General features: G+C 45.6%; 2 protein-coding genes across 16 annotated transcripts; both read left to right on the top strand.

Moving 5' to 3' along the window:
• The first annotated feature begins 32,599 nt into the window (after window positions 1-32,599).
• On the top strand, window positions 32,600-58,520 carry AMMECR1L (AMMECR1 like). 15 transcript variants are annotated; one of them, XR_009453871.1, is made up of 10 exons: window positions 32,604-33,076; window positions 34,089-34,197; window positions 47,779-48,222; window positions 50,557-50,667; window positions 50,948-51,107; window positions 51,756-51,846; window positions 53,345-53,441; window positions 54,425-54,557; window positions 55,032-56,264; window positions 56,930-58,520. XR_009453871.1 is itself a non-coding variant. In XM_059704808.1 (9 exons), exons 3-8 carry the CDS (start codon window positions 47,816-47,818, stop codon window positions 54,555-54,557), a joined length of 999 nt encoding a protein of 332 aa, XP_059560791.1. In that variant the 5' UTR covers window positions 32,604-33,076; window positions 34,089-34,197; window positions 47,779-47,815; the 3' UTR covers window positions 55,032-58,520. The 15 variants fall into 15 exon arrangements, 13 of the variants coding, with proteins under 13 accessions (XP_059560798.1, XP_059560792.1, XP_059560799.1 ...); XM_059704808.1 differs by having other exon boundaries at window positions 55,032-58,520; XR_009453872.1 differs by lacking the exon at window positions 54,425-54,557 and adding an exon at window positions 53,552-53,745 and having other exon boundaries at window positions 32,605-33,076; window positions 55,032-58,520.
• Window positions 58,521-72,747: 14,227 nt separating this feature from the next.
• Window positions 72,748-104,204, top strand: POLR2D (RNA polymerase II subunit D). Its single transcript, XM_059704806.1, has 4 exons — window positions 72,748-72,882; window positions 82,662-82,842; window positions 89,195-89,290; window positions 96,686-104,204. The coding sequence occupies exons 1-4, from the start codon at window positions 72,810-72,812 to the stop codon at window positions 96,762-96,764; spliced, it is 429 nt and encodes a 142-aa protein (XP_059560789.1). The 5' UTR covers window positions 72,748-72,809; the 3' UTR covers window positions 96,765-104,204.
• Window positions 104,205-104,501: the final 297 nt, after the last annotated feature.

Raw genomic sequence — 104,501 nt, 5'->3', positions numbered from 1 at the left:
GCACAGCTTCCCAGGCTCTTGTTTTTACACTTCCTCTTAAATCTGTGCGTTTGATTGTTGAACCCAGTGCATGGGATTACCCAGTTGGGGTTACTCACAGAGCCTGTAAGGGAAGGTTGTTTTTGGGGAGCCTGGGAAACAGAGCGGGCAGTGACAACTGGGGAACCAGCTCTGGGCGAAGGACTTTCCCAAGCCAGTTTCAGGTACAAAAGAGAACTCCTGGTCAGAGAGGACTTATAGCCTCAGAGGTCAATCCTGACACACTGCCACCCAGAGGCAGAGCCACGAACTGACTCTTCTGTAAACACAGATAAAGGCTGTCTGGGAAACCAATACAGCCTGCCTAAAAATCAGGACTGTGGCTTACAACACAAAGGAACAGTGTATCAGAGGGAAATTCAACATTCTCCTGAATACTTGGCATGCCAAAAAAAAGAGTAGAAGATCTGAAGCACCTTCATTACTGCACATTTTTAATTATTATTTTTTATTATTTTTTCACCTTTTAACTAAGAAACCATTTTTTTTTCTTTTTTCATTACCTGATTTTACCCTTTTAATTACTACATTTTTATTTTTTTTAAATATATTTTATTGATTTTTTACAGAGAGGAAGGGAGAGAGATAGAGAGTTAGAAACATCAATGAGAGAGAAACATCGATCAGCTGCTTCCCACACATCTCCTACTGGGGATGTGCCCGCAACCCAGGTACATGCCCCCTTCACCTGAATCGAACCTGAGACCTTTCAGTCTGCAGGTCGACGCTCTATCCACTGAGCCAAACCGGTTTCGGCCATTTTTATTTTTAACCAGTATTATTACTGCTACCATTTTACCATTTTTTTTAATATATTTTATTGATTTTTTACAGAGAGGAAGGGAGAGAGATAGAGAGTTAGAAACATCGATGAGAGAGGAACATCGATCAGCTGCCTCCTGCACATCTCCCACTGGGGATATGCCCGCAACCCAGGCACATGCCCTTGACCGGAATCGAACCTGGGACCCTTCAGTCCGCAGGCTGATGCTCTATCCACTGAGCCAAACCGGTTTCGGCATTTTTTACCATTTTTTAAAGTGTCATTTTATTTTCTCTTTATTTAATTTTGGGACTAGTGTTCTCCATTCTATTTTCATCGTTCCTTTAGCATCATTTTTCTCTACCTCAATTTGCCTCTGTGCTAAAACCCTCTCCCCCTCTTTTCCCCTTTTGCTGTCCTGTTTCTCTTACCCTATTCCTGCTTTATATTGTCCCTATTCTTTTTACCCCCTGTCTAAATTTCACCCTACTTATATATCCTATTTCCAGTCACCTGCTCTAAATCCTTATACACCTCTCCCTTATCTTTCTTCACTATCCAAATTTTTTGTCTTCTTTTCTCTATTGTTTTGTTGTTGTTTGCTTGATTGTTGAGTATATTGGGGGTTTTTTAAAGGATTGTTTGTGAGGTTCTGCTTTTTTCTTTTTCTGTTTCCCACCCCCAACCCCACCCCACCCCCCGGTTTTTTTTGTGCTTCTGTTTTCCCTTGCCTCACTTGATATTATTGGTTGTTTGTAGTTTGTATTCATCTCCAGGGATACGTTGCTGGAATTTGTTGGGATTAGTGGAGGTTCTATCGGAGTTTTTGCCTCATATGAATGGTCTCCTCCCCTTTTCTACTTCATTCTCTTTTCTCTCTTACTTTTTTTTTTCTGTTTTCTTTTTCTCTTCTTTCTTCCTTATCCCCCAACTCTCTTAGCTTGGGTGGCCACCTTTATCTGGGGTTATTAATACCGTAAATACATTTGTGTTCAGTGCCTAGTACGTTGTGCCTTGTTGTGTTGTATTTTGTGCCTTTAAATCAACACAGCAGATCCAAGCAACAGCGGCCTCCTGATCGCCACACGCTCTGTCTGAAGAACAGTTGCTGTGTGTGAAGCCTCCCCCCACTAGCCAGAAGAGCCACCACAGCTGTGAACAGCACCCATCAGAGGACCTCCTACCAACGGAGGAGCTGCTACCACAACCGCCCAAGGAGCAACCACAGCCCGAGGAGCCACTGCCACCCAGGGAGCAGCCACTGAACGACTCAATATCTATATATGTCGATGAGATCAAACATGGGTAGACAGAGAAACCCCCAAAGGAAAGAATAGGAGGACTCACCAGAAAAGCAGCTAAGTGATACAGAGGCATGCAACATGACAGAAAAAGAATTCAGAATAAGGGTTCTAGAGTGCATAAACCAGATGGAGGAAAAAATCAACAACATATACAAGAAGCAAGAAGAAACAGATGAAAAAATCAACAACTTAAGTAAGACCCAAAAAGAAATAAAGAGTGATATAGCTGCAATAAAAAAACACCATTGAAAGTATCAACAGTAGACTAGGAGAAGCAGAGGACCGAATTAGTGAATTAGAAGACAAGGAAGCAAAACGCACCCAAACTGTACTGCAATTGAAGAAAAAAATTAAAAGACAGGAGGAGAGCCTAAGGGAGCTTTGGGACAACATGAAACGAAACAACATATGAATAATAGGGGTGCCAGAACAACAGAAAGAGGAACAAGGATTAGAAAACCTATTCAAAGAAATAATATCAGAAAACTTCCCTGAGGTGGGGAAGAAAAAAGTCACACAGGCCCAGAGAGTCCCAAACAAGGTGAACCCGAAAAGACCCACACCAAGACACATCATAATTACCATGGCAAATGTACAAGACAAAGACAGAATCTTAAAGGCTGCAAAAGAGAAACAGAGAGTTACCTACAAAGGATCCCCCATCAGATTATCAAATGATTTCTCAACAGAAACACATCAGGCCAGAAAAGAATGGACGGAAATTTACAAAGTGATGCAAAGCAAAGGACTGAATCCAAGAATACTCTATCCAGCCAGGCTAGCATTCAAAATTGAAGGGGAAATAAGAAGCTTCACAGACAAAAAAAGGCTAAGGGAGTTTATCACCACCAAGCCAGCAATGCAAGAAATGCTAAAGGGACTGGTGTAAAAAGAAGAAATAAAAAGCTCAGAAAGAAAAGAGCCACACAAAAAAAGAAATGGCTACAAACAAGTACCTTTCAATAATAACTTTAAATGTAAACGGACTAAAGGCTCCAACCAAAAGACATCGAGTGGCTGAAGGGATAAAAAATCATGACCCATACATTTGCTGTCTACAAGAGACCCACCTCATTAGAAGGGACTCACACAGACTGAAAGTGAAGGGATGGAAAAATATCTTTCAGGCAAATGGAAATGAAAAGAAGGCTGGGGTAGCAATACTTATATCGGACAAAATAGACCTCAAAGTGAAGGCCATAACAAGAGATAAGGAAGGCCACTTCCTAATATTAAAGGGATCAATACAACAAGAAGATATAACCATGGCAAACATATATGCACCCAATGCAGGGGCACCCAAATACATACAAAAACTCCTGGAAGATATCAAAGGAGAGATCGACAACAATGCACTCATAGTAGGGGACTTTAATACACCATTGACATCACTGGATAAATCCTCTAGACAAACAATCAGCAAAGAAACAGCAATCCTAAATGACTCACTAGATCAGATGGACTTAATTGACATCTTCAAAACACATCACCCCAAAGCCACGGAATATACATTCCACTCAGATGCTCATGGGACATATTCAAAAATAGACCACATATTGGGCCACAAGCAAAGTCTCTCCAAATTCAAGAAGATTGAAATCATACCAAGCATCTTCTCAGACCACGAATGCATAATATTAGAAATAAACTACAATAAAAACAACCCAAAATACTCAAACACTTGGAAGCTGAATAGCATGTTATTAAATATTGATTGGGTTAACAATGAGATCAAAGAAGAAATTAAAAACATCCTGGAAACTAATGACAAAGAAAACACAACAATCCAAAACTTATGGGACACAGTGAAAGCAGTCCTGAGAGGGAAGTTTATAGCTCTACAGGCCTATCACAAAAAAAAACAAGAAAAAATGGTAGTAAATCATCTAACTCTACAACTCAGAGAATTAGAAAGAGAGCAACAAGAAAACCCCAGAGTGAGCAGAAGGAAGGAGATAATAAAGACTAGAGTAGAAACAAATGACATAGAGACCAAAAAAACAATACAGAAAATCAATGAAACCAAGAGCTGGTTCTTTGAAAGGATAAACAAGATTGACAAACCTCTAGCCAGGCTCACCAAGAAGCAAAGAGAGAGGACCCAAATAAACAAAATCAGAAATGATAGAGGCAAAATAACAACAGACCCCACGGAAATACAAATGATTGTTAAAAAATACTATGAACACCTCTACTCCAACAAACTAGACAACTTGGAGGAAATGGACAAAGCCCTAGAAAAATACAACATTCCAAAACTCAATCAGGAAGAATCTAAAAATCTCAATAGGCCAATAACTATGGAAGAAATTGAAGCAGTCATCAAAAACCGTCCAGCAAACCAAAGCCCAGGACCAGACGGCTTCACAGGGGAGTTTTACCAAACATTCAAGGAAGAACTAAAACCTATCCTCCTCAGACTACTACAAAAAATTCCAGAGGAAGGAACACTTCCAAGCTCATTCTATGAAGCCAGCATCACCCTAATACCAAAACCAGGTAAAGACAACACAATGAAAGAGAATTACAGGCCAATATCCCTCATGAACATAGATGCCAAAATCCTCAACAAGATCTTAGCAAATCGGATCCAGCAGTACATCAGAAAGATCATACACCACGACCAAGTAGAATTTATCCCAGGGATGCAAGGATGGTACAATATCCACAAATCAATAAACGTGATACATCACATAAACAAATTGAAAGAAAAAAACAAATGGTTATATCAATTGATGCAGAAAAAGCATTTGACAAAATCCAACACCCACTTTTGATAAAAACTCTCAGCAAGGTGGGAATAGAAGGATCATACCTCAACATAATAAAAGCCATATATGACAGGCCCACAGCCAACATCATACTCAATGGACAAAAACTAAAACCATTTCCCCTAAGAACAGGAACAAGGATGCCCACTCTCACCACTCCTGTTCAACATAGTACTGGAAGTGTTAGCCATTGCAATTAGGCAAGAAGAAGAAATAAAAGGCATCCAAATTGGAAAAGAGGAAGTAAAACTGTCCTTATTGCAGACGACATGATATTATACATACAAAACCTTAGAGACTCCATCAAAAAGCTACTAGACTTAATACATGAATTTGGCAATGTAGCAGGATACAAAATTAACCCCAAGAAATCTATGGCATTTCTATACACCAATAGTGAACTTTCAGGAAGAGAGATTATAAAAACAATCCCATTTACCATTGCACCAAAAAAATTAAGCTACCTAGGAATAAACTTTAGAACTAAAGAGGTAAAAGACCTCTACTCAGAAAACTACAGGATGTTGAAAAAAGAGATAGAGGAAGACATAAACAGATGGAAGAACATAACCGCGTTCATGGATTGGTAGAATCAACATCATTAAAATGTCCATACTACCCAAAGCAATCTATAAATTCAACACACTTACCATTAAAATACCACCAGCATACTTCACAGATCTAGAACGAACTCTCCAAAAATTCATCTGGAATAAAAAAAGACCCCGAATAGCTGCAGTGATCCTGAGAAAGAACAAAGTAGGTGGGATCTTGATACCAGATATCAAGCTGTATTACAAAGCCACTGTTCTCAAAACTGCCTGGTACTGGCAGAGGAACAGACATATAGATCAATGGAATAGAATAGAGAGCCCAGGAATCAGCCCGAACCAATATGCTCAATTAATATTTGACAAAGGATGCAAGAACATACAATGGAGCCAAGATAGTCTCTTCAATAAATGGTGTTGGGAAAATTGGACAGATACATGCAAGAAAATGAAACTAGACCACCAACTTACACCATACACAAGAATAAACTCAAAATGGATAAAGGACTTAAATGTACGAACGGAAACCATAAAAATTCTAGAAGAATCCAAAGGCAACAAAATCTCAGACATATGCCGAAGCAATTTCTTCACTGATACAGCTCCTAGGGCACTTGAAACTAAAGAGAAAATGAACAAATGGGACTACATCAAAATAAAAAGCTTCCGCACAGCAAAAGAAACCATCAACAAAACAACAAGAAAACCCTACTGCGTGGGAAAACATATTTGCCAACGTCATATCTGATAAGGGCCTAATCTCCAAAATTTATAGGGAACTCATACAACTTAACAAAAAGAAGATAAACAATCCAGTCAAAAGATGGGCAAAGGATCTAAATAGACACCTCTCAAAAGAGGACATTCAGAAAGCCAAGAGATATGAAAACATTCTCAAAGTCACTAATCATCCAAGAGATGCAAATCAAAACAACAATGAGGTACCATCTCACACCTGTCAGACTGGCTATCATCAACAAATCAACAAACGACAAGTGCTGGAGAGGATGTGGAGAAAAAGGAACACTCGTGCACTGCTGGTGGGAATGCAGACTGGTGCAGCCACTATGGAAGACAGTATGGAGTTTCCTCAAAACACTAAAAATGGAATTCCCATTTGACCCTGTGATCCCACTTCTAGGAATATATCCCAAGAAACCAGAAACACCAATCGAACGGATATATGCACCCCTATGTTCACAGCAGCACAATTCACCATAGCTAAGATCTGGAAACAGCCTAAGTGCCCATCTGTAGATGAATGGATTAGAAAACTGTGGTACATCTACATGATGGAATACTATGCTGCTGTAAAAAAAAAAAAAGAGGGAACTCTTACCATTTGCAACGGCATGGATGGAACTGGAGGGCATTATGCTAAGTGAAATAAGCCAGTCAATGAAGGAAAAATACCACATGATCTCACTCATTCATGGATAATAAAGACCATTATAACCTTATGAACAATAATAGATACAGAGGCAGAGCTGCCTCAAACTGATTGTCAAACTGCAGCAGGAAGGCCAGGGAGGGTTGGGGTGCAGGAGGGAGGGGGGTAAGAGATCAACCGAAGGACTTGTATGCATGCATATAAGCATAACATAAGACACGGGGGGGTACGGGAGGCCAGGGGATTGTCAAGGGCAGGGGGAAAAAGGACACATATGTAATACCCTTTGTAATACTTTAAGCAATAAAACAATAAAAAAAAAAAAGAAAGAAAAAACTTCCTGGAAACAAAGGAACATGTACAGAAACAAAAACAAAGAAAAACACCACGGAAATCTATGGGATACAGTGAAAGCAGTCCTGAGAGGGAAGTCCATAGCACTACAGGCCTACCTCAAAAAACAAGAAAATTTTGTAATAAGTTATTTAACCCTACAATTTAAAAATTAGAAAGAAAAGCCCAGAGTAAGTAGAAGGAAGGATATAATAAAGATCAGAGTGGAAATAAATGACAGACTAACAATATATACATACAAAAGATCAATTAAACCAAGAGCTGGTTTTTTAAAAAAATAAACAAGATTAATGAATTTTTTAATATATTTTATTGATTTTTTTACAGAGAGGAAGGGAGAGGGATAGAGAGTTAGAAACATCGACGAGAGAGAAACATTGATCAGCTGCCCTCTGTACACCCCCTACTGGGCATGTGCCCACAACCAAGGTACATGCCCCCGACTGGAATTGAACCCAGGACCCTTCAGTCCGCAGGCCAACGCTCTATCCACTGAGCCAAACCAGTTAGGGCAAGACTAATGAATCTTTATCCAGACTCAGCAAGGAACAAAGAAAGAGGACCCAAACAAAATCAGACATGAAAGGTAAAGTAACAACTGACACCGCAGAAATTAAAAGGATTGTAAGAAAGTACTATTAACAACTATATGCCAACAAGCTGGACAACCTAGATAAAGTGGACAAATCCCTAGAAAAATACAATCTCCCAAAACGGAATCAGGAAGAAACAGAAAACCTGAATAGGCCGATAACAACTGATGAAATAGAAGCAGTAATGAAAAACCTCCCAGCAAACAAAAGCTTGGGTCTGGACAGCTTCACAGGGGAATTTTATCAAACATTCAAAGAAGAACTAGCACCTATCCTCCTCAAACTATTCCAAAAAATACAAGAGGAACACTTCCAAGCTCTTTTTACAAGGCCAGCATTACCTAATTCTAAAAACAGATAAAGGTGCTACAAAGAAAATTCAGGCCAATATCCCTGATGCTGAAATCCTCAATAAAATATTAGCAAATTGGATCCAGCAATATATTAAAAAGATCATACACCATGCTTAAGTGGGATTTATTCCAGGGATGCAAGGCTGGTATAATATCTGAAAATCAACAAATGTGCTACATCACATAGACTTAAAGAAAAATCACAGGACTATATTAATAGACACAGAAAAAGCGCTCAACAAAATCCAGCACTGACATTTTATAAAAACTCTCAGCAAAGTGGGAATAGAGCAGCGGTTCTCAACCTGTGGGTCGCGACTCCTTTGGGGGTTGAAGGACCCTTTCACAGGGGTCGCCTAAGACCATCGGAAAACACATATATAATTACATATTGTTTTTTTGATTAATCACTATGCTTTAATTATGTTCAATTTGTAACAATGAAAATACATCCTGCATATCAGATATTTACATTATGATTCATAAGAGTAGCAACGTTACAGTTATGAACTAGCAACGAAAATAATTTTATGGTTGGGGATCACCACAACATGAGGAACTGTATTGAAGGGTCGCGGCATGAGGACGGTTGAGAGCCACTGGAATAGAGGGATCATACCTCAACACAATGAAAGCATATGTGACAAAGCCACAGCCAAGATCAGACTCAATGGGCAAAAACTAACACCACTTCCCCTAAGAACAGGAACAAGACAGGGATGCCCACTCTCACCACTCCTGTTCTATATAGTACTGGAAGTCCTAGCAACAGTGATCAGACAAGAAAAAAAAATAAAAGGCATCTAAATTGGCAAGTAGAAAGTAAAACTCTTATTATTTGCAAATGATATAATATTATACATAGAAAATGCTAAAGACCACCAAAAAAATACTGGATTTAATAAATTAATTCAGCATTCTAGTAGGATACAAAATTATCACCCAGAAATTGATGGCATTTTTATACACCAATAATGAACTCTCAGAAAGAGAAACTTTTTCAAAAATCTCATTTACCATTGCACCAAAAAAATAAAATACTTAGGAATAAACTTAACCAAGTGTGGGAGGCTGTTTCTCTCTTTTCCATGTCCCGCATGGAAAAGGAAACAGTCCATTTGCTGAGTGGAGGAGCTGGGGATTAAGAAATTAAAGAAAGACCAAGATGCAGAAATAGAGTTTAAGCTGGGGCCAGGTGGGCGCCATCTTCTCTGATGGAGAGGCGGCAAAAAGCGGCATGAGCCACACAGCAGGTTTATTTTAAAGGCCTAGATTTACATATCTAGTTCCGCCCCTGCCTGTTTAACATGTCCAGCCTTATTGGGGAAGCATGTTCCCAGGGTGTGGCTCTGCCTATGCTCTGAGTTCAGCTGACAATAATTATTAGAAAACTAGAGGCCCGGTGCACAAAAATTTGTGCACTCGGGTGAGAGGGGGGTCCCTCAGCTCGGCCTGTGCCCTCTCGCAGTCTGGGACCCCTCGGGAGATAATGACCTGCTGGCTTAGGCCTGCTCCCGGGTGGCAGAGGGCAGGCCCAATCCCTAGGTCCAGCCCCTGGTCGGGCTCAGAGCAGGGCCGATTGGGGAGTTGGGACGCTGCCCCCTGTCATGCACAGAGCAGGGCGGATTGGGAGGTTGCGATGCCACCCTCAGTCACGCTCAGGGTAGGGCCGATTGGGGGGTTGGGGCACCGGCCCCTGTCACACTCAAAGCAGAGTCGATGGAGAGGTTGTGGTGCCACCCGCTGTCACGCTCAGAGCAGGGCCCATCAGGGGGATGGGGAGCTCCCCCCTGTCACTCACAGAGTAGGGCTGATAGGGGAGTTGGCGCACCGCCCCCTGTCACACACAGAGCAGGGCGGATCAGGGGGTTGGGACACCGCCCTCTATCACCCACAGAGCAGGGCCGATCAGGGGGTTGGGGTGCCGCCACTGTCACACTCAGGGCAGGGCCAATGGGGAGGTTATGGCTCTACCCCGTCACACACAGAGCAGGGCCCGTGGGGTGAGGGGGTTGGGGTGCCGCACCTTGTCACACAGAGAGCTACAGGGTGATCAGGGGGTTGGGGAGCTCCCCCCTATCAGGCACAGAGCAGGGCCGATCAGTGGGTTGGGTTGCCTTTACCTGTCACGAATAGAGCAGGGCCGATAGGGAGGTTGTGGCCCCGCCCCCTGTCACACACAGAGCCGCAGAGTGATCAGGGGGTTTGGGCACTGCCCCCTGTCACGTTGATCCTGGTGCCGGGAGGCCTCTCAGCTCCGCTGATCCCAGTGCTGGGAGGCATATTACCCTTTTACTATATAGGGCAGAGGCCTGGTGCATGGGTGGGGCTGGCTGGTTTTCCCTGAAGGGTGTCCTGGATCAGGGTGGGGGTCCCCACTGGGGGGCCTGGCCAGCCTGGGTGAGGGGATGATGACTGTTTTCAGCTGGTCACACACCGTTCAGGGTGGGGGTCCCCACTGGGTTGCCTGGCCAGTCTGGGTGAGGGGCTGAGGGCTGTTTTCAGGCTGGGACTGAAGCTCCCAACTGCTCCTTTTTTTCTTTTTTATTCTGGGCCAGCTGTAGCTCTGAGGCTCCAGCTCTTAGGCCTCCGCTCCTGAAAGCAGGTATCTGGTTTGTTTAGGTTCTACAATCGAAACTCTGTATCAACTCCAGCTCTGAGATCCCGGCTAGCTGAAAGCTGGTTTCTGGGGTTTTGTTTAGCTTCTATTTTTGTAACTATGTTTCAAACTGCCAGCTCAGAGGCCTGCAGCGGCAGGCGGGGAATGTTGGAGTCCTCCGTCACTGAAGCAAGCAAGCCTCATGTTCGCTTCAAGCTGCCTGGCTGCCGGCCGCCATCTTGGCTGGCAGTTAATTTGCATATCTCCCTGATTAGCCAATGGGAAAGGTAGCGGTCGTACGCCAATTACCATGTTTCTCTTTTATTAGATAAGATGCTTAGGTGCCTCCTAGGCGGCCCTCTACAACCAAGTAGGAAAAAGACCTGTACTTGGAAAACTATGGGACACTGAAAGAAGAGATAGAGGAAGATATAAACAAGTGGAAGAATATACTAGTATTGTGTTCATGGATTGGTAGAATTAATATCATTAAAATGTCCATACTACACAAAGAGATCTACGGATTCAATGCAATCCATATCAAAATACCAATGGCATTAAAAAAATACCAATGGTTGCCCTAACCGGTTTGGCTCAGTGGATAGAGCGTTGGCCTGCGGACTCAAGGGTCCCAGGTTCGATTCCAGTCAAGGGCATGTACCTTCTTTGCGGGCACATCCCCAGTAGGGGGTGTGCAGGAGGCAGTTGATCAATGTTTCTCTCTCATCGATGTTTCTAACTCTCTTTCCCTCTCCCTTCCTCTCTGTAAAAAAATCAATAAAATATATTTTTAAAAAAATACCAATAGCATATTTCACAGATCTAGAACAAATACTCCCCAAATTCTCTTTCAGGGAAGCAAAAGAGACCCCGAATGCCTGAAGAAATCTTAAGAAAGAAGAACAACGTTGGAGGGATCACAATACTGGATATCATACTACACTACAAAGTCATTATAATCAAAACAGCCTGGTACTAGCACAAGAACAGGCATATAGATCAATGGAACAGAACAGAGACCCCAGAAATTGACCCAAACCATTACACTCAAATAATATTTGACAAAGGAGGCAAGAGCATACGATGAAGTCAAGAGAGTCTCTTCACCCTAACCGTTTTTGCTCAGTGGATAGAGCCTCAGCCTGCGGACCAAAGGGTCCCAGGTTCGATTCCGGTCAAGGGTATGTACCTTGGTTGTGGGCACATCCCCAGTAGGGAGTGTGCAGGAGGCAGCTGATCGATGTTTCTCTCTCATCAATGTTTCTAACTCTCTATTCCTCTCCCTTCCTCTCTGTAAAAAAATCAATAAAATATGTTTTTTAAAAAAAGACTAAAAAAAAATCCCATTTACCATCGCACCAAAAAAATTAAGCTACCTAGGAATAAACTTAACTAAAGAGGTAAAAGACCTCTACTCAGAAAACTGTCACTGGGGGCTGGAGCCTTCCTGGCTCAGCCACCTGGTGTGCAGATGACCGAATAAAATTGTAATCCCTCCCCATTCTGGCCTCGTGAGTTCCTCCTTCAGCGACCTAACAGGGCGTTTCCAGTTGAAGTTGCTTTAGGAGGTAAAAGTGCAGGAGCTCAGCAAATTCTAGGGTGTAGACAGTTCAGGGGTGCTGGCCACTTGCAGCGTCATTGGGCGAAGGCACAAACCTTTTAAGGTTTCAACCAAGACCCTAAAAAGCTGCTAGGGGCATGGTCCCAGTGAAACCGGAGGGCGATTTCTTTCTTTGGTAAAACTTCGAAGTGATGGCCGTGCCATTATTTACCTATCCTTGCCAGGGCCAGCCTACCCTCCTCCAGTCTGCTTTGTGGTTTCTGGTCTGGGAGTCTGCAAGCTACTTTCCCAAACGCCTTTGCCACCTGATTCCCTTTCACGTTCTACCAATGGGAGGTTCTGATGAAAGACTGGAAGGTGGAAAGAGATAAGAAGAACATCTCTTCCCATTTCAGGCGCTGCAGGAAGCCCCTCCCCACTGCTCCGGCTCTCTGAGCGCCAGCCCAGGGCTCCCCTCAAAGCACCCAGCACCAGCGGCACAGCAGCCTCTTCGACATCCCAGCACAAGATGTACCAGTCACTCCATCCAGCACCAGCAAGGCCCATCCTTCCAGTTCCTGGATTCTGGTAACATTGTCTTCTCTTTTGTTTTTGAAACCTATCGGTGAGAGCTGCGAGCTAGATGTCAGAGCGGCCAGCGCAAAGCTGCTGAGTCCGTATCTTCCGGATTCTGCTCACTACACTAACCGTCAGGCCAGGTTCCTTCTCGAACCCTGCCCATGGCACCAACTGTCAGGGCAGAGCCCCTCTGCCAGGGCTGGGCCTCCTTGGACGCTGGGTCTTAGAGAAGCCATGAGAAGTTGTGGGTGTATAAGAATGAGTCTTTAGTGCAGAAGCCAGTGGCCATTGAGCCATGGGATGAAATGGTTTTTCAAGCAGTCCATAAAACAGGCCACCGCACCTGCCCCAGACCCACTCTCACGTGGCAGCAGCCCCTTGAGCTCTGCTCTGGCCTCTGGCCTCACCCCTCTCCAGCCTTGCCTGCAGTCCTCACAGCAGCAGCACCAGCACACTGGCTGGTCAGTAACATGTTATATTGCATAGACTGCAGAGGCTGGTTGCCAACAGTGACACAATCATTTGGGCTACAGAAGGGTACGGTGTACCGTGTGATCACTTTGGCCTTGCAGGTGTGTAGTCCTTGGACACCCTGATTAAGAGTCCCATGTTCAGAACGACCTTGGCCGTCCGCCATACTACCAACAAGGCCTCCCACTCTAGTTGGCCTTGGCTGTCTGGCGACTCTGGCATGGTTCCCACACTGGAGTTGCTAATTTGGGGGCCATCTGCTTCATTCCTTTAGACTTACAACATCTGTGTAATCAGTTCCTCATATTAAAGCCCTTCGGTTTGAAGTGACCCGTGTGGTTTCTATTTCCTAGACCCTAATTGATAGAGTGCATGGTACCAGGATTAAGGGTTTTTTCCCACCTTTTGGAACATGTAAACCAAAATTATTTTAGATAGTAATAAAAAACAAAAATCATTTAAGTAAAAAGTAGCTGTAGCCAGGAGAAAAAGCATCAGACACTGAGACCAAGGGGAAGACCACCTTTTATAATGAAAGTTCGGCCCCGCCAACGTGTCTTAGTGGTTGAGCATCGACCTAAGAGCCAGGAGGTCACAGTTCACATTCCCTGGGTTTCGGGCTCAATCCCCAGTGTGCAGCTTTCAGGAGGCAGCTGATCAATGATTCTCTCTCATCATTGATGTTTCTATCTCTCTCTCCCTCTCCCTTCCTCTCTAAAATCAATAAAAATAGATAGATAGATAAATAAATAAATAAATAAATAAATAAATAAATAAATAAACAAACAAACAAATAAATAAGTAAGTCAGGTTTCATTCTTTCCTGTATCCTCTGTACACCTTCTAAGAGTTGTGGACATGAGTACCATGTTGTGGATAATGTCTAAAAAAGGATTTTTTTCCTTTCTGCATCAAAGATAACACTGATCTATCACATGGCACACTTTACACAAATTACAATAACACAAATTACAGAATCAATAACTTTTAAAATTATGTTCAATGTTATCCATTCTAAAAAAATTTTTAAATGTTAGGCTTATTCTACCTGACATCATTTAAAATGAATTTCAATTTCCTACATTGGCATGAGGTAGAAGACATGAAACTCACAAGGGAAGTAATCTTCAAAATACTGAGCTCTATTCCATACAATTAGCCCTGAGAGTGAAATAAGAAAAGTTGCATCCTTAAGCTGGCAGACTACTGATGAACTATTACTCTTTCCTGAAAAAAAATTTCTTATATTTGAAATTACCCTTTTCAGTTTAAGGTATTGAGAAACTACAATATACATTCTAAAATTTTCATGAAGATTGTATACAACAGTTATTCTTAGCCATCAATTTTATCTTACCATGTTGTTCTAAATCACATCATTTGAAATACAGGTTCCTTTCACTTGAATAATTGATGAAATATCTATATTGGGATTAAAAATCCTTATAGCAACATAAAAGGAATGATTCACATAAAAAATGATGTACCAAGGTACATGCCCTTGACCGGAACCGAACCTGGGACCTTTCAGTCCACAGGCCGACGCTCTAGCCACTGAGCCAAACTGGTCAGGGCAATGACGTACCTTTCATAAACTAGCAGCACTTCATTCCACAAGGACAAACAAATTTGGTTTCATTGACTCATCAGAAACAAAGAAAAATTCACAGGGGTCCCAAATAGATCCTTCTACAAGGAAAATGCAAGGATAAGTTCTTTTTATTTTTTAAGTTTTTATGGGTTGCAGAGAGGAAGGGAGAGGGAGAAGGAGATAGACATCAATGATGAGAAACAATCATTGATCAGCTGCCTCCTGCACGCCCCCTACTGGGGATCAAGCCCACAACTGGGGCATGTGCCCCAACCAGGAATTGAACCGTGACCTCCTGGTTCATGCGTCAATGCTCAACCACTGAGCAACATCGGCCAGCCAAGGATAATTTCTTTAAAATAAGTTACAGGGTCTCTTACTAAAGCAGGTTTGTACATTCTCCAGTCTAGTCTTATAGGTTTTCTGGTAATGACTTCCAAAGAATGCAGTTGAGAGGGAGGTCTCAGGTTAAGCAATATCAGGGGAAGGGCTTTTGGTCAAGGCAGGTTAAAGGCTTCAACAAGTTGAGTTTTGACTATCTCATTGGTTTGTTCTACAAAGCCACAGGACTGGGGATGATCAGCCAATGGACATGCTGCAATATCGACCAACATTTGCATACCCAGTGTAGAATTTTTCTTGTAAAGTGGGCTCCCCAATTGCTGTGAGGCTCTGGAGGGATTTTTCAAGCAGGAAAACGCTTTCTTGAGGTATTATAGTAACTGCTGCAGCTGTGGCCCTTCAATAGGGGGGTGCTCTACCCAGTGAGAATACATGCAAACCATCACCAGTCCATTGTTCTCCTTGAAAAGGGGGCAATTGGATTAAAACCCACTTTCCAAATCACAAATAAGCCATTAGTGTCATCTTCCCCTTTTGTAAAGAGATTCCCTTACTTTACTTATCTATCTAATCATGGTAAGAATGAAAAAAAGCAATTACAGATATTTAAATGATTAGAAGCAAAACTTAGCTATTATAAAATTGAGAAAATTTGATTTACCTGAGCAATTAAAAACTGAATGATGCAGAGCACAGTAAATAATTTCAATGAAATCTTTACCTTTCCTTTATGGTTTATTATATTACAGTTTATATTCAATAATATTTTGTATTAATTTCAGGTGTACAACATAGTGGTTAGACAATATGATACTTTAGAAAGTGTTCCCCTTGATATTTGCAGTAGGCATCTGACACCATACATAGTTATTACAATACTAGAGGCCCACTGCACAAAATCTATGCACAGGTAGGGTCCCTAGCGGCTGCTGGCTGCCAGCTGAGGCCTTCCTTCTGGGGCCTTCCCCCTGGTGGTCAACACAAGTCATCACGAGCAATTGAAATCCTGGTCTGTCGAAGTCCTGAGGGGACACTTTGCATAGTATGCTTTTATGTCTATACTAGAGGCCTGGTGCATGAAATTCATGCATGAAGGGGTGAGGGTTCCCTCTGCCCAGCCTGCACCCTCTCCAGCAGTCGGACATCCCTCTTGCAATCTAGGACTGCTGGCTCCTAACTGCTCACCTGCCTGCCTGCCTGATTACCCCTGCCCTCCCCTGAAAGACTGATCTCCCCCCCAACTGCCCTCCTCTGCTGGCCAATTTGGTTCTGATTGGTCGGTTTCTATGCCAGTCAGCGTCAAAAGCTCCACCTCCTAGGCAGCCATTGGCTCCCCATAGCACCCACATTTTGTTCTGATTGGTCAGTGCCTATGCTAGTCAGCGTCAGAAACTTTGCCTCCTAGGCAGCCATTGGTTCTTCACAGCACCCACATTTGATTCTGATTGGTCGGTTCCTATGCCAGTCACCATCTCGGGCCTATCTCCGGGCCTCATCAGAGAGGCAGGGCTGAACAGCAGCCCCCACAGAGGCTGGGAGAGAAAAAAAAAAAAGCCCGGCTGCTGGCGAAGCTCCATAAGAAAGAGGGAGAGAAAGAGAGAAGCAGGTACTGATCAACAGCTGCCACTGAGGCTGTGGATCAGACCCTGCCTCTCTCTCTGGGTCTCAGCCCCCTGGGCAGTCAGTGCTGGGTCGCCAGGCTGCAGCGGGGCAGTCAGTGCTGGACTTTCGTGTTGGTCAGCCTTCGGTCATGATTGGTCACTACAACCCTGGGCATTTATATATTAGGATAGATTATTGGCCATATTCCCTATGCTGTACTTTCTGTAACTATTTTCTAACTACTGATTTTACTTTTTTAAAAAATCCTTTCCCTGAGGCTGTTTTTAGATGTGAATGTCCCCCCACGTCCCGCGTGGTTCAGGGTTCGGGCTCTGGAAGAGGTGCCACACGCAAGTGAAAGAGATGAGACAAGAAATAATAATTTGGAAATTGGGGGGCCAGGCAAGAGCACAACGCAAGAAGATGGACTCTGCTTGGGTTCAGGCCTTGCCATCCTTTTATTCATTTTTGGATACACCTATAGCCCTTAGGCAGGCAATTTCAGTAACAGACAGACTATCTTATCAATAAGGAATTACATGACTATCCGGTGGGGAAGGTGCTTCAGCTACCATTGTCTTGACTAAACAGTGGGTGCATAGCCCTGACCTTTGCCAGGGCTCAAGGGTCACCAGCATTCCGGGCTTCTTGTCCACACTTCTCTGCTAGTAAAGACAATAGGTGGTTTCCCACATCTCCCCCTTTTCTTTCCCTTAAAAAATCTTGAAAGGTGAATGCTGCCTGAAGGGCTTGAGTCCTTTTAAGATTCCTCATTCACGTCCTGACCGGTTTGGTACCTTGGTTGTGGGCATATCCCTGGTCTGGGGTGTGCAGAAGGCAGCTGATGGATGTTTCTCTCTCATCGATGTTTCTAACTCTCTATCCCTCTCCCTTCCTCTCTGTAAAAAATCAATAAAATATATTAAAAAAGAAAAAAGATTCTTCATTCGCATCTGCAGACTAGAAATAAACATGAGAACAAAAATGAGAGAAGCAATAGTGGTTATGCTGAGAGGCAAATGTCATGTCCTTTTTAAATTGCTGCCAGGTGTCCAAGGAATCAGTCTGCTGTAAGTTTCTTTCTGGGCCAACAGTTCTTTGAGTCCTCTTTCCAATGTCCAACAGTTTTTTGTGTACATGCCAGCAATGATATTCTAGTTTTGGATGGTGGACAATCGGTGGCAATGCAGGTCCGACTTTCTCTGGCTGGGTCCTGGGCAACCTGCAGCGATGTACAGCTGCTGACTGCTAGCATGGCAAGGCGTCTTCACCATCTCCATTTCTGGACTGTTTCTCCTCTTGTCTTCAGCGTGTTGTTTGGGGGCCACTGCTGTTCTGTGGCTGGAGCAAAGTGGAGGGTGCAAGGAGAGATTTATTCTCCTTAGCCTCTCTAAAAGGCTCTAGCAAATGAAATACTGTGTTCCACAAGGGGGAACAGTTTGGAGGCAAGTATTTTCCCTGTTGCTAAGCTTTTTTCAAATTTTGACCCACTCTTTGCCAACATTCAAGATGAAACCAAGGGTTATGTTCTATAACGTCAGGCAAAAACTGTAAGAGACTATCTTCTGAAACTTTAATTCCTTAAGCATGCAAACCAAAAGTCTACAATAAAGTTTCTTACTTTTTAACCAAATTCTGCCCCATTAGCCTGCCTAAAATAGACACTTTCTCACCCTACTTACAGATTGCAATTTCTGCAGCTCACTGTGGGCTTTGCCTGTGGTGAATATACCGCAGCTAGCCGCTGTCCCCACCTATCCGGTGAAATCTTCTTTGTTTTTTTTGCTCTAGGTAATAGCTTCTCCTCCAGAGGTCCCTGCGTGGTTGCCAGATGTGAATGTCCCCCCACAGCCTGCGTGGTTCAGGGTTCAGGCTCCAAAAGAGGGGGCGCATGGAAATGAAAGAGATGAGACAAGAAATAATAATTTGGAAATTGGGGGGCCAGGCGAGAGCCCAACCCAAGAGGACGGCAAGAGGGCACAGGCCAGGCTGAGGGATCCCCCAAGTGCACGACTTCCCTCATAGGTTGAACAGTCTGTTCCATGTTTCTATGACTCTGGCTCTATTTTTGCTCATCAGTTTATGTTGTTCATTATATTCCACAAATGAGTGAGATCATGTGGTATTTTTCTTTCATTGACTGGCTTATTTCACTTAGCATAATGCTCTCTCCAGTTCCATCCATGCTGTTGCAAATGGTAAGAGTTCCTTCTCTTTTACAGCAGCATAGTATTCCATCATGTAGATTTACCACAGTTTTCTAATCCATTCGCCTACTGATGGGCACTTAGGCTGTTTCCAGATCTTAGCTATGGTGAATTGTGCTGCTATGAACATAGGGGTGCATATATCCTTTCTGATTGGTGTTTCTGGTTTCTTGGGATATATTCCTAGAAGTGGGATCACAGGGTCAAATGGGAGTTCCATTTTTAGTTTTTTGAGGAAACTCCATACTGTCTTCCATAGTGGCTGCACCAGTCTGCATTCCCACCAGCAGTGCACAAGTGTTCCTTTTTCTCCACATCCTCACCAACACTTGTCTTTGTTGATTTGTTGATGATAGCCATTCTGACAGGTGTGAGATGGTACCTCATTGTTGTTTTGATTTGCATCTCTTGGATGATTAGTGACTTTGAGCATGTTTTCATATGTCTCTTTGCCTTCTGTATGTCTGCTTTCGAAAAAGTGTCTATTTAGGTCCTTTGCCAATTTTTTTATTGGATTGTTTATCTTCCTTTTATTAAGTTGCTTGAGTTCCCTGTAAATTTTGGAGATTAAACCCTTATCTGAAATAGCATTGGCAAATATGTTCTCCCGTACAATGGGCTTTCTTGTTTTATTGATGGGTTCTTTTGCTGTGCAAAAGCTTTTTATTTTGATGTAGTCCCATTTGTTTATTTTCTCCTTAGTTTCAATTGCCGTAGGAGCTTTATCAGTAAAGGTACTGCTACGAAATATGTCTGATATTTTGCTGCCAATGGATTCTTCTAAGATTTTTATGGTTTCCTGTCTTACATTGAAGTCTTTTATCCATTGTTTTGTTTTGTTTTTTGGTGTGGGTTTAGTTTCTTTCTTTTCTTTCTTTCTTTCTTTTTTTTTTTTTGCATGTATCTTTCCAATTTTCCCAACTCCATTTATTTGTATAGCTATTGAGCATTTTTGACATGCTAATCCTATAATAGCTTTATATATATAAACTTATTTCAATCTCATAACAACCCTGAGTTAGATACTGCTACTATCCCCATTTTACAGATGATAAACAAAGTCAATGACATATTAACATGCCTTAGGTTCACAAGTATTCAGTGTTGGGACTGTAATCCGAACCCCTGTAGTCTGATTCCAGAGTGCACTTCCTTAATAATTACCATATATTGTTTTTAAATTGAGTTATGATTGACATAATATTGTGTAAGTTTAAAATATAGTATGTGGATTTCATACATTTATATGTTACAATATTATTATTTACTATAGTTAGCTAACGCCTCTGTCTGTCCCACCATTGCCGTTTCTTTTTGTGGCAGGGAGGAACAATAAAGGCTAGTCTTTTACCACATGTTTTTAACCATTCAAGGGAAGAGCTGATAGAGCTGTGCCTTGGGAGGCAGCGGATTTGTTTTGAGTTATGTTTTGTAAACAGTGGTACAGCTTCATCCTAGCAAGTTGGAATGACATTTCGGACCATGCTTTTCTGCAGCTCACCTTTCCCACCCATGTTACTTTCCCACTGTTTGCTGGCTGTCTTCTTCACTTACCCATTCGGGCTACAAATAATTATTATATGCCTACTATGAACCAAATTTCTGTATTATCTGTAGGAGATGAGAACAATAATAAGACACAGCCTCTTCCATATTTATGGCATATATTGCCTTTACTTATCTGTGAAGCTCTTTCTCTGACCTTCTTCACAGTGTTTTCCTCCAGTTCATAATTTCATTCTGTTTACCTTTACATCAGTTGCTTGCTGATGTTAGGTTACCCCAAAATGATGTTTTAAAAATTCTAAACTTTTGCCTAGCCAGCCTGGATCAGTGATTGAGTGTTGACCTATGAACCAGGAGGTCACGGTTCGATAACTGGTCATGGCATATGCCCAGGTTACGGGCTCAACCCCCAGTGTGGGATGTGTGGGAGGCAGCCAATCAATGATTCTCTGTCATCTATGATGTTTCTATCTCTCTCTCCATCTCCCTTCCTCTCTGAAATCAATAAAAGTATATTTTTAAAAAATTCTCTTTGAATAGTAGTGTAGGCAAATGCTGGTATTCGCTCGCTGCCTCTCACAATCACATCTAATTTACAACTAGCCCTGACAGGTTTTGCTCAGTGGATAGAGCGTCGGCCTGTGGACTGAGGGGTCCTCGGTTCGATTCCGGTCATGGGCATGTACCTTGGTTGTGGGCACATCCCCAGTAGGGGGTGTGCAGGAGGCAGCTGATCGCTCTGTAGGTCGTGATGGGTGGCTCCAAGCAAGGTACAGGCAGTGGCTGACTTTGCCCCTCCAGGGGAGACCCAGAGCCAGTGCACCTGAAGGAAAGCTTCAGACCACACCGGATTACAGCTCTACACATCCACGGTGACACACTCAAGGGGCAGCCTCAGTGAGCACCAAAGCCCCACTGAAGCAAGTCCTGCTCCATAGGGTGTCGCCTGAACAGCGGCTCTCCTTCTGTAGTCGCAGCTGGTCCTCACAGCCAGCTTGCCTGGAGGTCAATTCCTCCCAGGGATGCCAACAGCAACCAAGGCTCAATTACAAGACTGTGCACACAGCCCACACAGGGGCGCACCTAGAGTCCCAGCTCCAGTGACTGGGGAGGCTGAGCCACTGGGCCCTACAGGACACCTCCTACACAAGGCCACTCTCCCAATTCCAGGAGACGCAGCAGCTCTACCTAACACATAGAAACAAACACCGGGAAGCAGCCAAAATGTGGAGACAAGAAACATGTCACAAATGAAAGAACAGAAGAAATCTTCAGTAAAATAACTAAGTGAAATGGAAGCAAGCAAACTATAGATACAGAGTTCAAAACAATGTTTATAAGGTTGCTCAAGAATCTTAATGAGAGCTTTAAGGGACTTAGTGAGAATTTCAAGAACCTTAGTGAGAACATCAAACACATAAAAAAATAGTCAGAAATTAAGAATAATTTGCAGGGAATCAACAGTAGAGTAGAGGATGCTGAGAATCAAATCAGTGATTTGGAATATGAGGAAGCAAAAAACACCCAATCAGAAGAGCAGAAAGAAAAAAGAATCCAAAAATATGAAGATTGTGTAAGAAGCCTCTGGGGCAACCTCAAGCGTACCAACATTCACATCATGGCAGTGCCAGAAGAAGAGAGAGAGCAAGATATTGAAAACCTGCCCTAGCCAGTCTGGCTCAGTGGATAGAGCCTGTGGACCAAAGGGTCCCAGGTTCAATTCCAGTCAAGGGCACATACCTTGGTTGCAGGCTCCTCCCCAGCCTGGACCCAGGTTGGGGTTTGTGCAGGAGGCAACCAATTGATGTGTTTCTCTCACATTAATGTTTCGCTCTGTCTTTCTCTCTGTGTTCCACTCTCCCTAAAAATCAATGGAAAAATATCCTCAGGTGAGGATTAAAAACAACAACAAAAAAAGATATTGAAAACCTATTTGAAGAAATAATAACAGAAAACTTCCCCTATCTGGTGAAAGAAATGGACTTCCAAATCCAGGAAGTGAAGAGAGCCCCAAATAAGAGGAATCCAAAGAGGCCCACACCAAAACACATCATAATTAAAGTGCCAAGGGCTAAAGACAAAGAAAGAATCTTAAAAGCAGCAAGAGAAAAACAATTAGTTACCTACAAGGGAGCACCTATAGGGCTGTCAGCTGATTTCTTTTTTTATATATATAAATTTTTTCTTTATTTTTTTAAATTTTATTTTATTGTTTAAAGTATTACAAATAGTAGTACACATGTCTCCTTCCCCCCCCCCAACTGACCTCTCCCCTGCCACCCCATCCCCCAAGCCCAATCCCTCACACCCGCCCCCTGCCCCTCTACTGTCTGTGTCCACTGGTTTTGCTCATATGCATGCATACAAATCCTTTGGTTGATCTCTTACCCCCTCAACTGCCTCCCCGCACGCCCCGCCTCTCTTCATAGGTTGTACAGTTTGTACGATGCTTCCCTGTCTCTGGTTCTATTTTTTTTATTAATTAAATCTTTATTGTTCAGATTATTACATTTGTTCCTTTTTTTCCCCCCCCATAACTCCCCTCCACCCAGCTCCCACCCCACCCTCCTCCTTCACTCCCCACCCACTGTCCTCATCCATAGGTGCACGATTTTTTTCCAGTCTCTTCCCGCATCCCCTTCACCCCTTTCCCCCGCAAGAATAGTCAGTCCACTCCCTTTCTATGCCCCTGATTCTATTATGATCACCAGTTCATTCTGTTCATCAGATTATTCACTTGATTTTCAGATTCACTTGTTGATAGGTGTGTATTTGTTGTTCATAATTTGTATCTTGACCTTTTTCTTCTTCTTCCTCTTCTTAAAGGATACCTTTCAGCATTTCATATAATACTGGTTTGGCGGTGATGAACTCCTTTAGCTTTTTCTTATCTGTGAAGCTCTTTATGTGACCTTCAATTCTGAATGATAGCTTTGCTGGATAAAGTAATCTTGGTTGTAGGTTCTTGGCATTCATCACTTTGAATGAGGGTGATCTGGCTGCGACATCTGTCACCCCATTGATCGCCAGGATTGATTTGGCTGATCTGGCTGGCTAAGCGGGTGTCCCCCTCCTCCCTCATCGATCCATGTGCGTCCCTCCTGAAGCTGCACACTCGGTCAAAGAGGACGACCTTCCCCCCTAAGGAGAGGACCGTCTTCGGTCAAGGGTATACGAGTAGCTGCGCTCCCCTGCTAGAACCTCCAAACAAGCTCTCAAGGCAGCTGATTTCTGAACAGAATTTTGCAGAGTGATAGAAAAGGAGGAAGGGGAGGAGAAGGGGAAGTGGGGGGGAGGGAGAAGAAAAGGGGAAGTGGCCAGGGCCAGGGAGTGGGAGAAGAAGAAAAAAATATTAAAAAATATGAACAATAGCCGAAACCGGTTTGGCTCAGTGGATAGAGCGTCGGCCTGCGACTGAAGGGTCCCAGGTTCGATTCCGGTCAAGGGCATGTACCTGGGTTGCGGGCACATCCCCAGTAGGAGATGTGCAGGAGGCAGCTGATCGATGTTTCTCTCTCATCGATGTTTCTGACTCTCTATCTCCCTTCTTCTCTGTAAAAAATCAATAAAATATGAAAAAAAATATGAACAATAAAATGATATCAAACAATACATAGGTATCAACAATTGAATCTAAAAATCAAAATAAATTATAAGGAATCTAATGAGCAAAATAAACTGATGAATAAATAGAACCAGAAACATGGAACAGATTGATGAATCTCGGTGGAGAAGGTTCGCACACAGGAAGAGATTAACTAAAGAACTTACATGCATACTAGGGGCCCAGTACACATATTTGTGCACATTGAAAGGAAATTAATTAGAAGGTGGCTGGCAGGGCGGGACTGGGAGAGATGGGCTGGACACACCCTGGAGGCAACCTCCTGCGATCCTTCCCCAGCCAGCTGCACCTGGGGTGGCGCTGGGGCTCGAAGGACATCTGCAGAGTGAGTGGGATGTCTCAGGCAGGTGGGGTCCCTCGGCCTGGTCTGCAGGGATTGGGCCAAAACCAGCACTTCCAAATTCCCCCAGAGGTCCTGGAGTGCGTGAGGGCACTCTTCACAGTTTCTGTCACTTGGCAGCTCCTGCGTTTAGCATCTGTCCCCTGGTGGTCAGTGTGCATTATACAGTTCAGCTGGTTGGCCAGTCAGCTGGTCCTTTGCCTTTTATATATATATACTAGAGGCCCAGTGCACAAAAATTTGTGCACTCAGGAGGTCCCTCAGCCCGGCCTGTGCCCTCTCGCAGTCTGCGACCTCTCAGGGGATGTCCACCTGATGGCTTAGGCCAGCTCCCTGGGGGATCAGGCCTAAGCTGCAGTCGGACATCCTTAGCACTGCTGAGGAGGTGGGAGAGGCTCACGCCACCACCACTGTGCTGGCAGCTGGCAGCCTGGTTTGTGACTGAGCAGAGCTCCCCCTGTGGGAGCACACAGACCACCAGTGGGCAGCTCCTGCATTGAGCGTCTGGCCCCTGGTGGTCAGTGTTTGTCATAATGACCAGTCATTCCCACTCTTTCTGCTGTTAGGATCAATTTGCATATTACCCTTTTGTTATATAGGATAGAGGCCTGGTGCACGGGTGGGGGCCGGCTGGTTTGCCCTGAAGGGTGTCCCGGATCAGGGTGGGGGTTCGACTAGGGTGCCTGGCCAGCCTGGGTGAGGAACTGAGGGCTGTTTTCAGGCTGGCCACACCCCCTTCAGGGTGGGGGACACCACTGGGGTGCCTGGCCAGCCTGGGTGAGGGGCTGATGACTGTTTTCAGGCTGGTCAAGCCCTCCAGTGGGGACACCCTCACCCCATGGGGCTGTGGCCAGCCTGGGTGAGGGGCTGATGGCTGTTTTCAGGCTGGCCACACCCCCTTCAGGGTGGGGGTCCCTATTGGGTTGCCTGACCAGCATGAGTGAGGGGCTGATGGCCATTTTCAGGCTGGCCACATCCCCTTCAGGGTGGGGGGCCCTACTGGGGTGCCTGGCCAGCCTGGGTGAGGGGCTGATGGCTGTTTTCAGGCTGGTCACGGCCACAGGCTGGAAGCAGGTATCTGAGATTTATTTATTTTCTATAATTGAAACTTTGTAGCTTTGAGTGGAGCTCAGGGCCGGCCAGGGCAGGTGGGAAGCTTGGCTTCCTCCATCACCAGGGGCAACCTAAGCCTCCTATTCACTCCAGCTCTGTGGCCACTGCCATCTTTGTGACGGACTGACGGAGTGAAGGAGTAATGGTTAATTTGCATATTACTCTTTTATTAGATAGGATATATATACTTGAGGCCCACTGCATGAAATTCATGCACAGGATGATCCCCTCAGCCTGCCTGCAACCTCTCCAATCCAGGAGCCCTCGGGGGATGCCCGTCTGCTGGTTTAGGCCCAATCCCAGCGATCAGGCCTAAACCAGCAGTCGGACATCCCTCTTACAATCCTGGACCTCTGGCTCCTAATTGCTCACCTGCCTGCCTGCCTGTTCGCCCTTGACAGCGCCCCCCCCTGACAGCCTGATCGCCCGTCACTGCCTTTGCGTGCCGGCCTGATCCCCCCTAACTGCCCCCCACTGCTGGCCAGGTCACCCCTAATTGCCCCCTCCCTGCCGGTGTGGTCACTCCTAACTGCCCCCCCACTGGCCTGGTCACCCCTTACTGCTCCCCCCCGCTGACCCAGTCACCCCTCACTGCCACCCCTGCTGGTCTTATCACTTGCAACTGCCCCCCCCGCCAGCCTGGTCACCTCCAACTGCCTCCCCAGCCAGCCTAGTTGCCCCTCACTGCCCTCCCTGCTGGCCTAATCACTCCTAACTGCCCCCCTACCAGCCTGGTCGCTGCCAACTACACCCCCCACCAGCCTGGTCACCCACAACTGCCCCCCTCTGCCATTCTGGTCACCCTTAACTGCCCCTTCTGCCGGCCTGGTCACCCCCAACTGCCCTCCCATTGGCCTGGTCACCCTTCACGGCTCCCCCACGGGCCTGGTTGCCCCACAAAGCCTGCCATTCAGTCATTCGGTCGTCCCTCACTAACCCCCCTGCTGGCCTAGTCGTAGGCAGCCATCTTGAGAGGGTGTGATGGTTAATTTGCATATTACAGCTTTATTATATAGGAGAATAGACTAGAGGCCCAATGCATGGATTCGTGCACCGGTGGGGTCCCTCGGCATGACCTGCAGGGATCGGGCTGAAACCGACTGCCCAATGCTGTCTGCCACTCCTGCTTGCCACTGCTGCTCATCCTGGCCCTATTGCGCTTACTGCTACTGCTCAGTAGGCTCACTGCCACACTGCTGTGGTCTCCGGGCTGTGGCGGCCAGCCGTGAGCCTTGCATCTGGCACCCATCGGTCAGCTGTGTGGCGCTCCTGCTGTGGGAGCACACTGGCCATCAGGGGCCAGCTCCTGTATTGAGTGTCTGCCCCCTGATGGTTGGTGTTCGTCATATGACCAGTCAACTGGTCAAGCCGTTCCCTGGTCGATCAGTCGCTTAGGCTTTTATATATATACTAGAGGCCCGGTGCATGAAAATTCATGCACTGGAGGGGGGTCCCTCAGCCCAGCCTCTCCCCCCTCACAGTCCAGGAGCCCTCAGGGGTGGGAGGCGACCCGGTGATCAGGGGAAGGTGACTCCCCCATCACACCTCTGCTGGCAGCACAAGCCTCGGCCGGCCCTGGTTACCTGCGCCTTGGGCCAGCCCTGGGTGGCTGGGCAGTCACCATCTGAGACTTGCCTGTGCCTTGGGCTGGCCCTGGGCGGCTGAGGGGCTGAGGGAGCTGGGGGACTCCAGAGGCAGGCCCGCGGAGCCTGCAGCCCCGGTGGAACTGAGGGGACTGGGCACCACCATCTTGTGGCTGTGGGGCCACCATCTTTGAGGGCATGGCAGTCAATTAGCATATTCCCTCCTTATTGGCTGTGGGCACTGCTATCTTTATGACAGCATGAGGGTTAATTAGCATATTCCCCTTTTATTAGGATAGACAAGAGGTCTGGTGCACAAAATTTGTGCATGGGTGGGGTCCTTAGGCCTGGCCAGTGATCAGGGCCTATAAGGGCCATCTCGCTCAGTCCCAATTGGAGCTGCCAGCTGCCAGATGGGGCCGGAGGGAAGTTTGCCGGCCAGGGGTAGGGACTGGGGGAGGTTGGCTGGCCATGGGACGTTGGCTGTGAGAGCAAACTGACCACCAGGGGGCAGCTCCTGCATTGAGCATCTGCCCCGATGGTCAGTGCACACCATAACGACCAGTTGTACCGGTTGCTTAGGCTTTTATATATATAGACTAGAGGCCTGATGCACAAAATCCATGCAAGAGTAGGCCTTCCTTCCCCCAGCTGCTGTCACCGGCTTCCCTCTGGCATCCGGGACCTAGGCTTGCTTCCCTCCCGCTGCTGGCAGGCACCCAGGACCCGGGCTGGCTTCCCTACAGCCCCAGCTTCGTCCAAAAGGACATCCTTAGCATATTACCCTTTTATTATTATAGACTAGAGGCCCGGTGCACAAAAATTTGTGCACTCGGGGGGGGGGGGGCGGTCCCTCAGCCCAGCCTGTGCCCTCTCTCAGTCTGGGACCCCTCAGGGGATGACCACCTGCTGGCTGAGGCCTGCTTCCCGGGGGATTGGGCCTAAGATGGCAATCAGAGATCCCTCTGGCAGCCCGGCAGCCCTCAGGGGATGTCCACTTGCCAGCGGGGAGCAAACCTATGCTGCAGTCAGACATCCTTAGTGCTGCTGAGGAGGCAGGAGAGGCTCCCACCACCACCGCTTTATTGGCAGCCATCAGCCTGGCTTGTGGCTGAGCAGAGCTCCCCCATGTGGGAGCACATGGACCACCAGAGGGCAGCTCCTGCATTGAGCGTCCGGCCCCTGGTGGTCAGTGTGTGTCATAATGACCAGTCATTCCCAGTCTTTCTGCTGTTAGGGTCAGTTTGCATATTATCCTTTCACTATATAGGATAGAGGCCTGGTACATGGGTGGGGGCTGGCTGGTTTGACAAGAATGGTGTCCCGGATTAGGGTGGGGGTCCCCACTAGGGTGCCTGGCCAGCCTGGATGAGGGGCTGATGGCTGTTTTCCAGCTTCCGGCACCCCCTTCAGGGTAGGGGTCCCCACTGGAGTGCCTGGACAGCCTGGATGAGGGGCTGATGGCTGTTTTCTGGCTGCCCGCACCCCTTCAGGGTGGGGGTCCCCACTGGGGTGTCTGGCCAGTCTGGATGAGGGAATGATGGCTGTTTTCTGGCTGCTGGCACCCCCTTCAGGGTGGGGGTCCCCACTGGGGTGCCTGGCCAGCCTGGATGAGGGGCTGATGGCTGTTTTCAGGCTGCCCTCACTCCCTTCAGGGTGGGGGTCCCCACTGGGGTGCCTGGCCAGTCTGGATGAGGGGCTGAGGGCTTTTTTTCAGGCTGGCCACACCCCCTTTAGGGTGGGCATCCCCACTGGGGTGCCTGGCCAGTCTGGATGAGGGGTTGATGGCTGTTTTCAGGCTGCCCACACTCCCTTCAGGGTGGGGGTCCCCACTGGGGTGCCTGGCCAGCCTGGATGAGAGGCTGAGGGCTGTTTTCAGGGGGGCCAAGCCTGCAACTGAAGCTCCCAGTCTTTCCTTTTTTTCTTTTTCTTTTTTTTCTTTAGATATATTTTATTGACTTTTTACAGAGAGGAAGGGAGAGAGATAGAGAGTTAGAAACATCAATGAGAGAGAAACATCGATCAGCTGCCTCCTGCACATCTCCCACTGGGGATGTGCCCACAACCCAAGTACATGCCCTTGACCGGAATCGAACCTGGGACCTTTCAGTCCACAGACCGATGCTCTATCCACTGAGCCAAACCGGTTTCGGCTTTTCTTTTTTTTATTCTGGGATTCATTTACCTTCTGTAATTGAAACTTTGTTGTGGCTCCAGCTCCGAGGCTGGCTGGCTGAAAGCAGGTATCTGGGGTTTGTTTAGCTTCTATAATTGCAGCATTGTTGCTTAGACTGGAGCTCAGAGCCCGGCTGCGGCAGAAGGGGAACCTTGGTTTCCTCCATCACTGGAGCAAGCAAGCCTCATGTTCGCTTCAGCTGCCTGGCTGCTGGCTGCCATCTTTGTTGGCAATTAATATGCATATCGCCCTGATATGGGAAGCATAGCAGAGGTATGGTTAATTACCATGTTTGTCTATTATTAGATAGGATAGGCATTACCTATGGACACAATAGGGTGGTGAAGGCTTAGGGCGGGCAGGAACCAGGTTGAGAGTGATGCTAGGGGTCGGGGGGGGGGGACATCTGTAAGGTATATCAACAATAAAGATTAAAATAAACGAACAAATGACTAAATGTTCTATAAAAAAATTTAAAATCTCACCTTTGCTTTTTGGTATTAAACAATAGTAGCAGCATCTAAGTCCTACTTCTCAGTGGAATGCCTTTTTGATAGCACAAAGCAAGGTTTCTTTTTGTTTTAATTTGGTAATGTTTCAAGTCCAACTTAGTTCCATCACTTACCTCCCCGCAGCTTGATAGTCAGGGAGCAATCATTCCCTTATCTGTGGGCTGTTTAAGGGTGATATAGTACTGCCCTGGGAGCAAAACAGACTAAGGCCATTTTCCAGATGCATGTTTTAAAACTTTCAGCTGGAAAGACCTTCATTATGTGAAATTTATTCTGATTATTGTAAGTCAAGATTTGATCTTATTCAGTAACAAACCCATAAGTTGCCCTCTGGCTATTGCCTCCTAAATTTCTGGCTCTAGGCCAGGGGTGGGGAACCTTTTTCCTGCCAATGGCCATTTGGATTTTTATAACATCATTCTCAGGCCATACAAAATTATCAACTTAAAAATAAGCCTGCTCTATTTGGTCAAACATTTAAGTAACTTATCCCTAATGCCTGCCAGGGCCAGACCAAATGATTTCTTGGGTCTTATACAGCCGGTGGACCTGCCATTCCACACCCGTTCCAAGACATATGAACTTCTCATTTGTAGATTTCAGGCAGACAGGGGTTAGAATCTGGCAAATGTGACCTCAACAGCAGATAAAGTGTGTCAAGACTGAGAGGAATTATGAACACTGTTATAGAAATCACCATTTTAAAAGTCACCTGTTGTACAAAGCACTGCAGTCTCTTCCCTTCTTTCTTGTCCTTTGCCAGGTTGTGTTTGAGGGTCCCCCGTCCATGAGGCACCCCAAACATTCCATTTCCTGTTTTTGTTGCCTACATGCAATAATGCTGAAAGTCTGTAGTAGTAGATCTTATCCTACCTGAGTACACTTTGTTTTTTATTTTTTAATCCTCACCTGACAACATTGATTCTAGAGGGGAAGAGAAACACGGATGTGAGAAACATTGATAGGTGGCCTCATGTGCACCCCCTGCTTTGGATCAATCCTGCAACCCAGGCATATGGCCTGATGAGAAATTGAACTGGAGACCTTCCCCATGCACAGGAGTATGCTCTAACCACTGAGCACACCACCCAGGGCCATTTTGCATTTTTTCTTTGCATTTTCTACTAGAGGCCAGGTGCACGAAATTCGTACACTCGAAGGGGTGGTCCCTCAGCCCGGATTGTGAGAGGGCACAGGCCAGGCTGAGGGACCCCACAGGTGCACTATCCGGGCCAGAGAGGGATGCAGGAGCCTGGGCAACCGGGAGGGACCGAGGGAGAGCTCCAGGGCATGTCCGGCCCATCTTGCTCAGTCCCAATTGGCCAAACCCCAGTAGCAAGCTAACCTACCGGTTGGAGTGTCTGCCCCCTGGTGGTCAGTGCACATCATAGCAAGTGGTTGAGTGGCCTTGACATCATTTTCATATTACACTTTGATTGGTTGAATGGGTGACCGAATAACCTTAGCATATTAAGCTTTTATTACATAGGATACTTTTTTTGGCTCATTGGGGACAAACATGCTAAGGATTCCTCTGTGCATAAACAGAATAGCAAGACAAAGCAGTCTATACTGGTGTGTGAGATTGAGTCTGTGCTGCTGACAAGACTGCCGTGCTCTGCCCGGGCCCAGTGGGTTGGAGCGTCTCACCTGGTACATCAGAAGGTCCCGTTGTATTCATGGATTCCTGGCCAGGGCACATACCTAGGTTGCGGGTTCAATCCCCATCCAGGAAGCAACTGATCAATGTTTCTCTCACATCCATGTTTTTGTCTCTCTCCTTTTCTCTCTCTCTTAAAAAAAACAACAACATATTCTCAGGTGAGGATTATAAATATATAATCAAAACAGGGCGTGTCCATGCTGCAGGTCCATACAGTTTGGGTAGGTTGAGGGAGCAGGGCGAAAATAGGACTTTCAGTGCAACCCTGGGCCTACAAACAGCAAGGCTGTGGTGAGGCCATGGACCCAGAGGTCGCCTTTGACTGCCAGTCGGGCAAGGCCTCTGGGGCGGGCACCCCCTGCGGGCGAGCAGGAGGCAGCCACTCCATGATTGCTCTCATCATCACTGATGATTGCTCTCCCGCTCTGAAATCAATAGAAATATATGTTTAAAAAAATAGATATGTGCCAAAACCGGTTTGGCTCCATGGATAGAGCGTGGCCTGCGGACTGAAGGGTCCCAGGTTCGATTCCGGTCAAGGGCATGTACCTGGGTTGCGGGCACATCCCCAGTAGGAAGTGTGCAGGAGGCAGCTGACCGATGTTTCTAACTCTCTATCCCTTTCCCTTCCTCTCTGTAAAAAATCAATAAAAGTAAAAAAATAAAAAATAGATACGCAAGTCATCAATTCAAATCCAATAGCAAGTACATGAAACTAAAATAATTTATTCCTAACTTGAATAAAATGTTATCGTTCTTTCTGAGGCCCCTGTCGTGCGAGCGCCGTTTGAGTAGCTCCGTATGCGGGGAAAGCACTGAAGGGGCTGCTCGTCTGGCCACGGCCCAGTCAGCGCGCCGGCGGAGCCCCCGGGCTCTGAGCAGAGTCCCGGGCCAGATGCTCGCGGGGCGGGGCGGAGCGGGGCCAGGCTGGACTACAAGTCCCGGCGCGCCCTGCGCTCGCGAGCGGGGGCGGGGCGGAGCCAGGCTGGACTACAAGTCCCGGCGCACACAGCGCTCGCGGGGCCGGCCCGGCATACACCGCGCCTGCCGCCGACGCGGCCCGAGCGGCCTCGGCTCGGTGTGCGGCGCCGCCGGCCCGCCTCCTGGGGCTCCTCTTGCGGGTCCCTCTCGAGTCCCATCGCCCGACAGCGGCCCGACCCTGCCAAGCCGCCTTTAAATTCCACGCCAGCCAATACCGTGCGCCGGCCGGGTCACGTGACGGCGCCCGGAGGGGCCCGGCGGCGCTCGCGGAGCCCCTGGAGAGCCCCTCCGCGCGTCCCGTCACCCTGCCCCGGTGGCTGCCGGGATACGGACGGCTCGGGCCGGTCCCGCTCAGTCCTCCAGCCGCGGGGGCCCTCCAGTTCCGCCGCCGGCGCCGCCGCCCGCCCGCCCGTCCGCCGCCCGCGGGCCGCTTCTCTGGGCCCCCCAGGCGCATGGCTCCATGAGGCAGGAAAAGGCGGCGCGTGAGAGGTCCGGTCCGCCCCGGCTGCGCCTGGCCCGGGAGAGAAGGTGGGACTCGGCGGCGCCTCCCCGCCGGCCGCTGGCCTCCTCCCCGGGGTCGCGGCGAGGACCCGGGCCAGGGCGGGGGGAAGGCGGCGGCGGGGGGGCCAGCGGGCCGCGTGTCCCACGAGGGCGCGGCCTCCGGAAACAGTTTCGGGTCCGGGTAAAGTTGGGGGGTCTCGGACCTCCCGGCGGCTCCCGCCCTGCCACGCGCGGCCCTCCCGGCCCCAGCTCCCCCTCCCCGGCCTGCTCGGCCCGCGGCGCGCCCTCCGCTCCCGCTCGGTCTCGTCCTCCGGCTCCGCGCGCCCCTCCTGCCCGGTTTGTGTCTGCCGCCCCCACCCCCCCGCAGTCCCTCCCTCGCCCACCGGAGCCCCGCGGCCTCCGCCTCCCCCTCCGCTGGGCTGCCCGCCCCTCCCAGGCGGGTTTGCCCTTCATCCCCCGCCCTTCCTGGCGTGTCCCGACCTGAACTCCACTCCGCCGCCCCGCCCCGCCCCGCCCCGCCCCGCCCCTGGTCCCCGCGGGCCTCCGCTCCCACGGCCCGCGGCGCGCTCCGGCAGAGCGGGCAGGGCCGGTCTCCCGCGGGCCAGTCGGAGCGCGCAGTCCCTGCTCCGCGGGGAGGAGGAGGATGGCGGCTCCGAGCCGGCGGCCTCTCCGCGGGGCGCGGCCCGCCCTGGGCCGGCCTGCGGCCGAGGATGGGCGGTGCGTTTGCGTGCGGAGGCCGGGGGGCCCGCCGCGGTACACCTGCCCGAGCGCGGGTTTGGATGTGAACTGGTGGCGGAGGAGGCCGTCATGGCCTCAGTTCGATCCCCGGCGCCCTCGCTGCTTTGGGGCGATGCCGGGACGCGGGCGCCCGGCCCGCAGGGGCAGGTTTGGAACGTTCGGAGGTGAGGAGAGCCAGCCTGGTCCTGGGCGGCTTGTGTGCTGAGCGTTGCTCTGTGGGACTGTAGTTCTTCAGAAACCAGCTCTCACGCTGCCTCTGCCTCGGTTTTGTTCATTCACTGCACCGGCATTTCCCTCTCAGGTGCAGGAGGGAAGGATGGAATCGGAAGGACGGAAATTCATCTCGGAGACAAAATAGCTCCCCCGCGCTGTTATAGCCGTGCCCCTGGCAGTACACACTTCCTGCTTCAGTGAGTAGTACCTCGGGTATTTGGAATAGAAGTTCATCGTTTGTTTCGGGCCTGTGTTGGGACTTGGGGTATAGATTTTACTTTGTTTACTTGATTTTTCCACTTCCATGTGGGGGTCTTAATGTTGAAGTGCTTTCCACTTGCTCTCTTTTAAATATGCAAGGACAAGTTTATTGTTCATAATCCCAGTAGAGTGACCTAGGTGGTGGTGGTACATGCAGTATTAATTACACTTACCCTCTTTGTCTTAATACATAAGTCTGGCTCTGTCCCTTCACAAATTACTCTTTTTAAAAAAACAAACAAAGAGCATAGCAGTGCAGTTCCTGTCAAGGTCAGTGATAGGGTCTCTTCCATACAGTTAGTGTTCAGAGATTTTTGGGACATTTTGCCCTAAATCTGTTATGGTGATGGTGATGCTATTATCTTGAAAATAATTAAAATCCTACATGAAAACAAAATTCTGGGGAAAATTACTATTGATTTTTAGAGGAGTGGGGAGAGGGAAACATTGGTCGGTTGCCTCCTGTACTCACCCTCTACTGGGGATTGAGACTGCAACCCAGACATGTGCCCTTGACAGGAATTGTACCCAGGACCCTTCAGTCCGCAGGCCGATGCTCTATCCACTGAGCCAACCAGCCAGGGCAATAAAAACATACTTAAAAAAAAGGAAAGAGCCGAAACCGGTTTGGCTCAGTGGATAGAGCGTCGGCCTGCGGACTGAAGGGTCCCAGGTTCGATTCCGGTCAGGGGCATGTACCTGGGTTGCGGGCACATCCCCAGTGGGGAGATGTGCAGGAGGCGGCTGGTCGATGTTTCTCTCTCATCGATGTTTCTGACTCTCTATCTCTCTCCCTTCCTCTCTGTAAAAAATCAATAAAATAAATTTTAGAGGAAAAAAAAAAAAAGGAAAGAAAGAACTGAAGCCCAGAAAAATCTGGCACATAGTAAAGGGAAGGGATCTAAAAACAACACTTGATCTTAGCCAAAAGGCCGAGAAGCGATGGGGGGGATCTAAAAACAAAATAGAACTTTTGACTCCTATAGTTATGTTTTTTTTCTTTTAAGTTAACGTGAAAATGTATAGTTCTGTGAAGTTTTCTAAGTCTAACGTTTAATTATATATAAGTAAATCTATATTTTGCAGGGAAATTTTTCACACAGCAAGTATTTTGTTTATGATGTGTGTGATGGGTTTTCAAAAATATGCAAATGATTATTTGAAATGATTACCAGAATGTTTGTAGGTTTTTCATTTGTCTGTTGTTTGGAATAGTTCCATAAGTCAGCCAGAATTGTATCTCAGGTGCCACTTCACTACTCACGTGATGAAGTTTTTATTTAACTCTCTCTCTGACACACAAAGGAAACAGTCTGTGCCCTTCTGTATTAAAGCTTGATTTGAACATCACCTGTATACTAATAAAGAAAAAAATGCAGAGACCTCGTTTTTCTTAGCCTCTTCCCTACTCCTACTACAAATATTTCCTGTAGTAAAGTAATGCCCCCTAGTTAACTATTTTGAGGCTTGTCTTCAAAAGGTGAAACCTGATTTTTTTTTCCACGTCCAGGCTTTTCTGGATATTTTAATCTGATTGTTTTTTGAAATCTAACTTTGATGGAGTAGTTCTGTCAGTATTCAATATATATGAAGACTTCCATAATAATAGCATATCTAGCAAGTTTAATTTCTTTTTAGTATAAACTTAAGAGGAGCCAGATAGAATAGAACTGTGTACAGCTCTCCTTCAGCCCAATAGTCATTCTTTATGTTTCCTGCACTCACAGTGAGAAGAACAGTGGGTGGTTTATTAGAAATCGTTGCTCTTCCAGGAGGGAAGCATTACGGTCATGGGAATAATAATCACAGATTAATATTATAATATTTTAAACTACAAGGTGGTTCTTTTTTTTTAATTCTTTATTATTTAAAGTATTACATGAGTCTCTTTTTTTCCCCCATTGACCTCTCCCCCGCCACCCCCTCCCACACAAGGTGGTTCTTAATAGAATTTTATTATGAAGGCACATTTCCTTTTTTCTTTTTTTAAAAAATATATTTTATTGATTTTTTTACAGAGAGGAAAGGAGAGGGATAGAGAGTTAGAAACATTGATGAGAGAGAAACATCGATCAGTTGCCTCCTGCACACTCCCTACTGGGTATGTGCCCGCAACCAAGGTACATGCCCTTGACCGGAATCGAACCTGGGACCCTTGAGTCCGCAGTCTGATACTCTATCCATTGAGTCAAACCAGTTAGGGCTGAAGGCACTTATTTCTGTAGAAATGGTAAGAATTCAGAGCTATGTTGTTTTTGGAAACGACCCTACTTTTGTTAATAGAGGCACTGGCAGTATTGGTTATAGCAGGTGCTTTAATAAATAGTAGTTATAAGTCAAAGAACTGCTTAAATGCTCTTAATGTGTTACTCATTGACTACTCACAGGTAACTCTGGGGTAGCAGAAGCCCAAGGCCGTACAGTGGGGCAGCCTGCCTGAGTGCATATCCGGTGTGTGGCAAATCATAGCTGGGATTTGAGCCTGGGCTGTAACCCCAAAGCCTAGGTTCTGTCCTCTGAAGATGGGAACTGGCAGTGTCAGCTTATCGCTTGCAGTGATTTCGGAGTATTGGAGAGGAAGGCCACTTCAGTCAGGGTGTCCTCCCCTCAGTACTGGTCTTTAGACCTTGTTTGTAAACATCAGCAATTTATAAGACAACATTTGTATTAGCTCCTGAAATCATAAATTGCCCTTCAGACAAATAAATGTGCCCCATCAATTCAAAAAGAAAGAAAATTCTTTTCAAGTGCACTTTAAAAAGTAGGTATGGTCTTCCCAAGGAAAGCCTCGAGCAACCTAAAGTTAATATCAGCTGAGGCTAAGTTTAGGATTGACCAGTTACTGGAGTGCTTTAGCAAAGAAGACAGCTACTAGCATAAATCAAACCATGAAGTTCATGTATGGGATATTTCACCTAACTTTTGAATGAATTGTCCACATTGGCTATCCATTTTCCTATGAATTAAACCATTCTTAGGTTTGGGCTGAATAGAGTAACATTGTTGATAAGAATAAATACTTAGAATTTAGCTCCAGTTTCTGACACACTCTCCAGTTAGTATCAGGATGGAACCAAGTATTTAAAGATTAGGTTGTGCCATAAACATCCTATCTAATAAGAGAGAAAAATGGTAATTGGTGTACGATGATACCCTTTTCATTGGCTAATCAGGGCTATATGCAAATTAACTGCCAACTATGATTGGCAGTTAACTGCCAACTAAGATTGGCAGTTAACTGCCAACAAGATGGTGGTTAATTTGCATATGTAGGCACAATGCAGGGAGGCGAAAGGGAAAGCAGAAAGAAGCCCCCTGCCACTGACAGTGATCGGAAACCCATGGGGGAGCTAAGCCCTGGGGCCGCCTTTGCCCTGCCCCCCAGCCATGATCGGAGAATCAGGCGCCTTTGCCCCCCTGGCCAGTGATAGCAGGAAGTAGGGGTGGAGCCAGCGATGGGAGCTGGGCACGGTCGAAGCTGGCAGTCCCGGGAGCTAGGGGTGCCTTGCCTGGGCCTAAAGCGGAGCCCACAATCGCGGGGCCGCTGCAGCTGCGGGTCCCCGCTGCCCGAGCCGGACGCCTCAGCCAGAGGCGTTAGGCCTGGGCAGGGGCGGAGCCTGCAACCGCGGGGAGCTGGGGGTCCCCTGTCCAGGCCTGACACCTCTGCCAGAGGCCTCAGGCCTGGTCAAGGGGCCGATCCGGTGATTGGTGATTGGAGGGTGATGAGGGTCAACTCGTCTGGCCAAGGCATCAGGCCTGGGTGGGGGGCGGAGCCGGGGATTGGGGGGATATGATGGTCCCCTTGCCCAGGCCTGAAGCCTGGGTCAGAAGCCTCAGGCCTGGGCAGGGGCCAGAGCCAGTGAACAGGGGGAGATGGGGGTCGTCCCCTGTCCAACCCTGACACCTCTGGCGGAGGCGTCAGGCCTGGGCAAGGGGCCGATCAGGCGATCGGAGGGTGATGGGGGTCTACGCCTCTGGCCGAGGCATCAGGCCTGGGCAAGGGGCCGATCCTGCGATTGGAGGGTGATGGGGGTCAACGCCTGAGGGCTCCCAGTATGTGAGAGGGGGCAGGCTGGGCTGAGGGACACTCCCCTCCCCACACACACCCAGTGCACGAATTTCGTGCACCGGGCCCCTAGTCCTATCTAATAAAAGAGAAACATGGTAATTAGCCGTACCTCTGCTACCCTTCCCATTGACTAATCAGGGCGATATGCAAATTAACTGCCAACTAAGATGGCGGCTAATTTGCATACTGAAGGCATGGTAGGACAGCACAAGCCACCATCCAGGGGGGCAAGCCACCATCCAGGCCCCCCGTGTGCCATCGGGATGGGCGGGGGCTGGGGCTAAGGCAAGTGGTGCTGATCACTACACCGGAGCCCTCCCCCAACCACCGGAGACACGGGGCCCACTCCCGTGTGCGATCCACAGGCGGGAGGGGGCTGGGGCCAAGACAAGCGGTGGCGATCCCTTCGCCCGCCTACCAGAGACAGGGGGCCCACTCCTGTGTGCGACCCAGGGGTGGGCGGGGGATCAGCGGCATCACTTGCCTTAGCATGAGCCCCGCCCGCCCGCCGGGAGCCATCCAGCCCAGGGCCAGGAAGGCAGGAGGCAACCCTGGAGCCCTGAAGCCACCCGGCTCTCCCAGCTGTCCGCGCTTCATGAATCCCAATTTTCCGCGGAGGCGACGGCTGCAGGACCCAGAGCGGGAGATGGGAGTGGGGCTTGATGGAGGGCACCGGCGCGGAGGACATCTCCCCAGGGGGCAGCGACTCCCCTGCCACTGGGGAGATCTCTGCGCCGGTGCCCTCTGTCCAGCTGAGCCGCACTCAGCCTGCTCCCCTGTCTCCTGCTCTGCGTCCTGCAGCCGCTGCCTCCGGGGAAACTTGTGATTCATGAAGCGAGGGCAGTGGGGAGGAGGAGGCACCTAAGAAGTCCCCGGCCGCCGGCGCTGGGAGCTGGGAACTTTGTGCCAGGCGCTCCCGGTGGGGCCATGGCAGAGGGGAGCTGGGACTCTGGCCACCACTGCCACCGCCCCCCAGCTGGCTCCGTGCACTTGGTGCGCTGGCTACTGCTGCTGCATTGGCTGTTGGAAGCTCTGCTGCCGTTTGGGGTCCAGGTGCAGGAGGCTGGCCAGGGGCCTAGGCCAGGTCAGCAGCCCCTGCCGTGGCCTCATTAGCAACAGAGAGGGCAGCAATATAATGGTGAGCAGGGCCTGAGCCCCGCCCGCCCGGACACGGGGCCCTGAGAGAGAGAGAGGCGGAATTTGGCACCCCTCATCCCTCCCTGATCAACCACTGTGATTCAGGCCAGCGAGGGCTGCCTTCAGGCCGCAGCTCCAGGTCCCTCATCCCCACCCCAGGCCCGAGAGCACAGTGCTGGGCAGAGGCACCCAGTGGTTCGGGAATGCAGCGCAGCAAGGGGCCGGCACGAGGTGGGGGGCGGGGGGGAGGGCTGTGTTTACACCACGAAGTTCCCCACTTCTGCCCTGGCCTGCATCCCTCCTCCTTCCCCTCAGAGGCCCAGCTTCTGCCTACATGCTTGCTTTGCAGGCCCAACTGCACCGGAGAGTGAGTTATGGCAATCAGGATGGCCACTTCCTGGGATGGGATGGCCAGACCACGGGGATTCATGAGGGCAATGAGGCCCGTGGGGCATGCACAGCCCTCCGGCAGTGGGGGTGGCCGGCCAAGCCGAGTCTGGCTACAGTGGGGCCAGTGGGAGCCCGAGGCCACCCCAACCCCCACAGGTCCTGGGCGGACAGTGGCTCAGTAGAGAGTGGTATCTCCATGCATGGTGCCCAGGGGCGGCTGTGAGCTGCTGCAACCCCACCCCACGCTTCAGGGAGGGGGAGAAGGCTCATAGCCACCAGCACCCTATGCTGCACCGCCTGGCCTGTGCCTCAGCCTGCCAGGTTGGCAGGGTCCAGAGAAGGTGAGCTGTTCCCTTCCCCCAGTGGTAGAACAGGGAGGAGAGCGCTGGGTGCAGGGAGGGGACCTCAGCTGGGATCCTGCTGGTGTGGGCTCAGGCAGGGACCGGTGCAGAAGTACCAGGGCACAGTTGCTTCGGTGTCTCAGTGAAGTTTGCAACTGACTCAAGGAGGAAACCCGAGAGGGGAAAGGCCGGGAGGCATGAATTGCTAGCACTGTAGCCACTTGAAAACAGCTCCACTTGGAATGTGAGGTGGTTGTATGTTCAACTGAGAAGTGAGGGGGCTGAACTCCACCGTCGCTGGGCTCCTGTCAGTCCGAGGCCCAAGTGTCCACCACGACAAGGAGAGAACAGAGCGAGGGGCCCGGAGGAAGGGAGGACAATTGAAGAAAACTGTGTCTAGACTTTCCCCAGCCCCTCTCCTTCTTTCTGCTGCCTACAAGAGGCCCAGGCCCGGCCACAGTTCTGTGTCCACCTTTTTTTTTTTTTTTTTTTTTTTTTAAAATATATTTTATTGATTTTTCACAGAGAGGAAGGGAGAGAGATAGAGAGTCAGAAACATCGATGAGAGAGAAACATCGATCAGCCGCCTCCTGCACATCTCCCAGTTGGGATGTGCCCGCAACCCAGGTACATGCCCTTGACCGGAATCGAACCCGGGACCCCTCAGTCCGCAGGCCGACGCTCTATCCACTGAGCCAAACCGGTTTCGGCTGTGTCCACCTTTTAGTCCCCTATTCTCCAACCACAGAGGAAAGAAATAAGGAAGGAGTCTGTGCTGCCTTCAGAAAGTATCTATATACCTAATCGGCCAGTTGCCTTCCACATAGGGAGGCCAGACTGCGGCTTAGGCCCGCTCATCACCGGGACATCAGTAGGACTTCCTGTGAGGGCTCCCAGACTGTTAGAGGGGCCAGGCTGGCCTGAGGGATGCCCCCTGAGTGCACAAATTTTTGTGCACCGGGCCACTAGTCCTATATGATAAAAGCCTAATATGTTAAGTGTCTGGTTGGCTGTTCAACCAATCAAAGCGTAATATGCTAATGATAGGCTAAGGCCGCTCAGCCACTCGTTAAGATGTGCACTGACCACCAGGGGGCAGACTCTCCTAGCAGTAGGTTAGCTTGCTGCTGGGGCCCTGCCAATCAGGATTGAACGAGACAGGCCAGACACGCCCTGGAGCCCTCCCGCATCCCTCCCCGGCCCGATCATGCACTGGTGGGGTCCTTCGGCCTGGCCTGCGCCCTCTTGCAATCCAGGACCCCTCGCGGGATGTCGAAGAGCCAATTTCTCCTGATCCCGCAGGCAAAGCTGAGGGATGCCACTGGAGCATGAATTCATGCACTGAGCCTCTAGTTCTTATAAAAAGGCAAACTTAAATGAAATCAACTAGGAAATATGTAGATAAGATGGCTGATGTGTATACCATATGCAGGGCACCAGGTTAGGTGTAGTGAAAGGTAAAGGCATCCAGCCCTGAGACTCAGGGTGAGGGTGGCTGCAGGGCTGGCTGGGACTGAAATGACGGTAGAATCCTGCCCGCTTCCCCACAGGAAGGGAGGAGGAGTTGCCAGCTGGTGGACCCCAAGGAAGGTGTGATGACTCTTCAGCACTGAGAACATATTTATTTGACACTTACTAAGTTAGGAGGTGAAACAGTCATTCCTTTTATTTCCTCCACCTTTTTGTGGAAGTACAACTTTGTCTCCATCTGGTGGAAATCCATTTTACCTAGTTCATTCTCATTGATATCTAGTGAACAGAGGAAAATGAGATCACTACTACTGGCTCTTAAAGTGGCCCTTGAGTTTAGCTTTTTGTTTTTTAACATGTTTTTATTGATTTATTGATTTACTTATTAGAGAGAGAGGGAAAGAAAGAGATAGGAACATCCATGGCTGCCTCCTGCATATCCCCTACTGGGAATTAAGCCAGCACCCCAGGCCTGTGCCCTGACCAGGAATCAAACCGGAGACCTGTTGGAGTGCCTGGGTCAGTGTTCAACCACGGAGCCCCTGGACTGGGTGAGGTTAGTTTTGAAAGTAACCAACTGAAAGCTTGAGAGGGTCTCGGTGACATAATGTGTCTATAAAGCAAGGATTTTTACACTTGATTCCACTAATTTCAGATGAACTGACAGCAGTAACTATTCAGTTACTCCTACTAGGATCGAAGTACCATTTTTGCTGGGTTGTTTTTTTTTCTAATATATTTTATTGATTTTTTACAGAGAGGAGGGGAGAGAGATAGAGAGTTAGAAACATCGATGAGAGAGAAACATTGATCAGCTGCCTCCTGCATATCCCCTACTGGGGATGTGCCCTCAACCCGGGTACATGCCCTTGACCGGAATCGAACCTGGGACCCTTCAGTCCACAGGCCGACGCTCTATCCACTGAGCTAAACCGGTTTTGGCTATTTTTGCTAGTTTTTAAGAGGTTTTGAGGAAAAGTAAGAACAAATTCCCACATTGTTTTAGAAGGGGTGTTGAGTATATCTTTAGGGGGTTTTTTTGTTTGTTTATTTTGTTTTGCGCTGTTATTCTGAGATACCTTACACTGTACTCTCAGGTGCCAAGCTTTTGGAGAAATGAGTGTCTGCTTATTGTAGGGTGGTCCTGGAAGCTGAGTCTGGGACTACTTGGTTGTGGTGAGGTACCTGCTTTGTTGTAGTAGGATTAGAAGAGTCTCTAAAGAGAAAGTTTTGATGAAATTGGTGGATAGGGGTTAATCCTATCTAATAAAAGAGAAACATCGTAATTGGCATACGACCGCTACCCTTCCCATTGGCTAATCAGGGCGATATGCAAATTAACTGTCAGCCAAGATGGTGGCCAGCAGCCAGGCAGCTTGAAACCAACATGAGGCTTGCTTGCTTCAGTGACGGAGGACTCCAACGTTCCCCGCCTGCCACTGCAGGCCTCTGAGCTGCAAGCAACTATGTAACAAACATAGAAGCTAAACAAAACCCCTGAAACCTGCTGGGCTTCAGCCAGCAGGATCGCAACATTGTAAGCAAAGGCCAGAAACCTACTTTCAGCAGCGGAGGCCTAAGAGCTGGAGCCAAGCCTTAAAGCTAAAGCTGGCCCAGAATAAAAAAGAAAAAAAAAGGACCGGTTGGGAGCTTCAGTCACCCCCAGCCTGAAAACAGCCATCAGCCCCTCACCCAGACTGGCCAGGCACCCCAGTGGGGACCCCCACCCTGAAGGGGGTGTGACCAGCTGCAAACAGCCATCATCCCCTCACCCAGGCTGGCCAGGCACCCCAGTGGGGACCTCCACCCTGAAGGATGTGTGGCCAGCTGCAAACAGCCATCATCCCCTCACCCAGGCTGGCCAGGCACCCCAGTGGGGGCCCCCACCCTGATCCAGGACACCCTTCAGGGCAAACTAGCCGGCACCCACCCATGCACCAGGCCTCTACCCTATATAGGAAAAGGGTAATATGCCTCCCAGCACTGGGATCAGCGGAGCTGCGAGGCCTCCCGGCACCGGGATCAGCGTGACGGGGCAGCGCCCAAACCCCGTGATTGCTCTGCGGCTCTGTGTGTGACAGGGTGCGGCACCCCAACCCCCTGATCGGCCCTGCTCTTTGTGTGACCATAACCTCCCCATCGGCCCTGCCCTGAGTGTGAGAGTGGCGGCACCCCAACCCCCTCATCGGCCCTGCTCTGTGGGTGATAAGAGGGTGGCGCCCCAACCCCCTGATTGGCCCTGCTCTGTGCGTGACAGGGTACAGAGCCCCAGCCCTACTGATGGGCCCTGCTCTGTGAGTGACGGGGAAATGCCCCTACCCCCTGATTGGCCCTGCTCTGTGCATGACGGGGTGGCGCCGCAACCTCCCCATCGACCCTGCCTTGAGTGTGACTGGATGGTGCCCCAACCCCCCAATTGGCCCTACCCTGAGTGTGACTGAGGGTGGAATCACAACCTCCCGCTCGCCCTACTCTGTGTATGACAGGGGGCGGCGCCCCAACTCCCCAATCAGCCCTGCTCTGAGCCCGACCAGGGGCTGCACCTAGGGATTGGGCCTGCCCTCTGCCACCCGGGAGCAGACCTAAGCCAGCAGGTCGTTATCTCCCAAGGGGTCCCAGACTGCGAGAGGGCACAGGCCGAGCTGAGGGACCCCCCTCCCCCCCCCGAGTGCACAAATTTTTGTGCACCGGGCCTCCAGTGTAATAAATAAAAGCATTTCCTACCAGCACCCTGTTTTACTTAGCGTTCTTTTTCTTTTTACTTACTGATTTTTAGAGAGAGAGAGAAATGTGGATTTGTTGTTCCACTTATCCGTGCATGTACTGGCTGTTTTCTTGTATGTGCTGTGGCTGGGGATCGAACCCACAACTTCAGAGCATCAGGGCATCTCTTCAACCAACTGAGCCACCGGGCCAGTGCTACTTAACATTCTTTATTGTAGTTCACTTAATATTTGCTTTATACTGAAAGATAAAGTGCTGCCTTTGGTCACTGCTTGAGAATATTGATTGAATTATTTGCTTAATGGCCTCCCAAGAAATGCTTGGGCCTAAAGAGTCACAAGATTTGGGTTGGTTCTCTTGATTTCAAATTGTAGCTTGAGAGGGTGTGGGGGAATTGTTAAATGTAATCTGTTGTGTTTGTTCCCACTGCAGGTCAGTGGTTGTACTTTGTGTGTAGGCAGAATATTCCGAGAATTCGTTTCTTCTGCCTTGGTGTGGTGTGAAATCTCTTCTGTTGCTCTGTTCCGGGGTGTTTCCTAGTCAGGTAGTTGATAACGCCGGCTAACAAACACCTGAGTTGTCACAATCTCATAACATCTAGTTCTTCCTTCAGGTGTGCTTTGGTGTAATGAGAATGAGCAAAGATTTCTTTTTTTTTTAACCTTTGTGTTTCTTTGTTTTTTTTGAATTTTGGGTGTTCAAACTCCAACTCTGTAGAGATTGTTCTGCTTCATTTAACACGTTACATACAAGGTGGAAAGTTAAATGAGAGCTCAGAAGCCAGTGACATCCATTGTGAACTCCAATGACAATGTCAGGGGAATTGGTACTTGTGCAGGTGATGGCTGAGATGTTGGTTTTGAATTTGTTTCTTGCTCCATTTTTGTTGGCAAGGTTCTGCAAACTCGTAAGCTAGTTTTTAGTACACCCTTGGATGTAGTTTGTTTTCCATCCTGCCCTTAGGAAAGGGGCTGAATCCACCGGTTATTATTGGCAGGCCTCACACTTTGTGGCTTGGAGTCTAGCATACAGATTGTGCTCCCAGTTCTAACTCTGCCTCTTAGTGGCAGTCTGCCTTTAGGCGGGTTATCTGGCTTATTCAGCCTGAGGTCCCACCTCTGTAAGATGACAGGAGCATCGTCTGTCTTGCTGAGTGGTTTTGAGGGTTTTGTGAAACCCTGTTTGGAGAGCACCTGTTCAGGCAAGCACTCCCCAGTGAAGTCCTGGCCCTCCAGGAGTTCGTGCCGGTGGGAGCAGTCAAACAAAACCCAGATGGTGAGAGCAGCTGAGTAAATTGACACTACACACCAGACATTGTGTTAAGCACTTCACATATGTTAACTCATTTTCCTAACAACCACAGGGGCAAGTCTGGTTACTCACATTGTGAGGAAACTGAGTCAGACAGGCAATCCTGAAGGATCAGGATTTGAACCCAGGCCAGTTGGTTTTGGAGTCAGTGTTTTTCAACCAAGATGTTCTGCCCCCTCTCTTAAATGTTTGAACAAGACAAGAAAGTCTGTGCTCAGAATCAGTGTAGTTTCTGGAAGTTTTAATGGATCAAGTGCATAAGGCTTTCTCAAAAAGAATCCTATTTTCAAGCCAGACATTGAAGAATACAAAGGTGTTATTCCTCAGCTCTTTCTTTTTTTTTTTTTTTTTTTTTTTTTTTTTTTTTTTTAGTGCCCTTGACCGGAATCGAACCTGGGACCCTTCAGTCCGCAGGCCGATGCTCTATCCACTGAGCCAAACCAGTCAGGGCAGCTCTTTCAACTCACTAAAAATTACCCTAGATACAAAAATGTGTATTTTGTTATGGATCAGCATATATCAAGAACATAAACGGCCGAAACCGGTTTGGCTCAGTGGACAGAGCGTCGGCCTGCGGACTGAAGGGTCCCAGGTTCGATTCCGGTCAAGGGCATGTACCTGGGTTGCGGGCACATCCCCAGTGGGAGATGTGCAGGAGGCAGCTGATCGATGTTTCTCTCTCATCAATGTTTCTAGCTCTCTGTCCCTCTCCCTTCCTCTCTGTAAAAAAAATCAATAAAATATATATTTAAAAAATAAAAAAAGAGAACATACACGAGTAAAACTTGTGAAATTTTTACATCTCATTCGACTTCAAGTGACAGGCTGTTTTTGTAGAATTAATGGCATTGCAAGTGGGTAGGTAAACATCTTATTTGATTTAAAAGGCTGTGGGATTTATAACCAAAACACTATGTTTTAGAGTAATGCATAAAAAGGCAGTTATGTGCTATGCGTTCAAATCAGAGAAAATTTTAGGGAGAATATCTAGGGAAGGGCTAAAACATGTAGTCACTTGACAAAAACCAGTATACTTTTCTCAAGTCAAGAGAATTTTACAAACTTTGGTATAATTGATATTGAAATAAATAGGATTTCTATTTCCTGATTCTGTGATTTGACACAACAGAAAGAGGATTTTGGTCATGTTATAGCTGTACATTTCTACCTTGGGCTTTTTAAGAAAAAAATTTAGTGAAAAGATCCTCCCATTCACATCATCAGATGGCTTTCTGGCCCATCTGATGCCACACTATGTTAAGCTGAGTGGCTTTGCATTTGTTTGCTTTGCAATGTACCTGGGTTGCGGGCACATCCCCAGGGCAGAAAGGCTACCTCACAAAAGGACTATGAAGCTTGGGTCATTGTATGAATAAAAGTTTCTACTAGGTGTAGCTTTTCTTGAATGAGGTCGTAAAAGGTTAGAGAGATATGTAGAAAGTGGAGTTCTGAAAACCAAAGAAAATGAGCATTTGCGAAGGATAGCTGTGAGGACAGAAAGATGGAGCCCTGTGTTAGAAGGCTGCTCTTTGTGGAATGGCAGCTGACGGCTTTTCACCTTCACTAAGGTCGGGGCTGAAGTCACACATAATTCATGTTCGTGATGAAGAAATGCTGAGAGGGTGCGGTTCGCTAGGAAAAGCGCGGACACCTCTCTGGGGTCCTTTGAAATCAGGGTGCCTTTGGATCCTCTGAAGCGGGGCGGGGGGGGGGAAGCAGCCTGAGGGGGAGCCTGCGAGGTCCAGGGCAGTCCTCCAGCCAGGCCAGCCTTGAAGTGCCGTCCACCATCCAGCCTCACGGGCTGTCCCCACCCGTCCTTCTGCCCGGCAAGAGAACACTGTGCTGCCTGCCTCCATCCGTGGTGACCGAAGCGTCATGGAAAATAAACCGGGGTTCCTGCTGGGGGACTCGGGGTTTCTTCTCGTCACGCTGGCCCGGGATCCTTTGGCCCTGTGACCTGGGGAGAGCGAGCCTGGATGACTCTTGCCTCTGTGTGGAGACTCTTTCTTCTGTTTCTGTTTTCTCTTTTTGGCTAACCATTTGAGTCAATGCTTATCTGTTCTCTTTTTGGTTAGGGTTCTGTACATTCCAGACCGCGAGCACTGAGTCAGGATGGGAAAAAGACGCTGCGTTCCTCCACTCGAGCCCAAGTTGGCAGCAGGCTGTTGTGGGGTCAAGAAGCCCAAGTTATCTGGAAGTGGAACGCACACTCACGGGAACCAGTCCACCCCTGTCCCCGGCTCTAGTTCAGGGCCTCTTCAAAACCACCAGCATGCGGATGGCGGCAGTGGTCGGGAGAACGTGTCTGACTTAACTCTGGGACCTGGAAACTCCCCCATTACACGGATGAATCCCGCATCGGGAGCTCTGAGTCCTCTTCCCCGACCCAATGGAACTGCCAACACCACCAAGAACCTGGTGGTGACCGCAGAGATGTGCTGCTACTGCTTTGATGTCCTCTACTGTCACCTCTATGGCTTCCCTCAGCCACGACTTCCTAGATTCACCAATGACCCCTAGTGAGTAAATCCATCAGAGCAGGGGACAGTGAGAGTCAGGATGGCATCTTCCCGCTACTCATAAAACTTGAATGTGATTTAGGAAGAGGATGGTGAGAAATATCTAGAGTATCCACTGGATTCAGTATTGGAAAGGGACTAGGTTATATTTGGAGGAGGTGTAGGTAATGTTCTGGTGAAAGTAATGTTCTGGAAATCAGGATTTTTTTTCTTGGCTCTTCTGTTGTTTCAAATGTACAGGTCACACTGTCACATCGTCACACTGTCACATCGTTGTGGACCCCCGTAGTGTTGAAGTCCAGGTGAACTGGGAGCTCATTTAATGGGAGCTGCGATGCTTTCACAGGGTCCCCTCCCTCTGTTCAACAGCAATCCCATGGAAATCTCAGGGCTGCTGGCACCCCACCCACATGTCAGAATCTGCTTTACTGGTTAGTTGGTTTTGTTAACCCTCACCTGAGGATATTTTTCCTTTGATTTCTAGAGTGAATGGGAGGGAAGGAGAGAGAGAAACATTGATGTGAGAGAGACACAACAACTGGTTGCCTCCCTCACGTGCCCCAACCAGGGCTGGGGATCGAACCTGCAACCAAGGTACATGCGCTTGACCAGGATCAAACCCAGGACCCTTCCGATCGCGGGCCGACACTCTATTCACTGAGCCAAACCGGCCAGGGCCCTGTTTTACTCTTTTTAATTCAAGACTCTGTTGTTTGTCCCCAGCCCTCTCACGTGCCAATGATGGGAGGAGCATGTGTATCAAGTGCAAAGTGAGGAAGCTCAGGCCGGTGTCTGCTCCTGGCTCGGAATCGGAGCGGCCCCGAGCTGGCTTGGAAGAGCTTTTGAGCTTTGTTTTCTGAGATGCGTGGAGCACGCAGCATAGGAAGGCCTTGCACAGCCACTGGGCAGGGAGTGCAGAGGCATGAAGAGAAGTCCTTGTTCTTGGGAGACTTGTTGAGTCCTCCAACCACAGGCACAAAGTGAAATAGTGTGTGGTGCACTGTGGGCAGAGCAGAAGTCGTCCCTCCTGTGTGGTGGTGTCAGAGGAGAAGAGATGAAGAGAAAAAGTCCTAACTTTTCAGGGCAGTATTGCCACAGGGTACCATACTCAGAAAAACCCTGCAGAACAGGTGCAGATGATCCCACTGGGTCTGAGTGGGAGCAGGCATGTCTCTAAAGGAGAGGGACACAGGTTGGGAGAGTGGGTGGTGGCTGCAGCATTGCAGGGCCATTCTATTTGGGCTCCTGTTTCCACCTGCAGACAGTGGACTACTTGAGGGCTGTGGAGTAGTGTTGAGACAGTAACTCTAGCTGGTGCTGTTCAGGTGTGTTAGTATAAGGGAAAGACGTGTGGGTGGGAGATCTGCTTTGTAACAATGATCAAAGAAGTAGGTAACTTGAAATTTTTAAGTTGCTTTTTAGAAGTGTTTAATTCAGGCATCAAAGAGGTAAAGGCATAGGAGCATGGAGGAGTCTCAGGAAGAGAGATAGACCCGAGACTTCTTCCTAGAAAACCCGTCACCATCCATCTGATGTAGCCGAGAAACAGAAGGTGGTGATTTCTGCTAATAATAAGCTCTCTTCTGGAAACATTGTTTTTCTTTTTTTTTTTTTCTTTTTTAATATATATTTTATTGATTTTTTTACAGAGAGGAAGGGAGAGAGACAGAGAGTTAGAAACATCGATGAGAGAGAAACATCAATCAGCTGCCTCCTGCACACTCCCCACTGGGGATGTGCCCGCAACCCAGGTACATGCCCTTGACCGGAGTCGAACCCGGGACCTTTCAGTCCGCAAGCCGACGCTCTATCCACTGAGCCAAACCGGTTTCGGCTGTTTTTCTTTTCTGAACATTTATGAGCAGGAGATATTTGTAGTTGCCATTGGCAGAAATAACTATGGGAACAGTGTGGGGCTCTAGGGAGTGCGTGCAGATGAGAAGGAGAAGGTGCACAGGCCCAGTGTGTCTGCATGAAGGGTGGAACTAGGGAACTTGGACATTCAAAATAGAGTAAAGAAGAGGAGAAGGACGTGGAGAATTAGAAGAAAAAAAGAAGTCCTGGACAGAGGAAGAGGACTGTAGCACATGCATGTGTCAGCAAGGCCCGTGGGAAGGGCTGCCCAGAGGGCCTTTCTTCATGCGCCTTGCGAGGTGTCCTCCGTGTCCCACCGGGACTGTACGCCTCCCAGAGGGGAATAGAGTCCTGCAGGGAGCTGGCAGTTCAGAAAGCAATCATTTTGGGGAATAACAAGTAAACAGGAATAAAGCCAAGGTTTGTTCTTATCCATGATTGATTTGGGGCTGGAGAGTGTTTTGTGTTTTGCTTTTTTAGTCCGCTCTTTGTGACATGGAAGACAGGGCGGGACAAGCGGCTTCGTGGCTGCATTGGGACCTTCTCAGCCATGAATCTTCATTCAGGACTCAGGGAATACACGTTAACCAGGTAATTACACGAGGCATAAGATTGGTGGAAAAATTGGCGATCAAATTTGTCTTCAAAGTAATAAAGAATGAGTGTTCTCTTGGTGAGCAGGAACTGTGGAGGCTGTAATCTGTGAGTCACTTACTGGTTCAAGTATAGACAGTTAATAGCATCAAGTTGTTTTTAGCACCTGGGTATGAATGGATAATAGACGTTCTCTGCATAGCTCCAGTTGTAAATATTCGGGCACATGCTCCCAACTCCAGAGTAGCCTCACTTACGTGTTTTTGTCCCCTTCCAGTGCACTTAAGGACAGTCGGTTCCCCCCCCTGACCCGAGAGGAGCTGCCTAAACTTTCCTGCTCTGTCTCCCTCCTTACTAACTTTGAGGATGCCAGTGATTACCTGGACTGGGAGGTGAGAACAGCTGCATTTGGAACTCTGCGTTGCATTTGGGTTCGGGTTAGTACATGGTGATGTATCTCCTTCATTGAGAGGGTATAAGAATGTGACAGTTGAGTTTGGAAACAATTATGGGCAGCATGGGTGGACAGAAAAAGTGCTACAATATCAGAAGCAGAATTATGAAGATTTCTTTCTTCCAAGTCTACTTTGGTTCACATCCTTCTCCCATGCCTGATAAGTAATACTGAGATGGGGGAGGAAAGGGGGACATCTGTAATACTTGCAACAATAAAGATAAATTAAAAAGAATGACAGTAATATTAAATAAACAACAAAGGAAACAATCATGATAAATTGGAATATTCCAGATCCTTCTTGGTGAGCCCTTGAGTCGAAGTTGTTACTTAGAGTCATTTGTGAAGGGCCCTGAGCCAGATCAAACCCTGTGGCATGTTCATTTAATGGACTAGATTGAAGGTGGCGTGTTCAAGATGATCAGATGAGCAATTGAAAGAATTTATTCCTATAACCCTTATACACTTAGGTGATTACATGTGGAATCACATCTCTCAAGCTAGTTTTTTTGGCTTTTATATCTGACAGCATTCGTGATGAAATCAAGAGGTTCTCCTGGTCATGTGTGGGTGGCTGAAATGTCCTTAGAATAAATCAGTGCCATTTATTTGGTTGTGGGTTTTTTTGTAGGTAGGGGTCCATGGAATACGAATTGAATTCATCAATGAAAAAGGTGTCAAACGTACAGCCACATATTTACCTGAGGTTGCTAAGGAGCAAGGTGAGTTGGACAAATGGAATTTCATTGAACAACACTGAACATGGTGTTGCCGACTACCAGGCAGGAGAATAGAGTGTGTGGTCTTTCAGCCCAAATGCCACTAAGAATGAGTGCCCTTCTTTTTAATACCTACCAGCTTCTTCTAGAAGGAGGAATGAACTCTGAACGATGCAGAAGCTGGGAGAAGGAGGGGGGAATGATTGCTCCTACTTGCTTATTTCACTTTCAGGGAATAGCTTTATTTCTTGTCCTCCAATATTGGTGATTGTAGTAAAATTCCACCAATCAACTTGACCATATTATGGAGTTCATTGTAAAGGGAAGCTGCCCATATTGGGAGTTTTGAACTCTTAGTCATGAGTTATTAAACAGTATTATACTTGGAAAAAGGCAAAATGTAATTAATCCTATTTTTTAAAGAATTTAGCAGTAGAGGTGTTGGGGACGAAGGAACTTGGTAGTTACTAAGTTCTTAAACTGTGACATTGAAGATGGAAAATGGGTTGGGCAGTTTTCCCTTTAAAAGAATACCTATAAACGTTGCTTGTGCATTCTGTGATGTGTAACCTCATATTCTTTCTTTCTTGGAATTCTGGTTTTTTAAAAAATTAATATGTAAATTAACACGCACACAGTATTTGTTAGATGTGAACCTGAAATAGAGAAAATTGTCCGGTTTAATATGTCGGTGAACTAATTATGTGGCCAGCAAGTTGCCTTGTTGATTTTCATTATGGTTGTGTTTTAAACTTTTTCAAAAGCAGTGAGGATGTGACATAAAACAGAAGCCTTTTATCCACCTTTTTGAAATCATAAATCCCGTATTTCTGTACGAGAGGGCACACCATAAGTATTTTCTGATACTGAGATGTGATGATAACCTCGGTAAATAATCAGAGTACTTTTGCCATTTGAATATTGTTTGGGAAAATTAAAAAGTGGCACATACTGCAGTAATTTAGGGACTTTTGTTTGGTTTTCAGTTTGATATATTTGGTTTTATCTGTTACAAACATGCAAGAACAACACAGCAGCACTGTGTGAACAACTTTCCCGTCCTTTTTAAAGAAATAGCTTCCCTCCTACTATCAATTCTCTATAATTGAAAACTGGACTCCAAGAAGCCATCCAATGAAGGAAGGCCACACTGAGGAACATGAGCTGCAGCACTGAATTCTCTTTCCACAGAGCATCCCTGGCTCCCAGCACTAGGCCCACCACCAGTCTACGGTGGGACCATGTTTGTTCCTAGATACTGGCACTGGGATCACCTCTGACAAGAAAGATACAGAAGCAGGGCCTGGGGACAGTCACACGGCACGTGTCAGGCCACTGTCTCAGGTCGCCAAGGCTTCCCTTGGACTGTCAGTGAGCAGACCACTCGGTGCCCAGGGCTCCCCCTGCCCCTCCCCAGCAGACGTGGCTGCTTCCGCCTCTCCCCGTGTGAGAGCATGCCCCTCTGTCACTGCGCTGACCTCAGTGTGTCTCCTCTCCTCAGACTGGGATCAGATCCAGACAATAGACTCCTTGCTCAGGAAAGGTGGCTTTAAGGCTCCAATTACCAGTGAATTCAGAAAAACGATCAGACTCACCAGGTAACCCCCCCGTCTCATTTTCCTTGTCATTTTAATTTAGTTGGGTTTGCATGGAGGGTACTTGTTGATGGAAAGGGGAAGAAAGTATCTCTGCTGTCTCCTGACCACAGAAGTGCGGTGCGGTGAGGCCCTGCGGGGACAGGGCAGCCAAGACTTAGCCTCCTGAGTGTCCCAACAGCTAAGCTGAGAGCAGAGGGAGCAGGGCAAGGCCACTGAGCAAGTCGTGGGTGTCTGTGCCAGATGCGCTTTGGGGGAGGCTGAGGCGGTCAGGTGGCACCTTAAAGGAACAGTCAGAAAATGCTTGGTATGAAGAGTTGAAAAGAAACGCCCCTGCCTGTTTGGAGTGAATGCTTCTTTGGGGAGGCTGCCTAGTGTGGTAGAGTGTACGTGGCCTTGGGGTCTGAAACACAGCCCCACCCCTTAGCCATGGGACCTGGTCAGTTATTCTGCCACTCGAAGTGGAAAACTCTCCTGTCTGTAACAAGTGAATGATAATGTCTTAGGGTTGTTCTAGGTTGTGGTAAGGTGATATATGAGGAATTTCTAAACCAGGGCCAAGCATAGATGTCAGTTCTCTTCCCATCCCTACTGAAATCAAAATCACTGAGGGGTTTAGCTTCTATGGGCTTCTGTGGGCCTCTGGCCCCTGATCTGTCAAATGCTGAATAATCATACAGTAGCCTCACAGGTCTATTTGGAAGATAACCCAGTGTTTTTTAAATGCTTTGGATTCCAAGAAAAATTAAAAATAAATCTTCAAACACAAAGCATTATTATTATCATTATTATTATTATTATAATTTATTTGAACAGCCATTTCCCTGTCAAAATTCAGGAATAATCACCTTGCAGTGGAGGAGTGATTACAGTGGGAAAGAGATGGCTCTGGGTAAGGATTGTCACACCCAGCTCCTGTGGTCTGTAGTAGGCTCCATAGGTTTGTAACACCCATGCTTCGCATCCTGACTCATGGCTCTTTCCAGAGCAAAGCCACAGTGCTATGAATTCTGTTCTGATGGCCCTGGGATAGAGGGCGTATTCATCCAGGAACTGAGGCCGTCCTCTCTAGCCCCAGGATCCTTTAACCTGCTTCATGAGAATTTGACCCAGAATTAGGTATCTGTGCCCTTTTGGTTATAAATAACTTGCTTGTTACTTTTTGCACATTGAGGTTGTATTTCTGTCATTTTACCTCATTTTAACCTGAAAGTAGACTTGCAGTTTACACTGGGCCTTGGTTGCAGTCCTCTTCCAATCTGCCACCCATGTCCTCTGACTTGAGATTCTTCCTCCAGACCCCGTAGCAGATTGCTTAAGAGCAGCCTGACGATAAGCATATGTAGTGTTTAAAGGTGGGATGTGCCGACAACCCCTGCTCAGGGGTATTGTGAGTGTGCTTTTTCATCTCGTTCATTTGTATAACAACATTGTTTTCTTGTGCTGTCTTTCATTTTCTGTAAGTAAGGTTGCTCTTGGTCTTCCATTTTATTCTTTGAAAATGTGGAATAAGCTTTTGGTTTTCTATGCTGAGTGACTTCACTGAATGAAGTGCTTGGGGTTCATAATACCCTCCCCTGTCTCCTTACACAGGTACCGAAGTGAGAAGGTGACAATCAGTTATGCAGAGTATATTGCTTCTCGACAGCACTGTTTCCAGAATGGCACTCTTCATGCCCCGCCCCTCTACAATCATTACTCCTGACACACGGCTGCATGACCAGTCCCACCCCCCTGTGGCCACCAATGGCTATGACATCATTGGAGCAGACGCCTCCTCTTCCTGGTCCAGTTACTTCTATTACTGCACCATTTTATGATGCTAGCTTCCGTTGCCAAGTCTGCCTCCAGCTGACTCGGGGTTGGGGTGGGAGAACGGGATTATATTGAATGAAACAGAACTCGAGGGGCCCAAGCCTTATTTCAGCCTTTCCTCATTATGGGGTTCCGTTGGATTGGGGCTCCTCCATGACTAGTGAGCATTGCCTGTGGGTTCAGAAGGCCCTCGGCATGCACGTGGCCACCTGCTTGCTGGCTGCACGGTGGGAGCTGGAAGTCATGATTCCTGAAGGCTGACCCCACTTGCACCCTTGTAGCCTCCCCAGATCAAGTAGATGTGTTTTCCCCTGGCAGTCTGGGCAACGGAGACCAACAAGACACATTTTTAGGTTGTTTTAAATTCCTTTTCTAAACGTCCAGTTCATTGCATACCAACAGATGATGACAACCTCCATGCTTCATAAGTGGACGCCATGTTCGGGTTGGCCGTGGGCGCCGTGCGTCTTGTGAGGCTCCTGGACAGACACCCACATCCAGATGGAAAGCCCCCGGATGGCGTGGCGGATCGCATTCGTTGCTCAGCCAGCCTCCAAGGTTTAATTCTAACCCTGCTGTCGGTTGGATTTCCTGGCGCTCTTCTCGCAGTGAGTCTCCTGTACTGCACAGGGAGCTCTGTGGTGGAACCTGCTGAGGAATGAACTGGGACGCCTGCAGGAGGTCCTGACATCCTTGCCGCGTGCAGCGTGAAAGGGGAGGCCTCCTTCTTACCACCTGGCTACCTCACTCCTCGCCTGGTAGCAGTGCCTATAGCTGTATAGGTTCACAGAAGACATAGATGTTCACACAAGCACCTGGGTTGGGCTGTAGAAAGACACATTGTCACAGGAGAAAATCCAGGTCTCCAAACTGTTTTTGTCTTTTCAGGCAAACATCTTTAAGGGACTGAAAAGCAGAGGAGTTCCTTTTCCTAGTTTCCCTGTAGAAGTGAGAAGACAGTTGATTCAGTCCTTTACAGGACTTTAGAACAAAGCTGTGCAATTAAACAAGGTGAATCGTTATCTTGCCTAATATGCTGGGAGTCTTCACCCCACTGGGACGGGGTTCCAAGCAGCTCATTTTAGTCTAGGTCATTCCGTTTTCCTGTGGCATACTTCCCTTTCCCATAGCTGCTGACTAAGTACCTGTCAGCAAGTTCCTCTTCCCTCTTGCCCAGCCTTCACCCGCTTGGTGCAGAGCTGATGGCAGCTGGGACTCGGAAGGGGCTGTGGCAGCACTGTGACGGGGGCACTGCTGGAAGGGCCCAGGAGGAGTGGCCGGTGGGAGGAGACCCTAAGGGTAACTGTCCAGCAGCGCCCTTGGAGAACTCGAAGCAATTGGATGTCAACCTGGTGGACACAATGTTGTTATTTAATTTATTTTTAAAAGTTTATGGGGTGATGGTGTGGCTTTCCAGAATGGGCAAATAGTCAAGTCAAAAGACCTTTTGAGTTTTTTTCTGCCAGGAATTGGGGAAGGGGGTGGACAGGGACACAGTCTAAGACACGACACATGCTATTATAGGCATAGCTGTCTCGTTTCTTGGAAGAGAGGAGTAAAGGTGGGCAGGTTAGCTGGGCGTCATCCCTTAGGCTATGGCGCCTGCAGGGACAATGGGCTGACATCGGATGCCCAGGCTGGGCTAGATTCTCACTTCTTGCCACTTTTCCTTGCAGAGGTAATGAAAAAGAACTATTGAAGATGAAGGGATTGTTTGATGATTTCCTGCTGCTGAGAATAATAAATGTCTTGTTACAAACGTGACGACAGTTACTTTTAGGTGCCATGGATTGATGTCAGGGCGGTCAGTTTGGGACTAAACCATCCACCTTCAATTTGTACAACAGTATTGATCTATAGGGCTACACTTCATTATTGTTCAAGTGTTCTATGTTAAAAGTTGTGTTTAATTTCTAAAGATTAAAAAAAAAAGCAAAAAAAATGGTGCTAAAATTTTACCCCTGAGCACGCTCAGTGAAACTGGTCATGCAAGCATTTACAGTGCCATGCTTTTCAAGCCTATTGTTTCTCGTAGAAATGCTGCCCTATCTGTCTTCCCCAATGTATAGTGTGATTTTTTTTTATTTTATCTTATCAGGGGTGGGGTAGGATACCTGCCGTTAAGAAAATGAACAGAAAAGTTTGAACCCACACACGAGGGGGCTGGGAGTCTGCACGAGAACTGGCTAGTGAAAGCTAGCACCACACGGCAGGGCTTCCAGGCCCTGAGCTCCACCCAGGCCCAGCAGCAGAGGTGCTCGGGGTCCTCTTGCTGGTCACAGGGACTCCAGAGTTGACCAAGGAAAGTGATGTGGCCCTGGAAAGAAGGGCGCTGTCCGTGTCCGTCTTGAACGGGGCCTCGTCGGGAAGCAGTCTGGGAGTGCCCGGTCATGGCCACCTCATGAAGGTGTGGCAGGTGGCTCTCAGGAAAACACTGAGTCTGGATCATCCGTGTGGCCATTGTGCAGAGGGGATGGCAGCTCCAAACTAGAACTGAACTGCTCTCCGCACACTCCCCCTGCGCGGCCATGAGGGCGGCCAGTCCACGTGTGAGTGGTGGGTTTCAAGAGAAGGGACCGTTTTGCTCGCTCCGTTTGTCCTTGGGCTGCTCAAGCTGGACAGTAGGTGACCGCTGTTTTCCAGGAACCACCCCCCCCCGTGGCTGGTTTGGCTCGGAGCTTGTTTCGTCCCTGGCAGTGAGTGCCTTTTGGTCTGGAAAGTTAGCTTGTCTCCTAACACCCACAGCTGGGACATTCTCTCTGTAATTATGAATTGTGTTTGTTTTACATTAAAAGAGAATGTCTCCTCACTAGAGTTTGTCGGTGTTGGATTGTTCCCACTGTGAGGTTCTTAAACTTTTTTTGCTTCATAATTAATATTAAAGCAATTCATGTTAGGGATCCTTTCAGTATGAAAGGTTTGTAATGGAGACATAACATTTTATTGTTTATAATAAAAATCATCTATACAGAAGTCCTAGGTGTTAATATTTGCACAAGATCTGTTTTCCGTGTTAACACCTACAATTTCACTAACTGTTGGTGTTATTTTCTGTTGAGATTCTGGAGCCTAGGGAGCTTGTGTGTTTTTTATTAATTTTCCTATTTCCTTGAAGCAAGAGACTTTGTATAGCCTTCAAGTGCAAGGACTTCAGACCAATTCTTCGTATTACACTTGGTTGGCTCTTGGCTATATAACTGCTGAGTGCAAATCATTGAACTCTTTAACGAAGTATTGTAGAGAATAAATCATTATGGGTAAAAACTGTTCTTTGTCCTGCCTTTTTCTTTTCTTTTTTTTTAAGTAGTTTATTGATTTTTAGAGAAAGGGAGAGAAAAGCATTGATATGAGAGAGAATAATTGATCGGCTGCCTCCTGCACACCCCCTACCTGGGACTGAGCTCACAACCAGGAATCGAACCTCATACACAGGACTACGCCCAACCAACTGAGTCACTCTGGCCAGGCATCTTTTTTTTTTTTTTTTTGAATAGTGGTAGCAGTCAACCTATTTTTAAGGACAGCCAACCAGATGGTATTCATTCAGGCTACATATTTTGTGTGGTGTTCATGACCTCCAATAATATTTCACTTGTCTATTTTTGTGTGTTTGGAAGCAATGCCACTACACTGGTTTATTAGAGCCAAGTTTCCTGAACCAGGGTTTATGAACCCTTTAAAGTTTGGACTTTGGAAAGAATGTTCATAGATCTCATTAGCTTTTCCAATAAAACTGACCTTGCCCATAAAGTTAAAAACTGAAGAGGGAGGAGAAATCCTCAAATTTAAGATATCATTTGGTGACATTAATCCACCCTGGGACACTAGTATGTTCTGACCTAAAGGAAAAGGTTGCTTGCTCTTAGAAGGCCAAGAAAAGATGAGATGTGTTTGGAGAAAAATGACAAATATTTTCCAAACAACCTGAGATTGTCTTTGGTTTAAATTTTTATTTACAAGGATGTAATTTTTTCTTCTTAAAATACCCAGTTCTGAGGCCCTTACACTTGGCAGAAGTCATAAGCAAATGACCACATGTTAGATGTCAGGGTTTTATGATAATTTTGGAAAAACTATGAACAACTGATTAAACAGTTTGGCGATAACTCTGGGCTATGTGAGAGGAATTATTTCTTCAAGAGAAATTATGGTTCTAGAGATGAATCCACATTATAATACAACAGCAAAGACTTCCACATTGTTTTGGGTAGGACTTGGTGGTGGTGGTGGTGGTGGTGATGGTACACTATAACAAAATTTGCCGCCCTGGCCCAACTGGCATGATTCAGTGGTTGAGTGTTGACCTGTGAACCAGGAGGTGATGGTTCGATTCCCGGTCAGGGCACATGCCCAAGCTGTGGCTCAGGCCCAGGTGAGGGGACGTGCTGGAGGCAGCCAATCCATGATTCTCAACATAAATGTTTCTATCTCTCCCACTCTGAAATCAATCCTATCTAATAAAGAGGGGATATGCTAATTGACCCTCATGCACTTGCAAAGATGGTAGTGCCCACAGCCAATAAGGAGGGAATATGCTAATTGACTGTCACACCCTCAAAGATGGTGGCGGCCCCCAGTCCCTTTAGCCCCACGGGGGCAACAGGTGTGCGGCAAGGCCAGGCCCGCCCCCCAGGTGGGCCCAGCTGCTTCACATACCTTCCTTCGGAGTCTCCCAGTCCCCTCAGCCCCCCAGCCGTCCAGGGCCACACGAGGCGCAGGTGACCAGGGCCGGCCGAGGCTTGTGCTGCCGCCAGTGGCAGCAGCAGAGGTGTGATGGGGTGTCTCCTTTCCCTGATCGCCGGGTCACCTCCCGCCCCTGAGAGCTCCTGGACTGTCAGGGGGCAGGCCGGCCTGAGGGACCCCCCTCCAGTGCATGAATTTTCATGCACCAGGCCTCTAGTAAAAATTTATTTTCCACCCTGGCTGATGGCTCAGTTGGAGTGTCTTCAGGTGCCCCCAAAAGGTTGTGGGTTTGATTCCTAGGCAGGACACACCCAGGTTGCAGGTTTGATCCTGTGTGGCACGTATCAGAGGCAACCAACTGATGTTTCTCACATCGATGTTTCTGTCTCTCCCCATCCCCATGTCTTTCAATTCAATAAACATACTTGGGTGAGGTTTTTTAAAAATTACCATTTTAACTATTGTCTGAAATGTGAACTAAGTCACCTGGTTAGGGATCAGGGGTGCTAAGTCTGGTGGGTGGGGCCGGTGCTGTAAAGCTGTTGCCAGAGTAATACAGGCCTGTGACCATGGCATCAGTGTTGGTTTGAAATGCTATTTGCTGAGCTTGTTGAAGGACTTGACTCTAAACCAACGCTGTCCAGAGAACCCGGAGTAGCCTCCTGAGGAACGAAATGCAAGACCCATTCTCTCTGAGAATTCCTCATTCTGAAATGGAGCTCTGCCTGGCAGGCGTGGTTCCATGAACCTAGAGGTCACAGTTTGATTCCTGGTCGGGGCACATGCCCAGGTTGTGGGCTCAATCCCCAGTAGGGGGCATGCAGGAGGCAGCTGATGAGTGAATCTCACCATTGATGTTTCTAACTCTCTCTCCCTCTCCCTTACTTTCTGAAATAAAGAAAAAGACACACACAACAAAACATTTTGAAAAGAAGCTCTGACAGATTCGAGGGTCTCTGTGTTTGTTGCTTACTCCCTCCGTTTCTCTGTAGGCTCTGTAGACACAGAAAATTGAAAAAGGAGGGACTCCGATTTCAAAACAGTTGAAGCCGAACCAAATGAGAGAGGTTTCATGTTAACCCAGTAGACACTCCAGTTCCTGCTGCCAGGCAGTCCCCAGCCCCTCCCCCAGGGTGGCCCTTCTGGTCCCCAGCCCCTCCCCCAGGGTGGCCCTTCTGGTTCCCAACCAAAGAAGTAACCCAGCTGCTGACATTGGCACCTTCACAGGCTGGCAGTCAGGCTGAAATCAAGTCTTGGCAGTTACCACTCTGAGCTGAATCTCCTGCTTTGTGATGGGTGGGAATCTCTAAGGCAGCCTGTTTAAAATGCTTTGCCCAGGCCCCAGCACAAGCTGCAATGGCCGGATGGCTGTGACTAGCCCAACTGCCCTCCAGTGCCAGGTGTAGATGGGAACTGGGCCATGGTGAGCCCCCCAGATCACTAAGGGACCATGGGCACAGAAAAGAAGTGACATGCCGTAGCTCAGTGGTTGGCAAACTCATTAGTCAACAGAGCCAAATGTCAACAGTACAATGGTTGAAATTTCTTTTGAGAAACTCGGCTCTCGGAGGAAACCAAGATGGCTGCATAGGTTAACGCCGGAGATTGCTGCCTCAAACAACCACTTCAAAAAACAACTAAACGACGGAACGGACATCATCCAGAACCACAGGAAGGCTGGCTGAGTGGAAATTCTACAACTAGGAGGAAAGAGAATATCATGCCCAGACTCAGAGGAGGCACAGTGCTGAAGTGAAATACTGAGGTGCGGAGTGCGTGCGGAGCGGGCTGGCGGCGGAGGGCGCCATTGTTGTTTTCAATCGGAAGGGAGTTTCAGACTCTGAGCTCCAGATCCGGGCGAGTCTCTAGGGACCCAGACTCAAACGGGAGAAGCGGGACTGTCTGGCTTCGGTTGGAACTCGAAGGCAGCTTTCTCTCCGAGGTTTGCAGCAGTTGCTGGGACTCTGTGAGGCAGAGGCCCTAGGGACGGAACTGAGAGCAGCCATAACTGCTCGATCCACCCGCCCTGTAGATCCCCGGGGACCCGCCCCACCCAAGCCCTGCGCAGAGCCATTTGCCGAATAGCCTCAGGCAAATGCTAGATTAGCACCGCCCTAGAGATCCAGCACAGAAGCTCTCCCACTGCAGACACAGCGGACTCTCATAGCCAGTTAGCCTGGAGGTCAAATCACCCCCACTATTGCCGGCAACAATCAAGGCTTAACAACAACAAGACTGCGCACAAAGACCACTAGGGGGTGCACCAAGAAAGCATAAAAAATGCGGAGACAAAGAAACGACAAAACTGTCAATGGAGGATATTGAGTTCAGAACCACACTTTTAAGGTCTCTTAAGAACTGTCTAGAAGCCGCCGATAAATGTAGTGAGATCCTCAAGAAAACTAATGAGACCCTCGATGTTATGATAAAGAACCAACTAGAAATTAAGCATACACGGACTGAAATAAAGAATACTATACAGACTCCCAACAGCAGACCAGAGGACCGCAAGAATCAAGGCAAAGATTTGAAATGCGAAGAAGCAAAAGACACCCAACCAGAAAAGCAAAATGAAAAAAGAATCCGAAAATACGAAGATAGTGTAAGGAGCCTCTGGGACAGTTTCAAGCGTACCAACATCAGAATTATAGGGGTGCCAGAAGATGAGAGAGAGCAAGATATTGAAAACCTATTTGAAGAAATAATGACAGAAAACTTCCCCCACCTGGTGAAAGAAATAGACTTACAGGTCCAGGAAGTGCAGAGAACCCCAAACAAAAGGAATCCAAAGAGGACCACACCAAGACACATCATAAATAAAATGCCAAGAGCAAAAGACAAAGAGAGAATCTTAAAAGCAGCAAGAGAAAGAAACTCAGTTACCTACAAGGGAATACCCATACGACTGTCAGCTGATTTCTCAACAGAAACTTTGCAGGCCAGAAGGGAATAGCAAGAAATATTCAAAGTGATGAATACCAAGAACCTACAACCAAGGTTACTTTATCCAGCAAAACTATCATTCAGAACTGAAGGTCAGATAAAGAGCTTCACAGATAAGGAAAAGCTAAAGGAGTTCATCACCACCAAACCAGGATTATATGAAATGCTGAAAGGTATCCTTTAAGAAGAGGAAGAAGAAGAAAAAGGTAAAGATACAAATTATGAACAACAAACATGCATCTATCAACAAGTGAATCTAAGAATCAAGTGAATAAATAATCTGGTGATCATAATAGAATCAGGGACATAGAAAGGGAATGGACTGACTATTCTTGGGGGGGAGGAGGGTGTGGGGGGTGCGGGAAGAGACTGGACAAAAATCGTGCACCTATGGATGAGGACAGTGGGTGGGGAGTGAGGGTTGAGGGTTGGGCGGGAACTGGGAGGAGGGGAGTTATGGGGGAAAAAAGAGGAACAAATGTAATAATCTGAACAATAAAGATTTAATTAAAAAAAACAAAACAGAAATTTCTTTTGAGATCCGAATTTTTTAAACTTAAACTATATAGGTAGGTACATTGTTATTAACTGAATTAGGGTACTCGTAAGCTGGCCTTTGCTAAAAACGTCCTCAATCTGATTGAGTTACGTTCGCTGAGGTCGACCCCTTCCAACTCTCCCATCCACACTCGTCTTGTATACTTGTTTCGTCTATCTCCTTTCGTTCATCCTCACTATATGTCCAAACCATCTCAACATACCTTTCTCAATCCTCGACACTACATCTTCTTTCACTCCACAATGTTGCCTAAAATTAACTTAATAAACTTTACTTACAGTTTTAAGTCTTAGTTAAACTATAGGTACGTTGAATAAAACTTGATATACTTAATAATATTATTTATTGATAAAATTAAATTCCTTACAATGTACCTTACAATATCCATAAAATTAAATCATGACAATGACTGACAAACACTAATGTGAACAATGGCCTCGCATCTCCTTGGAAAGTTTGGGTAAGTCACGTTTGTATGTTGTTGTTTTCTTTCTTTTTTTTTTTTTTTAATATATTTTATTGATTTTTTACGGAGAGGAAGGGAGAGGGAAAGAGAGTTAGAAACATCGATGAGAGAGACATCGATCAACTGCCTCCTGCACATTCCCCACTGGGGATGTGCCCGCAACCCAGGTACATGCCCTCCACCAGAATAGAACCTGGGACCCTTGATTCCACAGGCTGACGCTCTATCCACTGAGCCAAACCGGTTAGGACATGTATGTTGTTGTTTTTAATTTTAGGCACGGTTCCAGGTTCTCATCAATAAGACGACTTCTCAATTTACTCTTGATAAGGTTCATGCTTGAAAATGATTGTTTGCATAAATATGTAGACCCAAATAAGGAAAGAACAGCAAACGCTAGTTTTTTCAGTTGATTATATGAGTCAGGAATACTATTCCAGGTGTTAAAAATCAACATATCTTCCTTCTCCAGGTCTTTCAAAGCAGACCACTTGTGCTGTGAACTAAGTTCACATTTGTTTTTCTCCAATATTTCTTTTTTTTTTTTTTTTTGGTTTTCTAATGATTTATCTTTAATAAGTAGAAACATTAAAATAAACATGAGACATAACCACATAGCTGTTTCATATTAATTGCTAAAAACACCTCGTGAAAGTGATAAATGATTTTTCTCATGTCTGCACACCTGACTCTTCTCCCCTCCTAGCTTAGTTCCTTTCATTTCCACTTGCTCACTCTCCAGTTAATCTACTTACTTTTCCTCTTTCTTTCATTTCATCTTTTTTTTTCCTGTTTTCTTCCTCCTTTCCATTCATATTCCATCTCTACCTATTTCATTTGGAACTACATCAAAAGTTTTTCCAGGGAAAGGACACATAATATGGGACTCATCTTCCGCCCCAGGACCAGAGCCTGTAACCATTCTACATCCTTGGCTTGAGGGATTCCTGTCACTCTTCTCTCCTCGGGCTTCCTACTCAGGCTGGAAGGCGTGACAAAATTTAATTGTCTTTAAACATCTGCCAATCCCATCAGAGAGACTGGATCATTTCTTTGCTTTGAGCCTTTCCCATAGAGTGAAAACATCTATTCGAGCACCTATTACAAGGTGCTAGAACACATATTAACACATATTATGAACACAGATTAACCTTCTAATGTTAATATGTGTTCCTGTGCCTCTTTTCAGCTTGTAACTTCCTAAGACTAATTGTTATAACATGTTCATCTTAGTACCCACAGTTCCTTGTATATTGTAGGTGCTCAGAATTTGAATAGATGAATGAAAACATTAGGGAATTAAGACAGTTGAGATTTTGTGGCTATAAATGCCTTATGTTGTTCTTTGAATACATTACTTAAATGCTAAATAAAGAACTACAGGATTAATTTACTAAAATTCAAATGAGACAAATCTAAAGAGAACATCTTTTCCTCTTTTTTCTCCTAACTTGCATTACTTGTTCATGGAAAGAAAATTATATATATACTGAAATCTACATATAAAAGGCCTTATAGAAACTGAAATAATGCTTTCACACTATTAATTGTGACTATGTGTATGTAATACGATGGATTAAGTCGAATCCTGACTAGAATTTATTTTACTACATAGCGTTATCCTCTTTTTGTATTCATTTCAACTTCTCTTGTATTTTCTAGAATCATTTCATTCAGTGCCAGCGCATCTGATTGGACTGGAAAACATGAAATGTGTAGCTTCAAAACACAGCTGGAGCCAATGCCATTCTCCAGCCAGCTGGCACAGCCATTGCTAAAGAAAGCAGCTGACTTCTGTTTTGATAGAGTAAGCATTCCAACGTGTGCTGCTTGTAATTCACTCACCATCCAACAAACAAATTGGTCTTCAGGGAAAATTTCTCTTCACTACTGGCAGTACACCATGCAGATGCGTCGGTTACTCCATGTTTATTCCATTGTTTCCTTTTCTAGGGGTCCCTGTTCGGGCGCCAGATGCTGGGGTCCACCCCCAGCAGGTCCAGGGGTCCCCAAAGGTGTGTACGGAGTCGGCGAAGAAGGAATGACACGGAGACAGCGTTCAGTTGATCAGCAGCCTAGCCAGGATCTCTAGCCAAGTTCTGGTCAGGATCTCTAGCGAAGTTCTGGTTAGGAGCTCCAGCCAGGTTCTGTGTCCATGTTCTCTTGCTAGGTTCTCCAGCCAGGTTCTGTCCAGGATCTTTTGCCATGTTCTCTCACTAGGTTCTGTCTCTAGGTTCTGTCTCCAGTTTCTGTGCAGGATCTTTTGCCATGTTCTCTCCAGCGAAGTTCTTCTGTCTCTAGGTTCTGTGTCTGTTTTTCTCCAATATTTCTATATCAGCACAAAGACGTTCAAATTTCTAGTTCCACAGTTCTTTGTTTTTTAAATCCAGCAGTTGCATTTCAAAGTTGCCAATGTCAATATTTTTTTTATTGTTTCATTGCTTAAAGTATTATAAAGGGTATTACATATGTGTCCTTTTTCAATGTCAATATTAAAGGGAGAAAAATTTATTTCTGTTACAGTAACATTGAGAGGTTTTTTAACAAAGGCTAAAGTCGCTTTCCTGTTTCTGAATTCCTGAAACCTGTTGAGAAAAGCTTTCCTCACACTTAAAATACCACACATGGTATTTTGTGGAAGAGCTACACTCAAGGGGCCAAAGAGCCGCATGTGGCTCGCAAGCTGCGGTTTGCCGACCACAGCCCTGGCTGGTTTGGCTCAGTGGATAGAGCGTCGGCCTGCACACCAAAGGGTCTTGTGTTCGATTCCGGTCAAGGGCACATGCCTGGGTTGTGGGCTCGATTCCCAGTAGGGGGCGTGCAGGAGGCAGCCGATCAATGATTCTCTCTCATCACTGATGTTTCTATCTCTCTCTCCCTCCCCCTTCCTCTCTGAAATCAATAAAAATACATTTAAAAAAAAAGAAGTGACATCATTGGTGTGCTCAGCCCCTCAAGTCAGGACAGGCTTTCTGAGAGACATGGGTACTGAAGCAAGCACCGCGTGACCTCAAGAAGAGGCTTCTCAGGTAGAGTCGGACCACAGAGCCAGCACAGCACGAGGGAGGGCCATGGCCACAGGCAGGCAGGCCAGAGTCCAGTCCAGGGCTCCAAGGACGCCTTCTAGACGGTGCTATACTTTAAGAAAAAGACTTGGCGGAATCCCCCAAGCGCCACCCTCCCCACAGGCCCCACTCCTTCCTATCTCTAGAGACTTGATTCGGCTTCTGGAGCAGCAGCAGGTGCCCCAGGCTTCTTTATTTTAGGAAAGAACTTGGGAGATTCTGTACATCAACCTTGAGTATGTGGAGAATTGGGAAATGCTATTCTCTTTTAGAGGTAGAATAACATGAGTAATTCAGTCCACAAGAGATTCTCAGAGAATCTAAAGTACTCTAAAGGTTATAGGTCAGTGATGGTGAACCTTTTGAGCTCGGCGTGTCAGCATTTTGAAAAAGCCTAACTTAACTATGGTGCAGTGTCACATATAGAAATTTTTTGATATTTGCAACCATAATAAAACAAAGACTTATATTTTTGATATTTATTTTATATATTTAAATGCCATTTAACAAAGAAAAATCAACCAAAAAAAATGAGTTCGCGTGTCACCTCTGACATGCGTGTCATAGGTTTGCCATCACTGTTATAGAAGGTGGGAATTATTCTTTTGATTGAAAAAATGATACAGCAACAATAGTGAAGATATATTACGACCTTGTTCCGTGTTTGTATAATTACTGTGGCATCTGAGGAAGCTGAATATGAATTTGCCTTAAAGAATTAATATTCTGCCCTGTGCCCTCTGTCCCTCTCCCACCTCTGACTACATGTTGAGGAGCAGTGTCCATGTCAGCGTGGCTCCTAGACCCTCTTGTGACTCACCTGCCCCCAACCAGAAGTGGCCTCTGACTCTCTGTATTCTCCAGTAGCACTTTCTTTCCTACCACTCCCCACTTCCTGTCCTTTATTATGCAAAATAAGTCCAAATCTTGCATCAGTACTCCTGGTGAGCTCCCCTTGAGGATGGATTGATGACATTGTTTGTTTAGTTTTTGTTTGTTTGTTTGTTTGTTTTTTAAATATATTTTATTGATTTTTTACAGAGAGAAAGGGAGAGAGATAGAGAGTTAGAAACATCGATGAGAGAGAAACATCGATCAGCTGCCTCCTGCACATCTTCCACTGGGGATGTGCCCGCAACCCAGGTACATGCCCTTGGCCGGAATCGAACCTGGGACCCTTGAGTCCACAGGCCGACGCTCTATCCACTGAGCCAAACCGGTTTCGGCATTTGTTTAGTTTTTAAAAAATATATTTTTATTGATTTCAGAGAGGATGGGAGAGCGATAGAAACATCAACCAGAGAGAATCATTGATGCTCCCTCCTGGGGATTGAGCCTGCAACCTGGGCATGTGCCCTTAACCAGAATTGAACCTGGGGGCCTTCACCATAAACTTTTTAAAATTTTTTATTGATTTTTTACAGAGAGGAAGGGAGAGGGATAGAGAGTTAGAAACATCAATGAGAGAGAAACATGGATCAGCTGCCTCTTTCACACCCGCTACTGGGGATGTGCCCGCAACCAAGGTACGTGCCCTTGACCGGAATCGAACCTGAGACCCTTCGGTCCGCAGGCCGACACTCTGTCCATTGAGCCAAATCGGTTAGGGCTGTGGTCGGCAAACTGTGGCTCGCGAGCCACATGCGGCTCTTTGGCCCCTTGAGTGTGGCTCTTCCTAAGCCTTAGGAGTGCCCTAATTAAGTTAAGAACAATGTATCTACCTATATAGTTTAAGTTTAAAAAAATTTGGCTATCAAAAGAAATTTCATTGTACTGTTGATATTTGGCTCTGTTGACTAATGAGTTTGCTGACCACTGGGTTAGGGCAAACCTGGGACCCTTCAGTCTGCAGGCAGACACTCGATCCACTGAGCCAAATCAGCTAGGGCGATGACATTGTGTTTTTTTTTTAACCCTAGAGTGTTGTACATAAATGTTGACAGTGGTTTCCTGCATGAAAATGTGGGCAAACCAAGTACATATTGGGAACATTACTATATGTATTATTTGTTATTCTCCTCTCTTCACCTGTTGTCTTCTCTCCCACAGTGTGTGCAGAAGGTACCAAGTGCTGGGTCTCCAGGTAGCCCCTGGGCCAGCACACGGTAAGCAGTAGCAGTTGCTCTGTAAAGGCCTGCAGGACGGACAGAGGGACAGAGCCCGTTGCCCACACCAGCTGCTGCACGTCTCAGGTTCCCCTCAGTACCTCTGTTCACAGCTCCAATAAACTGTAGGGAAGCACTTCGGAACAGCAAGCTCTGCCAGTGCTACACAGTCTACCATTGCTTTACCTGTGGACCAAAACGGGGCCACACAATACATCTGACAAGCTCAGGGGCGGCCGCAGAGCAGTCCTTGCAAACCCGGAGGCCAAACGTAACGACACTGATAGTCTGAAGATAAGTTCCTGACTAAGAGCAAGTCATGGTGCGTAGTCACGTCCTAGGCCTTCACGAAGCTCGGTCTTTACCTTTAAGATGTCAAATTAATGTTCTTTTCCAGACTCTTCAAGGCACTCCCACAGGACAGCCGCAGACCACCGAACTCCTCATGGCTATTGTGTTGCCCACACACCATCTCTGTTAACCGCCCTGTAATGCCCTGGTGATTATGTTTTGTTAATAGAGTTTACATGTTCCCTAAACATTGTTTACTACTGAGTCAGGTCATGCACTGATTATGTCCTTTATTTTACAACCTTGTTTTCTCTGATGTTGAAAACAGCATCATTTTTGTATCATCCAAATGTTTCAAAAGATGTTAAAGGCCTTTCAGTATCATTGTCCATGTGCTCAGAAGTATCAGAATAATTCCCTACAGGGAGCATTTTGAGGTCTTGCTTCCTGACATGACACCAGTTTGGTTTAAATAAAAGCTTATTGAAAAAAATTAGCCATAACTAGATTGGCTCAGTGGATAGAGTGTCGGCCTGTGGACTGAGGGGTCCCAGGTTCGATTCTGGTCAAGGGCATGTACCTTGGTTGCTGACGGGGTGTGTAGGAGGCAGCTGATCGATGTTTCTCTCTCATTGATGTTTCTAACTCTCTATCCCTCTCCCTTCCTCTCTGTAAAAAATCAATAAAATATATTTAAAAAAAGAAAAAAGAAAAAATCCATTTATTTATTTATTTATTTAGAGAGAGTGGATGGGACAGTGGGAGGGGGAGAAAAAGAGAAACATCAATGTGAGAGAGACATATTGATTGGCCAGGGCCACGGATCGAACCTGCAACCCAGGTATGTGCTCTGGCCGGGAATTGAACCTGAGACCCTTTGGTGCGAGGGCCAACATTCTAACCATTGAACATGCTGGTCAGGGCTCAGGCTGTCAATTTCTGTTTCTGGAGGAGATCCTCCCTTTCTCATAATAGGAAAAATGTCTGAACATAAGGAGTTTCTGACCATCTGTCCTGCTGCCTGCAGACAAGATCCAATTGGAGGATGGTGCTGTGATTAATGCGCCCATTTTGAGGTCCTGACTCCCCAGGGGGGAACTTACATTGTGGTCAGACCGAATTACAATAGAAAATTAATCTTTTCTTTTTTAAGGTCGGGGTTGAATTGGGCCCCATTAGCCAAGATACAGGCCAGGGAACTCCCATCCTGCACAGAAGGTTGATTCCCCGTTTGGAGGTTACGAATTAGAGAGCCCAGCATCCTGGGGCCCACTGCAGAGCCTGGAGTCCAGCACTCGAGGACGAGTGCCTGACGCCTCAGCCATCTGGCAGGGACCAGACCATGGAATCTCACCATAGTCTCAGGGAGGAAGTAAACTTTCCCAGGTGATGGGTGTCCCTGCAGACCCGGGTCGGGGGATATGCCTAGGCGTCCGGGAGCAGGCAGGTCAGCAGGGCCAGAGCAAAGGAGCATAAAAGAAAGACAGCGAGTGTGTCCAGAGGTGATAACAGACTGAAGGGTTTCACAGCCAGAGGAGGGTTTTGTACAAGGTTCTTGCTGGGACTGTAAATAAGGCAGTAGCTGGCAAATGGAAGGACTCATGGTTTGAGGTAAATTTAGGGTGCCCTTTACCTCGTAGCTGTCTTGTATCTCGCATTTCTGTATAATGTCTTATAGTCTGTATGTCTCCTATTCCTTTTATAATGTCTACGCCATTTCTGCCGAACCCCTCTAGGATGGACCCCTACACTGAGAACTCCAGACTGTGGGAACGCTGTTGCCTGCCGAAAACCATGATACTGTAGAAATTCTACCTGCCAAGTGCTGTAGAGACCTGACCCCACTAAACTCTGAGACAGCGGTTCTCAACCTGTGGGTCGCGACCCCTTTGGGGGTCGAACGACCCTTTCACAGGGGTCGCCTAAGACCATCGGAAAACACATGTATAATTACATCTTGTTTTTGTGATTAATCACTATGCTTTAATTATGTTCAATTTGTAATAATGAAATTGGGGGTTACCACAACATGAAGAACTGTATTAAAGGTCGCGGCATTTGGAAGGTTGAGAACCACTGCTCTGAGTTTGTGTAGATTGTTTTCCTAGATACAATAGTAGTAAAGAGGCAAGCGAGAGTGTAGGCCAAGCAGTGCAGTTGGGCAGGTGAGGTGCATGTTAAATTGTAACAATGTAAGGGTGCCAAGAATGTGGGCACGGGGAGTCATGCCTGTGAGCAGAATTCTTTGGAAATCAATGTGGTGGCTTCAGTTCTTTGCCAGGTGCTCATAGTTACTGTAATTTTCTGCTCCCAGGAAGTCACCCCCTTTAACTAGAATTGCTGCCTCACCCTCCCAATCCAGGACGGGAAGAAGGGGAAAGCAGCCCTTTCTCTGGCCTGGTGGCTGGTGGCCTTACAGTTTGTGCAATCCAACTCTTGGTGCCTAAAACATGCTCCTGGGGAGAAGAGACCTCGGTTCTTGTCTTCTTGAGGAAGGATTTCAACCAAGAGACAAAGTGTAGAAAAGCAAGTAAGAACTTATTGGCCGCAGCAAAAACATACTCTAGGCAGTGAGACAAGGACGGGCATAGAAGAAGCAACGGGAGAGCCCAGGCTGGGCTGCTCTGGCTCCCTGGGAAGCCAGAGAAAAGGGGGGAAAGGGCCGTGGTGACAGGTTCAGGGGGTGAGCCCGGATGAGCTGCCGCTGCTGCCCATTGCTCCCCTGCTTGCAAGTCTCCTGGGGTCGCGGAGAGGTTTGGGATTTGTGCGGGAGGAGGTGGAGGAGAGGGGGAAGGAATTGGCAGTGTGCTCCCTGGAAGGAGAAGCTGCTGGGACCTTCATTTTCAGGGGTTTGAAAGGCTGGGCATTTAGGGGGCACTTAGGGGCTGGTCAATAGAATATTCATCAGCTTTCTGCTGACGTACCAAATGAGATTATTCCCTTAATTTGTCTGTCCTTGGGTGTGGCTGGCAAATGGCACTAATTGGATTTCTGTGATCTGTCTCCCTGAGAGGGGTGATTTAAGCTGTTTTCCCTCTGGTTGGGGAGGAGAAGTGCAACCCATTTACTCTTGTGTCTGGTTGGGGAGAGAGGATTTACCGGGTGGACACAAACTGCCGGGGATCGGTTTCCCTATTCCGCTTGTGCTGGAATTTTCCCAGCTGCTCACTCTGTATAACGGGTCACCGACCAGCTTCCACCAGCGGAGCGCCTGGGGCGAGTGAGCGCATTCCCGACCGCACCAGTCCTGCCGCGCTTCCCCAGGGACCGCGGCGAGGGCAGGGCCTGGGGACTCGGCGGAGAAGCGGAGCGCACCCCTCTGGAGCGGCCTCGGCCTGCCGGCCCCGCCCACCTCGAGGTCCCGCCCACCGGGCCCCGCCCCTTCCGTGGCCCAGCGGGAGGCCCGGCGCTTCCGCTTCCGGCGGTGGAAGTGTCCGCGCGGCGATGGCGGCGGGCGGCAGCGACCCGCGGGCTGGCGACGTGGAGGAGGACGCCTCACAGCTCATCTTCCCCAAAGGTGGGCCTGGGGCTGCCGAGCCGCCCCGCCCCGCCCCGCCCCGCCGGCCGCCCCCTTCGGAGGGGACGGAGCCGACACTCGCGTGGGGTCTGGACGGGCCTCGGGCCTTAGGAGAGCCCAGCGCGGGCTGAACTCGGCTCCTTCGTCCCGAGGGCACCGGGCTCCCTGCCGGCCGCGCCGAGACGGAGGGCGGGCGCCGGGCGGTCGGGTCGGAGAAACGGAAAGGGCGAGACCGGGAGGGGGAGGCGGCTCTCCCGCCCCAGTGCAGCCGCCGCGTGGTGTGCGGGCCGCGCCTGCGGGAGTGGCGTCCGGGTGCGCCGGCCGAGGGAGCCGCCTGGCGGGGTGGGCCGGCCTCCGAGGGCCGCGGGGCGAGGCGGGAAGAGGTGCGGAGGCCCGGGCCGGGTTTGGAAAGGGCGGACCCCGGTCAGGTGGCTGCACGGAGAGCACATTTTGCTATTTGGGAACTTCCCCTGTGCCCTGTGATGAAACCAAAAATAAAGAGAGAGCTTAAGGTATTAAAACACCCTATCTTGTAGGCACTGAAAACCAAAGCGAATGGAGGAAACCTTAACAATACCCGCCTTTTATTTATTTTTTAAAAATTTATTTTATTGATTTTTACAGAGAGGAAGGGAGAGGGATAGAGAGTTAGAAACATCGATGAGAGAGAAACATCCATCAGCTGCCTCCCGCACTCCCCACTGGGGATGTGCCCGCAACCGAGGTACATGCTCTTGACCGGAATCGAACCTGGGACCCTTCAGTCCGCAGGCCGACACTCTATCCACTGAGCCAAACTGATTAGGGCACAATACCCGCCTTTTAAAAAAAATCGTGTAGCCGAAACCGGTTTGGCTCAGTGGATAGAGCGTCGGCCTGCGGACTGAAAGGTCCCAGGTTCGATTCCAGTCAAGGGCGTGTACCTGGGTTGCGGGCACATCCCCAGTGGGGAGTGTGCAGGAGGCAGCTGATCGATGTTTCTAACTCTGTCTCTCTCCCTTCCTCTCTGTAAAAACTCAATAAAATATATCAAAAAAAATAATGTAATTTTATTTATTGTGAAACTTTATGTAATTATTTAAAATTATATAATTAAAATTATATTTAAAATGCTGTTACTATTTTTTAAATAAATTTCTATATTGGTTTCAGAGAGGAAGGGAGGAGAGAGAGACATCAATGATGAGAGAGAATCATTGATCAGCTGTCTCCTGCATGCCCCCTCCTGGGGATGGAGTCCGCCACCTAGGCAAGTGCCCTAATCAGGAATCGAACCATGACACTCAACCACTGAGCCACACCAGCCAGGCCAGTTTTTTATTTCATAGATTCAAGTGCAAATATTTTCATAGAATAGCTTCACAGAAGTTTTTTTGTATGATGGCAATATACATGTGTTTCTTTTTAAAAGGGTAATAACTAAGAAGGAGATGGTCTTCTTAATTTCGTGATAAATTAAGCCAGTTTTTTGTATTTGTATTTCCTCTGGGTACTTTTTTTTTTTAATACATTTTATTGATTTTTTTTTTTTTTATAGAGAGGAAGGGAGAGAGATAGAGAGCCAGAAACATCGATGAGAGAGAAACATCGATCAGCTGCCTCCTGCACATCTCCCACCGGGGATGTGCCCGCAACCCAGGTACATGCCCTTGACCGGAATCAAACCCGGGACCCTTCAGTCCGCAGGCCGACGCTCTATCCACTGAGCCAAACCGGTCTCGGCTCCTCTGGGTACTTTTTATTTAGTGTTGTTTTCTTTTTACAGTCTGAAAATGTTTTGATAAAAGCAGGTAGCATCTGGTACACATGAGAATTTTATTGAATTGGGTATAATTAGATCGTAGATCCTATCAAGCTATTATCTTTAACTCTCAGCTGATACAGGCATATAAAGTATTATGTATTTTAGAACAACACTACTTAAGAGATAAGGAAAGACTATGCTATGGCATGTAAAGTAAACAAATGTGTGAAAATAATTGTAGGACTGAAACCTTCTGAGTACTTTTAATAGTAGTTTTCACAACCATTTTTGCCCACAAATAAAATTTATCCTTTGTGTGATATAATTAATAGCAACTCTTTTGAAAAAATTAGAAAGTAAGTCATTTTTCTAAAAAGGATTATATCATCCTAGTCACTCCCTCCTTCAAGTAAAGAAATCCCCCCTTTGCCGTAACCGGTTTGGCTCAGCGGATAGAGCGTCGGCCTGCGGACTGAAGGGTCCCAGGTTCGATTCCGGTCAAGGGCATGTACCTTGGTTGTGGGCACATCCCCAGTAGGGGTGTGCAGGAGGCAGCTGATCGATGTTTCTCTCTCATCGATGTTTCTAGCTCTCTATCCCTCTCCCTTCCTCTCTCTAAAAAGTCAATAAAATATTTAAAAAAAGAAAAAGAATCCCCTAAACCGTTTTGTACTAGAGACAGATGTGCAGGAGAACACCACCTGAAATGGTCACCATATCATACAACATGAATGGGTGCAGTGAAAGCTCCTCAAGGTCATTCCCGGCTGAGGTGCTGGCCAAGGACCTGTTTTCCTTGTCAGAAGAGGGTAGTGAATTGTGGCAGTTGCTCTTAAAATCCTGCACAGGGGGTTCATAACTTACAGATCCCCTGATCTATTTCCTTTCCTTTTCCAAATAAATTATGTATAGTGTGAGTGTGAGAGGTTACATCTAAAAATGGTGGTTGTGATTAGCTATCGGTAGAGGTCTTGGGTCCTAACTCTCCATAGATACTAAAAAGTGTTTGAGCCACCTCTTCTCTTCCCATTTATTATTATTACTAGTGCCCCGGTGCACGAAATTCATGCACATTAAAAGGGAGTTAATTAGAGCAAATATTTTAATATTGGTATTTGCCCTTTCTGTATAATAGAAGTGTCAGAGATGAAAGAAAATTAGTAAAATGTATATGAAAATCTCCCTCCTGTCAGGGTCCGGGTCGTGCTGCGTGACCCAGAGTCAAGTCTCTGCCCACCTGCGCATGCCTCTAAAGTGTACAAGACCCAGACCCAGCCGGCCCCACCCCCATCAAGCTCTGTAGGGTGGGGGGGCATGGCCTCAGGTCCTCCACTGGTGAGGGTGTATCGACCATTTGCATATTAGCTCTTTATTATGTAGGATTTTTTAATCCTCACCCAAGGATATGTTTATATTTTTTTTTGTTGTTGTTATTAATCCACATCTAAGAATATTTTTTCCATTGATTTTTAGAGAGAGTGAAGGGGGGCAGGGGGGAGAGGGAGAGAGAGAGAGAGAAAGAAAGTTTGATGTAAGAGAGACACGTTGATTGGTTGGACTCAGGCACCCCTCTCTTAGGTCCTCCAAGTCACAATTTGGCTACCTTGTTCTTTCATTGATTGAAAAGAGCGAGGGTGATGTGTAAATAGTACTTGGGCATTGCCTTCAGTGAGGAATAGTGACAGGTGATTAGTCTACTGTTGTCCTAAGCTCCATCCATTACATTTCACAGGTAAATTTGTTTAGTGCTGAAAGGTAGGCATCTCTAACTTTGGGCGATTTTCCAGAAGCTTTAAAAATATCAACTGCCCTGGCAGGTGTGACTCAGTTGGTTCAGTGTGGTCTCACACACAGAGACATCTCCAGTTCAATTCCTGGTCAGGGCATATGTCCGGGTGCTGGCTCAATCCCCCGTAGGGGGCGTGCAGGAGGCAACTGACTGATGGCTCTCTCCAATGTTACTCGCTCTTCCTCTCAAATTAATAAAAACACATACATACACACACGTATACATAAAAACAGCAGCTGTAACAAACTTGGAGGTGATTATTAGTAGCTTGTTGACTCTCTTAATTTTCATTTCCTAAGGCTATATTAATGCTGTTGCCTCAGAAGCTGAGACTGACCCCTGTTTAGCTTGTTACTCTCACTTCAGAAATTTGGGGTCTTATTTTCTGATATTAAATGTGTTCTCCATTCATTGTTCTGAGGCAATAATTTATTTTTAAAAAAATATATATTTTATAGGTTTTTAATATGTTGCTATCTCTCTTCTGGCACCCCCATAATTTGGATGTTGGTACGCTTGAAGTTGTCCCCGAGGCTCCTTACACTATCTTCATATTTTTGGATTCTTTTTCTTTTTGCTTTTCTGGTTCGGTGTTTTTTTTGTTTTGTTTTGTTTTTAAAATATATATATTTTATTGATTTTTTTTACAGAGAGGAAGGGAGAGGGATAGAGAGTTAGAAACATCGATGAGAGAGAATCATCGACCAGCTGCCTCCTGCACACCCCCCACTGGGGATGTGCCTGCAACCAAGTTACATGCCCTTGACCGGAATCGAACCCGGGACCCTTCAGTCCCCAGGCCGACGCTCTGTCCAGTGAGCCAAACTGGCTAGGGCTGGTTCGGTGTTTTTCACTTCTTTGTATTTCAGATCCTTGACTTGATTCTTGCGATTCTCTAGTCTGCTGTTGAATCTCTGTATAATATTCTTTTTTAAAAAAAATATTTTATTGATTTTTTTACAGAGAGGAAGGGGGAGGGATAGAGAGTTAGAAACATCGATGAGAGAGAAACATCGATCAACTGCCTCCTGCACACCCCCTACCGGGGATGTGCCTGCAACCAAGGTACATGCCCTTGGCTGGAATCGGACCTGGAACCATTCAGTCTGCAGGCCGACGCTCTATCCATTGAGCTAAACCGGTGGAGGCTGTATAATATTCTTTATTTCAGTCAGTGTATGCTTAATTTCTAGTTGGTCCTTTTTCATATCCTCGAGGATCTCACTAGATTTATCGAGGGTCTCACTAAATTTATCGGCGGTTTCCAGAAAATTCTTGAAAAACCTTATTACTATGGTTTTGAACTCTATATCCTGTAGTTTGCTTTCCTCTATTTCTGTCATTTGTGACTTGTTTCTTTGTCTCCGCATTTTTATGCTTCCATGTGTTGGTAGAGTGGCTTTGTGTGCTAGGTGTCCTATAGGGCCCAGTGGCTCAGCCTCCCCAATAACCTGAGATGGACACTCTTGGTGCACCCCTTTGTGAGCTTTGTAGTTAAGCTCTTGTTGTAGTTAACCCTTGATTGTTGTTGGTATCAGTGGGAGAACTTCTGTGAGACACCCTTCTGGGGCAAGACTTGGTTCAGTGGGGCTTTGGTCGTCACTGAGTCTGCCTCCTGAGTTTGTCCCTTATGGATCTGAGGAGTTGTAATCTGGATGGTCCCTTCTGACCACTGGGTACATTGGCTCTTGGATCTCTAAGGAGGTGCTAATTTAGCCTCTGCCTGAAGCTACCCAGCAGAAGCTATGGAGGGATCTGCAGATTCCTCTTCTTTGTTTGGGGTTTGGAGGTGCCTAGATGAGGCCCAGATGTGAAGCAGTGCAAGCTGCTGTGGGGCCTTGGGCCTTCTTTTGGAAGTTCTGGGTCTCTCTGACCCAGATGCAGATTGTTAGGTAATTTTCAGATTGCAAAGGTCCAGGCTTTTCATATGCAAAAGCCTCTGGGCACAGCTTGGGTGGGTCGGGGTCTCGGGATCAACAGGGTGGAGCAAGCAGCTATGGCTGATCCTTAGTCCTACCCTAAGGGGCCCTGCATCTCAGTGTCCCGGTAATCGCTGCAAGCACCTCTGAGAGAAAGCCGCCCTTGAGTTCTGACCGATGCCAGACAGTCCATTTTCTCCCCGTATGAGTCTGGGTCCCCAGAGACTCGCCTGGAACTGGAGTTCAGAGCTTGAGACTCTCTCCCGATTGAAAAAGACAACTGTGTCCTCAGTTGCCATGCCTTTCCACGTGCGCCTCCATACCTCTGCACTTTACTTCCGCACCTCCTCTGAGTCTCAGTGTGCTTTTCTCTTTCCTTCTGGTTGTAGAATTTCCACTCAGGCAGCCTTCCTGTGGTTCTGGATGATGTCCGTTTTGTCTTTTAGTTGTATTTTTGAAGAGCTTGTGCGAGGCAGCAATTTCCGGTGTTTACCTATGCCGCCATCTTGGTTTCTCCTCTCCCTTCCTCTTTGAAATCAATTTTAAAAATATAAATAAATAAATAAATAAATTAGGTTTAGTTGATAGAGTATTTGGACTATGAAATATAGAGGGAATGGGTGTTTTTATCTACAAGCTCAATTCCTATTATATATAATAAAAGAGAAACATGGTAATTGGCCGTACGTCCACTACCCTTCCCATTGGCTAATCAGGGCGATATGCAAATTAACTGGCAGCCAAGATGGCGGCCGGCAGCCAGGCAGCTTGAAGCGAACATGAGGCTTGCTTGCTTCAGTGACAGAGGAAACCAACGTTCCCCTCCTGCCTTGCCGGCCTCTGAGCTTGCAGTTTGAAACATTGTTATAAATATAGAAGCTAAACAAAACCACAGAAAACTGCTTTCAGCCAGCTGGGATCTCAGAGCTGGAGTTGATACAGTGTTTCGATTATAGAACCCAAACAAACCAGATACCTGCTTTCAGCAGCAGAGGCCTCAGAGCTGGAGCAAGAGCTAAAGCTGGCCCAGTATAAAAAGAAAAAGAAAAAAAGGAGCAGTTGGGAGCCTCAGTCACCCGCAAGCCTGAAAACAGCCCTCAGCCCCTCACCCAGGCTGGCCAGGCACCCCAGTGGGGACCCCCACCCTGATCCAGGACACCCTTCAGGGCAAACCAGCCAGTCCCCAACCACGCACCAGGCCTCTATCCTATATAGTAAAAGGGTAATATGCCTCCTAGCACCGGGATCAGCGTAGCCGAGAGGCCTCCCGGCACCGGGATTAGCGTGACAGGGGGCAGCGCCCAAACCCCTTGATTGGTCCTGCTCTGTGGGTGATAGAGGGTAGCGCCCCAACCGCCCCCCCCCCACAGGCCCTGCTCTGTGTGTGATGGGGTAGAGCCATAACCTCCCCATTAGCCCTGCCCTGAGTGTGACAGTGGCGGCGCCCCAACCCCTTGATTGGCCCTCTCTGTGGGTGATAGAGGGTGGCGCCCCAACCCCCTGATCCGCCCTGCTCTGTGTGTGACAGGGGGCGGTGCCCCAACTCCCCTATCGGCCCTACTCTGTGAGTGACAGGGGGGAGCTCCTCAACCCCCTGATGGGCCTTGCTCTGTGCATGACAGGGTACGGAGCTCCAACCCCGATTGGCCCTGCTCTGTGCGTGACGGGGTGGCGCCGCAACCTCCCCATCGACCCTGCCTTGAGTGTGACAGGGGACCGTGCCCCAACCCCCCAATCGGCCCTACCCTGAGCGTGACAGGGTGGCATCGCAACCTCCGTATCCGCCCTGCTCTGTGCATGACGGGACAGCGCCCCAACTCCCCAATCGGCCCTGCTCTGAGCCCGACCAGGGGCTGCACCTAGGGATTGGGCCTGCCCTCTGCCACCCAGGAGTGGGCCTAAGCCAGCAGGTTGGTATCTCCCGAGGGGTCCCAGACTGCAAGAGGGCACAGGCCGGGCTGAGGGATCCCCTCCCCCCCCCCCCCCGAGCGCACAAATTTTTGTGCACTGGGCCTCTAGTTATATATAAAAGCCTTTAAAACATCAATTGCCCTGGCAGGTGTGACTCAGTTGGTTCACTGTGGTCTCATGCAAACAGAAATGTATTTTGGGGTACATCATTAATGTTTGCTTCCAAAGATTCGGCCCTCCCTAACATAATGATTCTTTGTACGTATATATGTGTGTGTGTGTGTGTGTGTGTGTGTGTGTGTGTGTGTGTGTAATATTGTTTTATTTTATTGATTTCAGAGAATAAGGGGGGGAGGGGGGAGAGGGAAGGATCAATGATGAGAGAGACTCATCAATTGGCTGCTTCTTGCATGCCCCCTGCTGGGGATCAAGCCCACAACCTGGGCATGTGCCCTGACCGGAAATCGAAATGTAACCTCCTGGTTCATAGGTCGATTTTCAACCACTGAGCCATGCTGGCTGGGCCTAACAATAATTCTTAAAATGAGAGTATATTTGCAACTGATGTATCAAATAAAGGTTTGATGGCAAAAATATATAAGGAACCCATACAGCTCAATAAAAAATAATCGTATCAGAAAATGGCCATACACTATGCACCTCTGCAGCACTTATGCTAGAAAAAATGGGCAGGAAGATGTTTCTCCAAAGAAGACATACAAATGGCCTACAAATATGAAAAGATGTTCAACATCACTAATCATCAGAAAAATGCAAATTAAAACCACAATGAGATATCACCTCACACTTGTCAGAATGGCTATCATCAATACGTCAAAAAATAGCACATGATGGCAAAATGGGGAGAAAGAACAGTCATGCACTGTTGGTGGGAATGCAGATTGGTGTATCCACTGTGGTGGAAAACAGTATAGAGATTCCTCAAAAAACTAAAAATAGATCTAGCAATTCTAGTTCTGGGTATTTACCCAAAGAAAGCAAAACATGAATTCAAAAATACATATACACCCCTGTGTTCTCTGAAGTATTTTTTACAATAGGCAAGCTATGGAAGCAACCTAGGTGTCTACAAAATAGAATATTACTCAGCCGTAAAAATAATGAAATCTAACCCTGTCCAGTGTGACTCAGTGGATAGAGTATTGGCCCATGCACCCAAGGGTCTTGGGTTTGATTCCCAGTTAAGGGCATGTACTTGGGTTACAGTTTTGAACCCTAACCTCCTGCAGGAGACAACCAATTAATGTCTCCATCACACTGATATTTCTCTCTCTCTCCCCTCCTTCACTTCCTTCCAGTCTAAAAATCAATGGAGTCCTGCTGGCATGGGTCAGTGGTTGAGCGTCGACCTATGAACCAAGAGTCACAGTTCTGTTCCTTGTCCAGGTGCATGCCAGTCTGGGGTGTGCGGGAGGCAGCCAATCAATGATTCTCTCTCATCATTGGTGTTTGTCTCCCTCTCCCTTCCCCTCTGACATAAATAAAAATTAAAAAAAAAATCTATTGAAAAATATACTCGGGTGAAGATTAACAAAAAGTAATAATAATAAAATCTTGCCATTTGCGACAACATGGATAGACCTAGAGAGTATTATGCTAAGGGAAAATTAGAGAAAGAAATACTGTACATTTCACTTATGTTTGGAATCTATAGAAACACAAATGAACAAAGACAAAACCAGACTGATAGAGACAGAGGAGGGGGATAAGAGACTGGGCGGAAAGGGGAAGGGGACTGTAATACTGTGTTAGGTTTGCACAGTGGCAGATGATCACTGGAATTAGTGGAATGGGTGGTCACATCGTAAGGTCTAAAAATGTCCAGTTACTATATTGTACACCTGAAACTAATATAACCAATACAATATTACATCAGTAAGGCAGATTACAAGTTTATGTAAGCCAGAAAGAAACCAGTACCTGGCCTAATTTAGGAGAATGATGTGTAATGTAATCCCGTGTCTAGGTCAGGTTCTTTTATATAAGGAAGTAGCCCAAATGAGCTTTTAGTGCAGTGGTTCTCAACCTGTGGGTCGCGACCCGTTTGGGGGTCAAACGAGCCTTTCACAGGGGTCGCCTAGGACCATCCTGCATATCAGATATGTACATTACGATTCATAACAGTAGCAACATTACAGTTATGAAGTAGCAATGAAAATAATTTTATGGTTGGGTCACAACATGAGGAACTGTATTTAAAGGGCCAGAAGGTTGAGAATCACTGTTTTAGTGTCTCATGAACTCCACTGTGTCTTATATACAAGTTTGGATGAAAGTAAAGTTGGATATCTGCAGGGACAGAGACTTGCTGTAAGTCTCAAAGGCAAAAATCAACATTTAGAAGCTCACTTTTGAAAGAATATTTTCAGCTAACGTTTATGCTTCTCACAAATAGAGTTTGAAACAGCCGAGACACTTCTAAATTCAGAAGTTCACATGCTTCTGGAACATCGAAAGCAACAGAATGAGAGTGCAGAGGACGAACAGGAACTTTCTGAGGTCTTCATGAAAACTTTAAACTACACAGCTCGTTTCAGTCGTTTCAAAAACAGAGAGACCATTGCCAGTGTCCGTAGGTGAGTGCTAAAAGAAGTTTTTAAAAATATATATTTTATTTTTATTGATTTCAGAGAGGGGGAGAGAGAGAGAGAAAAAATCTGTGATGAGAAAGAATCATTGATTGGCTGCATCATGCACACCCCACACTGGGGATCAAGCCTGAAACCCGGGCATGTGCCCTGACCAGGAATCGAACCATGACCTGGTTCATAAGTCGACACTCAACCACTGAGCTGTGCCAGCTGGGCTAAAAGAAAGTTTTTGTTAATCCAGACTATTGGACATGTACAGGTAGAATACTATTACCCACCCCATTATCTCGAGGATTAATGTATGCAAAATAATTTGTCAAAAATTAAAAATTGCTTATAAGGCCAGATTTCTCTTTCGCTACCTTCTTGCATATCCCAAATCCCAGTTACCTCCTTGCAAAGTAACTTTTATTAGCAGTTTGTTGATAGCCCTTCAGATCTTTTTTTCATGTATTCATATATATGTGTGTGTGTGTGTGTGTGTGTGTGTGTATATGTATATGTATATATGTATATATATCCGTATATATGTATATACGTATATATGAATGTATGTATGTATATATGCTGTTTTGTATTGTAAAAAACAGCATTTTGGCCCTACCCAGTTTGGCTCAATGGACAGAGCATCAGCCTGCAGACTAAAGGGTTCCAGATTTGATTCTGGCCAAGGGCACATGCCCTGGTTGGGGGCTCGATCCCCCCAGTAGGGGCTGTGCAGGAGGTAGCCAATCAATGATTGTCTCTCATCATTGATGTTTCTATCTCCCTTTCTCTCTGGAATCAATAAAAACAACAACAACAGCATTTTGTGTGTGTGTGTGTTGTGTTTTGTTGTGACTCCTCACCTGAGGATATTTTTCCATTGATGTTTAAGAGAGAGGGAAAGACAGAAACATCAATGTTTGCTTTTCCCACTGGGTTGGATGTGCCCTGGACATAGTGATGTGCTGGGGAGTATTGAAGGCCACAGGAAGAATAGCACATCCTCCCAAAGGGTCAGTTTTTTATTGTTTGTTTTTGTTAATCCTCACCTGAGGACACTTTTTCATTGATCTTTAGAGAGAGTGGAAGGGAGGGGGAGAGACACAGAGAGAGAAACATTGATGTGAGAGAGACACATCGATTGGTTGCCTCCTGCATGTGCCCTGACAAGGGTTGGGATGGAACCTACAACCAAGATATGTGCCCTTGACCCAGAATCGAACCCAGGACCCTTCAGCTAGGCAGATGCTCTATCCACTGAGCCAAATCGGTAAGGGTTTTAAGTGTCAGTTTTACTGGATAGTATGTGATTTAAAACATTTGTATGGATATCAGCATATTTGGACTAAAAAAAATATATGAACTAGAGGACTGGTGCACGAATTTGTGCACTGGTGGGGTGCAGCTGTTCCACCCCAATGGGGGTCATCAAGGGCTGGCTGGCTGAGGTGAGTAGCCATGGGCAGGGCTGTCTGGGGTGAGGGGCTGGGGGTGGGGCCTGCCAGGGTGAGGGGCTGCAGGCGAGGGGCTGCAGGTGGTTTGCTGACCTGCCCCGCCCCCGACAGTAATTAAATACATTGTGGTAAATCCGTTTGATGGGTTACTATGCTGTCATTAAAACCTATGATAGAAAAAGAAATGGAAAGATGGTTACATATGTTAAGTGTGCAGAAAATGAAGGCGATAAAACTGTATGGGAAATATAGTTTATTCTGACAAGTGTGAATGTATGCATGGAGAAAAGACTGGAAGGAACTGTGCATAGCTTCCATTTAAAATTATAAACTGTTAGGCCTAAAAGATGACTTGAATAAATGAAGGTGAATTTAAACATATTCATGAATGAAAAGTCTTTTATGTTGCAAAAATGTCAATTTGCCCCAAACTAATGTATACATTTGCTATTCTAAATCCTTGAGGGAATTGAAAGGGGGAGCAGAATAAAATGATCTTAAATTTGTGAGAATTGTCAAAAAATTTTTAAAAAGAAAAATGAAGGGAAATTTACTCTATTAGATGTTAAAATCATTAAAAAGTGTTAATAATTGAAATAATATGGTGATACTTTGTCATGAAATAGATCATTGAAACAATAGAAAATTTGGAAACATTCAAATACAAATTTATTATATTTTATATGAGTTCAATTTATGGTTAAATTGGCACTGTAAATTAGTGGGGAAATATTTTACAACAAAGTTTGAACTCTATATTACACCAAAATAAATTCCTAAGAAATTAAGTATTTAAATTTAAGCTATGATGCGTAAAGTGCTGTGTGACAAGTGTGACAGCATGACTGAATGTATATATTAGTTGTGGTTTAGCAAAACTTTAAATGTGGGAAACATGATTGACTCTAGTTGAATGTAAGCTTTGTGAAGATAGGGACTTAGTCATATTCATCACTGTGTCAGTCTCATTGTAGGCAGTAAATAATTAATTGAATAAATAAATGAATTTACATAAATGTATTTAAACTTTCCTATATTGATAAAATGCCATGTGTAAAATGTAAGTGTGAATAAAGTGAGGAAGGATTGATATCCTTAGATGATACCCAGTTCATAAAAATGGCTTGATTTATATCAGAACTTTAAATGACTAGTTCACATGAAATAATGGTCATATTTAAGGAAATCAAAGAAATGGTGAAATAGCTAAGTAGACTTAGAAAAGATTAAAAAGAATGGGAATCCTAGTGTAACAGGTAGGAGAAATGGGCACTGTCATTAATTGCTGGTGAGAGCATATATTGGTAAAGCCCTTGTAAGGGGCATGTCTCTCAGAAGCCTTTAGACAGTCTTATCCTTTGAATAATCCTACTGCCAGGAATTTATTTTATTTTATTTATTTATTTTTAAATATATTTTATTGATTTTTTACAGAGAGGAAGGGAGAGAGATAGAGAGCCAGAAACATCGATGAGAGAGAAACATCGATCAGCTGCCTCCTGCACATCTCCTGCTGGGGATGTGCCCGCAACCAACGTACATGCCCTTGACCGGAATCGAACCTGGGACCCCTCAGTCCGCAGGCCGACGCTCTATCCATTGAGCCAAACCGGTTTCCGCAGGAATTTATTTTTAAAACACACAGCAATCAACTACACAAACAAGTGTTCATTAAAATAATGTTCAAAAAGCATTGGAAACAAATGAAATGTTCAACAAGAGGAAATTTGATGTATAAGTTATGGCTCAACTTTTCAGTGGAATGTGTAGTCACGTGTGTACTAACATGGAAAACAGTTACTATGTTGTCGAGTGAAAAATGGCCAGTTGTGCCTGGCTGGTGTGGTTCAGTTGCTGAGCGTCGACCTATAAACCAGGAGGGAGGGGTTCAATTCCTGGTCAGGGTATTTGCCTGGGTTTCAGGTTCACTACCTATGCCTCTAAGACAATGGTTCTCAACCTTCTGGCCGTTTAAATACAGTTCCTCATGTTGTGATCCAACCATAAAATTATTTTCCTTGCTACTTCATAACTGTAATGTTGCTACTGTTACGAATCGTAATGTAAATATCTGATATGCAGGATGGTCTTAGGCGACTCCTGTGAAAGGGTTGTTCGACTGCCAAAGGGGTCGCAACCCATAGGTTGAGAACCACTGCTCAAAGGGTCATCTGTCAAAGGAAACCAGTCAATGTGTCTCTCTCACATTGATGTTTCTCTCTCAACCTCTTCCATCCCTCCCTCCTCCCCCTTCCCTCCTCCAATCTCTCTATAAAGCAATGGAAAAAATACCCTCTAGTGAGGATCAAGAAAAGAAAAATGGCCATTTTGGTATAACATGTTAGGATTCCTTTTTATAATTTAAAAAATATATTTGTGTTGATTTCAGAGAGTAAGAGAGAGGGAGATAGAGATAGAAACATTGATGGGAGGAATCATTGATCAGCTGTGTTCTCCATGCCTCCTACTGGGGATGGAGCCCCAAACCCAGACATGTGCCCTGACTGAGAATGGAACCTGTTACCTTTTAGTTCATAGGTCAATGCTCAACCACTGAGCTATGCTGGCTGGGCTATGAAAATATTAATACTGGTTATTTCTGGGAAGAATTTTACATTATTTTACATTACTGATACTTTTAAAAATATATATATTTTTATTGATTTCAGATAAGAAGGGAGAGGGAGAGAGAGATAGAAACATCAATGGTAAGATAGAATCACTGATTAGCTGCCTCCTACATGTACCCTACTTGGGACCAAGCCCACAACCCGGGCATGTGCCCTTGACGAATCGAACCCAGGCCCCTTCAGTCCACAGGCTGACTCCACTGAGCCAAACCAGCCAGGGTGATACTATTTTTTTAATCCTCATCCAAAGACTGAGGATAATTTTTTTATTGGTTTTTAGAGAGAGTGGACGTGATGGTGGAGAGGGAGAGGAAAACATGTATGTGTTAGAGACACATCAATTGGTTGCCTCCCACTCACACACTGAGCCTGCAATCAAGTTGCGTACCCTTGACCAGGAATTGAACCCAAGACCCTTTGGTCTACAGGCTGAGGTTCTAACCACTGAGCAAAAGGCCAGGGCTATTGATACTTTTTTGGTATTGTTTGTAAATGAGTATGTGCTCATTTGAAAACATTATGAACCTCTTTATAAACTTAAGTAAAATTTACTGTATTTTCTTTACAAAATGAAAATAGCTTCAAGTGACAAAAAGTTACTAATAGAATGTCTGAGTTTATATTCTGAAACATAGAAAAATGTCTAGAATGCTATTATACTAAGATTATATGTTGATATTTGTTTATGTGGTAATATGGGTAGGTCATGCTTTTTTTTTTGCCTTTCTGTATTTTCTAAATTTTGTACATTAATATGCTTGTAATAGAGTGATAAACAGAGTGTTTTGTTTCTGAACAGATAATTAAAGTTTTCTTTGAAACCACATTTACCATTGATGAGCTCTATTTTATTTTTATTTATTCTTTTAAAAGATTTTTTATTGGGCCTGGCCAGCATGGCCCTATGTTTGAGTGTCTATTTAATGAACCAGGAGGTTTGGGGGTTAATGGGGGGGATGAGGACACATTTCTAATACCTTAACTAATAATAATAAAAAATAAATAAATAAATTAAAAAAAAATTAAAAAAAAAAAATGAACCAGGAGGTCACAGTTCAATTCCCAGTCAGGACACATTGCCTGGGTTGCAGGCTCAATCCATGATGTGGAGTGTGCAGGAGGCAGCCGATTAATGATTCTCTCTTATCATTGATGTTTCTGTCTCTCTCCCTCTCCTTTTCTCTGTGAAATCAATAAAAATATATTTAAAAGAAAATTTTTTTTAAAGATTTTTTAGTAGTTTTTACAGAGAAGCACTGATATGAGAGCGACATAGATTGGTTGCCCCCCACGTGGACTTGACCTGGGCTGGGGATTGAACCTGCAGCCCAGATATGTACCCTTGACCTGTGATTGAATCTTTGACATTTTGGTGCGTAGACCAACGCTCTAACCACTGAGCAGAGCAGTCAGGGCATTCGCTGTTGTTTTATACAGTTTGTCATCCTATAAAATACAAGGCAAATATGCAAATTGAGTGAATGGCGGCACAACCGATTGCTATGACACACACTGACTACCAGGGGCCAGACGCTCAACGCAGGAGCTGCCTGCTAGTGGTCAGTGCACTCCCACAGGGGGAGCACCACTCAGCCAGAAGCTGGGCTCACAGCTGGCGAGCACAGCGGCATTGGTGGGAGCCTCTCCTGCCTCCCCAGCAGCACTAAGGACCCCTCGGGTGTCCTGGACTGTGAGAGGGCGCAGGCCATGTTGAGGGACATCCCCCTCCCCCCCAGTACATGAATGTTGTGCAGTGGGACTCTAGTTTAAAATAAGATGCAGTTTACATATATATTTGTACAAAGTAAGGTATGCCTGCATTTATTCATTTATTTTGATAAATTAGAATTTTCTCCAAGTCAAACACCTAATAGATTGGAGGCATCTAATATCATGTGTTTGACAAAATTAGTAACGAAGGAAGCAAGGAAGAGTGGTAAGAAGAGCAGAGGGCAACAAAATAAATCGCTGGGGAAACATTGCATACTCCTTGAGGCATATTGTCGTTTTTCAGAAGTTGCAGTAGCAGGGCTTCTCTGCCTGAATGTGATTTCTTAACTTTCATTGTTTCCTTCATTTTGTTGTAACTTCCTGTTCTCCAGGAATAGGACCAAGAAGTAATTTGAAAGTAGGATTTTGCAACTGCCCTAACCATTATGGAAAGATTGCAAGTGCTTTACTTTTTCTCTTTCTTGCTTCATTTGATTCCCATTTCCTATTCAGCACTCTTTGATTATGTTTTGTTATGATTTTCTTCCTGATGATCAGCTTGTTGCTCCAGAAAAAGCTTCATAAGTTTGAATTGGCCTGTTTGGCTAACCTTTGTCCAGAGACTGCTGAGGAGTCCAAGGCTCTCATCCCAAGGTTAGTACTGGGTATGATAAATTTGATGTGTTTTGTATATGTTCCTACAACTGGAATTACTGTCTAAAAAGTGTGTGCATTTAAAATCTGGATAGACATAAACATTGAGAGGGACTCTTTTAACAGTGTGAGAATGATGATTTTGTAGCAAACCCATTGTTAGCAGAAGTGTGGAATAGCTGAAACTCTCAAACACTGATGGGGTGCAAATTAGTACAGTCACTTTGGAGAGCAATTTGGCCACATCTAATATAGGTAAAGGTGAATATACCTCATGACCCCAAAATTTATTCCTGAATAGATGCCTTCAGACCCACTCATTGGTTTAGAAGTAGATGTGTATTCCAGGGTATATTGGTGTGTGTTAGTGATAGCAAAAACATCACATCAGTGTATAGGCCAACTAGAGACTGGATAGATATAGAGACTGGTAAGAAGAGCTCTCACAGAAAGCAACTGAAGGTCCGGAGACATATCTCAGCCCTAGGGGTTGCCACTGAGAGCTCTGGGGTCTAAACCCAAAGCTGGGCCCCCAGCAGAGAGCACCAGAACTGAGAAAGGTGCCCACGTAACTGGCTGTGAAAAGCAGCAGTGTTATAGTATGCCAGGGAGAGAGAGCTAGAAATGCAGGCACCCTCTTAAAGGTCCAATACACAAAATTTTGTGTGCAGCCACTCACATTGGGCTCCTGCAGAGGGAGGGCAGAGTGGACTAGAGATGTGGGGGCTCTGGATTAGAGCTCAGGAGGCAGACACCCTGGTTTCCTGTGATGAGTTGTACCCTCATGCTGTGGAGGACATCTTTCTTAGGCAGACCTTTGCTATCCAGGTGGCTTTTGCCTGGGGGCGGGGGGAGACAGTTGACCCACCCCATTGGGAAACCCCTTGCCCCATCCTCTGTAGTTTCTGAGGCCCATTGAGAACTGAGAACAACAATTAGCCTCCAGGCAGAAGCAGTTCCCTCACCCAGTTGGGAAACCTCTCCCCCAACCTGTGGATGATTGCTTGAGGCTACTCAAGACTGAATCCAATCAGTCTGCAGGCAGAGGCAGGTCTCTGGAGGCTTTGAGTCTGGTCTGAGCTAATGAGGAAGAAATAGCATTTGACACTGTCCTGCACTAGAGATTGGGAGGCATAGTAGATATAGCTAATACATAGTCCTAAACCCAAACGGGGAGACACAAACCACCCCCAAATGAAAGAAGAGAATTATCTAGAAGAAAAGCTAGCCGAAACCGGTTTGGCTCAGTGGATAGAAGAAAAGCTAAATGAAATGGAGATAAGAAATTTTTCAAACATAGAGTTTAGAATAATGATGGCAAAGATGCTAAAGATCATGAAAAAAGAAATAGTAAATATGAAGAATGACATAACACTAAAAAAGAGCACAATGGAATGGAAGGAATATACAGCAGAATAGGGGGAGCCAAGGATCAGATCAGTGAATTAGAAGATAGGGTAGAAAAAATAACACAATCAGAAAACCGAAAGAAAAAAAATAGGACAGCTTAACGGAGCTGTGGGGGCAACATGAAACAAGAATGTTTGCATAATAGGTGAGCCATAAGAGCAAGAAAGTGAGCAAGGGATAGAGAACATGTTTGAAGAAATAATGGTAGAAAACTTCCATAACCTGATGAAGAAAAATGTCACACAAGTTCAGGAGGCAAAAAGAGTCCCAAGCTAGAAGAACCCAAACAGGCCCATGCCCAGACACATCATAATTAAAATGTCAAAAATTAAAAATGGAATTAAGGCAGCAAGAGAAAAGCAATTTGTTACTTACAAGGGAGCTCCCATAAGTGTGACAGTTAATTTCTCATCAGAAAGTCTACAGTCCAGAAGGGAGTGTCATGAAGTACTCCAAGTAATGAAAAGCAAGAATCTGAAACAAAGATTACTGTATCCAGCAAAGCTATCATTTGAAATAGATGGTGAAATAAAGATCTTCCTTGACAATAAAGGCTAAAGGTATTTTTCACCACCAAATCAGCACTACAAGAAATGCTAAAAGGACTGCTGTAATAATAATAATAAATAGACATAGGCCTACAGAAGTAAAATTGCAATAAATAAGTACCTATACTATATAATAAAAGCCTAATATGCAATTTGTTCAACCAGGGGGTGGGGCGGGGCCGGCCAGCCAATCTCCTGTGGCCCCTCCCCCTGGCCAGCCCCACCCTGGGTGGCTGCAGCAGCAGGCAGCCTGGGGAAGGGAGGCCCCACCGGCAGCCCCTAGGGACTCTACCCATTCATGACTTTCGTGCACTGGGCCTCCAGTCAATAATAATCTTAAATATGAATGGATTAAATGCTCGAGTCAAAAGGCATAGGGTAATTGAATGGATAAGAAAACATGACCCAACTATATGATGTCTACAAGAGACCCACTTCAAAACAAAGAACTCACACAATATGAGAGTGAAGGGATGGAAAATTTTTTCCATGCAAATGGAAACGAAAAAAAGAAAAAGCTGGGTTAGCAGTACTCATATCTGACAGTATAGATTTCAAAATGAAGGCCATCACAAGAGAAAACAAAGGTCATTACATAATACTAAAGGGATCGATCCAACAGTAGGATATAACCCTGCTAAACATTTATGCCCCCAATATAGGAGCACACAAATATCTAAAAAACTTCTAGAGGACTTTAAGGGGAGAGATTGTCAACAATACAGTCAGTCCACTGATTTCACTGGATAGATCTTCCAGAAAAAAAATTAACAAGGAAAGAGTGACTCTGAAAGACACACTGAATCAGATCGATTTAATTGACATTTATAGACATTTCACCTCAAAGCTGCTGAATATACATTCTCTAGTGCACATGGGTCATTCACAAAGATAGACTACATGTTAGGATACAAAACACGTCTCTGCAAGTTCAAGAAAATTGAAATAATATCAAGCATCTTCTCGGATTACAATGGGATGAAATTACTACAGTAAAAACACTCAAACACACAGAGGCTAAATAGGATGTCATTAAGCAATGAATAGCTTACCACTGAAATACAAAACTTCCTGGAAACAAATTAAAATGAGCACACAACAACCCCAAGTCTCTGGGACACAGAAAAATCAGCTCTGAGGGAATTTCATAGCACTACAGGCTTACCTCAAGAAAACAAGAATAATTACTAATAAGCTATTTAACCCTGTAACTTAAACAATTAGAACAACAAGACGAGTAAGTAGAAGAAATTCTTTTTAAGAAAGAATAAATATTAGAGAAATAAATAACATGGAGACCTAAAAAAAAAAAAAAGAAAGAAAGAAAAATCAATGAAACCAAGAGCTGGTTCTTTGAAAAGATAGACAAGATTGATGAATCCTTAGCCAGACTCATCAAAAAACAGATAGGACCCCAAAAAATAAAATCAGAAATGAAAGTGGAGAAGTAACAGCTGACAGCACAGAACTACAAAGCATTATAAGAAAATACTTTGAACAACTATATGCGAACCAGCTGGACAATGTGGATGAAATGGACAAGTTCCTAGAAAAATACAAACACCTAAAACTGAATCAGGAAGAATCAGAAAACCTGAACAGACCAAAAACAACTGAATAAGTAGAAGCAGTAAATTTAAAACAACCCACCAGCAACCATACGCCCTGATTTGATCACTTCACAGGGGAGTTTTACCAAACATTCAAAGAAGAACTAACACCTACCCTCCTCAAACTATTCCAAAAAATCTAAGAAGAGGAAACATTTCCAAGCTCTTTTTATGAGGCCAGCATTATCTTCATTCAAAAACCAGGTAAAGACTACAAAGAGAAAGATTTACAGGTCAATATCCTTGATCGACTTAAATGCTAAAATCCTCAACAAAATATTAGCAAATTGGATCCAGCAATATATTAAAAGGTCATATACCATGACCAAGTTGGATTTATTCCAGGGATGCAAGGCTGATAAAATATTCACAAATCAATAAATGTGATACATCACATAAACAAATTGAAAGACACAATCTCCTGATTATGTCAATAGACGCAGAAAAAGCATTCAGTAAAATCCAACACCCATTTTTTTATAAAAACTCAGGGAAATGGGAATTGAAGGAGCATATCTCAACATGATAAAGGCCATATATGACAAACATACAGTGAATATTATACTCTAATGGCAGAAACTAAATCCATTTACCCTAAGAACAGGAACAAGACAGGAATATCCGTTTTTAACACTCCTATTCAACATAGTACTGGAAATCCTAGCCACAGTGATTAGACAAGAAGAAATAAAAGGCGTCCAAATTGGAAAGGAGGCAGTAAAACTAATTATTTGCCAATGACATGATACTGTACATAAAATACCCTAAAGACTCCAACAAAAAACTACTAGATTTAATAAATAGATTCACCATTGTAGCAGGATCAAAATCAACCACCAAAAATCGATGGCATTTTTATACAACAATAATGAATCCCCAGAAAGAACATACACAAACAATCCCATTTACTATTACAACAAATAAACATACTTTGGAAAAAATTTAAGGAGATGGTAAAAGACTTGTACTCGGAAAACTACAGGACATTGGAAAAAAAGATAAAGGAAGAAATAAACAAGTGGAAGAATATACCGTGATGCACCATTTTCTTGGATTGGTAAAATTAACGTCATTTAAATGTCCATACTATCCAAGGCTATCTACAGATTCAATACAATCCCCATTAAAATACCAACACCATATTTCACAGATCTAGGACAAGTAGTCCAAAAATTTATATGGAACCAAAAATGACCCTTAATATCCCCAGGAATCTTTTTTAATGAATTTATTTTTAATCCTACCCCTTAGGATGTTTCTCCATTTTTTTTTTTTTAGAGAGAGTAGACGAAAGAGGGAAGACAGAAATATTGATGTGAGAGAAACACATCAACTGCTTTCCTCTGCATGAGCCCTGACCAGGGCCCTGGCTGGAGAGGGGCCAGCAGCCGAGGTACATGCCCTTGACTGGAATCTAACCGGGGCCCCTTTGGTCCACTGGCCGATGCTCTATCCGATGAGCCAAACAGGCTAGGGCATCCCCCGTAGTCTTGAGAAAGAAGAACAAAGTTGGAGGGGTCACAATGGCAGATATCAAGTTGTAGTACAAAGCCACCAATTATCAAACAACCTGGTACTGGCACAAGAATTGGCATATAGATCAATAGAATGCAATGGAGACCCCAGAAGTTGACCCAAGCCATTATGCTCAATATTTAACAAAGGAGGCAAGAGCATACAATGGAGTCAAGACAGTCTCTTCAATAAATGATGTTGGGAAAGTTGGACAGATACATGCAAAAAAATGAAAGTAGGCCTCCAAATTATTCCATATACAAGAATAAACTAAAAGTGGATAAAAACTTAAACGTAAGTTGTGGAACCAAAAAAATCCTAGAAGAAACCATAGACAGCAAAATTTCAGACATTTCTCGTAGCAATATGTTTACAGATATATATCATAGGGCAAAGGACACTAAGGAGAAAATAAATCAGACAATGTCAAAAGCTGCTGCACAGCAAAATAAACCACAAAATGAAAAGGGAGACCACTGTATGGGAGAACATATTTGGCTATGATACATCTGATAAAGGGTTAATATCCAAAATATATATATAAGCAACTCATACAACTGAACAAAACGAAGACAAAAAAAAATCCAATTATGAAATGGGCAAAAGATCTAAATAGACACTTCTCCAAAGTGGACATACAGATGGCCAAGAGACATATGAAAAAAATGCTGAAAGTCATTGATCATCACAGATGCAAATGAAAACAACAATGAGGTATTACCTCACACCTGTCAGAATGCCTACCATCAAGTCAACACATGACAAGTGTTGGCAAGGACGTGGAGAAAAGAGGACCCTCGTACACTGCTGGTGGGAGTGCAGACAGGTACAGCATTGTAGAAGACAGTATGAAGTTTATTCAAAAAATTAAATATGGAACTGCCACTTAACTCAGTGCTACCACTTATTAGGAAGTATAAGATAACTTTCAGCAGCACTTTTCTTCAAAATAAGGTAGTGAATTAAAACTTCCCGCAAATGCTCTTTTTTTGGCACGAAATTCGTAAAAATATCTATGATGTTAACACCTTCAGAAAATTTGACATACGAAGTTTTGAAACTTGTTGTCAATACAACAAAATAGCATACATACCAAATCACATATATATTAACATATGTGTAACTCCATCTATTGAAAAAAATCTGCATTAGTAACCGGTACACCTAGTACTATGCAACAGTAAAATAGAAGGATCTCTTATATTTTGAGACAGCATGGAAGGACCTGGAGAGTATAATGCTAAGCAAAATAAGCCAGTCAGAGAAAGACAAGTATCACATGATCTCACTCATATGTGGAATCTAACGAACAAAAATAAACTGATGAACAGAATAGATCCCAGGAAGCATGGAACAGACTGGAACCTTAGATGGCATGGAGGATAGGGTGTGTGGCAAGTTATCAACCAAAAATGTATACATAACCCATGGACACAGACAATAGGGTGGTAAAGGCCTGGGGCGGTGGGTGGGGTTGGGTTAGAAGGGGTCAATGGTGGGAAAAGAGGGACATATGTAATAGTTTCAACAAACATTTAAAAAAAGAGAGACTACAAATACATCATTTCACCAGACGGTGTGCATTATATAGCAGTGAGAAAATGAACTAGAACAACATGGAATAATGTCAACACATGCCAGAATGAATTTTGAGCCAAAAAATGGCAGAAAGATATGTACAGTATGGTGGTTTTTCTTATGAAGTTTACAGTGCTGGTATTTCTTATAGATATGTTTACATGTACATAATGTTAGCACAAAAATACTTATAGGGCCGAAGCCGGTTTGGCTTAGCGGATAGAGCGTCGGCCTGCAGACTGAGGGGTCCTGGGTTCGATTCCCGTCAAGGGCATGTTACCTGGGTTGCGGGCACATCCCCAGTAGGAGGTGTGCAGGAGGCAGCTGATCGATGTTTCTCTCTCGTCGATGTTTCTAACTCTCTATCTCTCTCCCTTCCTCTCTGTAAAAAATCAATAAAATATATATTTTTAAAAAAATACTTATAGGATGATAAATACCAAATGTAGGATAATGGTCACTTCTGGGGAAGGAAGGAAAGTATGCAGTCATCAGGTCGGTCCTGTTATGTTTATTAAATCTAAATCAATTAAGGATAACTATTAAGGTTACCTTATTTCCTATACCTTTTATATGTTTTTAAACACTTCATAATGTTTTTAAAAAGAAAGGAAAGAAATAAAGATTGAAAGGTAAAAGTTTTTCGGGATAAATGGAGAAGTGGGCCTGAGTTAGCGTGAGTGTGGTAACATTGTCAGCCGCGGAGACACTCATTGCTGTTTGTTTCCTTGCAGTCTGGAGGGGCGATTTGAGGACGAGGAGCTGCAGCAGATCCTCGATGACATCCAGACCAAGCGCAGCTTCCAGTATTAGCCTCCAGCATCACTGCTGCTGAGGGAGCCCCAGCGTGGCACCCGTCTCCCGGGACCTGAAACTCTATCCCAGAAGACACTGGGGACACTGGGGACAGCAACTCCGCTGGGTCTTGGTTTGGGTTGCTGTTTAAGACTTGGCTGTTAGATCTTTGACGACCACGGAGTCTTGGAGAGGCCTTGCGGTGCTGCTTGCTGGCTTCCTGAGCTCACCTCTGGAGTGGGTGAGGTGGGGTGATGTGCATATAAACTATGGTGTTGAATACCTCATACCATGGATTTTGCCCCCTGTGTTATTTTTTATTCCTTATATTTCATGTTTTGATTTCAATGTGTTTATAAGTTTTGTAACTATAGTAGAGCATATAAAACCGGAATGGTAAACAACGGTTTTATTTAAATGCACAAGGAAGAATTAAGCCAGACCTATATCAGTGTTTGAAATTCTTGAAGATAGGATGGTGGTGTTGATTAACAGAGAGAGCCTTGACATTATTGTGCTTAACCAGGAGACAGGAGGAAGTTCACTGTGGAAAGCAGTTTCATTGGAGGATCACTGTGCTGAGTGTGTGGAGCCCGTAGCTTTGAGATAGAGGGCACGTGGCCTTTTTCCTTGCACTGTTGCAGAATGTAGTTTTGGAGTAAGTGATCCTAATGTACTCAACTTGTCACTCCCAAACTAAGATTTTTTTTCTTCATGCCATACATGAAGGTCTCAACACTGGGTTTTTGTTTGTTTTTTTAATCCTCACCTGAGGATATTTTTCCACTGATTTTCAGAAAGAGGGAAAGACAAGAAATATCGATGTGAGAGAAACACATAGATTGGTTGCCTCCTGCACATGCCCTGACCAGGGCCTGGGCCAGGAAATATCCTGCAACCGACGTACATGCCCTTGATGGAATCGAACCTGGGACCCTTTGGTCCATAGGCCAACGCTCTATCCACTGAGCAAAACCAGCTAGGGCAACACTTTGAAATTTCCTTGTATATGGCATCCCATCCAAACCTCTGGCTGGGTTCTTGGCCACAGGTGTTTCCTAATGGGGTGTTCTGAACGGACGGAATCTGCCTCGTCCTGAAACACTACAGTGAAACATTTTTAAGACCTAAACATTTTAGCTTTGATTTTTATGAAGGGAAATATGCCTGTTTTCTTCACAATTTGGGATTTTCTTGTTGCTGCCTCCAAATGAATTCATGATTCAAGAAAGAGGTTGAGGTCCTAGCTGGTTTGTCTCAGTGGATAGAGTGTTGGCGTGCGGACTGAAGGGTCCCGGGTTTGATTCCAGTCAAGAGAACATAGAAACATCTATGATTCTCTCTCATCATAGATGTTTCTGTCTCTCCCTTTCTCTTCCTCTCTGGAGTCAGTAAAAACATATTTCTTTAAAAAGAGTTTGAGGAAAGAACAAAGTTGGCTTTAAAGGTCAACATAGTTTTATATTAGCTGCTGACTAAGACAAAAATAAAATGTTTTTATTTTTATAAATTCTTAAATGACATGGTTTTGTCACCAGTATTCTTATTAATATTTAAAGGAAATGATAGCCTGGCTGGTGTGGTTGAGTGGATTGAGTGTCATCCCATGCACTACGGGGTTGCTGGTGAGTTCTCAGTAGGAGGGGGTATGCAGGAGGTGGCTGATTGATGTTTCTCTCATTGATGTTTCTATCTCTCCTTTCTTTCTCTCTAAAAGCAAAAAATATATATTCAAGAAGAAAATGACAATTATTCTTCAATTTATAAAAGTTGAAGTAATGTTTTCATCTTTAGACAACTTCACTTCTTTTAGCTCACCAGTGTTCTCAGTTGTGAAATGTGGAAAATAGTATCTTTTTGCTCTATAGTTTTGAGAAGATCAAATGAGAAAATATTAAAAGCAGCCCATTAGTATCTGACACATATATGTGTGTGTGTGTGTGTATAAATATATATGTATATGTATATTTTAAATATATTTTATTGATTTTTTACAGGGAGGAAAGGAGATAAATAGAAATATCGATGAGAGAGAAACATTGATTAGCTGCCTCTTGCACACCCGCTACTGGGGATGTGCCTACAACCACGGTACATGCCCTCGGCTGGAATCGAACCTGGGACCTTTCAGCCTGCAGGCTGATGCTCTATCCACTGAGCCAAATCGGTTAGGGCAGTATCTGACATATATTATGTCCCAGTAAATGTTAGCTATTATTATGCTCAGTAGATGAACAGGAATAGGTGATAAATCAGCTTGCATCATAGAAAGTAGTGCAAGAATTTGGTAGCATATCAACTGGTACTGGTATCATACTAGGAAACCAAACCAAGTTGCTTATTCCTATAATCTCCAGAATTACCTTTTAAGAGACAGTTACATGAGCAGGTTGGCACCACGCTGTGGAATAGAACAGACATGTAAAGTGCACTTGAGCCAGGTGCCTGTTCTCTCTGGCGACAACAGTGCAGCACCATCACCTTCACTGGTGCCCACTTACTTAGTCTCTGAGCTGCATGAAGGTAGGACAGGATGAAAAGTGCGCGGCATATCGTTAGGTACTAATTAATTGTAGTAAGATAACTAGGAGCAAGTTTTTAAAATATACTAGGGAGCTTCTTATAAAAGCCACCTCATGCTGTGTTCTGTATTCAAACCCAGTGAACACATTCTTCTGGGCATTGTCCTCTACAGTCCCGGCAGGAGCTCTCTGTTTGGTTATCAGGAGACCCTGCAAAATCTGTAATCATCTGTGAAACATTGTTAGGCTTATTCTGTACTATATTTGCAAAAGCAGAATTCGGGGACACATTGAAACAAAACAAATAGATATCATGTTGTCTAGCTCTCACTTCACCAGAAAACTACCAGAACAACCTTTTCTGAAAATTCTAGTCATTCTGGTTTTATTGAAATTTATTAAACTTGAGGCTTGAAAATAGCATTACTGGATGGGGCCTGACCACAACCCATTTTTTAAAAACATTAATGTTTTAAGCTTATAAAACCATTGAAGCCTACACATAAAGAAGTGTATGTGAGTAATCAATGTGGTATTAGTCATAATAGCCAAACAGTCCAAATGCCCACAGGCTGCTCAATAGATAAACAAAATGTGATATATATTTTTCAACTTTACATTATGGAAAATTTTAGACATACAGAAAAGCTGAAAGACTATAACATTGATCACCTGTATGTTCATCACCTACATTTAACATAGCATTTGTAATATTTTCTTTATAATATATTTTAGCTATAAAGCATTTGAAAGCAGATAGGTCCCACTTCATGGAAATAGTTAAGCATGTGCTTTTCAGAATTGGCTTTCAGTATTGGACTTCAGAACATGGACAAGAATTTTCTGATAATTCAATATTTAGTTCATATTCAAATTTCACCTGGGGATAGTTTGGGGCCAATGATCACCCATGTTGATATAATTTAGTTTTATATACAAGCAATTATCACACTAATGACGTAAAATGACATTTTACTTGTGAAAAATATTGAAGAAATACATGTGGTTACTGCCCTCACGTTGCTATAAGGAGCTCTGACTGGACAAAAATACATATATGCAACCCCATGATGAAAGATGAGCCCAGATAGGTTGGAGGCCCAAAGCAGACCTTGATCACTAATGTGGTTCTGGGTCTCTCTCCATCATCAGTGGGAGAGTAGTTTGGGACTCAACAGGCAGAATGGATGCATGGTGACAGCTGCTGTATGTCACCAAACATGGAGTAACATTCAGACTTAAGTTCTGTGTGCCTCATTTCCCTGTGCATGGTACTTGTTAGTAAATGTTGAGGAAAAACACAGCCCCATTTCCAAAAGGTCAATGTGGAGCTGCAAGGAGACTAAGAATGTATCTGAAATAATAAAATTGGAGGAGACGACTCGTTAGAGAGGGTTGAGGTGGTGAGAAACAGCCCTGAAGATATTTTGAAAGACAAAAAGTTGCCCAACATAATCTTTTGTAAGGGACAAATATTCTGTGTACTATTCAGTAGGGCAGCTGTTAGCCACATATAACTGCTGGACACTCAAGGCTAGTATGACAGGATCTGATTAAAAATTGTTTTAAAATATATCTTATTGTTTTTGTACAGAGAGGAAGGGAGAAGGATAGAGATTTAGAAACATCAATGAGAGAGAAACATCGATCAGCTGCCTCCCGCACACCCCCTACTGGGGATATGCCTGCAACCAAGGTACATGCCCTTGACTAGAATCGAACCTGGGACTCTTCAGTCCGCAGGCCGATGCTTCATCCACTGAGCCAAACTGGCTAGGGCTGCATGGATGGAGTGTTTGTGTGAACTAATATAAATTCAAAGTAAACATCATTACATAAAAGGGTACGGTCTTTTTTTTTTTTTTTTTTTTTTTTAGTTTTATTCATTTCAAAAGGGCCGGATCCGGCCCGTGGGCCGTAGTTTGCCCACGGCTGGCCTAGTGTATTGGACAGCGGAACACTTACCTCCCAAAACAAATGTTCTGGAGGCCATTGAAATCAAAGAGGATTTCAGCAAAATTAACAATGTTCACAAGAGCTGCAGTAATAACAGCTGACCATTAGTCAAAATTTGGTCCCCAAATTTCTGAAGTCTACAGTTATACTTACTATACATCTCTAAATTCAATTTTTCTAATACAAGTCCTGTTTTTAAAAATCTACCTTTTCTCTAGTAATGCTCAGACAAAATTTTGAAAGCTATGTGAAAGAAACTGAAAAAAGTGATGAACATCTTTTGGTGAGAACTTCTTTCCTAATTAATTTTGCCTTTTCAGTAGGCTGATAACTTGTATGTTGAATTTAAAAAGCAAAAATGTAAGCCTTGGCTGCTGGCATTGTGCAGTGGTTACCTTGTCAGCCTGCACACCAAATGATCGCAGGATCATTTCCCAGACAAGGGCACATACCTCCCTTGCAGATTCAATCCCCAGCCCTGGTCAGAAAGTGTGCAGGAGGCAACCAATCAATCGATATGTCCCTCTTACAAGGATGTTTCTCTCTCTCCCTCTCCACCTCTCTCTTAAAAAAAAAAATCAGTGGAAAAACTATCCTCAGATGAGAGTGAACAAAATCAAACAAAAAAGCCATCAAAACAAACCCCCAAGATTTATCATCTTTTAAGGCTTCCAGTATTCTTATTTTGTAATTCTAATAAAGGTGGGTCAGGAACAGGATATTTGCACATTCAGGGACTGATGTCCTTTTAAATTCAGACTATCTCTTGAGCCATATTAACACTGTACTGGAGTCATGCATGTCCCAAATATATTCTTACTAATAGAGAACTTAACAGTTCTCCATATTCAAAGGTAACTAAAATTGTGAGGTATTTGATATATAATACTTTCTCAATTTAGTGATGGAGGAAATAAAAAAGATGGAAAGATATGATTATGTAAAATGAAAAACTGTAAAATCACTAAAAGCAAAAATTTGGAAGAGAAAAGACAGGCAAAGAGTGAAGATGTGTTTTTTTTTTAAATTGAATTTATTAGGGTTAGATTGGTTAATAAAATTATATAGCTTTAAGGTATACAGTTCTATAGCATAACATCTGTATATTGTATTCTGTGTTCACTATCCCAAGTCAAGTCTCCTTCCATCACCATTTCTCAGCCCTTTACCCCCTCCTCCCTCCACCCACCCAAAGATGTTTATTTTATTAAGAAAAAACCCCACAACTTTGAGATATGTTTGGAGAGAACCAAGTTGGCGGCATAGGTAAACGCCTGCCACAACCACATCAAAATTACAACTAAAATACAGAACAGCCATCATTCAGAACCAAAGATCTTATCTATAGCCCTGGCTGGTTATAGCTCAGTGGATAGAGCGTCGGCCTTGGGACTGAAGGGTCCTGGGTATTGATTCTGGTCAAGGGCAGATGCCTAGGTTGCGGGTTCGATTCCCAGTAGGGGGTGTGCGGGAGGCAGCTAATCGATGATTCTCTCTCATCATTGATGTTTCTATCTCCCTCCTCCCCCTTCCTCTCTGAAATCAATAAAAGTATATATAGAAAAGATCTTACCTATGGACACAGACAGTAGGGTCAAGGTCTGGAGCGGGGTGGGAACTGGGTGGAGGGGGACAATGGGAGGAAAAGGGGGAATAACTAATAATCTCCACAATAAAGATTTTTATTTGAAAATAAATTTTAAAATACTGATCCCAGTTTTAAAAAGTCCAATGGATATAGAAATAAACTACATCCAGTTACCAAAGTAATGGGTAAATGTTGACCCTAATTAATTTTCAAATATTTAGGATGACTTGATATTTTTCTTATAAAAATGTACAAAATTTAATGAGCATATTGCCACTTAATGAGCAATTTATTTTATTTTATTTTTTTTTGCATGAGGGCTGTTCTATACACTTGAAGATACAGAAACAAAATAGGATGCAAGCTCTGAGAGTCTGCAGCCTCAGTGGGACCAATAAAAGGAAACATGCTCCCTATTTACCACGCTTTTCTATATTAATCATGTTCTCCCTTTAGTCTTTCAGTAAAGTTGAATGAGGGTTATTTTCTTGCCTGTACAGTTATGGAAGTTATACCTGCTACATATTTTTAGAAATTACCTTGAAATTTCGCATTGAATTGTCTTAATAAAGTAATTGCTCTCCTAAGTAATAAATGACTAGAGCATGCTTTAATTCATATCAGGTATCAATTTCCACGCCCCTTTCATTACTATTTGGGGTGGGGAGTAAAGAATTATAAATTTACTAGAGGCCTGGTGCATAAAATTCATGCACTGAGGGGGTGGCCCTCAGCCTCTCCTGGAAGTTGGCCTTGGGCACTGCAGTCGCTTCCCCTCCCTAGATTTTCTGCAAGGAAGAAAGGATATAAAAGCGGCCGCCAGGTGGCTCCTGAGAACTGGGAAGAATATCAATGGGATGGATCTGGATCCTGGGCCGGCAAGGGCATCCCACTGCCTGCCCAGAGGACAGATCGCATCTCCCCCTCCCCAACCTTGGGACCCTACTCATGCACAAATTCATGTACCAGGCCTCTCGTATAAAAATAATGCCTTTGGTATATTTATAGAGGTGTGCAACCATCACAGAAGTCTTTTAGAACATTCCATCACTCCAAAAGGAAACCTTGTGCTGATTAACAGTCACTTCCCCTTTCTCCCTCCCTCCCCTCATTTGCACTCTCCCAGCCTATCCATTGAGTGGTGCTTTTCTTTCTTTCTTTTTTCTAACTACAGTTTTCCATTTCATAATTTTCAATTTAGTGTTTTCCAAATCATTGTGTTCTTTTTTTCATAGTATCTGTATAATGGTTTCTATTGCTTTTATAATTTTAAGTATATTTTTATTTTCCCTTTCAGACTATTTGGTTATTTCAAGTTCATGCTGTATGTTCTTCATTTGTTCTGTAATTATGTTTATGTTAAAAAAAAAACCCCACTATATTTTGTCTTAATCTCTTTAAGACTCAGTTTCACTAACTGTAAAATGATGCTAAAATATGCATCACCAGGATTAAAAATGGTGGCAGAGCCAGTGGATGCTATACAGACATGCTCCCAGGACCAAACTGGAATTACAACTGAAATGCAAAAAAAATAAAAATAAAAAATTCTGAATAATCAACTGAAGACCAGCTGGAGAGAACCATGATAACCAAGACCGGAAAATAGACTCCAGAAAGCCTGATAGGAAGGGCAGAGGTGTGAAAGGGCTGGGCAGACTCCCACTGACAGCAGCTGAAATTCCAGAA

The sequence above is a fragment of the Myotis daubentonii genome, chromosome 7 (genome assembly GCF_963259705.1).
Source record: "Myotis daubentonii chromosome 7, mMyoDau2.1, whole genome shotgun sequence".
Taxonomy (NCBI): domain Eukaryota; kingdom Metazoa; phylum Chordata; class Mammalia; order Chiroptera; family Vespertilionidae; genus Myotis; species Myotis daubentonii.
Note: the sequence above shows the minus strand (reverse complement) of the source record. Positions and strands in the feature narration are given on the sequence as shown.

Bases quoted from the DNA above. Each gene is read 5' to 3' on its own strand.
- POLR2D (XM_059704806.1), top strand. From the start codon at position 72,810: ATGGCGGCGGGCGGCAGCGACCCGCGGGCTGGCGACGTGGAGGAGGAC. The intron at 82,843-89,194 runs GTGAGTGCTAAA...CCTGATGATCAG, and splicing joins ACCATTGCCAGTGTCCGTAG to CTTGTTGCTCCAGAAAAAGC. The intron at 89,291-96,685 runs GTTAGTACTGGG...GTTTCCTTGCAG, and splicing joins TCCAAGGCTCTCATCCCAAG to TCTGGAGGGGCGATTTGAGG.
- AMMECR1L (XM_059704809.1), top strand. From the start codon at position 47,816: ATGGGAAAAAGACGCTGCGTTCCTCCACTCGAGCCCAAGTTGGCAGCA. The intron at 51,108-51,755 runs GTTAGTACATGG...GTTTTTTTGTAG, and splicing joins TGCGTTGCATTTGGGTTCGG to GTAGGGGTCCATGGAATACG. The intron at 51,847-53,344 runs GTGAGTTGGACA...TCCTCTCCTCAG, and splicing joins TGAGGTTGCTAAGGAGCAAG to ACTGGGATCAGATCCAGACA.